The 121,896-nt window shown below is 57.8% G+C and overlaps 5 protein-coding genes across 9 annotated transcripts in view; 2 read left to right on the plus strand and 3 right to left on the minus strand.

The window, feature by feature from the left end:
- Window positions 1–121, minus strand: part of GRAP (GRB2 related adaptor protein) — a gene marked incomplete at both ends in the record, with an annotated part of 13,302 nt that extends 13,181 nt beyond the window's left edge. Inside the window, one exon of the mRNA XM_080712111.1 lies at window positions 44–121. Coding sequence (XP_080568237.1) covers window positions 44–121 — 78 coding nt within the window. The remainder of the gene's footprint in view (window positions 1–43) is intronic.
- A 47,266-nt stretch (window positions 122–47,387) lies between these two features.
- On the plus strand, window positions 47,388–77,484 carry EPN2 (epsin 2; the record flags this gene model as incomplete). Of its 4 annotated transcripts, none has more annotated exons than XM_080713262.1 (9): window positions 47,388–47,982; window positions 49,694–49,864; window positions 62,320–62,432; window positions 63,563–63,718; window positions 64,644–64,821; window positions 72,587–72,760; window positions 73,120–73,206; window positions 76,252–76,467; window positions 77,204–77,484. In XM_080713262.1, 9 exons carry the CDS (start codon window positions 47,388–47,390, stop codon window positions 77,482–77,484), a joined length of 1,971 nt encoding a protein of 656 aa, XP_080569388.1. The 4 variants fall into 4 exon arrangements, with proteins under 4 accessions (XP_080569388.1, XP_080569389.1, XP_080569390.1 ...); XM_080713263.1 differs by having other exon boundaries at window positions 63,575–63,718; XM_080713264.1 differs by having other exon boundaries at window positions 63,629–63,718.
- Window positions 77,485–83,116: 5,632 nt separating this feature from the next.
- On the minus strand, window positions 83,117–91,039 carry B9D1 (B9 domain containing 1; the record flags this gene model as incomplete). The annotated part of the gene is made up of 7 exons (XM_080713662.1): window positions 83,117–83,244; window positions 83,457–83,524; window positions 86,280–86,342; window positions 86,534–86,630; window positions 86,750–86,861; window positions 89,653–89,721; window positions 90,977–91,039. 7 exons carry the CDS (start codon window positions 91,037–91,039, stop codon window positions 83,117–83,119), a joined length of 600 nt encoding a protein of 199 aa, XP_080569788.1.
- A 14,300-nt stretch (window positions 91,040–105,339) lies between these two features.
- On the plus strand, window positions 105,340–110,558 carry MAPK7 (mitogen-activated protein kinase 7; the record flags this gene model as incomplete). Of its 2 annotated transcripts, XM_080712565.1 has the most annotated exons (6): window positions 105,340–105,571; window positions 106,109–106,274; window positions 108,071–109,134; window positions 109,223–109,854; window positions 110,173–110,306; window positions 110,405–110,558. In XM_080712565.1, the coding sequence occupies 6 exons, from the start codon at window positions 105,340–105,342 to the stop codon at window positions 110,556–110,558; spliced, it is 2,382 nt and encodes a 793-aa protein (XP_080568691.1). The 2 variants fall into 2 exon arrangements, with proteins under 2 accessions (XP_080568691.1, XP_080568692.1); XM_080712566.1 differs by lacking the exon at window positions 105,340–105,571 and having other exon boundaries at window positions 106,108–106,274; window positions 108,071–109,035.
- A 1,085-nt stretch (window positions 110,559–111,643) lies between these two features.
- Window positions 111,644–115,274, minus strand: MFAP4 (microfibril associated protein 4; the record flags this gene model as incomplete). The annotated part of the gene is made up of 7 exons (XM_080713924.1): window positions 111,644–111,891; window positions 112,247–112,429; window positions 112,499–112,595; window positions 114,141–114,295; window positions 114,515–114,605; window positions 115,190–115,204; window positions 115,260–115,274. 7 exons carry the CDS (start codon window positions 115,272–115,274, stop codon window positions 111,644–111,646), a joined length of 804 nt encoding a protein of 267 aa, XP_080570050.1.
- Between the last annotated feature and the right edge of the window lie 6,622 nt (window positions 115,275–121,896).

Genomic DNA, 121,896 nt, shown 5'->3' on the forward strand with positions numbered 1-121,896 from the left:
CCAGTTCTCAAACCCAACCCGGCCCGGCCCCGGCTCCCCGTACCTTGAGCGTGTCCCCCTTGTTGAAGGCCAGCTCGTCGCTCTCTGTGGCCTGGAAGCTGTACAGGGCCACCGACTCCATCCTGCCCCTGTCCTGTCCCTCTCCCGTCCCTGCAGCTCGGCCTCCACCGCGGCTTCAGGCTTCCTCTGTAGTGCGGGACGCTCTTCCTTTGTTTTAAGGACGCATTTGTTCTTTTGAAGCTGAGACTGAAACTACCCTCCATGGAGGGGGGGGGCAGGAAGCTGAGACTTGTCACCGCCGCCGCCCCGCCCTCGGGACCCAGCGGTCAGGTCAGGTGCAACAGACGGCCGGGCCCTGAGGCCGGAGGCAGCTGGGAAGACGAGGCCAGGCCGGTGTCCAAACGCCACTGATGCTTTGTTTTTTATTTTTATTTTTATTTTTTTTACTTTTTATTTTTATTTTTTGCGGGTCTGGGGATGGAAGCCAGGAGCATTCGACCTCCGAGCTCCACCCCCAGCCCTATTTTTTATTCTTTATTTCGAAACAGGGTCTCACCGAGTTGCAGAGGGCCTCGCTAAGTAGCTGAGGCTGGCCGCGAACCGCGATCCTCCGGCCTCAGCCTCCTAAGAAGTAGGAGGCCACCCGGCGCCTGGCTGTAGCAGCCACCACACTTGGGTATCGTTTCCCAGGGTCCTGCACAAAAGACACACACACAAAACTACTTATCCTCTCTCTGCTTTCTGTTCCCAGAAGACGCCTATTTATCCATCAAACCCCGGCTCTGGAGCAACCTCGTGCGCTTCAAACACTGGGCCCCATCTAAGCCACGTGTATCCTAAGGTCAGAAAGAACCGCGGCCCGGCGCCTGCGATCCCAGTGCTTGGGAGGCTGAGACGGGAGGGAGGATCGCAGGTTCAAGGACAGCCTAGGCAGTGTGGCGAGCCACTCAGCAACCTAGTGAGACCTTGTTTTCAAAACAGCCAATGAAAAGGGCTGGAGCACAGCTCCAGGGGCTCCATCCCCAGTGCCAAAAATGAATAAATAAATAAGAGGAAAGAAAAGGGTGCAGAGCGCCCAGGCCTCATCCTGCGGGGCCCCACCCTGCTGCCTCCCGCCCCAACACCCAAGGGTGGCAGGAAGTTATAAGGCGCCTATTTCTGCTTCACTTTCAGCTGAGGTTTCTGAGCCTTAGAACTCTGCAGCGGGGGAGGGGGCTCCAGGGCATCGCTCCACCCCCAGGTGAGGGCTCCCCTCCTGGGCTCTGAGTTCACGTGTCCCCCCTTTTTTTTTATACTGGGGATGGAACCCAGGGTCATTCTACCTCCGAGCTATACCCCCAGCCCTCTATTTTATTCTTTTTTTTTTTTTTTTTTTTTTTTTTTTTTTTTTTTTGCGGGTCTGGGGATAGAACCCAGGGGCATTCGACCTCCGAGCTACACCCCCTGCCCTAGTTTTTATTCTTTATTTTGAAACTGGGTCTCACTGAGTTGCAGAGGGCCTCACTGAGTAGCTGAGGCTGTCCGCGAACCGCGATCCTCCAGGTTTCAGCCTCCCGAATGCTGGGATTACAAGCGTGCGCCACCACGCCCGGCTCCTCTATTTTATTCTTTATTTAATTAATTAATTTATTTTGGTGGTACTGGGGATGGAACCCAGGGCTCTTCTACCTCCAGGCTATACTCCCAGACCTATTTTATTTTATTTTATTTATTTTTTTGTGGGTCTGGGGGTGGAATCCAGGGGCGTTCGACCTCCAAGCTACACCCCCAGCCCTATTTTTTATTCTTTATTTGGAAACAGGGTCTCACTAAGTTGCAGAGGGCCTAAGTAGCTGAGGCTGTCCGCGAACCGTCATCCTCCAGTCTCAGTCTCCCGAATGCTGGGATTACAAGCGTGCGCCACCACGCCCGGCTATTCCCAGACCTATTTTATATTCTATTTGGAAACAGGGTCTCACTAAGTTGCCGAGAGCCTCACTCAGTAGCTGAGGCTGGCTTCGAACCTGCGCGATCCTCCTGTCTCAGCCTCCCAAGCGCGGGGATTACAAGCGTGCGCCACCACGCCCGGCTTATTCTTTATTTTGAAACAGGGTCTCACTGGGTTGCAGAGGGCCTCACTAAGTAGCTGAGGCTGGCCGCGAACCACGATCCTCCGGTCTCAGCCTCCCGAATGCTGGGATGACGAGCATGTGCAGCCATGCCCGCCTTTAAGAGGGCAATTTTGATAAAAGACAGAGACAGACAGATGGATGGAGACTTGCTTTCAGAAGCCAGAGGGTGTGACTCTGAAGCCGGCGGGAGGTTCGGTGCGGGGTGGAGAGGACGGGGCCTCCTTCCTGGACACCTCAGCTCGGCACTCCTGAATGGATGGTTACAGGAAACCAACGTGAAAACCGACAGACTTTTGACTTTGCACCCCGGGCAGTTTGTTACAGGAAACCAGCGCGCCCCAGTCCCTGGTGGTTTAATTCTGGGCATGGTGGTGGGCACCTCACATCCGGGTGCTGGGAGGCTGAGACCGGAGGAGCGCAGGTTCGAAGCCAGCCTCAGCCACTCAGCCAGCTTCTCAGCAATGGACTGAGACTATTTCAAAATGAAAAATAAGAGCCGGGCGTGGCGGCCCAGGCTCGTCACCCCAGCACTAGGGAGGCTGAGAGGATCGCAGGTTCGCGGACAGCCTCAGCTCCTTAGCGAGGCCCTCTGCAATTTATTTATTTTATTTTTGCGGGTCTGGGGGTGGAACCCAGGGGCATTCAACCTCTGAGCTACACCTCCTGCCCTATTTTTTTATTCTTTATTTTGAACAGGGTCTCACTAAGTTGCAGAGGGCCTCACTAAGTAGCCAAGGCTTTCTATGAACCGTGATCCTCCTGTCTCAGCCTCCCGAGTGCTGGGATTACAAGTGTGCGCCGCCACACCCGGCTGGCCCTCTGCAATTTAGTGAGACCCTTTTTCAAAATAAGAAATAAAAGCCAGGTGTGGTGGAGCATGCTTGTAGGGAGGCTGAGAAAGGAGGATTGTGGTTCGTGGACAGCCTCAGCTACTTACTGAGGCCCTCTGCAACTCAGTGAGACCCTGTTTCCAAATAAAGAATAAAAAGAGCCTGGCGTGGCGGCGCACACTTGTAATCCCCTTGTTTGGGAGGCTGAGACAGGAGGATGGTGCATGTTCAAAGCCAGCCTCAGCTACTGAATGAGGCTCTCAGCAACTCAGTGAGACCCTGTTTCCAAATAAAGTATAAAATAGGTCTGGGAGTGTAGCCTGGAGGTAGAAAAGCCCCTGGGTTCCACCCTCACTAGAAAAAAAAAAGGAAAAAAAATCATATATAAGCCCAAAGGAGAGTCTCCTAATGAAGCCCCGCTGGCTGGTCCCGTGACCTGGGGCTTCCAGCCTCCAGAACTGCGAGGACGAAAAAATAATCTGAGTTGTCTAAAGCACCGGGTGGACAGGCTGTGAGCTCTGGCAGTGAGCTGAGACCGGCAGCTTTTTGCAAAACTAAACACAGTCTTACCATATGGTCCCATACCGGGGCCCCTTGGTAGCTCCCCAAGTGAGCGGAAAACGTATGTCCACACGAAAACACACACACATGGGTGTTTATAGCAGCTTCTTCCATAGCTGCTAAAATGTGGAAGGCGCCAAGATGTCCCGGGGGGTGGCTGAGCGCAGAGGGCGGGGCTGCAGACCCCCCACCCATGCAGAGCGCCCCCACCCACGGGCCGCGTCTGCCCTCTAGTGGCGCGCCTCGGAACTGCAGGCTCGCGAGCCGGACTCTCGGGCTGCAAAGACCGGCCCTGGCCACGGCCACTCTGCGCCCGCCTCCCGCCGACCCCGCGGAGCCGACGCCCGGCCAGAGGGGACCCGCCCAGGGGGCTGCAGACGGACCTGGACGCCTGGTCCCCAGCCCCGGGGGTCTGCAGACGGACCTGGACTCCTGGTCCCCAGCCCCGGGGGTCTGCAGACGGACCTGGACGCCTGGGTCCCCAGCCCCGGGGGTCTGCAGACGGACCTGGACGCCTGGTCCCCAGCCCCGGGGGTCTGCAGACGGACCTGGACGCCTGGGTCCCCAGCCCCGGGGGTCTGCAGACGGACCTGGACGCCTGGTCCCCAGCCCCGGGGGTCTGCAGACGGACCTGGACGCCTGGGTCCCCAGCCCCGGGGGTCTGCAGACGGACCTGGACGCCTGGTCCCCAGCCCCGGGGGTCTGCAGACGGGCCTGGACGCCTGGGTCCCCAGCCCCGGGGGTCTGCAGACGGACCTGGACGCCTGGGTCCCCAGCCCCGGGGGTCTGCAGATGGACCTGGACGCCTGGTCCCCAGCCCCGGGGGTCTGCAGACGGACCTGGACGCCTGGTCCCCAGCCCAGGGGGTCTGCAGACAGCTGCGGGGTGAGGCCGGCTGCGCCCCTCCATCCGCTCTGAGCTTCACGACCTCGCGCAGGCAAACAGCGCTCTCCCAAGGCAGGGCTACTTTTTTATTTTATTTATTTATTTATTTATTTATTTATTTATTTGCAGTACCAGGGATAGAACCTTGGGGTATTCTACCTTCAAGTTACACCCCAGCCCTATTTTTTAAATTTTTTATTCTTTTATTCATTTTTTAATTTTTTATTTATTTGCAGTACCATGGATAGAACCTAGGGGTATTCTACCTTCAAGTTACACCCCAGCCCTATTTTTAAAATTATTATTTATCTATTTATTTATTTATTTATTTTATTATTTTTGCGGTACTGGGGAAGGAACCCAGGGACACTCTACCTCCGAGCTACATCCCGAGCCCTATTTTTATTCTTTTTTTTTTTTTTTGCGGGTCTGGGGATGGAACCCAGGGGCGTTTGACCTCCGACCTACACCCTCTGCCCTATTTTTTTATTCTTTATTTTTGAAACAGGGTCTCACTGAGTTGCAGAGGGCCTCGCTAAGTAGCTGAGGTTGTCCGCGAACTGCGATCCTCCAGTCTCAGCCTCCCGAAGGCTGGGATTACGGCTTTATTCTTTTTTTTATTACTTATTATTTATTTATTTTGTGGTACCAGGGATGGGACCCAGGGGCATTCTATCTCTAAGCTACACCCCTAGCCCTATTTTTATTCTTTTTAAAATATTTATTTATTTATTTATTTATTTTGCGGTACCGGGGATGGGACCCAGGGCATTCTACCTCCGAGCTACATCCCCAGCACTACTTTTTATTCTGTGTGTGTGTGTGTGTGTGTGTGTTTGTGTGTGGTACTGGCGATGGAACCCAGGGGCCTTCCACTTCTAAGCTATAGTCCCAGACCTATTTTTATATTTTTATTTGGAAACAGGGTCTCACTAAGTTGCCGAGAGCCTCACTAAGTAGCTGAGGCTGGCTTCGAACCCGTGCGATCCTCCTGTCTCAGCCTCCCAAGCGCGGGGACTACAAGCGTGCGCCACCACGCCCGGTTTATTCTTTATCTTGAAACCGAGTCTCACTGAGTTGCGAAGGGCCTCACTAAGTAGCTGAGGCTGGCTGTGAACCCAGATCTTCCTGTCTCAGCCTCCCAGATACTGGGATTACAGGCATGTACCACCATGCCCAAGCAAGGCAGTACTTTTTAAAAATTTGACTTTTAAAATGTCCATGAAGCCAGGTGTGGTGGCGCACACTTGTCATCCCCGCGCTTGGGAGGCTGAGACAGGAGGATCGCGCAGGTTCGAAGCCAGCCTCAGCTACTTAGTGAGGCTCTCGGCAACTTAGTGAGACCCTGTTTCCAAATAAAATATAAAATAGGTCTGGGAGTATAGCCCGGAGGTAGAAAGCCTCTGGGTTCCACCCCCAGTACCACCAAAAAATAAATAAATAAATAAAATAAAATAAAACAAAATGTCCAAGAAGCCGGGCGTGGTGGCGCACCCTTGGGAGGCTGAGACAGGAGGATCGTGCAGGTTCGAAGCCAGCCTCAGCTAGCTTAAGAGACCCTGTTTCCAAATAAAATATAAAATAGGTCTGGGAGTGTAGCCCAGAGGTGGAAGGCCCCTGGGTTCCATCCTTAGTACTACCTAAATAAATAAATAAATAAATAAATAATAAAATGTCCATGAAGGCCGGGCGTGGTGGCGCACGCTTGTCATCCCCGCGCTTGGGAGGCTGAGACAGGAGGATCGCGCCACCACGCCCCAGCTCCTTTATTTTTTATTTTGTATTTTTTACATTTTGCAACGGGGTCTCCCCAGCTGGCTGAGAGTCTGAGTACGTTGCAGAGCCTGTCCTGGAACCTGCGATCCCCCTGTCTCCGCCGCCCAAGTCCTGGGATGAGCAGCTGAGGGGCCTGGGTGAACGGGGACAGGGCCCTGGACGGCGCGGCCCGGCGAGGGCGCTGGAGGCCGGGGACTGTGCCGGCGCCCAAGGGCCCCTGGAAGTCGGCTTCCTCTTCTGAAGTGGGAAGTAAACCGCACTTTCCGGCCGGCGACAGTGACGAGGGTTCCCAGAGATGACGGCCAAACCCCAGCGCTGGCCCCAGGCATTTCCTGCCCGGACTCAGGAAATGCCAGACGGGCCCCCACCCCGCCACCCGGCTGTCCGCCTCCTTCCCCCCTGGGGCCTGGCTCCAGCACCTCCCGCTGCTACCCCAGCCTTCCAGATGCTTCTGGGCCCTTCCCCTTCCTTCCAGACTCTCAATTTCTTGCTAATGGCAGGCAGGAAGGATCCCTGCCAGCTAGCGTGGGAAAGGCAGATGGGGGCGGGGGGGGGGGGCCACAGGATGCTCGGGTGTCCAGAAAAAAGAAAGACAGGAAGGGCCCCCCCTACCCAGGCGGGTTCTGGGAGTCCAGAGGAGAAATCCGGTAGCAACCAGGGAAGGCTGCCTGGAGAAGGTGGTGTGTGTGTGTGTGTGTGTGTGTGTGTGTGTGTGTGTGTGTGTGTTACTGGACATTGAACCCAGGGTTGTTCTACCACTGAGATATAGCCCCAGCCCTATTTTTTTATTATTTATTTATTTATTTACTTATTTTTATTTTGTGGTACTGGGGATGGAACCCAGGGGCATTCTACCTTTGAGTTACACCCCCAGCCCTATTTTTTTTATTCTTATTTATTTATTTATTTATTTATTATTTTGGTGGAACTGGGGATGGAACCCAGGGGTCTTCTACCTCCGGGCTATATTCCCAGACCTATTTTTTAATATTTTATTTGGAAACAGGGTCTCTTAAACCAGCCGAGGCTGGCTTCGAACCTGTGCGATCCTCCTGTCTCCGCCTCCCAAGCGCGGGGATGACAAGCGCGCGCCACCACGCCCGGCTTTATTCTTTATATCTGCAACAGGATCTCACTGAATTGCAGAGGGCCTCACTAAGTAGCAGAGGCTGTCCTCGAACCAGGATCCTCCGGTCTCAGCCTCCCAAATGCTGGGATGACAAGCGTGCGCCACCACGCCCGGCTTATTTATTTATTCATTTATTTTTTGTTGCTGTTTTGAAACAAGGTCTCACTAAGTTGCCTAGGGTCGCCAAGGCTGACCTTGAACCTGCGGGTCCTCCTGTCTCAGCCTCCCCAGTGCTGGGATTACAAGAGTGGGCCACCACGCCCGGCTCTGACGCTGGGCTTTGCCTCCCGGAGACAGGAACGGAGCCCCCAGCCTCAGGAAGGCCCTGCGGCAGCTCACAGCCTCCCCACCGCCCTGGGTGGGCTGCAGGGCCTCGGAGACAGGTGCGGGCGCGGGGCGGCGGAAGTCCCCGTGGGATGGTGGCGGCTGCGGCCACCATGATGTGGTTTCTCCAGGGCCCCTGAGGTTCTGCCTGGGCGCCGAGCCTGCCTCCTGCGGCTTCTCCACCCACAGAGAGCCCTGCTTGGCGTCGGTCCTGTTCCTGGGCCGGGGAACCCAGATTCAGGACGTTGCCTACCCTGTACTGTCCTGCGAGGCTGGAGTTGCTGCCTGTCTTGCTTTTATTATTATTTTTATTTATTTATTTATTTGTGTGTGGGGGGGGTTCTGGGGATGCAACCCAGGGGCATTCAACCTCCGAGCTACACCTCCTGCCCTATTTTTTATTCTTTATTTTTTTATTTTTTGCGAGTCTGGGGATGGTGGAACCCAGGAACATTCGACCTCCAAGCTACACCCCCAGCCCTATTTTTTATTCTTTATTTTGAAACCGGGTCTCACTGAGTTGCCGAGGGCCTCACTAAGTAGCCGAGGCTGTCTGCGAACCGCGATCCTCCGGTCTCAGCCTCCGAATGCTGGGATGACAAGCGTGCGCCACCACGCCGGCTGGCTAAAGCCCTTTCTAAAGCTCACACCCAGACAAGAGGCTGGGGCTCCGGGCCTGGGCGGGCTCCGAGGGCGCCCACGGAGCCGACTTTCCCCACGGGAGCCCTCTAGGATGTGGGCATGAGGCAGAGGTGATCTCGGCCTTCAGAGACGGGGACGGGAATAGAAATTGTTCCCTGGGTGGTTAAAGAGGTGACCCGGGGCCCCGGGGAGAGCGGCCACTTCTGCCCGGGAGGTGCAGCCGCCGCTCAGCCGCGCTGGGCTTGACTTTGAAGGACCGGGAGGTGAGGGTGAGGGTGGGCCCGGCTTCCCGGCCCAGAAAGCGGGGTGCCACGTGGGTGCGGGATCAAAGAGGGACTGAGGGTGGAGACCCTACAGATGCCGGTGGGATTAGATCAGCCTCTGAGCGTGTGCGTGTGTGTGTGTGTGTGTGTGTGTGTGCGCGTGTGTGTTGCTGAGGGGTAAACCCAGGGGCACTCTCCCTCTAAAGCTAACCCCCCACCCGCTGCCCTTGATAATTTTTATTTATTTATTTAATTTTTTTGTGGTACCGGGCATAGACTTAGAGACATTCTACTTTTGAGCTACACCCCAAGCCCTATTTATTATTATTTTATTTATTATTATAAATTATTTTATTTGCGGGTCTGGGGATGGAACCCAGGGGCATTCGACCTCCGAGCTACATCCCCTGCCCTATTTTTTATTCTTGATTTTGAAACCGGGTCTCCCTGAGTTGCAGAGGGCCTAAGTAGCTGAGGCTGTCCGGGAACCGCGATCCTCCTGTCTCAGCCTCCCGAATGCTGGGATGACAAGCGTGCGCCACCACGCCCGGCTTTTTATTTATTATTTTACTCTTGCCGAACTGGGGATGGAACCCAGAGGCATTCTACCTCCAAGCGACACCCCCAACCCTATATTTTATTCTTATTTATTTATTTATTTACTTATTGCGGTACTGGGGACGGAACCCAGGGGCTTTTCTACCTCCGGGTTACACTCCCAGAACTATTTTTTTTTTAATATATACTTTATTTGGAAACAGGGTCTCACTAAGTTGCCGAGAGCCTCACTAAGTAGCTGAGGCTGGCTTCGAACCTGTGTGATCCTCCTGTCTCAGCCTCCCAAGCGCTGGGAGGTAGAACGCCCCTGGGTTCCATCCCCAGTACTGAAAAAATAAAATAAAATAAAAATAGGGCTGGGGTGTAATTTGGAGGTAGAATGCCCCTGGTTCTATCCCAGGTATTATCCCCCGCCACACGCAAAGAAGGAGGTTCCCAGGGCAGGCCTGAAGTCTAGAACCTGTGGGGAGGGGCTGGAGGAGTGGGGAGGTGCCCCCCCCCCCGCAGGGCGCGGTGCCCCAAAGAGCGCCGGGTGGGCACGGCGCATGCGCGTTCCGCCTGTGCCCGGGCGGGCGTGTGGGAGGCTCCACCTTGCAGCGCAGATGAAGCCGATTCGAGGCACAATTTTGTTCCCATCGCCTCTCAGCTAAGGACATCTACCAAAATCCATCACAGCATGTGCCTTATGTCTTCAACCGGATTTTTATTTTTATTTATTTTTTTTTGGGGGGGGGTACTGGGGACTGAACCCATTCTACCTCCGAGCTGCACCCCCAGCCCTATTTTTATTTATTTTTTTTTATTTTTGGTGGTAATGGGGTTCCTGGAAGCCCTTGTACCTCGGGCTACACGCCCAGACCTATTTTTATACTTTTTATTCGGAAACAGGGCCATCCTCCTGTCTCCGCCTCCCGAGCGCGGGGATGACAAGCGTGCGCCACCACGCCCGGCCTAATTTTTATTCTTTATTTGGAAACTGGGTCTCACTGAGTTGCAGAGGGCCTCACTAAGGAGCTGAGGCTGTCCGCGAACCCGGATCCTCCTGTCTCAGCCTCCCAATGCTGGGATGACGAGCGTGCGCCACCACCGCGCCCGGCCTCAATGGAGTTTTAAAAATCCAGCCGTCACCGTGGATGCACATCAGGGCGTTAGTGGCCATACGTGGCTAGTGACACTGGATGCAGGATGGAGACCGTCCTCATCATTAAAGGGGCGCCCCAGCCGGGTATGGCTTGTCATCCCAGTACTTGGGAGGCTGACACAGGAGGATCGCGCAGGTTCGAAGCCAGCCGCGCTGGCTTAGGAGACCCTGTTTCCAAAAATAAAATAGGTCTGGGAGTGTAGCCCGGAGATAGATGGGCTTCCAGGAACCCCAGTACCACCAAAAAAAAAAAAAAAAAAAAAAAAAGGGGGCGCTCCAGCCAGGTATGGCTTGTAATCTCAGCACTCCGGAGGCTGAGACAGGAGGATCGCGGTCCGCGGACAGCCTCAGCTACTTAGTGAGGCCCTCTGCAACTCAGGGAGACCCGGTTTCAAAATCAAGAATAAAAAATCGGCTGGGGGTGTAGGTTGGTGGTAGAATGGCCCTGGGTTCCAGCCCTAGTACAGAAAAATAAATAAATAAATAAATAAATAAATAAATAAATAAATAAATAAATAAATAAAGGGACATTCCAGGGCTGGAGGAGAGGCACAGGTAACACCTTTGCCTACCTAGGCTGCTGGAGGCTGGGTTTTGTCCCCAGCACTGCCAAGGGAAAGAAAGAAAGGAAAAAAGAGGGGGGGGGGAACAAAACAGAAGTTCCGTCAGCTAGATCTGACAGCACTGATTTGGACAGTATGTGCGGCGCTGACGCCTGGACCACGCACCAGCTGCGCGATCAGACTCACTGGAGTTGTAAAGTGGGGCAGCTTCAAGATGTCGGCGCACAGGTCTGCCCCCCTGGAAGCTGGGACAGAGATGGGGGGGGGCTCCCAGGGAGCGGCGGACTGCCTGGGACCTTCTCGGGAGCGGGTTGGGGGAATTTGTTGAAGGTCAGAAAGGCAGGCCCCAGAGCAAGGTGGAAGGAAGTAACGTTTCTTTTTTCTTTTTTGTGGTACTGGGGATGGAACGCAGGGGCATTCTACCTCTGAGCTACACCCTCAGCCCTATTTTTTTAATTTATTTTGAAACCGGGTCTCACTGAGTTGCAGAGGGCCTCACTAAGTAGCTGAGGCTGCCCTCGAACCGCGATCCTCTGGTGTCAGCCTCCGCAATGCTGGAATTACAAGTATGCGACACCACGCCCAGCTTATTATTATTATTATTATTATTTTTTTTTTAATTTTTGGTGGTACTAGGGGTGGAACCCAGGAGCTTTCTACCTCTGGGCTATACTCCCAGACCTATTTTCTATTTTATTTGGAAACAGGGTCTCACTAAGTTGCTGAGAGCCTCACTAAGTAGCTGAGGCTGGCTTCGAACCCGTGTGATCCTCCTGTCTCCTCCTCCCAAACGCGGGGATTACAAGCGTGGGCCACCATGCCCGGCTATTATTATTATTATAATCATTTTGCAGGACTGGGGATGGAACCCGGGGACATGTTACCTCCGAGCTACACCCCTGCCTTGATTTTTATACTTTATTTGGTAACAGGGTCTCCTAAGTGGCCGAGAGCCTCACTCAGTAGCCGAGGCTGGCTTCGAACCCGTGCGATCCTCCGGTCTCAGCCTCCCAAGCGCCGGGATTGCAAGCGTGCGCCACTACGCTTATTTTTTATTTTGAAACTAGGTCTCACTAAGTTTCAGATGGCCTAAGTAGCTGAGGCTGGGGGTGAACCTGCCATCCTCCGGCCTCAGCCTCTCAAGGACTGGGATTACTGGCAGGCGCCATCACGCCCAGCTCATGGTAAAGAGCTTTCCCTGGGTCTTCTTTGAAAGCTCTCGTGTTAGGTAAGACTTTGATTAAGTGAATGCGTTACACTTTTCTTAACCTGTCTTCTTGTAGGAGTGTCTTCCCGACTTCATGAGGAAGAGTGCGGGAATCACACCCATCCCTCCATCCCTCCCAGGTGGACCCATTTCAAAGGGGACGGCTGGCAGCCCCCTGCCGGGCAGGCACCCGAGTCTCTCCTGGGGGAGTGCCAGCTAACTCTGGGGAGGGGCTGCTAGCATCTAGAACTTTCTAGTCCTGGAGTATTCAAGGGAAACATGGCAGAGCCAGTTTGCAGATGTGTAACCCCGTTCCCCATCTCTATTATATTCTTTGTGTGTGTGTGGGAGGGGAATTAAATCTAGGCACACTCTTCCTCTGAGCTGCGGCTGGGCCCTCATTTTTCCTGTGGTACCAGAGATTGAGCCCAGAGGCATTCGACCTCCAAGCTCCACCTTGGCCCAAGCTCATTATTATTATTATTATTATTATTATTATTATTATTATTATTATTATATTATTGTTATTGTTATCATTATTATTATTATTATTATTATTATTATTATTATTATTCTGTGGATGGAACCCAGGGCCTTTCTACCTCCGGGCTGTACTCCCAGACCTATTTTAATATTTTATTAGAAACAGGGTCTCACTGAGTTGCCGAGAGCCTCGCTAAGTAGCTGAGGCTGGCTTCGAACCCGCGCGATCCTCCTGTCTCAGCCTCCCGAGCGCGGGGATGACCAGCGTGAGTGCGCCACCGCCCGCGCCCGCCTTATATTTTTGTTTGGAAACAGGGTCTTGCCAGCTTGCTGAGGGGCTTGCTAAGTTGCTGAAGCTGGCTTCGAACCTGTGATCCTCCGGTCTCAGCCTCCCAAACCCTGGGATTACAGGTCTGCGCCACCATGCCTGGCTTCTATTACTATTATAATTATAATAATTTTTTTGTAGGCGAGAACGTGCTGGGAGCCACGGGGTTGCCAGGGACCCTCTGGCAGCCAGGTGAGGTCCACGGGTCCCAGTGAGGTCTAGCGACCCTTTTCCCGGAGTAGTTTCTGTCGATGCTTTACTGAAATACGACACACGTGCGTTCGGAAGGCCCTAAGCGCACATCGACGCATTTGCACAAAGCGAGCACACTTGCGGCCTAAGAAATCAACCCCGCCGCGTCCCGAGGCCCGGGGGCTTCCAGGCCCCCCCAGCAGCCTCCCTCCCAGCGCCGATGCGCGGCTTGGGGGCGTTCGGGGCAGGGCCGGGTGAGTGCGGGCTGGGGGTGGGCGCCGAGTGGGCGGAGGTCGCGGGTGCAGGGAGTGTCCAGAGGCCTTCGGAACCGGGAGATTTGCGGGGGGGGGTCTCAGTGAAGGCTGCGGAGTGTGGGTTCGGGTTCTTGCGGGGTTTCTGCAGCAGCGGGGGTCTGGGGGGTGTCTGGGGCACGTGGGCGTTGGTCGAGGGGCCCAGTGGGAGAGGCCTGGGCATCTTGCGGGGTCTTGGGCGTGCAAGTGGAGGTCCAGCGGCGGCTGCGGGGGCGGGGCCACGGGGCGGACCTTGGCGGGGCGCCTGCAGGTCTTGGGGGCGGGGCTGGTGGGCTCAGGGGCGTGGTCTCGACAAGTAGTGGGGCGGGGCTGGTGGGCTTGAGGGCGTGGCCTCAGCAAGCTTGCGTGGGCGGGGCTGGTGGGCTCAGGGGGCGTGGCCTCCGCGAGTGGCAGGGCGGGGCTGGTGGGCTCGAGGCGTGGCCTCAGCAAGCTTGCGTGGGCGGGGCTGACGGGCGCAGGGGGCGTGGCCTCGGCGAGTGGCAGAGCGGGGCTGGTGGGAGCGGGGGGCGTGGCCTCGGCGAACTCGCGTGGGCAAGGCTGGTGGGTGCGGGGAGCGTGGCCTCAGCGAGTGGCAGGGCGGGGCTGGGGGACTCGAGGGCGTGGCCTCAGCAAGCTTGCGTGGGCGGGGCTGGTGGGCGCAGGGGGCGTGGTCTCGGCGAGTGGCCGAGCGGGGCTGGGGGACTCGAGGGCGTGGCCTCAGCAAGCTTGCGTGGGCGGGGCTGGTGGGCGCAGGGGGCGTGGTCTCGGCGAGTGGCAGAGCGGGCCTGGTGGGAGCGGGGGGCGTGGCCTCGGCAAGCTCGCGTGGGCGGGACTGGAGGGCGTGGCCTCAGAGGGCGCCGGCGGGGCCGCGCGGGGGCTGCCGGGGCGGAGCGGGCCGCTGGGCGGGGCCTCGGGGCGGGGCCTCGGCGCCGGAGGGCGTGGCCCGCGCGCGCGCGCTCGCCGCCGGCGCGCCCCCTCCCGGCCGCCATGTTGGCTGGCGTGTGGGTGTCAAACGCGGCCCGACGCGGCGGCGGCGGCGGCGGCGGCGGCTCGGCGGGCTCCGGCCGCTCCCGCCCGTGCAGCGCGCCGCGGGCTCCAGCCGCGCAGCCGCGCCCGCGCCGAGGAGGAGGTGAGCGGCCCGGCGGGCCTCGGGCTGGGAGCCGCCCTGGCGCGGGCAGCGCTCGGCCGCGGGCCGGGGTCCGCGCCCCGCCGGCCGGCCGCCTTTGTCTGGCGTGGCGGTGGGTGGGCGCGGCCGGCCCCGGCGGGGCGCGGGTGGGCGCGGGCGGGCGGCGGCGCGGCCGGTCCTCGCGGAGTCGGGCCAACAGGTCCGTCCGCCCCGAAGTTGGCCCCAGGCCCGCGGCTCCGGCGCACCCCGAGGCCCGGCCGCGTCCCCTCGGCCTCGTGCAGCGACAGGGCGCCCGCGGCCCCGAGACCCGGCGGCGCTGAGCCTCGGGGGCCGAGGGGACCCGGTGTGCCGCGCGGGCGGGAGGGGTCCCCAGGTCTGCACCGGGGGCTCAGGCCCCCCCCGGCCCCTGCCGTGTTATTAACGCGCACACAGTGAAATGGGCAGGGAGGGAGAAGTCTGAACTTTAGCTTCCCATCTCCAGAAAATACCTGCGAAAGGAGGGATTGGAGACTGGGGGGCGGGGGGGGGTGTCGAGGTGATTTTAAAAGGTGAATTTTGAATCATCCACACCTCCCATTATGTAATGTGGTGAAGATCTGGCAGAAGACACGTGCCCGCTGTCGCGCTCCGTGGGGAATGGTAGGCGCTGACAGAATCCCGCCCTGGATCCTGCACACCCGTGATTGAGCTGGCGCTGATTAATTAAAGTTTTCGTCTGTGTTTAAGTGAGCATCCAGAGGGACCGTAACTTGTTTCTGAATGGTACTTGCTTGTGTTTGGGACAAATGATTGTGGTGAGCTCGCACCCCTAGATCTCATCATCATCTATCTATCTCTCTCTCTATTTTTTTCTTTTTCCCTTGTTAAAGTTTGTTTCCTAGTTTTGGAACGGGGCTAGTCGTCCTCGCCGGCCACTGGGCTATTCTTTTACAAGCCTTGGTTATGAAGGAGGGCAGTGAAGGCTCGATTCAGGCTGGCCGGCTTCCTGTAAGCCCCTGGACCCGGCGCAAGTTTGGGTGGCCCTGTGGGGTGGACCGGCCTCTCCGGGTTCCCAGGGGTCTATGGCCTCCCAGAATCCTGAGGGAGGGGTGGGGAGCTCTGGAGAATCCTCTCCCTGCCGGGTTTCAGGGGCCAAGCTTCAGAGGTGTGAAGACATGTGAACCTTTGAGGTGATAGAACAAGAACCCGCAGGGGTAGCCCTCCTGAAAAGTGACCCATCCTTTGTGGACACTCTCTGGAGAAACACTGTGGCATCTTACGTAACCTTCTTTCATAATGAGGCGTGGGTTTCCCAAGGGTGGAGATGCTGATAAGAGTCCTGCCCAAGTAGAGAGGTTCTTGGAACGCCTGGGGTTTTGAATGGCCTGGCTTTTTCTTGACCCCCGAGGAAGGGGCTTTTGTTCTTTGGCGATTTCCTCAGGATGACTGGCAACCTTCAGTCCCCTGTGGTCTAAAGTGCTAAGAGAAGAAATTCCGCGACAGCGCGTCGCGCTCTGGGGACATACCTGAGCGTTTCTGAAGTTTTTTGGGGCAGTTCTCACTGTTTCCCAGCGCCTTCCCGTCGTGTTGATGGGGGGACCGCTTTGTGTAGCTTGAGCACCTGGTGGCCTGAGCCTCAGAAAGTTAAGGGCCCAGGTTTGGGGAGGTCAGAGTTGGAGATGGAAGCCGGTGGTGCTGTCGCTTCCCTTTTGTTGGCTGGACCTGGAGGCTCACATAGGCGTCTCCTGTCAAGCCTTTGCGGCTGGTCCTCCTGGTGTTTGGGGCTGGCCTGCGCCTCAGGAGGTGTGTGGTGCTTGGACTCTTGTGACGCTTTGCCATCGCTGAGGCCGATGGTTTCCCTGTCTTTACTTCCCCACAGAGTAGGTGCTCAGTAAAGGTCTGGACTTAGTAGTTTGGGGCCGGGGATCCTAGTTCCATTGATTCCTTCCTCCAGGCTTCCCTCTTCTGATTGGCTCTTGCATAAGCCAGTCCCATTGGTCCAGCAGTCGGGCTTCAGCCGCACAGGTATTACTCCCTTCTGCGGCACCCGGCAGGCAGCCCGTGATGGGCTTGGTATTGACTGGACAGAGGCACTGGACTCAGAATATCGTCATCCCGGCGCCCTCGTTTGGGAAGCCCGGTCCCCAGGGATAGAGAGGAACGAACTGCTCATTAGCGGGGCCGGAGGGGAGTGAGGCGGTCTAATTAGGATTGTTGGGGACGGAGCGAGCACATTTTGTCTTTGTCAGAGGCGTTGTGAAATGACTGTTGACGTCCATCTGTTGAGCTTTTGAAAATTGACAAGCTTTCTGTAACTCAGTGGAATTTGATTTCTTAATGAGCTTCTTCATGGCATCTAAAAATAGAAATGGAGGAAAACAGAGTGAAGTCGGCGTACGTGAGACTTGGTTGTGTATATTAGGTCACGTCTAGCCACGGACGTGTGTGTCCATACCTGGTTCCGGTCAGGTGGTTCAGTCTTTCTTGTCCCGAAGTCTTGAAGGCTAATCCAGCAGACATGTGTGTGTGTGTGTGTTGCTAAGAATTGAGCCCAGGGTCATTCTACCTCTGAGCTACATCCACAGCTTATTTTATTTTTTATTTGGAAACAGGATCTCACTGAGCCTCACAAAATTGCTGAAGCCGGCTTTGAACCTGTGATCCTCCTGTCTCAACCTCCCAGGTACTGGGATTACAGGCGTGTGCCACCAGGCCCGGCTACAGTAGCCTTTAAGAAAACAAAAGCAAGCCGGGCGTGGTGGTGGCACACGCCTGTAATCCTAGTACTTGGGAGGCTGAGACAGGAGAATCGCAGGCCAGCCTCAGCAATTTAATGAGGCCCTGTTTCAAAATAAAATAATTAAAAACATAGGGCCGAGGGTGTAACCCAGAGGTAGAATACTCCTAGGTTCAATTCCCAGCACCCGCCAAACAAAATGATACAAAACAAAAAAGACAAACTGGGGTTGCTGGCACACGTATGTAATCCCAGTACTTGGGAGGCTGACACTGGAGGATGGCAAATTCCAGGCCAGCCTCAGCAACTTCATGAGACTGTTAAAAAGAAAAAGAAGGGCCGGGTGTGGTGGCGCACGCTTGTAATCCCCGCACTTGGGAGGCAGAGACAGGAGGATCACACAGGTTCGAAGCCAGCCTCGCTGGCTTAAGAGACCCTGTTTCCAAATAAAATATAAAATATGTCTGGGAGTGTAGCCCAAAGGTAGAAGGGTTCCATCCCCAGTACCACACAACACACACACACACACACACACACACACACACACACCAAAAAAAAAAAAAAAAGAAAGAAAGAAAGAAAGAAAAAGAAGGAAAAAACCCACAAGAAATTCCCTATAATTTCACATCAGCCTTTAATGTAGGGATCACCACCCATCTTTGAGTGGCCAGCCTGAGACCCAGAGAGGTTGAGTGATGGACGTGGACGTTGCCAGCCAGGATTCGGCCAGGCTGTGTGCGGTTCCTGGTCCGGGGCCCTTCTCTTCGCTCTGTGGAGAGTGCCGCAGAGGATGGGTGTCCACTTACGGTACAGGCCATATCTGTGAGCTGGAACTCGCCGTCAGGTTTTCTTAGAAGGTTGGGAATTGTGAATGGGAGCGTTCTGGCCTCTCCTAACCTAAGATCTCTGAAAGCTCTGCGGTTTGAACATCAGTAATTTAATGGGCCACTTTATCTGACAGACGCTAGATTTTAGGGTTTGATAAAAAAATAAAGCCTGCCTCCCTCGAACCAGATCCTCAGCGCTGCCGGTACTCCCTGTAGCTGGCTGGTTTCTGGTGCATTCCCAGTGCACCCAGGTACGGGGGTGCTTTGATCCTGGACGCACAAAGGACCTGGCCTGGTGCCGCTTCCCTTGGTGCTGGTCTGGGGAGGGGACAGTGCTTTAAAGCCTGTTCTAGAGACAGAACAGGCAACTAGCTGGTTTCTCTTCAAAGCAGCTCAAGGCATTGGGGACACAAGGCTGTGAATAGGACGTCCCTCTCCTCTTCATGTAACCCACTGATCAATAGGACCGGGGCAGCAGCTCGTCCCGGGGGACGGCTGGCCATCTCTGGCTAATGCATGATGAGGATTTAAAAGCATTTATAATTAATCACTTGAGTGCAGGCTGCCCCTCCTCGGGCTCCCACCGCGCCTTGGTGATGGTACTGTCGTGTCGAGCACCGGATGGCACGGGCTGGCTGCTGAGGTGGGGGCAGCCCACTGCGGGCCCCGGGGCGGCTTGGGAGCCTCAGCCCCTGAGCTTGGGTTCCTCCTCTCCAGAGCCGGACCAGCAGCGGCCGCTTCACGGGGTAGACCTGCACGTTTCTCAGACACTAGTGCGCGGGCAGAGGCGGGCCAGCGGTTGCCGGCTCCGCCCCAGAGTTCCCCTCGCAGTTGGTGAGGCCCGGCTTCTGAGTGCCGCGATGCCCTACAGGGACCCATGTTGGGGAGCCCAGCCTGAGGACCGCAGGAGAAGGCCCCCGAGGTGTCTAGCGCCAGCGGGTTGTGCAGAGGAAACCCAAAAGGGCTCCTTTGTGGCTCCCAAGCGCTTCTAAGTATCGCTCTGAAGATGGCGTGGCGTTGGTAGAGGAAACCTGGGTTCCCAGAGAGGGGCGTGCACGGTGTGCTCTCACGCTGGTAACTTGGACTGTGGTCACAGGTGTCACCGGGCATTCCGCAGGTGAGTTGGGATGTCTTCCTTAAAGAGGGGAACGTGAGATGTTGCTGCCTTCAGAAAGGCAGGGAGTCTCGGCTTCTGTTGGAAGGTTCATCAAGCCCACGCGTCTGGCAGGATATTCACCGAGGCTTTTTTTCCTTTTTTTTTTTTTGCGGTACTGAGGTTGAAGCCCAGGGTTATTCTGCCTCCGAGCTACACTCCCAGCCCAATTTTTATTCTTTATTTTGAAACAGGGTCTCACTGAGTTGCAGAGGGCCCCACTAAGTAGCTGAGGCTGGCCGCGAACCGCGGTCCTCCCGAGTGCTGGGATGACGAGCGTGCGCCACCGCGCCGGGCTCACTGAGGCGTTGTAGAAAGGCCGCTTGGAGTCGAGCTGGTCTCAGCAGAGCCCCCTGGGCCATTAGGGATGGGCCACTCGTGGAAATGGCAGCCAGTCGCCTCCCTCTGCAGTCCAGATTGCTTTAATCTCCTTTGGTGTCCAGAGTTTGGAAGAAAAAAGTACTTTTTGCCTCCAGTAGTAATTAGCAGATTGTCCATGAAAAAGAAACTTGTGGGGGTGGGCATGTGCCCGACGGGGCCTGGACGCCTCTGTGTGCCGGGCCCTGGACACTCTTTGTGCAGGATATTTGGTGTAATTTCCCACGCTGACCTTATACGGGCTGTCACCATTTCTCCCTTCATGTCTGCATTTGAACAAGCTGCGACTCAGCAGGGCTCCGCAGCCTGCCCAGGCCAGCCGGTGAGGCGGCCCTGCCACCCGTGCCCCCACGGCCTCGCTGTCCCACTCCTCGGCCTGGGCCTGCGGTGGCCTCGCCGCGCTGGCACGGCCGGGCACGGCAGCAGAGGGCGAGCCTGCTGCGAGCCCCTAGCCAGCGCTGGCAGGACCTGCGCTCAGCCCCAGCCCATGTGATGTGGGAGCTTTGTGGAGCTGTTTCCATGACAACGCCTCACCTCCCTGCCCAGGACCACAGAAGTCAATTCTAAGATGCTGAGCAGCCTGGATGCGGGAACGGGCCCCAGGGCAGTCCAGCGGGAGGCTGGGAGGAGGTCTGTGTGGGCTGGCGGAGGTCTTTGTGTTTGCAGAGCTGCCTTAAGATAATTGGCCACATTGCTCTTTGAGGAGGAGCTGTTTCTTTTTCCTTTTGGATCCTGCAGCTCGACACGCTGGCTCGGTAACCATTACACAGGCACCAAAGGGCTGAGTGATGCTCTGGCGAGGCTGCTGTGAAAGGGTGACCGGTCCCTGGGGAAGAGCCTGGGACGCTGCATACAAGCCCAGAGGCCTCGCGGCGCGGCTCCCACGCGGCGGGCAGCGGCGGGGAGTTTTCTCTGGTCTCGCGCGGCCCCCGGAGGCCAGGGCGTGGTCCTTTCCCCAGCTCTGAAAGCTGCCTGCAGCTCCTGATCCTTGGCCGGTAAACAGCTCCGCGTTGGCGCCTGCTGGCACTTGCGGGAGGCCCTGGAGGTTTGGGTCGGTGGGTGGTTTTGTGACTGAAGGGACGGCGCAGACCCGTGCTGAACGCCGCCCACTCACACCCTCTGCGGTCCAGGAGGGCCGCGGGCAGGGTCACGTTCTTTTCTTGAAGGCCGGTCCTCCCTGAGTGCCTGCTTGATGCAACAGCTGCCCTTTGGGTATGAAGCCGGCGAAGGGCTGGGATGTGCTCAGCGGTGGGGTGTTTGCCCAGCGTGATGCGCAAGGCCCTGAATTCCATTTCCCAGCACTGTAAAAAATAAAAAGTTTAGGAAATGTTGGGTGTGGTGGCCCACACCTGTAACCCCAGGACTTAGGAGGCTGAGAGAAGAGGATCACAGGTTTGAGGCCAGCCTCAGCAACTCAGCAAGACCCTGCCTCAGAATAAAAAGGGCTGGGGGAAAAGCTTGGAGTCCGGGAATGCCCTGGCTTAATCCCCAGTACCAAAAAAAAAAAAAAAAGTTTGGGAAGCGTGATCAGAGAAGCTGCTGTGCTGCTCCTCTTCAGAGGCGGCGCGCGGGTGGGCGTAGGACAGAATGCCTGAGTGTCAGGCATTTTGGAGCACGTGCGACGTGTGGCCTGTGGCGTCACGTGGCCGGGTCCAAATGAAGCCACCTCGAGCCGGGTCTCCTGGAGAAGACCAAGTTCACATTCACGAGGCGGAAACTCGGGACTCTGTCAGGGGGCCAAGAAGGGACACAGAAAATTCTACAAGAGCCAGGCGTGGCACGGGGAGAAGGTAGGATCTGAGCAAGGCGCGTTACCCCCAGCAAGGGCGGTGCAGGTGTGGGCGCGGTCTCTGACCTCGCCAGGTGTGGTGGGTGCCCCGCGAGGCCGGGGGGCGTGGGGTGTGCGGGAGGGCGGCCGCTGGCTTCAGAAGGGCTGGCCGCAGTGGGTCCCGGAGTCAGCCCTCTGGCAGCGCAGGGCCTCCCGGGAGCCTCCTGCGCGGGCAGGTGGGGCCAGCGTTGGCAGAGGTGCCCCAGACGTTCAGGGGCGCGTGGGCGAGAGCGGCCTCGCACAGAGCTGCGGCTGTCAGGGCCTGGGAGGCGGGAGGCAAGCCGAGCCACGAAGCGCGGCGGGCGGCGGGCGGCTCTCCTGCGACCCCTGGGCAGGCCCCGGAGGGCGCGCACAGCACCGCGTGGAGGAGGAGGGCAGGGACAGAGCCCGCCCGAGCGATCCTCTCCCCAGCCGGGAGCAGGCAGAGCAGGTTCTTATCTGCTCTCGAGCTTGCCAGCCGCTCCTTCCCACACCTGCCATGGCGAGGCGAGGCCGGAGCAGGCAGCGCCCTCCCGGAGAGTTAAAGCTGCATCTTGTACGGAATTTTCTTAAGATCGTCGTCAGGCGGCGACGGCGGTGCGCGCCGCTGACCCCAGCGCTGGGAGGCCGGCAGAGCAGCTCGGTGAGGCCCTCGGCGACTGAGACCTGCTCCTTTTCTCCTTCATTTTTTTTTTTTTTTTTTGGTGGTGCTGGGGATTGAACCCAGGGACATTCTACCTCCGACATACACCCCCAGCCCTGTTTTGTTTTTATTTCGTAACCGTCTTCCTAAGTTGAGAGTCTTAGTACTTGATGAGGCTGGCCATGAACCTGTGGTCAGCCTCCCGAGTGCTGGGATTACAAGCGTGCGCCACCACGCCCGGCTAGTGAGACCCTGTTTCAAAATAAAAAATAAGCCGGGCGTGGTGGCGCACGCTTGTAATCCCAGCACTCGGGAGGCTGAGACCTGGAGGATTGCGGTTCGCGGACAGCCTCAGCTACTTAGTGAGGCCCTCTGCAACTCAGTGAGACCCAGTTTCAAAATAAAGAATAAAAAATAGGGCAGGGGCTATAGCTCGGAGGTCGAATGCCCCTGGGTTCCATCCCCAGACCCACAAAAAAGAAAAAATTAGAAGAAATAAATAAAAAGGGTTGGGAGTGAGCTGGGCGTGGTGGCGCATGCTTGTAATCCCAGCATTCAAGAGGCTGAGACCGGAGGATCTGGGTTCGCGGCCAGCCTCAGCTACTTAGTGAGGCCCTCTGCAACTCAGTGAGACCCGGTTTCAAAATAAAGAATAAAAAATAGGGCAGAGGGTGTAGCTGGGAGGTAGAATGCCTCTGGGTTCAATCTCCAGTATCAAAAAAAGATATAGTATAGGCCGGGTGTGGTGGCGCATGCTTGTAATCCCTGCGCTTGGGAGGCGGAGACAGGAGGATCGCGCAGGTTCGAAGCCAGCCGTGCTGGCGTAAGAGACCCTGTTTCAAAAATATAAAAAAAATAGGACTGGGAGTGTAGCCCGGAGGAAAAAGGGCTTCCAGGAACCCCAGTACCACCAAAAAAAAAAAAAAAAAAAAGAAAAAGAAAAAAAGGTATAGTATAGAGTTCCTCCTATTTATTTATTTATTTTTCATTCTTTATTTTTTTGGAAACGGTCTCACTGCGTCGCAGAGGGCCTCACTTAATAGCTGAAGTTGGCCGCAAATCCGCAATCCTCCTGTCTCAGCCTCCCAAGTATTGGGATTACAAGCGCGCATCGCCGCGCCTGGCGAGTTCCTCCTACTTTAGACAGACTGACTCCACAGTAAAGACTAGAGGTTGGGTTTTACCAGGCGCATTTAATATATATCATAATGTGATTATATATGGTATGTTGGACCCAAAATAAGTTCATAGCCCAGTTTATTCACTAATGCTTACTAAGCACATACGTGTTATTGCCATGTAGAGGCTGGGAGCAGGAATGCTCAAACCTGGAGTCCCCGCCCTCAGCCCCAAGAGCCCCCGGCTGCTGCCGGGAAGATCCGAGGTGCTGTCAGACACCGAGGACAGAATCTGGGGGTCCCAGAAGACCTCGGTGGGAGCGCCCTGGAGTTGAATCTTGAAGAAGTGGGAGCTTTGGGGGACAGAGCAGAGGGCTCAGGCGGGGCTGGGCCTGGCCTGCCAGTGCTGGGTGAGATTCAGCTTGTGGGCTGTGGTTTTCACACAGTCATGCAGGGGTGAGTGGGTGGGGCTGTGGGTCCCCACCCACCCGCCTTGCCCTGATGAAGTGGGGAGGCCAGAGGAGCCATCTGAAAAGTGGCCCCCACTGTCTAAAAGCAGCGCCAAGGGCCTCCTTGCCGAGGAGCAGGGCATGGGGGGCGGGAGGCCGTCCTGCCCCGCCCTCCTCCCTCAGTGCTGGCTGTGCCGGCTCTGCCCTGTGCTGGGGCTGCAGTGAGCCGTACCCGGGACAGGAGCTCCTGTGGTTCAGCCTCTGTTTTCCAGAAATCCCAGAGACCCTTGTGACCATGTGGTGCGATAAGGGACCTCTGCTAACTCGGGAGCCTGTGAGAGCCCCCTCCCGGCACTGACTGGACCTGGACTAGAAGAAAGCCTTGTGCTGGCGGGTCAGGGCCACAGAGGTGTCTCTGTCGGCCTTGTGTACTGTGCCTCTTTTTAATTTAATTTAATTTTTTGCAGTACTGGGGATGGAACCCAGGGGCATTCTACCTCCAAGCTACACCCCCAGTCCGATTTTTTAGTCTTTATTTCGAAACAGGGTCTAACTGAGTTGCAGAGTCCTCACTAAGTAGCTGAGGCTGGCTGCGGACCGCGATCCTCCCTTCTCAGCCTCCCACATCCTGGGATGACGAGTTTGGGCGCCACGCCCGCTTTGCCGCCTCTTTGTAAACGTGACCGTGGTGCCGTGTCAGCTCCCTGCAGCTGTTGTGCCAGACGACCACACACGCAGCACTCAGCACTCGTGCGCAGGTCTGCGGCGTGAAGGAGTGACGGGGAGGAGCCCTCTCCTTGCCTTCGTGTGAGTGGCTCTGGGGACCGAGCCCTTTCCACCTCTGAGCTGCATCCCTAGCTCCTTTTATTTTTCATTTATAAACAGTCTCGCTGGGCTACCCTGAGCTGGCCCTGAACCTGGGCCTGCGAGGCTCCGCCTTCAGTCTCATCCTCCCAAGTACTGGAATTACTGGCCTGTGCCGCCACACCCAGCTCCTCTCTGGATCTTACAGGAGATCAGCTGATTAGAAACTTCAGCCCTATCTGCTCCGTAACGCCCTTTGCAGGTAGTCTGATGGGTCGCAGGCTCCGGCCCGGGCTGCGGGCGTCTCTGGGAGCCGTTGCTGGCCACCACAGTTGCCAGCCTGGAAGTCAGCAGCGGGCGCAGCCTTCCCCACTCGCAGCCTCCTGGGCTAATCAGAGCCCTAGGCGGCAGCGGCTGCTCCGTTGCCTGGCAACGGTGGGTCGGAGCCAGTGCCGGCGCCATCTCTAGATGGGGCTGTGTGCTGATTCTCCGAGGTCCCTGGCCTCCCAGGCTGCCTGCTTGTTTCTGGCCCCGCCTGGTCCCCAGTCTGGGGAGACAGGTTTGCAGAGTCCAGTTGTGCGCACCCCAGGGGTGGGGTGCTCGGGCTTCAGACCTCCCGTTGCGTGCCCTCCTCCTGGTCCCCTGGCCCGCACCCCCACTTCCTGTCCAGACTCTTGTGCCAGTCTCCTTTCTGTCCAGCCTGGTCCACCCTCCTGCCCAGGGCCGGCGCCCCGCAGCATGGCTGGTGCTGTTGTGGGCCGTGACCCCTGTGCCTGCCCCTGTGCGAGCTGGTGCCTCGCCCTTCATGCTTTGCATTGGGGACTGTGGAGGGCAGGTCTCCCTGACGCGCCTTCAGAGCCGCATCCGCGGCCATCGAGGGGGGACAGGAGATGCAGGGAGGCCCTCCGCCAGCCCCTGCAGGTCTGCTGCCAGGACAGGGAGGAGAGCCTTGCGCACCGGCACTTAGCCCACGCGAACCCCAAAGAACAGGGCGGTGCGGTGCTTCAGCAACTAAATTGTCCAATTCAGTCCCCACCCCGTCATTCTGTTCTCATGGTACCGGGGATTGAACCCAGGATGCTGCGCCTCTGAGCTGCGCTCCCGCTACCAGGGATAGAACCTGGCATTGTACGTCTGAGTGACACCTCTAGCTGTACATGCCATGTTGTGTGTGGGGCACTGGGGATGGAACCAGGGCATTCTACTCCAAGCTACACCCCCAGCTCTATTTTATTTTTTATTTTGAAGCAGGGTCTCAGTTAACGAGAGCCTCACTATTTGCTGAGGCTGTCCTTAAACCTGCGATCCTTCCCTCTCAGTCTCCCGAGTGTGTCTCCGTGCCCGGCATCCATTTGCATATATCATATACATAGTGTGTGTGTGTGTGTGTGTGTGTGTGTGTGTGTGTGTGTGTGTTTTCCAGCATATATTTAAAGAGGGCTCTCAGCTGGGCGTGGTGGCGCACGCTCGTCTTCCCAGCATTCTGGAGGCTGAGACGGGAGGATGGCGGTTCGCGGACAGCCTCGGCTACTTAGCGAGGCCCTCGGCAACTCTGAGGCCCGGTTTCAAAATAAAGACTAAAAAATAGGGCAGGAGGTGTAGCTTGGAGGTTGAATGCCCCTGGGCTCCACCCCCAGAACTGTAGAAATAAATAAATAAATAAAATAGAAACGAGGGGACTGTCTGTGTTGCTGAGGAACTCGCGAGGCTGCATGGCTGGCTCTGACCTTGTGATGTTTCTGTCTCAGCACCCCCGGCCTTATTTATTATTATTATTATTATTATTATTATTATTATTGCAGTACTGGGGATGGAACCCTGGGGCATTCTACCTCTGAGCTACACCCCCAGCCCTGTTTTTTTAGTCATTTTTAATTTTTGAAACAGGGTCTCACTGAGTTGCGAAGAGTCTCGCTAAGTGGCTGAGGCTGGCCGCGAACCGCGATCCTCCGGTCTCCGCCCCCAAATACTGGGCTGACGCGCGCGCCCCGCGCCGGCCTCCAGCCCTATCCCGAAGGGACGCCCAGCACCCGGCCCCCACTCTCCTGCTCGTAGGTGGCTGAGGGTCTGGCTGCTTGCTGAGGCCGGCCTCCAGCCCGCGAGCCTCCCGTCTCAGCCTCCCGGGTCCTGGGATGACAGGCCAGGCCACCGGCCGTCGTCATGGGTTCTGGTAGCCGTGAGGCCTGCTTGGCTGCCGGGCGAGCTGCCTCCCCGTCTCTGCAGGTGTGCGGTGGGCAGAGGCCCTTTCTCAGCGCTGGCGTGGAAGCGCTGGGCGGGCTCCGGGACTCTGGTCTCTGGAGGGCCGTGGACAGCGGAGCTTGCCCTGCCCTGGCCTGGGCGAGCGGGTGGGAGCGCTGTGCGCGTCCTCTGCTGCCCCGGGTGCTGGGGCCGGGGCGCAGGGAGCGCAGTGTGACTGCCTCGGGAAGGGCACTGACTTCAGGTGGGGGTCGGGGCCAGGTGGCCACAGGGGTCGCCCTCCCCGCCCCCGGGGCGCCTGTGGACCCAGCTCTGACAGGCGGCGTATCCTCCCCTTTTGCGGTCCTGGGGATGGAACCCAGGGCGTTCCACCTCCAAGCCACACCCCAGCCCCCTTTTATATTTCATTTTGAAAAGGTCTCACTGGGCACGGTGGTGCCTAACAGCAACCATACAAGTGCTTGGGAGGCTGAGAAAGGAGGATTGCAGGTTGGAGACCAGCCTCAGCAACTTAGACTCTCAGCAACCTTGTGAGACACGGTTTCAAAACAAAAACTAAAAAGGACGGGGGTGTAGCTAAGGTAGATGCCTGTGCTCACTCCCCAGCACCGCAGAAAAAGAGGATCCAAGACGGCCTCAGTCGCGGAGGGCCTCGCTGGGCTGCCGAAGCCGCCGGCCGTACACCTATGCGCTTCCTGCCTCGGCTTCCCAAGCCGGTACTGGGATTACAAGAACGTCTCCTGTGAGTGTGGGTTCTCTTGTAGACAGTAGGAACCTGGCCACCAGGAAGCTCAGGCCGGAGCGGGCCCTGCCTGGTGGTGAACGGCTCGCACTCTGGATCTGGCCTGCTGCTTCTGTCCCCGCTGCTTTCTTCTTTTCCTTTTTCTTTTCCGATACTGGGGATTATACGCGAGGGCATTCTGCCTCTGAGCTGTACCCCAGTACCCCCACCCCCTTTTGTTTTGAAGCAGGGTTTGCTAAGTTTCTGAAGCTGGCCTCAAACCTCTGATCCTCTTGTCTCAACCTCCCCGAGCCCGGGATTGCAGGTGTGTGTCACCACGCCCAGCGCCTGCCCCCATTTTCCTGATGTCTGAATTCTTGATTTATTCGCTGCTCTTTTTGTTTTATTTTGTGCTCTGTCACTGAGCTGTGGGCCTGCCTCTTTTAATTTAACTTTTAATTAAATTAATTTATTTATTTTTGCGGTAATGGGGATGGAACCCAGGGGCATTCTACCTCTGAGCTACACCCTCAGCCCTTTTTATAAATTTTTTTTGTGTGTGTGGTACTGGGGTTCCTGGAAACCCTTCTACCTCTGGGCTGCACTCCCAGACCTACTTTTTAATAATATTTTTAAAATTTGGAAACGGGGTCTCTTAAGCCAGCGCTGCTGGCTTCAAACCTGTGCAATCCTGTCTCCACGTCCTAAGCGCAGGGATTACAAGCGTGCGCCGCCACACCTGGCCTTCAGCCCCCTTTTTTAGTCTTTATTTTGAGCAAGGTCTCACTGAGTTGCAAAAGGCCTCACTAAGTAGCTGAGGCTGTCCAGGAACCGCGATCCTCCGGTCTCAGCCTCCCGAGTGCTGGGAATTCAAGCGTGCGCCGCCACGCCAGCCTGCTTTTTTATTTTGAGACGGGGTCTCATGGAGTCGCCCAGCCTTGCCTTGAACTGGGGTCCTCTTGCCTTCGCCTCCCATGTTGCTGGGGCACAGGCGTGGGCCTCCACGCACAGCGGCTGGCTTTTCTCTGGATCGCTCGGAGATAGTGACGTTGGTCAGTTGGTGCTTTAATCAGCATCGCCTAGCGAGGTTTCTTTTGTACTGGGGATTGAATTTGGGCACTCTGCCTCCCAGCCCAAGTAATTAATTAATTGATGTGACACAAGGCCTTGCTGAATTGCTGAGGCTGGCCTCAGACTTGCTATCCTCCAGTTTCAGCCTCCCAAAGACTGGGCTCATAGGCATGTGCCCCCACGCCCTGCCCGGGAAGGTTTTAATCTTCTTTAAGTGCGGGTGCTCAGGCCCGCCTTCTGTTTTCGTCACTCAAGGTTGGGGCCGGAGTTTAAGTACGCGTCCCCAGCTTTCCAAAGGCTCGCTGTCTGGCCCGGCTGGGAGCTGCTGCCTTAGGTTGGTGTCCCTCGCCTAGCAGCAAGGTCTGGCCAGATGGAGGCCTGAGCCCAGAGGATCGAGGCCACACTGCTGCCTGCCTGGGGCCAGCTCCAGCGCTCTCCTCCCTGTCCAGGAAAGCAGGCGACCCGGCCTCGGGGCCAGGAGGGACTTGGAGCAGCCCTGAAGCCCTGGGCTGTCCTGTGGCGGCCACTCAGGACCCAGGTCCCTGCTTGGAGCCTAATTTATGCTAATCCCACTTACTGTAGGTTGTAATTAGAGGGAAGGCCGCTGTGTAAAGAGCATCTAAAACAAGGTCTCTGCGACTAATCATCCCTCCTGTGCCTTCAGAAAGAGAACAAGCCTCCTCTCCATGCTTCAAAGAGAAACAGGAAACCAAAAGAAAACATATTCTTTGTTGATGTAAAGGATGTTTTTTATCAGTAGAAGAAAGGGGCGAGCGGCGGAGGAATGATGAGCCGCCTGCTGGAGAGTGTAGGCGCCGGTGACGCCATGGACGGGCCAGTGTCTGTAAGCAAGCCCCTGATCCCCCAGAGCCCCCAGATCTTCACTTAGCTCTTCTGCCTTTGAACAAATACCTTGCTACGTTTTTTCCCTTCCCACCCTCTGGGAAGCAGTCGTTTCCAAAGCCCAGTTAAAGCCAGCTCTGCTAAAACCGATGACGGAATGGGTCTCTCGAAGCAGGCCTCGGCTCTGACTCTGGGTACCTGCCGCAGTGGCGAGGCGCGGGGCCATCGTGAGGATCAGGGCGGACGCCAGGAGGGCAGGGCTGCGAGAGGAGGACACGAGTGCTTTCTGTGGTCACCTCTTCGGCCACGAGCGAGCCTTGGGGACGGCGGGCAACCGTGCTTTACTCCTGGAGCGGGAGCGTGGTCTCGGTGGCCGCTGCCGCGCTGGCCTGGGTGGTGGGAGCCGGCCAGGCTGCCGCCCAGCTTCTGCTTGGCCTCGGTCGCAGCTCCCCTCCACTCCAGGCTTGGGGTGGCCCCGGGGAGTGAGGGTCTTGGACAAGATGGCGGGAGACTGTGTGCGCGGCTGTGGCGGCGGGAGGGCGCCGCATCCCAGGTCTTCTGGCTGGCCTCGGGAAACGGGGTTCTAGTTTCTGTGACCCGACTTGGGGAAGAGGAGTCCTCGGCTCTGTGGCTGACTGGGGGAGGGGAGAGGAGGCCAGAGCCCCGGCTGAGGCCTCCTCGGGGCCCCGCGCTCGGCAGGCCCACGTGCGCGCTTGCGTATAACCCCTGAGCCCACAGTGGGCGGCCGCAAAAATGGGCGGCCACCCAGAAGTAGGAAAGACCACCCCACAGCCTGGCCTCCTCTGAGTCCTTGGTACCTGTGCGCCACCCTCACGGCTCGGGGGTGAATGGCCGTGCTGGCAAGGGGCTCGCCGCCCGCAGTGGACGTACGCCTCCATGTTGCAGGACGCAGGCCCCCCACCATGTCCGCTGGGCCGCAGGCGGGGAGCCACCCCAGCACGGGAGAAAGAAAGAGGGCTGGGGAGGGAGGGGAGGACATCTTTTTTCTTTTGAACTGGGGATGGAGCCCAGGGGCATCCTACCACCGAGCTACACCCCAGTGCTGCTTACATTTTTCTGTGTGGTACTGGGGGTGTTCGGAACCCAGGGGCTCTGCTACCTCCGGGCTGTACTTCCAGACCTATATATTTTATTTGGCACCAGAGTCTCACTACGTTGCTGAGAGCCTCACTAAGTAGCTGAGGCTGGCTTTGAGCCTGTGCGCTCCTCCTGTCTCAGCCTCCCCAGTGCTTTTTTTAAGTTTTATTTAGTGCTGGAGATAGAACATTTCCGGCTGCCTTTTACTGTTTAGTTTTGAAATAGGGCCTTGCTGAGGTCGAGCTGGGGAGGCTGGCCTGGGATCCTCCGGTCTCAGACTCCCAAGTATTGGGATTGCAAGTGTGTGCCATCACTCCAGGGAAGAAGTCAAATTCTTTTGCTAGAAATGTAAAGGATTGCCGGGCGTGGTGGCGCACGCTTGTCATCCCCACGCTTGGGAGGCTGAGACAGGAGGATCGCGCAGGTTCGAAGCCAGCCGCGCGCGCTGGCTTAGGAGACCCTGTTTCTAAATAAAAATATAAAAATAGGTCTGGGAGTGTGGCCCGGAGGTAGAAGGGCTTCCAGGAACCCCAGTACCACCAAAAAAAAAAAAAAAAGAAATGTAAAGGATTTTTTTTTTTTGGTACTGGGGTTCCTGGAAGCCCTTCTACCTCCGGGCTACACTCCCAGACCTATTTTTCATACTCTTTTATTTGGAAACAGGGTCTCCTAAGCCAGCGCGATCCTCCTGTCTCCGCCTCCCAAGCCCGGGGATGACAAGCGTGGCCACCACGCCCAGCTAAAGGATTTTTTTTAATGAGAAGAAAATCAGTTTAAAACTTGGAGGGGAACAAATCTTGTCTCCTTAGAGGAGAACTCAGCCAGGCGCGGTGCGCTCCTGTAACCCAGCGCTTGGGAGGCCGAGGCAGGAGGATCGCAGTTCCAGGCCAGCCCTCAGCCACTTAGCAAAACCTCGCCTCCTGCTAAAAACAGGGTTAGGCTGATCTTGGAGGTGGAATGCGCCTGGTTCAATCCCTGGCGCCACATTAAAAAAAAAAACCCTCAACCTGTCACTTGAGTTTCTGTTTTTGTTTTTACGGCCCGTGAGGCCCCTGGAGACAGTTTGGAGCTGGCCGCCCGGCGCCGCCCGTTCCCGGTGGTGCTGTGGCAGTGGCTTCTGCTGTTCTGTCGAATGTGGGAGCCGGAGCTTGTGAATCCCGCTCCCTCTGGGCCTCGGGTCATTCCATAGAGACGGGGCCAGAAAGTGAGTCTTTGTGGGTTTTGTATTGGAGATTGAACCCAAGGACCTCTGAGCTACATGCCCACCCCTTGTTATTTGATTTTAATTTTGAAATAGGCTCTTGCTAAGTTGCTGAGGGTTTCACGAAGTTGCTGAGGCTGATTAAACCTGTAAGCTTCTTGTTTCAGCCTCCCATGTATTGGGACTACAGGACGCACCACCATTCCTGGCTTGGCCAGAGGCTTTGGTGTGGCCTTGGGGTGTGTGTGTGTGTGTGTGTGTGTGTGTGTGTGTGTGTGAATATATATGTAATTTATAATATATATCAAACATATATATTCCCCCCCAGCAAGGACGGGGCACCATCCACCCACCCACCCCTCCATCCATCCACCCACCCACCCCTCCATCCATCCACCCACCCACCCCTCCATCCATCCACCCATCCATCCATCCATCCACCCTCCCACCCATCCACCCATCCATCCACCCATCCACCCCTCCATCCATCCACCCTCCCACCCACCCACCCACCCATCCACCCTCCCACCCACCCACCCACCCACCCATCCATCCATCCACCCCCCCCATCCACCCACCCACCCACCCATCCAGCCACCCTTGTTTGGACAGTGTACTCACTCAGTTCTAAAATGAAAGCTCCGTAATGTCCTTTGAGAAGCTTCGCCTTCCCCTCCTCCTCTCGTCCGCTCTGCGGCCCTTCTTCCTGACAGCTGCATTTGTAGTTTGCATATCCGTCCGGCATTTCTCTGCAAATCCAGGCACTGCAAGTCGATCGCCATCGCCTTCTTTTAGTAAATAACAGATAGCATACCATGTCTACTCTTCTGTGTCATTTTCTCTCTCTCCCTCTCTCTCTCTCTCTCTCTCTCTCTCTCTCTCTCTCTCTCTCTCTCTTTTAACTTACCAGTATATTCTACAGATTTTTCTACATCAGGGCATGGAGAATTATTTTTTTCAGTGTAGTAATGTGAATTGTTCCTTTTTTTAAAAAAAACATAATCTCAGCCGTGTGGTGTCGCTGGCTTGTAATCCCAGTGCCTGGGAGGCTGAGACAGGAGGAGCGCGGTTCGTGGCCAGGCTCAGCTCCTTAAGGCCATCTGCAACTCAGCGACACCCTGTTTCCAAATAAAAAGAATAAAATAGGGCTGCGGTAGAACTCAGAGGGAGAGCTGGGCGTGGTGGGCACGCTTGTAATCCCTGCGCTTGGGAGGTGAAGACAGGAGGATGGCACAGGTTCGAAGCCAGCCTCAGCTACTTAGTGAGGCTCTCAGCAACTTAGTGAGACCCTGTTTCCAAATAAAGTAGAAAATAGGCCTGGGAGTATAGCCCGGAGGTAGAAAGCCTCTGGGTTCCGTTACGGTACCACCAAAAAAAAAAAAAAAGAACTCAGAGGTAGAATGCCCCTATGCCCCTGGGTTTCATCCCCAGTACCACAAAATGAAAGAAAGGAAGAAAGGAAGGAAGAAAGAAAGAATGAAATATGATGTAATCTTGAGTCAGACAAGATTATATGGTCACACTTGTAATCCTTGTAGTTGGGAAGCTGAGACAGGAGGATCACAGGTTCAAGGCCAGCCTCAGCAACTTAGGCCTTCTACAGCTTAGTGAGACCCTGTTTTGAAATAAAAAGTAGCTGGGCATGGTGGCGCACGCTTGTCATCCCCGCGCTTGGGAGGCAGAGACAGGAGGATCGCGCAGGTTCGAAGCCAGCCGCGCGTGCTGGCTTAGGAGACGCTGTTTCCAAATAAAAAGTATAAAATAGGTCTGGGAGTGTAGCCTGGAGGTAGAAGGGCTTCCAGGAACCCCAGTACCACCAAAATAAATAAATAAATAAATAAATAAAAATAAATAAAAAGTAAAATAGATCTGGAGGTGTAACTTAGAGGTAAATGCCCCCGGGTTCTATCCCCAGCACTAAATAAAATAAAATAAAATAAAAAAAGTAATTTCAAACCAGATATGGTGGTGCACACCTGTATTCCCAGTACTTGGGAGGCTGAGACAGGAGGGTTGCAAGTTGAGGCCAGCCTCAGCAATTTAGGGAAACCGTCAGCAACTTAGACCCTGCTTCAAAATAAAGGGGCTGGGGTAGAGCTCAGAGGTCGAATGCCAGTAGTTTGGTACTGAGTTCCACCCTCAGTACCTCCAAATAAATGAACAAATGAATGAAGGAACGAACTCTCCTCCCCTAAAGAAGGGCATCCGGGTTATTCCAGACATGCCGGAAGCGTGGGGTGCTCCACGCGCGGTCCTTCCCGCAGGGCGGAGGGCGAGGGGGAGCCCCATGTGTCAGGTTGGCAGTGCCCGTTTGCCCTCGCAGGGGCCCACGCCGCCCTGGCCTCGCGGGCACCAGGTGTGGCGGGGGCTGGGGTGCCCGCCGACTGTCCGGCAGGCGTGGCGGGCAGCGCCGTGTCGGCTCCGCCTGCGCAGTTCTGAAGCCGCCATCCTGCCGTCTCGGGTTTGAGTCTCTTTCCCACGAGCAGCCCTGGAGCCGTGGTTTATTGGCTGCTCGTGTCTCCGATTTTGGAACGTTGCTTGGTTGGTTGGTTGGTTGGTTGGTTACGAGCTGTAAGTATTTTTCAGGCCTGAGTGATTCTGCTTGGGCCAGATTCCTCAAGGGGGCTCTGGGGTCGTGGTCGCTGATGACCTGGGCGATGGGCGTCGAGCTCACCGCCAGGAGTGTGCGGGGTTCAGGAGTGCCAGCGATGCGTGGTTTTAGGGTGCTGGCGTTGGGCACCCAGCACCCAGCACCGTGCTGCGAGAACCCTGCCTCAGCGGCCTTCCCCGCGCCCTCCCCTCCCTCGGCGCCTCGCAGCCCGTGTGAGGAGAGTCGGACCGACGTGGCCCTTGGTCCTGGCTCCTTTCAGCTCACGTGTTTGTGGTGCATCCGTGTCGGAGCATGTGTCGGGACTTTTCAGGGCTGAATATTATTCCACTGCGCGGCTAGGCTGAGGTAGTCTGTTCACCTGTTGACAGACGGCCTTGTTTCTGCCCTGGCTCTTGCAGGTAGCACAGCTGTACAAGAAGCCGTGAGTGTGTGCGGGCGTGCTTCCTACACAGGCGGCCACTGCCACCTCCTCAAAGGGAAGGGACTGGAGGATGGTACCTAGGTGTGCGTGTGGCCGGGCGCTTGTGGCCCCAGTATTTGGGAGGCTGGACAGAAGGATCGCAGGTTCTTGGCCAGGTGCAGCAACTCGGGCCCTCCGCAACTTAGTGACAGTTTCAAGATGAAAATAAAATAGGGCTGGGGGTGTAGCTCAGAGAACCCCCCCTGGGTTCAATCCCTGGTACAAAAAAACAAAACAACAACAACAACACAAACAAAACTTCCGTCCCATCTTACTCAGTTCTGCCATAGCTGGCTTTAGAGTGGGTGGACCGTTCGCCTCTGTTCTAGGCCCCGAGGAAGCGATCTGGAAGCGCAGGCTGAGGGAGAGCTCTGGAGGAAGGGAGGGGAGGAGGGCCCGGCCCAGGGAATGGCCTGGGAGGGCTGGGATGAAGCCCATTGCTTGACCTCGCAGGCGGCCAGGCGAAAGACCGCCATCGTGGGGGTCCTCAGCGGGCGCGGGGTCTCCTCCACGGGCACCCTGGGATGGAGGGGGCGCCGGCCTCACCCCAGCCTGTGCCGGGCCCCCCCCTCGCAAAATGCTTCCTCAAAACTGCAGCCTCCCAGGCCGGCCTCCATCCCGGGCAGGACCGCCCGTCTTCGAGCAGAGCAGGACAGGGCAGCCCAGGCACAGGCAGGCCTGTGGCCAGTGGAGGGAAGCCCGGGGCCCCACGCGCTCACGCCGCCGGCCCCCTGCGCCCTGACGTTGGGCTGCGTGCTTCTAGTCCTTGAAGAACTACCAGATTACATGGAATGCAAACTTGTGTTTATTTATGTTTGTTCAATTTAGTATGAAATAGACTCAAAAAAATTCCCTCGCGTTCCCACAGCTTGGCTCGAGGAGCGCTGCGGCCTGTTTCCTAAGCCCTCCGGGTCCTTTTTGGGTGGGAGAGAGCGTTTGGATGGGGTTGAGACCAGGGGTGTTCTACCCCTGAGCAGCACCCCCACTTCTTTTTTAATTTAATTAAATTTTATTGTGCTAGCATTTGAAGCCAGGAACATTCTACCGCCAACCTGCCTCAGCCCTATTTTTAATTTTTTTTTTTTTGTGGTACTGAGAATGGAACCCAGGGACACCGTACCTCTGAGCTACACCCTGGCCCTATTTTTATTATTTATCTTGAAGCAGGGTCTCACTGAGTTGCAAAGGGCCTAAGTAGGTGAGGCTGGCTGCAAACTGCGATCCTCCCGTCTCTGCCTCCCAGGTACTGGGATGACAAGCTTTCGCCACCGCACCCGGCTTATTCTTTTTTTTGTTTTGTTTTGTTTTTTTTTGTGGGTCTGGGGTTCCTGGAAGCCCTTCTACCTCCGGGCTACACTCCCAGACCTATTTTTATATTTTTATTTGGAAACAGGGTCTCTTACCCCAGCACGGCTGGCTTCAAACCTGCGCGATCCTCCTGCTTCAGCCTCCCAAGTGCAGGGATCACAGGCATGCGCCACCACGCCTGGCATTATTCTTTGTTTTTGAAACAGGGTCTCACCAAGTTGCGGAGGGCCTCATAAGTGGACGAGGCAGGCTGTGAATCTCTGTCCTCCTGTCTCAGCCTCCCTCGTACTGGGATGACAAGCGTGTGCCTCCACGCCTGGCCTTATTTTCAGTTTGAAACGGGGTCTCACTAAGTTGTGCAGGGCATCAAATCTGCTCCTCCTGTCCCAGCCTCTACCCTTTCAGACCCTCTCTCCCTGATGCCAACGCTCGCAGGCCGCCATTCCGTTTCACAGATGAGGGCGCCCAGATTCCTGGAGGGGGCTACACAGCAGTGGCGGGGCCAGGCGGGGCGCACCAGGCCTGGTGTCCTCGCCGGGGCTCTGGCCAGGCGTGGCGGATCACCGTGTCAGACGGCCGGGCTGGGCGGTGCGGCATGGCTGGGCCTCTGTCCCCAGGAGCCTGAGTCTGGAGGTCGTGGGGGCAGGCAGCGGGAGGAGGTGGGCAGGTAGACCGTCCAGGGGACAGACTCAGTTTTGTCCTGAGCCTGGCGGTCACAGAGCTGGAGGCAGAGCATCCGGGCCGGCCGTGGTGCTCCCTGGAAGGCCCGGCCCTGCCAGCCGCCCACTGCCGCACACAGGTGCTAAGAAAGCGCCCTCTGCCCCCGGCCGAGCGGTCTGGTGTCCAGCCCGCCCCGGCCCTCCTGACCCAGGTGCCCGCTCTCCCCGCCCGCTCCCATGCCTCTCCCCAGGGGTGTTCGGGGCCTGCACCCTGCACCCTTCCTGGGTGCCGGCCGCCATCGGCGCCTCCGCCCGTCTGTCCAGCGAGCCTCAGGCAGGGCTCTGCCTCCCCCTCCCTTCAGCCTTGCCCCCCCCTTTTTCCTGTGGTGCTGGGAATTCAACCCAAGGGCATTGTACCTTTGAGCTACACCCCCAGCCCTTAAAAAAAAAGGACATTTTTTTTGGTACTAGGGATTAAACTCAGGAGTGTTTTACCACTGAGCTACCCCCACCCCCATTTTATTTTTTATTTGGAAGCGGGAGTCTCATTAATTTGCTGAGGCTGGCCTCGAACCTGTCATTGTCCTGTCTCAGCCTCCCAAGTACTGGATTCACAGGTGTGCGCCTCCACGCCTAGCTTTTTAAAAAATCGAGGCAGGGTCTTGCTAAGTCTCTGAGGGTCTCAGTTAGTTGCTGAGGCCGGCCTCCAGCCTGTGGTCCTGCTGTCTGTCCTCCCAAGCACTGGGAGCCTTGGTGGCCAGGCCCGCTTGCTTCCTGCGCTGCTGTCTGTGAAGGGAACTTTCCGTCCTGGCCGCTCCTTCCCTCCACCCTCCCACACTGCCATTTGCTGATCAGGGTTCTTTCTCCTCCTCCCTCCGAAGGTCTCCGGCCCCTTCCCACTCACCCTTCCGTTTGGTCTGTCTTCTCTGGCGCCGCCCTCTTTCCCTTCGCCCCGCCCTCTCCCACCGCTCCTCGAGGACTCGAGGATGTCAGAAATACCGTTCCGACCGCGTCAGTTCCTGCCCCAAACAAAACAAACCCAGCCCCGGGAGCATCGCTTTCAGCAGCAGCTCCTGAAATGATCCGAAGTGGTTTGCAGTTGAATATTGTGAGCCTTAGCAGCCCTTTAGCTCAAAGCTCAGCAGTTCCTCAGAGGCGCGCGTCCACCCAGAAACCCGCACGCAGGCGTCCCCCAGGGAAACTGCCCGAAGCCCAGCCGGCGACCAGCTAAGCCAACAGTCCTCGCCGAGAAAGCAGCGGGCGCTGTAACCCAGCCAGGCCGCGGGGCGCGACCCTCAGCGGGTGCAGGGACCCAGGGCGCCGATCCCACTCCTGTCTGAACGCACAGTCACAGGGCCCTGGAGACAGCAGGGCCGGGCTGGCGCGTGGTGACTGCTCCCGGAATTCGCCTCTTTGGGGGATGTGAAGACATCCTGCATGGCGCCTCATGCTTGTACTCCCAGGGCGTGGGAGGCTGAGACAGGAGGATTGCAGGTTCAAGACCAGCCTTAGCAAATCAGGGAGGCCCCACAACTTTGACCCTGTCTCCAAATAAAAAACTAAAGTGGACCTGGGAGTGTATCTCAGAGCCCCTGGTTCCATCCCTAGTACAACAGCGACAGCCACCTCCTGGAGTTAGGTGGCAATGACGGCCGCATAGCATTCCAGTACACTAAAAATAATTTGTATTTCTTTTTCTTTTTTTTTTTTTTTTTTTTTTGCAGTACTAGGGATTGAACCCAGGAACGTTCTACCTCAGGGCTATACATCTAATTCTTTTTATTTTGAAACAAGGCCCCATTACGTTGCTGAGGCTGCCTCGAACCTGCAATCCTCCTGTTTCAGCCTCTCTCGTCCTGGGCTCCAGGCACGTGCCACCGTGCCAGGCTTATTACTGCATCTTTGAAATGATAAAAGGATGTTCTCAAACAGGACGGCAAAGATACCTCCACGGCGCAGTGCAGAGAGCGCCCCGTACTCTACCAGGCGGCTTTGCTAGAACGCTTCTGGGGAGCGTGGCAGCTGCATAGCATTCCAGTACACTAAAAATAATTTGTATTTCTTTTTCTTTTTTCTTTTTTTTTTTTTTTTTGCAGTACTAGGGATTGAACCCAGGAACGTTCTACCTCAGGGCTATACATCTAATTCTTTTTATTTTGAAACAAGGCCTCATTACGTTGCTGAGGCTGCCTCGAACCTCAGGAGGCCCCAGGAGGCCACGCACGCGTGATGGCCGGAGGGCACCTCGTGAAATAGTAACAGAAGCACACCTGTGCTCCCAGCACTTAGAGGCTGAGCAGGAAGGTCCCAGGTTCAAGGCCCGTGTGCAGTCACTTAGCCAGCCCTGTCTCTAAAGAATCAAAAGGGCTGAGAGGTAGCTCAGAGGTAGAGCACCCCTGGGTTCAGTCCCAGGACTGGGAGAAAAAGCCACAGACCCTCTCATGCGGTGTGGAGCGGATGAGCCCAGCGCCGATGGGGAGAGTCTCCGAGGGCTGGACTGAGCGGCATCGCAGAGGGGGCGTCACATGTGGGTAGGGTCTCGGTGCGCCCTACCGTAAAGGGCGAGGGCCAGCCGGCTGCCGTGGCGCGCGCTCGTCATCCCAGCACTTGGGAAGCCGAGACAGGAGGATCGTGGGCTTCACAGCCAGCCTCAGCTACTTAGTGAGGCTCCACAAATGAGTGAGACCCTGTTCCAAAATAAAAAGTAAAAGTCAGGGCTGGGGGCGTAGCTCAGAGGTAGACCGGCTAGCGGGCGTGGGCCCCACCGTGGCAGCCCCCCAGGAAGCTGAGGCGGGGCCAGACCCGGCTCACAATGATAAGACCCGGAGGACGAGCGTCAGTGCTGGGCTGAGACCTGGCCGCCCCGGTGAGCCGCACGTGGGGTTTGCACGCACGCTCTTCGGTGCCTGACACAGAAGCCAACGGGAGCCGCAGGGCCGTGGGGAAGGAGCATTTCCTCCTGCCGTGGCGGGCGGAGTAAACAGACCCTGGGAACGGCTCCAGCAGGGGAGGGCGAGGGAAGGCATGTTTTTATTCTGTGCCCAAAAAGGAAGTCCACCTTGCTGCACCAAACGGGCCTGGCTTTTGTTTTGCTTCTTGTTTTACTCGGGAGATGACGAGGGTCGTTTCAGCGAGGCGACGCCGGCGTCTCAGCTCACTGAAGTTGATGCGACGGACTTAGCGGCGGACATTGTTAGGCCCAAAGAGACATCACTTCCGAAGGGCGTGAGTTCAGAGAAGCTTTCTGTTTCTGCTGCTGGGCTGGAGCTCAGCACGTTCTCCTCTAAGCTCTACCCCTCGAGCCCTTTTTCTTTTGAAACAGGGCCTTGTTAAGCAGCTGCGGCAGGCCTTGAACCTGTGTCCTCCGGTTCCAGCCTCCCAAGCACTGGGATTACACGGGCGCACCCCCACACTGCTGGGAAACTCGGAGGCGGTGTGGCGTGGCGCCCGCCCTGGACGGTCCCCCGTCGCCAGTGCGAGGCCTGCCCTGTTTTATGGGACGGCTTCCTTTGGAGCCAGCTGGGGAGGCTGCCCTCCAGCCTGCTGAGCCTCGGGGAGCCGTCTCCTGCCGCCCGCTGGCCCCAGCTCCTGGGCAAGAGACCTTTTTGGGCCCTTGGTCTTGGTGAGGGAAAACGACTTTCAGTGCTGGATATGTCTAAAGCCCGAACAGGGTCAGGGCTGGGGTGTGGCCTCGTGGCCAGCATTGCCTAGCATGCGTGGGCCTGCGAGGCAAGCACGGCCAAGTAAAACCACGTGGGCCACAGCAAGGGTGGGGTGTGTGGGGGCGAGAGCCGTGCCGCGGAGCTCGGGGGAAGTGCGGCCTCCCCGTCACATGGGGATGAGACTGACTGCCCCACAGGGGTTTTGAAGATCCAGAGGGTGAACGCCTTGCTCAGGGGAGCCGGGCCAGGTGGGCTCAGGGAGCGCTCGTCCACACCCTCCGCCTGCTGCCCAACAGAGGGTCGTGCCCCTCACCCGCCTGGCGTGACAGCCGTGGAGACCCGGCCTGCCTCCTGCCCAGCGGTGTCCCGGGCGGGTCGGGGGGCAGGAAGCCGGTATTTGCAGGCCTGCCCCTGCGGGTTCTGCATGGGCCCTTGCCTCTGCCGTGCCCGCTGGCCTCAGCCACACGGCTAGCCAGGCAGGCCCTGTGGTGGGTGGAGGAAGGCCCACTGCCTTGTCCCTCCTGGGCCAGGCCGGGAGGGGCGCTGAGGCCTCTGCACCCGGGCTCCGATAGCCAGGAGCGCATACTAGGCACCAGGTGTGACTGTGCGTGTCTCCCTTTACACACAGTCACACCTGTGACTTCACGTCTAGACCTGGCCCGGGCCGGGAGGGCGGCACGTTGAGGGTGGTCTTCTGCCCTGGGGCCCGTGGTGGGCCCTGTGGATAGCCAGGGAGGCCGGGGGATGCCAGCCTCACCGCAGAGGCCTGAGCCTCGGCTGCCTGCGCATTCCTCCGTCGCATCCCCGTCGCTGTCGCAGGCCGTCCAGTAGCTGCGCCCGCAGCTCTAGGGGTCTCGCTCCTCTGGGGAGACACCTGCTGGGCAGCTGCGCCCTTGGCCGCATGCCGCTCCCCCCTGGAGCCGGGGAGCCTGGCCACTCCTTGCCACCAGCTTCTTGGTGTGGCGGTGGCCCAGCCATCGCGCCACCGCCGTCACCAGCCAGGTCTAAATTAAGCCCCGGGTCATGGGAACTCCAAGTTTTCCCATGCAGCTCTGCATTTTTTCAAGTGTGTCCTGCTGGAAGGTTGCACTGAGACAGGCCATGCTGGTCCCCGCCGGCCTCCCGGGTGGGTGCGGCCGCCTCCATCAGCGCCTCAGTGCTAGCCACGGCGTGAGGAACAGAGGTCTCTGGGCGCCACGGGAGGGATTCTGAGCGTGGTCAAGAAAGCCCCCCCACGCAGCCCCCCCAGGCCTGGAGAGAGACCCCTGCTGGGCCTGTGGCCTGAGCTTTTGCACAGAAGCTTGAGTGCCCTGGACACCAGGGCAGGGAAGTTGGCCATTTGTCAGAACAGGGGCTGCAGCACCGGAAGGTTTGGGGGAGACCCGGTCCAGCCCTGCCATCTAGAGGCAGGGACCCCGGGTGCTGGCGCCTGAGCCCTTCAGCAGCGCAGCTGGCGCCTCTTCCCCTGCTTCTGATGCCGAGAGCTTTCTCCCGCCCCATGTCTTGCCTCTGTACGCCACCCCCAGCCCTCCGCGCGCTGGCAACCCCTCTTCCCCCGAGCTACGTCCCCGTCCCTCCTGCGTGGCCTTTAAAGGTGCTGCGCGTGGTCATTCACGGAGCCGCTCTGAGATGCAGAAGGGGACGTAGGGCTGTGTTAAGGAAGCCGTGTCCTCAGCCGTCCGGGGCGTGCATGGCCGTCACGGCGGCACTTGGGAGGCTGAGACAGGATTGCAGGCCAGCCCCAGCTACTTAGGCCCTCCACAACTTGATGAGACCTTGTTCAAAATAAAAAATAACTAGGGCTGGAGGTATAGCTCAGAGGTAGAATGCCTCCGGTTCAACCCCCGGTACCACCAGAAAAAACCAAAACAAAACGAAACCCGCCAAACAACACACATTTCACTCCCTGCATCGTCCGCCCCAAGGGCTGCTCTTCCGAGAGCGACCAGGCGGAGGCTTGGCGCAGAAGGGAAATTTCCTCAGCGTCTTCCTGGAGTGTGACTTCCGCGCTTAGGAGAAGCGCGGCCCTGGGAGTCACAGGAGCCGCCTGCCAGCCCCTGCGCTCTCCTGGGTCTGCAGGCGGCCCCTGGCCCGGCCTCCTCGCCTGCTGGTGGGGGCTGGCACCCCGCAGGGGCACCCCTTCCCCGGAGCGAGGAACGCACATGTGGCTCGACTTGTCCTTCCATCTTGAAGTGACTCTGAAGTGTTTTCTTTTCCCTTGAAAATGGTGACCACAGCTCTGTTTGTTTACCCATCCCCCGTCGTGGATACTGTGATAACTGAATTTGTTTTCTCTAGCCAGCAGGAAGTCAGTGGAGCGGCCATGCTCAGGTTCAGTCGGAGTCGCTTCTCTCTTGGCTGAGGCTCACCAGTGTCCGAGCGTGAGGGCAATCACCAATTTTTCCCCTGTTCATTGCTCTGCCCCGCAGGAGCCAGTTATGAGGCTTCAAGTTAACGCTAGCCGGGCCGGGCAGGGCCATAATGGTCCTTTCTCTTCGGGCTGAAATGATCACTGTTGAAAAGAATGTGTCACTGTCAGAGCCGTCCTGACCGGCCTGTCCGGGCCTGTCATGTGAGCTGCGGCCTCGGCTCCCCTCGGGCTTCGCGTGGGGCGGCTCGCCCTCCCCAGCAGGGGGACCGGCGCTTGCCCTCTCCTCAGGAGGCTTGTTCAGAACGTGGGCTCCGCCGGGCATGGTGGCGTGCCCCTGGGATCCCTGTAGTTGGGAGGCTGAGACAGGAGGACCACAGGTTCGAGGCCGGTCTCAGCAACTTAGTAAGACCCTCGGCAAGTAAGAAAGACTCTGTTTCAATATAAAAGGGCAAAAAGAGCCGGGGGTATAGCTTGGGAGTAAAACATCCCTGGGTCCAGTCCCAGTGGAACCAGTGAATGAATGAATGGTGCGGGGGTGTGGCGTGGAGGTGGAATGCCCTGGGCTCCATCCCAGTGCGGGGAAGGGTGGCGTGGAGGTGGAACGCCCTGGGTTCCAACCCCTGGCTCTGCCCATTATTCTGTTTCTGGCTCCCAGGAGGTTCTGATAAAGATGTTTTTTTTTTTTTTTTCAGGGGGGTCTGGGTATGGAACCCAGGGGCATTTGACCCCCGAGCTACACCCCTCTGCCCTATTTTTCATTTTGAAACAGGGTCTCGCTAAGTTGCAGAGGGTGTAAGTAGCTGAGCCTGTCCGTGAGCCGCGATCCTCCATTCTCAGTCTCCGGAGTGCTGGGATCACACGCGTGCGCCACCACGCCCGCCTTCGATGAACACGGTTTGCGGACCACAGCGGTGTGGTGCCGGGAAGTGTGGGCGTCCCTCGGGGCTCCTCGCCTTGGTTTTAGAGAGATGGCGGTTTGGGAAGGGCCGCCGCTCACCGCAGGCGCTGCACCTGAGGAGGCCGCTCAGCCGCCTCCTGCTTCCCACTGGGCCTGGCTTGCCGGTCTCTGTGAGGCTGTGGCTCTGGGCCAGGGGTCTCTGCCTTTACAGCAGCTACAGGCCTTGATAACGGCAGCCGCAAAGCCCCCGGCCCAGATCTCAGGGCTTCCATGGAGACCCTGACTGGCACCGCTCACACAGGGCCGTGGGCAGAGTCACCGTGCAGACAGGGCCCCACCCGGCTGCTCGGAACCGGGCACAGCCTGTCTCTGGGTCGGGAGTGCTGGGCCTGGAAGGCGCCTCCTCTCCTGGTGCCAGGTGTCCGGAGGCCCTGGCGCTGGCCCGGCAATGGCAGCACTCCTGGCTGAGAGGCCTCCAGGGGGCCCAGCCTGATGTTGCTGTGCCTGGGAGGGCCCTGCCCGAGTCCCCGGCCTCTCCCTGTCCAGTGCGCCAAGGAAGCGCCTTCCGGGACGGGGGATAGTGGCTACCCAGGCAAAACCGCCGATGGCGTTTTCAGATCGGAAACTGTCTCCGCAGCTTGGGTTCCTCAATTGCGCAGCCCCGCCACCACTGCTTTCCTTGGGCCCTGAGGCCTCCTGGGAGCCCTGGCAGCCTGCAGAGTCCCCCGCCCCGCTCCCCCAGGCCGCTTATCGCCAGGGCCTTCTCTCCGTGAAAGCACTCTTCCTGTGATAGTCTTGGCCATCGGAGGGCGTTCGACTGGCGCTGTTTCTCCCCCCTCGGCTGGAGCTTGGCGGGAGGCTCCCAGCGCCTCAGGGAGCCCCAAACAGCTCGCCCGTAGGTGCCCGGCATCAGAGGGCCGGCACGCCGCGCACCCGAGCGTTGGCGTTGGCTTGGGCGTGCTGCTCTGTAGGCTGGGCAACGCTACAGAGCCGCGTTCTTTACCTTTGAGAGTCCGACCCTCTCTGCTAGCTGCACGCCCTTCCCGTGACAAGGCCCGGTGCGTCAGGCGTGCGGTTACTGTGAGTGCTGCTCATCTCTGGGCCTCGGACGGGCTTTGGCGGGCCCACAAGAGCTGGCTAGACGGGCAGGTCTGAGTGTCCGCTCAGCCGCAGCCAGCTCCGCGCCTTTGGCTGGAGAGCGAGGGGCGAGACGGTGGGCGAGCGTGACACGCCCCGTCGTGTGGTTTTATGTGACAAGTGGCCACTGCGTTTGTTTACACACGTGCTTTTGATGGGCCTGCTGTCTGCCTGAGCTCGAGATGAGGAAGCTGGGTCCGGCTGTTGTTTCTCTGGCAGCTCGGGTGAGGGCCGGCCACGGTGGGAGGCAAGGGCCGGTCCGCAGCACAGGGCTGTGGGGCAGGTGCTAGCCGGCCCGGTGACCAGAGCCTCGGGCCTCCTCCGTGCAGCGGGAGCAGCAGCCCTCGCCTGGAGGGTTTTCACGAGTCAAGCGGACAGGGCCAGCCCCAAGGACCCAGAGCAGGCCGTGGTGGCGGGCAGGCCCGCGCTTTCTGCCTTATCCGTGGCTGCGTTTCCCTCGCCCCTGCTGGGCGCGCCTTCCCGTGCACTGGGGACCTTGTTTCTGACCTGTAACGTCATTTATTCAACAGCGCTCATTTCATGTCGGACACAGAGCTGGCTGCCAGGGACTCGCCGTGAACGAGACATATGGGGGTCACCGAAGTTGAGGACCAGAGCCCCGTGTCGGAGACACGGACCCCGCTGTAGCCCCGTAAGTGCTTCTCGCCTGGAAGAAGGGGTGGGCGTATTGGGGTCCGGGGCACGTGAGCGCTGGGCCTCGGTTTTCTCCTGTCAGAGAAGGGCGTGGGCCAAGGGCCTCGAAAGGTTTAGGCCGTGGGGGCCAGGCCAGTGGCGGAGGCTCTCGAAAGCCTGGGGAGGTTGGTCTCAGCGTGTTCTAGAAGAGCCCCGGGAACCTTCAGAAATTCCTAAGCAGGGACAGCCGGAGAGAAGTGGCCCTCGAGATTCCTGGGCAGCCAGAAGCCCCAACGACCACGCCAAACGCCCAGCATTCCGTGTGCGCACGTGTGCGTGGCACGGGGAAGCCTCCCGGCACTCCACCTCTGGACTACACCCCAGCCCTTTTTATTATTATCTTGAAGCTGGGTCTTGCTAAGTCGTGGGGGCCAGCCTTGAACCTGCAATCCTCCTTTCTCGGCCTCCCAAGTACCTGGATTATAGGCCTGCACCATCACAGCCGGCACACGCTCAGCGATTTCAGAGTTACAGACCAGCCTTTAGGCGTTAAGACGCTCCTAAAGTGAGAGGCTTCCTTGTCTCCACATGTGAGCATCGGGCTTGGGGTGTAGCTCCCTGGTAGAGAGGCCCTGAGCTCATCTCCCACATAAAGAGTAAATAAATACATTTATCAGGATCACTTTCTCTGATGTCCTAATTCTTCTATACCTGGCTTCCACTTGGTGGTAAAAATACAACCCACAATGTAGCTATTCCAGTCTTTTGAAAATTGAACAATTATTATATCACTACTTTTAATGGCTTAATTTGAGTTAGGTTTTATTCATTATTAGGTGGTGTTATTTTTATTTTGTGGCACTGAAAATGGAACCCAGGGGCATTCCACCTCCGAGCTATACCCCCAGCCCTGTTTTTTATTCTTTATTTTGAAACAGCGTCTCACTGAGTTGCAAAGAGCCTCACTAAGTAGCTGAGGCTGTCCGCGAACCGCGATCCTCAGGTCTCAGCCTCCTGAATTCTGGGTGTGCGACCCCTCGCCCGGCTTAGCTGGTGTTACTGGTCTTAGTTCTTGTTTATTTATTTTGGTGGTACTGAAGATTGAATCCTGGGGTATTCTTCCTCTGAGCTATACCCCCAGGCCATTATTTATTTATTTACTTACTAATTTTTGCAGTAATTGAATCCTGGGGTAATCTTCCTCTGAGCTACACCCCAGCCCTATTTTTTATTCTTTATTTAAGGGCTCACTAAGTTGCAGAGGTCTCAGTAAGTAGCTGAGGCTGGCTCTCATCCTGCCTGCAATCTTGTCTCAGCTTCCCAAGTACAGGGATTAAACGTGTTTGCCACCACGCCTGGCTTTTTATTTTTATTTATTTATTTTTAGTGGTACTGGGGATTGAACTCAGGGGCATTCTACCTTCAAGCTGCACCCCAGTCCTATTTTTTATTCTTTATTTTGCTTTTGTGTGTATACATGTGGTACTGGGGATTGAACCCAGAGGCAATCTACCTTTGAGCTACACCCCTAGCCAGATTTTATTTCTTATTTGGAAGCAGGTCTCACTGGGTTGATGAGAAGGAGTCTCCATACTTGCCGAGGCTGTCCGCGAACTGCGACTTTCCTGTCTCAGCCCCCAAGTCCTGGGATTACAAACATGCGCCACCACGCCCAGCTTATTCTTTATTTTAAAACAGGATCGCACCAAGTTGCAGAGGGCCTAAGTAGCTGAGGCTGGCGGTGAATCTGTGATCCTCCTGTCTCAGCCTCCCCAGTGCTGAGATTACAAGTGTGTGCTACCACGCCCCGCTCGTTTTTTATTTTGAAACAGTGTCTAAGTTGCTGAGGCTGGCCTTGAACCTGAGCTCCACCTGCCTCAGCCTCCCAAACAGCGGGGCTTGCAGGCCCGTGCCAGAGCGCATGGCTTGCCGGGCTTCGCCTTGGGAGCAGATGGGCTCCGCGCATCTCGGGGAGCCGGGGATGGCGCTCGCGCGGGGCTCTGCGCCTGGCGGGCGCTCAGGTCACCACAGAGTGGGATTCTCTTCTCCCCCTAGGTCATGGCTCCCACCTTCTCAGATCTGAGGCTCCAGAGGAGGAAATGACCGTTCAGGCCCCTCGGGAACTGGGCCTGCACCGAGCGCGGGCTTCCTGACGGCAGGGTAACTTCTCTCTCCGAAGGGCTTCACGTCAAGCGTGCTGACGAGAGAGTAAAGATGACGACTTCGTCCATCCGGCGGCAGGTGAAGAACATCGTGAACAATTACTCGGAGGCGGAGATCAAGGTCCGGGAAGCCACCTCCAACGACCCGTGGGGCCCGTCCAGCTCCCTGATGACGGAGATCGCCGACCTCACCTACAACGTGGTGGCCTTCTCGGAGATCATGAGCATGGCGTGGAAGCGCCTGAACGACCACGGCAAGAACTGGCGGCACGTGTACAAGGCGCTGACGCTGCTGGACTACCTGGTCAAGACGGGCTCCGAGCGCGTGGCGCAGCAGTGCCGCGAGAACGTCTTCGCCATCCAGACGCTCAAGGACTTCCAGTACGTCGACCGCGATGGCAAGGACCAGGGCATCAACGTGCGCGAGAAGTCCAAGCAGCTGGTGGCGCTGCTCAAGGACGAGGAGCGCCTGAGGGCCGAGAGGGCCCAGGCCCTCCAGACCAAGGAGCGCCTGGCCCAGGTGGCCCCCGGCACGGGCCGCAGCCAGGCCACCTTCGGCCGCGGCTCCAGCCAGCCCAACCTGTCCACCAGCTACTCGGAGCAGGAGTACGGCAAGGCCGGGGGGTCGCCGGCCTCCTACCACGGCTGTGAGTGATGGGGCGGCGTGGGCAGCAGGGGCAGGGCCCCGGGCCGAGCAGGTGGTGCCACCGTGGGGCTCCGCCCCGTCCCGCTCATCCGGCTTGAGTTACGGTCACAGGGCCGTGGGCCCCGTGGTGCTCTGCGGTCTCATTTGTTGAATCTGGGCAGGGAGGCCCCTTGGCCTCCTGGGTGCCGGAGAGAAGGACCAGGTAGCGGGGAGCGACCCTTTGGCGGCAGGGGAAGTGGATGCTCTCCTGGTTGGCGCGTGTCTTGGGCTCGAGTGGACGTTGTGTGCTGACCGGGCCGCAGGTGTCTGGAGTGGCTCCATGTCGCATCACAGGCAGTGAGGTTAGATGGCTGTGTCTCGCTGAAAGAGGTCAAAGGCGGAGATGCCTGTGCCGCTGGTTAGCGGGAGCCAGGCGTCTTACCCACGCAGGGGGAGTCCGGTGCTGACCGGCCGGCGTGCATTGGCTTTGCGTGCTGGTCTCTGTGGCTGGATGCCGCGTCCTGCGCTCAGGGAGGTTTCAGCGAGCAGAGGGGCTTCGAGGCCTGACAGCGGCGACTGTCTGAACCCTGCTGGCTGGCGTCCATGGTCCCGGAGCAGCACTCTCCTCACCACCGGGCCCCCCACACGGGTGGCCCTGGTGGCCTTGATGTGGGGCAGGGATGGAGGTGAGGGGTGCAGAGGGGGGTGGGGATCAGCCGGCAGAGGCGGGCAGTGACCCCTGTCCGGGCTCCGTCCTCAGGCGGCCAGCACGGTGCCCCTCAGGTTTCAGCGTGCCTTGGCCCCTCCCCCGGAAGTGTGTCAGCAGGAGGTTTGCATGTCAGAGACAGGCTCAGCCTCTAGCAATCCTCAAGCAGCTCGGAGCAGGGTAGCGGGCCTTCTCTACTCACCGTTACTGTCTCCTGGTGTGTTGGAATGGCTCTGCTCAAAGGCTGTGACCTCTTTGACACCACTTGGAAATGACTTATACCCCAGAGATAAGGGTCGCCCTGTAAGTAAGCAGGGAAATTGTTGTATTCTTCACTATTTTCTTTTCTTTCTTTTCTCCTTGTGTGTGTGTGTGTGTGTGTGTTAGTAGGGATTGAACCCAGGGATGCTGTACCTCTAAGCTACACCCCCAGCCCTTTTTTATTTTGAAACAGGGTGTCACTAAGTTGACGGGGCCGGCCTCAAGCCTGTGATCCTCCTGTCTTAGCCTCCAAAGTTCTGGGATTACAGGCTGCATTTTATTTCCTCCAGGGCCCTCCTGCCACTCCCAGGAGACATTGCCTTTGGGTAGCGCTGTCCCCCCCCCGGCCCCCACTCCACCCAGACCTCTCACGGGAGGCTGCACGGCTCTCCCCTTTCCACTCCACCCACAGTCCGTGTTCCCGCGAAGCCGAAGGGCACAAGCGGGGAGCTGAACCAGCACCGTGCTCCACAGCTTGCGGGTGTCCCGGGTGCAGGGGCGAGCCGGTGCAGGTGCCGGGGGTCGCACGGGGGCTGCCTCCCCAGGCCAAGGTGGGTCTCAGCCACTGGCCCAGCCAGGAAGGCTGCCCGCTGGGCTGAGGCCGCCCGGCTTGGGAGGTTCTGGCTCCCCCAGACCTGGAGCCCTAGCTGGGCCGGGGACCGGCAGGTGGTCCAGGCTTACGGTGGCGGGGTGAGGCGGGAGCCTGGGTGGCCTCGGCTGCGGCTAACGGTGTCTCTCTCTGTGTGTGTGTGTCCCTGCCCCGCAGCGCCCGAGGCCTCGCTGTGCCCCCAGCACCGCATGGCAGCCCCGCTGGGTCAGAGCGAGGAGCCGCAGCCGCTGAGCCAGCGCTACCCTTTCCTGCCGCACCTGGGGCCGGCCTCCCGCCCAAATGGCGACTGGTCCCAGCCCTGCCTCACTTGCGACCGCGCAGCCCGAGGTGGGACGGCGGTTTCCTTCTCTCCTTCTAGAAATGCCGGGCAGCTTGCCGGGGGGTGCTCGCGGAGCCAGTACAGCCAACTCTCTCCCCACTCCGGCCCTCCCGCCCCCCACAACACTCACTTGGGGGGCCGCACTCTGGGTCTGCGTGGGGCCAGGGGCCTTTCCTCCCCGGCCCAGGACCCGGCCTCTGGAGGGCCTGCTGCCTGCCGGGCCACCGGCCGGTGCATTTCCCCCTCACGGTGCTGAGCAGTGGATGGTGCTGGGAGCCTCGCCCGGAACAGTGGCAGACGCCTCCCTGGGCATCCTGTGGCTTCTCTTTACCCCCAAATCAAGCTGTCCTTCCTGGTCTCATTACCACGTGCACAGAGAGTTCGCTGTACTGTCAATTCTAGAGCGTGGGGGCCGAGGATAATGAGCTCAGTGGGTAACTAAAAATGGCTTCTCTTTTGACAAGTTAATAATGTGTCTTGGTCAGAGCCCACACTGTTGCAGGTTAAACTGGAATCAGATTTTCACTGTTGTCTGTAAGAAAATGGCCTTGGTCAAGCTAGGTGTGGTGGTGCACGCTTATAATCCCAGTACTTGGGAGGCTGAGGCAGGAAGATCTCAGGTTTGAGGACAGTCTCAGTGGGTAGTGAGACTCTCATCAACCTGGCGAGACCCTGTTTCAAAATAAAAGTAAAGCTGGGCATGGTGGCCGCACTGGTAATCCTAGCACTAGGGAGGCGGAGACAGGAGGATCTCAGGTTTGAGGACAGCCCCCGTAACTTAGACCTTGTTTCAAAATAAAGAAAAATAGGGCTGGGGGTGTAGCTCGGAGGTAGAACGCCCCTGGGTGGTTTGCTTTCATCCCCACCCATCCAGGAGAACACTCGCTCTCTTACCAGAAGGGTGCCGACAGCAAGCCTCCGGTGCTGTCCTGATAGCCGGCGAGCTCCGTGTGGCCCTGGAGACAGCCGCTGTCCGGCCATGCTCGTTGCCGCCGTAGCCTGCTTGACCTGGGTGTTGGTGTGGTCACTCTTTAGCTCCATGGCCCTGCCTTTCCTTGACAGTTTATACAAAGCTTGGCTTCTCTGCGCCGCGCTGGTGTTAGGAGTGCAGGAGGACCAGCTCTGTGCTAGAAGAACGTCCGGGTCAAGCGAGGTGCCCTGCGCGCCTGCTTTTCCCAGCGTTTGCCAAGACAGGAGGACCACGAGTTCAGGAACAACCTCAGCAGCTTAGCGAGGCCCTGGTTCCAAATAAATAAGACAAGGCTGAGGGTGGAGCTCAGAGGTAGAACGCCCTGGGTTTTCATCCCCTTACCCCCCCCCAAAAAAAAAAAAGTGTCGAGAGCTGAGATGGGAGGATCGCGGGTCACAGACAGCCTCAGTGAGGCCCTCTGCAACTCAGGGAGCCCAAATAAAGAATAAAAAATAGGGCTGGAGGTGTAACTCAGAGGTAGAATGCTCCTGGGTTCCATCCCCAGTACCACCAAAAAAAAAAGAAAAAGAAAAGTGTGAGGGTCCCAGCTCGTGTGTGGGCGTCCCCTGACGGCGAGGAGTCGCGCACCCTTACTCCCGCCACACCCTTGCTCCTTGGCTGCCCCGGCAAGTTCCCAGGAACCCCCGGGCGCCCCGTTTCCCTGTGTTCTCCACCTGCTGGGTGCGCGCGCTCACCAGGCACGGTGGCGTGTCAGGCAGCGTTGAGGGGCGGTGCTTGGCCTCCGCACACTGCCCGCGCGTGGGGCCCACTTGGAATCTGGCAGTGGACTCAGAGTGGCGCCAGCCGTTCAGGAGAGGGCCGGCTCAGGGAGAGTAACGCGAGGGGTGCGCTTGGGACCCCGGGCCGGGGGTGGGGGTGCGCCGACTGCGAGTTCCCTGCCCACGGGGCCTGGGGCGGGGTTTGAGGACGCTGGCTCCCTTGAGCCAGGACCATCTCCTCCTCGTCTCCTTGGCACCTGCGCACCTGGACTCTCGGGTCCCGCCCACCGTCATCCTGTTCCAGGGCCCTGGCCCAGCGCTCGCCTCCGATTGCTCTCCGTGCCCTGTTCATTCCCGCCCCACTCCATCTTCGTGAACGATGCCCTGCGCCCTCCCCGGCAGGTCTGGGCTGCCCTTCTCCACTCTGCAGCAGCGGAGCTCGGGCTCTCAGGTCGCCGCCCACTGCCCTGGGCTCCCTCCCTCACGCCCTGAGTGGCCGTTGTGAGCCAGGCGCTGTGCAAAGGCCCTGCGGTGGGAGTGGACAGGAAGGCAGCGGCCAGGCTGGAGCTTGTGGGGTGTGGCCAGGGGCCTGGGGAAGGGTCAGGCCTCTCAGACCACATCTGGCAAGGAGAGGCCCTACAATTCTTAGGCGGCACTGTTTTTTTTTTTTTTTTGTAGTACTGGGAATTGAAGCCAGAGGCATTCTACCTCCAGGCCTTACCCCAGCCTCTTTGTTTGTTTACTTATTTTGCATTCCACCTCTAAGCTACACCCACAGCCCTATGTTTTATTTCTTTTATTTTGAAACAGGGTCTCATTGAGTCGCAAAGGGCTTCACTAAGTAGCAGCTGAGGCTGGCCGTGAAGCTCGATCCTCCTGTCTCAGCCTCCCAAGTGCTGGGATGACAAGCGTGCGCCACCACGCCCGGCTCCTTTTTACTGTTTTTGAAACAGGGTCTCCCCAAGTCGCTGAGGGCCTCACCACGTTGCTGCGGCTGGCCGCGGACCTGTGATCCCGTTTCAGCCTCCCAAGGACTCAGGTGACGGCTCACTGTCACATCCTCTTGCTCCTTGGGCTGGCTCCCGGGGGTCTGCCCCAGGGAGCTGGGGAGGGATTTGAGCCCACAGTGAGGAGGGCAGGGATCCCTGGTGGCCCCAGCCTTGTGGGAGGTGATGGGCTGGGCCGGGAGGCGGCAGAGGCTGGAGCGGCCAGGCCTGCGGGCTGTCCTCAGGCAGGGCCCAGGCTGTGGCGAGGGCAGGGGGCGCTCCAGGCTTGGGGCCAGAAGGGCTGTGGCTGCCCAGGCTTTGCTTCTGGGGAGACACGCTGGAGGGCCAGAGGTCTGGCTCTGGGAGAGTTCTGGGATGGAGATGCGAGTGGGGATCTGCCTCCCCACTCCTGTTCACCTGGGAGCGCTGCCTCGCCGCCCTCGGCTCGCCGGGGCCGCCCTCGTGGGGTCTGGGCACAGTCTGTGCTGGAGATCGTTGTGTCACTGAAGCTGCCTAGCCCAGAGGAGGCTGCTTGGGCCGAGGTGAAGGGATTTGTCCAGCTTCACAGAAACAGCATCCGGCCTGGACTGGAGCCTGGTCGTGGAGCCCACCCCTTCCCTGGCCAGGGAGCTCCGGGCCTGGGAGAAGTTCCCCAGGAGGGCAGTGGAGGAATCCTTCCTTTGAGTCAGGGGGAGGTCTGGGGAAAAGGACTGCCCGCAGACGGGATGCCCTCGTCCTGCCCCCAGCCTGGCCTCAGGCGAGGGCCGCGCAGGCATCCCAGCACCCTGCTGCCTGGTGCCCTGGGGTCTTGGTGGGAGATGAACTGCCTGCATTCTCTTCTTAAAAAGGAGGTGGGGAAGCCGGCATGGTGGGCACACCTGTGACCCCAGTATGTGGGAGACAGGAAGGACTAAGGTTTGAGATTAGCCTCAGTGACTTAGCAAGACCTATTTATTTATTTATTTATTTATTGTGATACTAGGGATGGAACCCAGGGGCATTCTGCCTCCGAGCTATACCCTCAGCCCTGTTTTTAATTCTTTATTTTGAAACAGGGTCTCGCTGAGTTGTGGAGGGCTTTATTAAGTAGCGGAGGCTGGCTCTGAACCTGCAATCCTCCAGTCTCAGCCTCCCAAGTTATACATACATACATGCGCCACTACGCCTGGCTCTCAAGTCCTTTTTTGGGAAGGGAGGCTGGGGATGGAGCCCAGGCCTTGCACGCCTAGACAGTCTCTGCCCCTGAGCCGCACCCCCCAGCCTCCGCCCCGCGTCTTCTGGGGATGGCAGGGCAGCCCCTCCTGCGTGGTGCCCCGTGGCACTCTGGCTGGTCCCTCCAGGGGAACCCCTTCAGGCCTCGAGCCCTGAGCCAGGCCGCCCCGTGCACCACCGCGATGCCTGGAGAGTGAGCGCTTCGTGCGTGTGCCCCGCATGTGTGGGCTTCCACACCACACGCGTGCCGCAGGGTGAGAGTCAGCAGAGGAACAGAGATGGAGAGCCCGCAGCCGCGCCCCGCGGTGCTACGCCAAAGGGACGCGCTCTCGGCCTCTGCACACGTGTGGGTGTGCGGGAGGAGGCCCGGGCCTGAGGGCCAGGCCTGCAGGAGCAGCAGCGGGAGGGCGGCCTGGCCAGCGCTCCCCTCTGAACCCGGGCTGGCGGCCGGGGACCCAGGGCTCCAGGCTGGGGAGCGTGGAGCTCCGCCGTGCGCGCCACAGGAGAGGGTGCTCGGTGAAGAGGCGGCTGAGAAAGGCGGGCCCCGCGGGCTGTGTCGAAGCGGGAGAGCGTCCAGGGCACGCGTGAGCAGCGTGCGCCCTTCGAGTGGCGGTCCCATTGGCACGTACGCCCAGGCCTCGGTGTGCACGCCCATTCCTGCCACAGGGCTCGGGTCTTCCTGCCAGTTCGAATGTGTGATGTTGGATGGCGGAGCCGCCATCTGCCCAGAGCCAGGAGGCTCAGAGGCCGCCTTTCCCGGCCTCGCTTCCCTCGTGGGACTCCACCCCAGCCTTGCTCGGTGGCCTGCCGCGCCAGCCCCCACTGCGCGCACGCGTGGGTGAGTGTGTGGTTCTGCTTGGTGCTCACGAGGTTGAGAGTCTCACTACTCGTCGAAGCTGCCCTCCAACCTGTGCCCTTTCTCTCTCAGCCTCCCCCGTACCAGGATTGCCGGCGTGCGTCACCGCGCCTGGCTCGTTTATATTCTAAGTACATCTTACCATAGCCAAAGGTGGTTCTGCACAATCTTTTTAGCGTACCTGTGTTTCTCACCACCGCCTGTCACGAGGCCAGGTGTGAAGCCTTCCATTTGTGGCATCCTTGTAGCACCCAAAAGGCCTCAGATTTTGGAGTATTTTGAATTTCAAAATTGTAGAACAGGGAGCCGGGCGTGGTGGCGCACGCCTGTAATCCCAGTACTCGGGAGGCTGAGACAGGAGGATCCAGGTTCGCAGACAGCCTCGGTTACTACTTAATGAGGCCTTTTGCCACTCTGTGAGACCATGTTTCAAAATAAAGAATAAAAATTAGGGCTGGGGATGGGGCTCATAGGTAGAATGCCTCTGGGTTCCATCCCCAGCCCACCAAAAAAAAAAAAAAAAATTGTGGCTTAGGGACACTCTAACCTGTATTACTCATTGAAAGTGCTAGGGCGTCTAACAGGGTTTATGGCCCACTGCAGGAAGAGAGTTTTGTTGAGATTCTACTGCTGGGAAACCGAGGCGTCCACACTGCGGGGCTCTGGGGCCGGCGCCCATGTTCCCACCCTGGCTTCTGCAGGGAAGCGGGGCCTGCAGGCGAGGCAGCGGGGCCTCCTCCCTGCCCTGGTCCCCGGCACCCGAGGCCCGTGCGCGCCTCAGCCTCTGTTCCTTCCCAGGGGGCCCTGGGGGTGGGCCGTGAGGGGGGCCTGGCCTTTCCCGTGCAGCAGGCCGGCGCGCCGTGGGGTGAGGGCCCGCGTGCAGCCTGGGAGAGCAGCGCGCGCTTCTTCTTTATTCAGCCCGAGGGTGGGCTCTGAATCGCGTGGACAGACAGGATTTCTCCTACTCCCCGCCACCATCCGCGCCCGCCCCAGCCCGCGCTGGCCCAGCACGGCCCTTGACGCTCTGCCTGCTGCTGCCCGGCTTTGGGCTTCTCTGCCTGTGGAGCGCGTCCCCGGGCAGCGCTGAGGGGGTCCCGTCACTAGTTTTTGTGTTCCCCAAAAGCCGAAGCCGAGTTCAGTTGAAGTGTCTCCCTTGTCCTGAGTGAGTGTGGGGTGCCGCCTGCTCAGAGGTGGCCGGCCTCGAGCCACGCACCCAGGTGGGCGCGCCCTTGGAGGACGCCGGCCACAGAGCTGCTGCTGCGTGCTCACCCTCCCATCGGCCCCCGGGACACCAGGGCTCGCCCCAGGACGCTGGAGCCAGGGGAAAGGGGGGCCCAGAGACCCCAGCCGGTGGAGGACGTCCAGGAGGCAGCCAGGGAGATGCGCGTGGCACGCGGCATTGAGCTGACGGCCAGGGATGAGGACACGGGGCAGTGAGCGTGGCTTGCGAGGCGGGCAGCTGAGGTGCCGCACCCGAGGCCAGCGCCTGTCCCTGGGACCGTAGGGATGCCCGTGTGAGCAGGGACATGCAGCAAGGCCTCGTTCTGCCCCGGCTGCCTGGGACCGCCGTCCCTCGAAACCTGCAGAGGAGACCCCCTCCTTCCTTGCCCCCGTGGCCAGGGCGTCCGACCCCAAGCTTCCCTTTGTCATGCCGAGCCTCCACTCCTTCGTGCCTGCCTCTCTCTCTCCTCCTGAAAGGACACAGCGTCCAGGACACAGGGCTCTCCCCGCTTAGGACAGACTCATTTTGTTTATGTGCTTATGGATACTGGGATTAGACCCGGGCCGTCTCCCTCTGAGCTCTTCTCCCAGCTCTTTTCAATTAATTATTATTATTATTATTATTATTATTATTTTTTGGTGCTGAGGATTGAACCCAGGGCCATTCTACCTCCAGGCTATTACCCCTGCCCTGTTTTTTATTCTTTATTGTGAAACAGGGTCTCATTAAGCTGCAGAGGGCCTCACTAAGTAGCTGAGGCTGGCCATGAACCATGATCCTCCAGTCTCAGCCTCCCGAATGCTGGGATGACAAGCGTGCGCCACCACGCCTGGTTCCCCACTTTGGTTTATGTGGAAACAGGGTCTCACTAAGTTGCTGAGCACTCGGCTAAGTCACCGAGGCCGGCCTTGAACCTGCTTCAGCCTCCCGAGTCCTGGGATGCCAGGCCGGCGGCACCTCGCCTGGTGCAGAGCCCGCCGTCTGGCTGAGGAGCCGAGGCACAGAGGGCCTAACCTCCCAGGCCACGGTCACGCGTTCCCAAGTGGCTGAGTCCAGGCCCCCGGCCCTGCCGTGCTCGGCGCGCTCGGTGCTCGCCCCGGGTCTGGCCCGGGCAGGCAGCGCGGGCACAGGGGCAGGGAGTGAGCGCAGCCCCTTCCCGGCGAGTGGGGCCAGGAGAGGAAGCGCCACGTGCACACAAGGCTGTGCGGGTGGAGTCGCAGGGAGACAGGAGCACACGACCCGACCCTCCCCAGAAACTTGGGCTGCATCTGTTCCTGGAGGGTCCACGACCATCGCCACGCCGGCACGCCGGTCCTCCACGTGGCAGGAGGGGCGCGGCCGTCCTCTGGTCCCCCATTATAAAGCCGCGCCCGCCTGCGGCTGGGCAGCGGTCTGGCTCAGGCGTGGCTCTGCTTCCCATGCCGCTCATGTTGTGCCTCCGCCTTTTCCCAGAAGAGTTATATTCCTTTTCTTTTTCAAGGTTACCATGAAGCCAGGCACGGTGGTGCACACCTGTAATCCCAGTGCTTGGGAGGCTGAGACAGGAGGAGCCCAGGTTTGAGGCCGGCCTTGGCAACTTTAGCGAGAACCTGTTTCAAGACATAAAAAGGGTTGGGGGTAGCTCGGAGCTAGAACGTCCCTGGGTCCAATCCCTAGCACCGCAGACAGGAGACGAGGGGTCAGCTTGCTTCCTCCAACTCTACCTCGCTCACCTGACCACCCTCTGCCCTTTCCGTTGGGTCTCCTGTGTTGAGAGGCCTCCCCTGGGCCCGGGCTGCTGGGAGTGAGTGTCCTTGGCGGCTGAGGTGGACAAGGAGATGTCCCTACGTCAGTGGAAGCGCTGGCCGGCACTTGCACCGTGAGGAAGGGCTCTGTCCACTGCAGACTGGACACTCGGCCGGGAGCTGTTCCCGGGCTCCCGGGGGAAGAGGAGCGTGGGGCCGGCCAGCCGGAGCCAGGCCTGTGGACAGAGCTCCCGTCCTGGGGGCGGACGGTGGTGCCCTGGACAAACCCTGTCGGACTCCGCAGGAGTGGAGAAGCCCCGCACGGCCGGACATTGGGCCCCACGGGCCTGGTGTCTTTACCCGGCATGCCTGTGCACCCGCCTTCACCAGCCCCATTGGGGACACGCGGAGTCCAGGCCCTGCCCTGCCCCTGCCCCGGGGCCCCACAGCCCTGAACCCAGGCGGTATCTGTTCCCTTCAGTCAGCACCATGCGGCTGGCAGATGCTGCTTTAGTACTTTCTAGGAAAGTCGAGAAATGTCACTGGTAAGAAGTGATTTCCTGTTTTTTTTTCTCTTTTTTGCTAATTTCCTTTTTTGGTACTGGGAATTGAACCCAGAGGCCTTCTACCTCCAAACTGTACCCCCAGCTCTTATTTTTATTATTATTTTAAAAATTTGAAACAGGGTCTCACTGAGTGGCTGAGGCTGGCCTCGAACCTGCAATCCTCTATCTCAGCCTCCCAGGTCCTGGGATTGCAGGCCTGCCCCCACTGCTCTGCTTTCTTCTTCTTTTATTTTTTGTGGTACTGGGGATGGAACTCAGGGGCGTTTGACCTCCGAGCCACACCCCCGCCCTATTTTTATTCTTTATTTTGAAACAGGGTCTCACTAAGTTGTGGAGGGCCTCACTAAGTAGCTGAGGCTGTCGGCGAACCGCGATCCTCCTGTCTCAGCCTCCCAAATGCTGGGATTACAGGCATGCACCACCACGCCCGGCTGTTTTCTTCTTTTGAAGTGACCTGAGAAGCCGGGTGTGGTGGCGCATGCCTGTAATCCCAATACTTGGGAGGCTGAGAGAGGGGAATCGCGGTTCGAGGACAGCCTCACCTACTTAGTGAGGCCCTTTGCAACTCAGTGAGACCCTGTTTCAAAATAAAGACTAAAAAATAGGGCTGGGAGTGTAGCTCAGAAGCAGCATGTCCCAGGGTTCCATCCTCAGTGCCATAAATAAATAAATAAATAATCGATCGATCAATCAATCACTTGATCTGAGATTGGCCAGCTGAAGCATCTTCATTAGGAAGGCCCGTGGCCTCAGTTTTGGGAGTATGTTTGGGGGAGGGGTCCCTCCCACTGCACGCAGTGCCGGCGCCGGCCGGGACTGTGCCGAGTGCTCCCTGGAGTGGGCCGGTGGACGTGGATTGGGGAGCCCTGGCCCGCCGAGCTGGGAGGAGACGCTCAGTGTGTCTGTGAGACTGAACTCAGGGCGCTGTCGGTGCCGTCTGGACAGGCTGGAGGGTCCTACCTGGTGACGGTGCGGGCCCACGGCAGGCCAAGGCTTCCTCCGTGGGCCGGGTGCCGCGTGCGGAGCCGTCTCGGATGGAAGCCCCAGGTGCATCTGGCACCGCTTTAGCAGTGAAGCTGCCAGCAGGCTGTCCCCCCAGACACCTGCCCTAGCCGTGAGCCTTCCGACGCTCAGCAGGAAGGGCCAGCCCGGGTGCTCAGGGAGGCCCGTCCAGGCCCGCCTCACAGCGGCACGTGTCCGCCTCTGTGGGCTGGACTCCCCCCTTCCAGCCCAGGCCTCTGTGTGTGGCTCTGCTGGTCTCCAGGGGCCGTGGCCGTGAATTCTGCCACCCGTGGACTCGAACAGCACATCTTGTAAAAACCACAGCGTGCAAGGCAGTGCCGGGGTCTCCTCCGGCCACGCCGATGAGCTGAGCTCTCCTGTGTGCGCCAGGCTCCGTTCTCCGCCTTCTCCTCCCTCCAGCGCACACCTTTGCATCTGAAGCGCCTCTGCCTGGCAGGTGTGCTTTGCAGGTGTCCAGAGGACCAGGGAGGCCTGAGAGCCGGGAGCCCTGTGTCCCCGTGGCCGAATCAGCCCTGGGACCTCGCAGACAGGCCAGCTTTCCCTGCCAGGCGGGGCTCATTTTCCAGAGCACTTTTCTCAGGTTGGGCCAGGGCTTGGGGCCTTCTCCTTTATTCATGGTCCCTGGAAGGTTTTCTGTACCAAACCTCAGGTTCCATATCAGTGGGGCTAGGAGGGGGCGGCCGAATGACGCTGGCGGAGCCGCATTCAGTGTTGAGAAGCCCTCGGGATGCCGGCCGCCTCCTCTCTCCCAGCCTGTGCTGGCATCCTGGCCCCTGGCACAAGCAGGCGGAGGCCTGAGCATTGCGCCTGGGTCGGCGAGTTTGGGAACCAAGCGGTCACCAAATACACTTTTTGTTTCGGCGTGTTCTTACGAAGGCTAATGAAGAAGGACTTGCTGGCGCACTCTGCTTTGCTTTCTTACCTGCTATTGGGGATCACACTCGGGCATTCTATCTGTGAGCGACACCCCGAACCTTTTTAGTTCTTATTTCAAAACAGGGTCCCACCAAGCTGTAGGGCTGGCCTCAAACTTATAAACTTATGGTTCTCCTCTTGCAGCCTTCCAAGGACTAAGATTCCAGGCATGCTCCACCACGCCTGGTCTCGAAGACCTTTCATTAACATCGAATTTTTATCTAAAATAAAAAGAACGCATGCGCGCACACATACACACACGCACAAAGGAACGCTGTAAAAATATAATTGGAACTATGCGCTAGAATGGGGTTTGTCTTGATTTTATTTAGAGAAGCACCTTTTTGCTTTTAAAACTGCAGCTTGTTTGGTTTGGGTTTTTTGGACTGGTCTGCACTGATCAGAGGAGACACGAGGTGCTTGCTTACCGGCCTTTTGGAGGGCTGTGAGAGTAAATCCCAGCACGTAACTGCTTCATGGCTAGAATGTTCCCAGTTAAATCTGAAAAAGCCAGGACAGAGCCGGCGTGATGGCGCACGCTCGCCATCCCAGCATTCGGGAGGCTGAGACAGGAGGATCGCGGTTCACGGCCAGCCTCAGCTACTTAGTGAGGCCCTGTGCAACTCAGAGAGACCCTGTTTCAAAGTAAAGAAGAAAAATAGGGCTGGAGGTGTAGCTCGGAGGTAGAATGCCCCTGGGTTCAATCCCTAGTACCACTAATAATAATAGTAATAATAACAATAATAATAATAATAAATAATAAATAGGGTGGGGATGTAGCTCAGAGGTAGAATGTCCCTGGGTTCCATCCCCAGTACCACTAATAATAATAATAATAATATAATAATAATAATAATAATAATGATGATGGGCGGGGGTGTAGCTCAGAGGTAGAATGCCCCTGGGTTCCATCCCCAGTACCACAAATAATAATAATAATAATAATAATAATAATAATAATAATAATGGGCGGGGGTGTAGCTCAGAGGTAGAATGCCCCTGGGTTCCATGCCCTACTGCAAAAAATAGCCACTGCGAGTATTGGCTCTGCCTGCCGCCGCACGGTGGAGGGACCCGGCCCTCCGCGGCCCGCCCTTCAGGGGCCCAGCTCTGTGGTCAGGATGGCGCCCGGGCCTCCGCCCTGCCCCATCGCCAGGACCTGAGCGCCTAGCAGCTGCCTTTGCCATGAGTTGTCCCGGTCTTTTACTTCCTGCCAAAGAGGCAGACCGGGAAACGAGTCCAGAGGTGCGGCAGGGGGCGGGCGGCCGCTGGGTTTACTGCACGCGGGTAAGGAACAGAGGAGGTACCTAGCACGCGGCTAGAGCACTTTAGGACAGATACCCTTAGCCAGACGCCGCGGCGCGTGCCTGGGACCCCAGAACTTGTAGGCCGGGACTGGAGGATCACAGGTTTGAGGCCAGAGAGCGGTAACTTAGTAAGACTCTGTTTCAGAATAAAATTAAAATAGGGCTGGGGATGTAGCTCAGAGGTAGAGCGCCTCTGAGTTCAGTCTCCAGTTCTACAAAAACAAATATCCCCGAGCCATGAAATTGAGTCCTCTGTCGGGACGTCCATCCACCGTCCACTGCGTGTGTGGCCGTTCACCCGGTAGGTGTTTGCCAGTTGTGGGAGGAAGGAGTGTGAGCCCTGCAGTTCAGGAGCAGGTGGAGGCCGGAGCCAGGAGCCATCCAGGGCGGGTGCACTTAGACCCATGGGCCCCAGGCCTCACGTCAAGTTCTGGAGGCGCCAGACTCCTGCTCCACAAGCCACCTTGATTTGGGGGTTCATTCCATCAGCTAGAAATTCCCATCTCATCCCTTCAGTAGAAACTGCCCCTTCAGGAGCTGATCACAAGTGCCCGGACTCTCACGTCCAGCGGAAGCACCTGCGCCCGTGTCCGTCTCTGGCCTGTGAACGGCGCTGGGCTCCAGGCGCGTCCAGGGCCGCTGCAGAAGGGACGGGTTTCCTTTTCCTCCGGTCCTTCACTCTTTGGGATGCCGGTGCACCTTGAACCTTAGCGCAGGCCCAGGGGAGCCCCGTCCCGGCCGACTGCACGGGGCAGCTGGGTCCGGCCCCTCTAGAACCGTCCCGGGCCTGAGTCAGGGCCTCACAGACCTGCCCAAGGCCTGACCGCAGGCAGGCCCGCCACCGCAGGCAGCTTCTCTCCCGTGGAGTAGGGATTTGTGAAGCCACAAAGCATCTGGGGCTGGGGTGCGGGCACGGGAGGGCGACCTGGCCTCGCGCGCGGTGACCCTGCCTTCTCCCCACAGCCACCTCCCCACGGGTGTCCTCGGAGCTGGAGCAGGCGCGGCCGCAGACGAGCGGAGAGGAGGAGCTGCAGCTGCAGCTGGCGCTGGCCATGAGCAGGGAGGTGGCTGAGCAGGTGAGGGGCCGCAGGCCGCGGTGAGGGCCGGCAGGACGGGCAGGGTGTCTCGGGCCGGCAGGTGCGCGCCCACTTGCTGTGGCCACGGTGGGTTCCTGTCACGCGCTGCCCCTGGTCCAGGAGGGACCTGCGCCGTTAGCCTCAGGAACGGTTTTCAGGGAAGTCATTGTCAAGGGAGGAAGCTGAGGAAAGGCCCAGCCGCTGCCCCCAGCGAGCTGCGCGTGCGTCCCCCAGGGCCAGGTGGGGGTGGGCGCCGCCCCGCGAAGGCAGCACCTGGCGGATGCTCACGGGAAGACAGGGCGAGAAGGAAGTGCTCCAGGAGACAGGGTGACCGTGATTCCGTGACAAGTGTGTGCCTTTTAAGTTTTTATTTTTGGGGAATACTGCGGAGAGAGCCCAGGTCCTCAGTGTATGTAGGCTTAATTTTTTCCAGTCTCCATTTTTCTTTAGTAAGCATATGCACACATTATCTTAAAATGGGGGAGTCAGGGAAGGGAACCATGAAAGTACCTTAGAAGGCCGGGCATGGGGTGCACGCTTGTTATCCCAGCAATGGGGAGGCTGAGACAGGAGGATCGCAGTTCGCGGGCAGCCTCAGCTACTTAGTGAGGCCCTCTGCAACTCAGTGAGACCCGTTTTCAAAATAAAGAATATAAAATAGGCCTGGGGCGTTGCTTTGAGGTAGAATGCCCCTGGGTTCCATTCCCAGTACCAAAAAAAAAAAAAAAAAAGACCTTAGAAGCCAGCCATGGTGGCACACGTCTGTAATCCTAGTACTTGGGAGGCTAAGATAGGAGGATCACAAGTGTGAGGCTAGCCTCAGCTATTTCATGAGACACTCAGCAGCCTAGTGAGACCTTACATCAAGATGAAACTTAAAAAGGGCTGGCTGTATAGCTTAGAGGTAGAATGCCTCTGGGTTCAATCCCCAGTATCAACACACACACACACACACACACACACACACACACACACACCCCTGCTGCTTCTATAAGTAGAAAGAATTACAAAGCCATTTTCATTTTGAGATAGAATGCCGCAGATTTAGCAGTCCCTTTCCCCAATTTCGTGGTGCCTGCATCCTACTAGGACCGGGGCCCTCTGATGGGGAACTGGGGCTTGAGCTTAGCCCTCCCTGGAGGAGCCTGAGCGCCCTCTGTGGCCGCTGGTTTTGCCGACCATCTCGTCCTCCGCAGGAAGAGCGTCTGAGGCGGGGTGACGACCTCCGACTGCAGATGGCTCTGGAAGAGAGCCGAAGAGACACCGTTAAAGTTCCAAAGAAAGAGGTGAGCGCTGGGCTGTGGTCGACCTTCCCTCGGCCTCCTGGGACCTGGGGCGGCTTCCCAGCCCTAGCAGGCGGCCGGCACCCCAGGGTGTGCGGGAGTCAGAGCACCCGCCTCAGTCCTTCCCTGCCACGAGGCCGCGGGTCTCGCCTGGGGAACCCGCTGACCGGCAGGGCTCTGGACGCCGCCTGCGCCGGCCTCTGCTTCCACAGAGGCCTCCAGGATGAGGCCGTGCCCCGACACGTTGGATCCTTAGCCAATCAGGAGGCCGGAACCCCCAGGGGCCCCGGGGACAGGTGACTGGGATGGGCGGACAGCCCCCCAGGAGGAACGTTGGGTTGGGCCTGGGTGGGGCTGCAGCTGGGGCGAGGCGGGTGAGGGGCCACGGGTCTGGGGGCGGTGGGAGGCCTGGCAAAGCCGGTGCTCTCCTGGGGAGTTTGTGAAGCCCCCAGGACCCTTGGAAAGCCTGTGGTGCCGAGAGGTGTGGGGTCTCGTGTTCAAGGCCCACCTCTGCAACTTAGTGAGACCCTGTTTCAAAATAAAACGGGGCTGGGGTGTACCTCAGAGATAGACCGCTCTTGGGTTCAATCCCCAGTACCCCCAACACACGCACACGAACTTTAAAAAGGGCTGGGGGCATAGGCTAGAGATAGAAAGCCCCTGTGTTAAATCTCCAGTACAAAAAATAAAAAGGGCTGGGGGCCTCGCTTGTAGCTAAAATGCCCCTGGATTTGGTTCCAGCGCCACCGTCCTCCACCATGTACACACACAGGCCAGGGGCGTTTGGAACTGGCAATGGTGCGGTGTGGCCGGGGCCGGAGTCCCTGTGGACCTCCCGGGGCCTGCACTGCCCGGCCCCGGCCATGCCGTGGCCAGCGCACACGAGCTCGCAGGGACTGACGCCGGCCCCTCCTCTGTCTCTCGAAAGCACGGCTCTCACCCATCGCAGACCGCCCTGTTGGACTTGATGGACGCGCTCCCCGGCTCGGGCCCTGCTGCCCAGAAGACCGAGCCCTGGGCTCCCACCGCCTCCGCCAACAGCCAGACCAACCCCTGGGGCGGGCCGGCGGCTCCCGCCAGCGCTTCGGAGCCCTGGCCAGCGTTTGGTAAAGATTGCGTCCATCGTCCGTCCTCGGTGTCCCGGGCTTGCTCCTGTGCTTGCCTGTGGGGTGGCGAGGGGTGGGACGGGCGCCATCGTGGTGGGCCGGGCTGGTCCGGCCCGGGGGTGCTGCTCCCTGGGGACGGGCCCGCGCACGCTCTCTGCTTTGAGTGGTTTTCTGCTCTTAGGTCAGGTGACGGACTCCCTCTTGCCTCCTGGGTACACCAGAAATGACCCGTCCCAGCCCTGGGACACATTTCAGCTTGTAAAATTACACCCAGCTCCAGACACCTCGGTGCACAGTACGCCAAGGTGCTGTAATGAGCTGGGAATTCTGAGCTCAGCACTGCTAATGGAAAGGGGAGGCGTTTGCTGGAGTTCTTATTATTCAAAGCAGCAGTAAGTCAGCCAGGGCAGTGGACGTGCCTTCTAATCGTGGCCCTTAGGAGGCTGAGACAGGATCGCAGGTGCAAGGCCAGCCTCCGCTACGTAGATCTTCCGCAGCTCAGGGAGGCGCTGTTTCAAAATACAAAGTAAAATAGAGCTGGGGGTGTTGCCCGGAGGTAGAATTAGGTTCAACCTCCAGTACCAAAAATGAATGAATGAAGTAGGGCAGCAGTAAGTTGGTTTAATAGGATAATGGACTATTTCTAAGTCCCGCTTAGCGCCCGGCGTAAGCGACTTGGAACGCGGACAGGACGGGTCGTTCTCTCTGGGTGCAGACGGGGCACAGAGCCGCTCGGTTTCTGGGGGCTGGGGCCCGCAGGCATGTGGGGTTCCCTGGCCCGGTGTCCCGGCGCCTCGCGGTGCTGGGCACCCTGCTGGCCGCGCCCGCCTCTGGCCTTCTGTCTGGGAATCGTCGTCGTGTATCTCGCCTGTGTCTCTGGGCGTCCCTGATGCCCCCACTAGAGCCACCTTTAGCGTGGATCTCTGTTCCTCGGGTGTTTGCTAGAGTGTGCCTAGTGCCAGGCTCTGTCCCGCCCTGTGAGACCAGCAGGTAACCCTCCTGCCCCGGCCGCATGGCCAGGCTCCCCGGCCGAGGGCGTCGGAGGCGGCGGGGGAGAGCAGGCGGGAGCGGGCGAGAGGCAGCTGCTTCCGCCGGGATGCCTGGCGAGGCCGGGCTCAGTGCGGGGCGGGCAGAGAGGGGCGTCCGGCTCAGCATGGTCGCAGCTGGCTCAGCGCTTGGGCTCAGTCCAGAAGGCAGTGCCAGTCATGGATCCCCGGGTGCCCTTTGCCTCGGCTCTGGCCTTGGGCACCGCGCAGAGCACGCACCCCCTTGGCGGCGGGAGGCGCCCTCGCGGCCGGCGCCCTGGGAGCCCCCGGGGCCTGTGGTCTTGCTGAGCACAGGCCTGGATGGCCGGAGGCTCCAAGCGGGGGCCCTGGGCACAGCGGCCCCTCCTGGGAGTGGCGCTGCCTTCGCCCTCCAGTCTGAAGGGCGATTCTGCTGTGCAGCTGAGGCTGCTTTAACTCAGGGCGGGATGTTCTCAGCAAACACTGTTCTGTGCAGCCGGCGTGGGGCGCGCTCGTCATCCCAGCGCCCGGGAGGCTGAGACCGAGGATTGCGGTTCGCGGCCAGCCTCAGCTACTTAGGCCCTTTGGGACCCAGTGAGACCCTGTTTCAAAATGAAGATTAAAAAATAGGGCTAGGGGTGTAGTTTGGAGGTAGAATGACCCCCCCAATACTGCAACAAAAAGGACAATTCTGTCCCTGTCCGAGTTGAGTGGCGGGCCGTCCGGGATGGGGTCGCTCCTCAGTGCCCAGCAGAGGGAGGCCGCCAGAGCCCGTGCGCTCTGGAAGGCGTTCAGGGAGGGGAGCCCGTGGGAGGCGTGGCGTTCACACTGCCCTCCACACCAACGACCCAGCTGTCCCCGGGGTGAGTGCTTGGTCGGGGGATGAAATAGCAGTAACTTTAAGTGGTCGGGTGGTCCTAGCCCTCAGCGGGAGAGAACAGCCCGCCACGGCCTGGGGACTGTCCATTCCTCTGGGGTCACCCAGCAAACTAGAGCTGGGCTCCGCGTTCACGGCACCGTATCCGGGCCTCATCACCCCGTCCCGGTTGCCACACAGCCCGTCCTTGGCGCTGCGCGCCCTGGCCGGGTGGCCTGAGACCCCAGCGTCGGTGGACAGCCGCGTGGGGACGTGAGCCTGCTGCCCCTGCTTTCTCCGGCATCCCAGTTTTACTCGGCTGAGAGCACACCGTACACGTAGCTTTTGTACACACACTTTTTTCACTTGTGCTGTGTGTCTGGAGCACAAGTCTCGCAAGTGTCTGTGGGTCTGCGTGTCGTTGGTAGAAGCTCTGGACAGCGCAGCGCTGGGGCCTGGCACGGCCCTGCCGTTCCCTACGTAGTCCAGGGCCGGGCGGAGCTGGTTCTATTGTCTGGTTTCAACAGGAAATGCACCAAAGTCCCGCGATCCTGTGGGACCGCTCAGTGGCCGTGCTGAGCTCCTGCCGCTGGCTCCCCGCTGTGTCCCCAGCTGCCCACCTGGCTCCAGAGCCGGGCAGTGGGGTCCAGTCTTCCTCTAAGCTTCTGACAAAATCCAGCCCCGAATCCTTCCAGGGCCTCCTCCCACCCGAGACGCCTGCACTCATTGGAAAGATGTCATTCTCAGCGGGCAGTGGCGCAACCTGTAATCCCAGTACATGGGAGTCTGAGGCAGGAGGATTGCAGGTTCGAGGCCAGCCTCAGCAGCTCAGTGAGGCTCAGAGCAACTTAGTGAGACTCTATTTCCAAATAAAATATAAAATAGGTCTGGAGGTGTAACTCGGAGGTAGAGGACCATCGGGTTTCACCCCTAGTACTGCGCGCGCGCGCGCGCGCACACACACACACACACACACACACACACACACAGTAGTAAGCCAGATGTGGCACATGTCTGTAATCCCAGGACTTGGGAGGCTGAGACAGGATCACAGGTTTGGAGCCAGCCTTCACAGATTAGCTAGGTTCTTCGCAATTTAGTGAGACCCTAAATATAATATTTTAAGAATGTTTTATTCTTGCTGGGCGTGGTGGCCCACGCTTCTCATTCCAGCATTCAGGAGGCTGAGACAGGAGGATCACGGTTCGCGGACAGTCTCAGCTACTTAGGGAGACCCTTTGCAACCCAGTGAGACCCTGTTTCAAAATAAAGAATAAAAATTAGGGCAGGGGGTGTAGCTCAGAGCTAGAATGTCCCTGGGTTTCACCCTCAGTACCACACACAAAAAAAGAAAGAATATTCTTTATGAGAGAGGATAACGGGGGGCTCAGGGTGTAGCGGGGAGGTAGAGGCCCCTGGATCCAATCCCAGTGCCACAAAAATGAAGAAAACCCTCAAAAGGCTGGGGGTGTAGCTTGGAGGCAGGACGCCCCTGGCTCAAACCTCAGTACAGCCCCCTGAAAAAGAAAGAAAGAAAGAGGGTGGAGAGCGAGTGTCTTCCCAGCGCGCTGGGCTCACCCTTCCATGAAAGGCCCTGTGTTGACAGCGTCTGCAGCGGCCTGGCCGTCGCTGGGTTTTTCCAGCAGCCCCGGGAGGAAGCGCCCAGGACGGGCAGGAAGGAAATGCGAGCCGGCCTGCCAGCCCCGGCCGCTTCCTCCCCTGGTCCTCACAGAGCAGCCACCTGGCCCCGGGCCTCACAGCCCGCCATTGAGAAGGCCCGCCGGCCGCGGCAGGTGCTGCCGCTGGCTTCTGGGTGACCCGCGTGGCCATGAATATTCATGCGTCCGTGCAGGAAGCACGACTCCATCAATGGCCCCTCAGAGGCGGCGGCGGGAGCGCGGCGACCTCGCGACCCCCCTTCCGTCCTTCCCGCGTTCACTGGGCTTTCAACAAGCGCTGATTGATCAGCCGCGGCCAGACCCCACCGAGGTGACCGCACAGAGCCGCCCGGCACCAGGCCTACTGTCCATTCACGGAGGGGAGCCCCCAGCCACATCCCGGGGCCAGCTGGTGCTGGCCGCTGTCCACCGGAGGAGCTGGGCTGTGGGGCCGTGCCTGCGTGGACGCTCCAGGGCTGCGCTCACTTGCACGGTCTGGATCCCGCCCAGCCGGGCCGGGCCCCCTTTGTGGAAGCTCCCATGCCGGGCAGCGCGTCCCCGCCGGCCTGGGGTCGGAGCTGCGCAGACCTCATTCTGCACGCACGGCCTCCTGGGCGCGCACTTCTCCCACCGTATGTGTGGTGCAGGTTGCTAGGCACTGTGGTCCTCGGCCAAGCCTGTTATTTTATTGTTATTTATTTATGTTGTTCTTGTCATCTTATTTTATTTTTTGTGTTACTGAGGATGGAACCCAGGGGCATTCTACCTCTGAGCCACACCCCCAGCTCCTACTTAGTGAGGCCCTTTGCAACTCAGTAAGACCCTGTTTGGAAATAAAGAAAAAATCGAGCTGGGGGTGTAGCTTAGAGGTAGAATGCCCCTGGACTCCATCCCCAGACCCGCAAAAAAAATAAAAAATAAAAAATAAAAATTGTGGGAAGGGACTCAGAGCTGGAAGCTGGGAACTAGCTCATTATCAAGAGACGACAGCAGCCAGGGAGGACCAGCGGGCACGCCAGGAAGGAGCCGCATAGATGCCGCTGCTGCGCGGCCGAGGGTCTTCAGTGTGCTTGAAGAACACCGCTAAACCAGGCCCGTTCCTACCTAGCAAAACTGACCTTCTTCCAAAGAGGACAGCGAGAAAAAGGCATTGTAAATTTGCAAGCAACTGCAGAAACGGACGGAGGAGGAGCGGAGGAGACACGGCGGCGTCTGGGCCACAGAGCACAAGAGCTTGTTGCCAGCGCGTCTCAGCGGATGCAGAGAAGGTGAGGGGAAACCTGGGCCTTCCAGCTGGAGCCAAGAGCCTTGTGAGCTGCGAGTCTCGTCAAAGTAGCAAGAACTGGAGCCGGGCGCGGCGGCGCGCACTCGCAATCCCAGCGCTCGGGAGGCTGAGGCCGGAGGGCCGCGGGCTCAAGGATGGTCTCAGCAGGTAGTGAGATTCTCATCAGCCGTATGAGACCCTGTTTCAAAATACAGATTAAAGTAGGGCTGGGCGTAGCTCAGACGTAGACTGTCTCTGGGTTTAATCTCTGATAGCACACACGCACATACACACAAAAACACCCGAAAACACACATAAAATAGATAAAAGAAAAAAGACCTGGCAAAGCTGACAAATAACAGGAATAAAGATAGTCCAGCCATGTCCATAGCAGCACAGTCTGTAACGGCCAAAATATGGAGCCAGCCCAGGTCTCCACCAACAGAGGGATGGATGGCGAAATTATGGGAAATCCACACAATGGAAGTCTACTCAGCTGTAAAGGAGAATAAAATAATAGCATTCGCAAGAAGTCGGAGGGAGCTGGAGAGCATTATGTTACGTGAGATCAGCCAGGCACAGAGAGAGAAGGGACCGTGTTTTCTCTAATGTGCCCAAGCTAGGGAGCAGTGGGAACACCAGAGGGACCCCAGATGGTGGAGGGGAGACCTCAGCAGAGCCAGACGGAGGAGAGGAGAGGAAGAAGGCTGAGGTGTTCAGTGGAGGCGCTACATCCGAATGTGTGTAACAGTGTGAATAGGGCGTGGTAACCTGGCACGCATTAGTGGGAGGGGAGAAGGCTGGGGGCGGGGAGAGGGCACCCAGCACAATCTAATAAATACACCATTTTCAATACGTTCCACGTATAAATAAAACATGAAAGAAAAGAAATGTAGTCCTATCCTCCTGAAAGAAATTGAACCATATGGCCAGACATGGCACACGCTTGTAACCCCAGTGCCTGGGAGGCTAAGCGGAAGAGCGCAGGTTCGAGGCCAGCCTCAGCCAGCAGCGAGACTCGTCAGCCTAGTGAGACCCTGTCTCAAATTTCAGATCAACTGGGCTGGGGTGTAGCTCAGAGGTAGAATGCCTTGGATTCGGTGATTCAATCCCTAGTAACACACACACACAAGTTAAAAAATAAACCCTGCCCAAACCCCCACCTCCCCAAACCCACTCAAAGGATTTTACTGGAAAAATCTAGCAACAGTCAAGAAAGTTCCACTTGATATCTGTGTAAATAAATAAATTCCTCTTAGTAAGCAGGGAGCACTCCTACTCATTTCTTTTTCTCCTTTTTTTCTTTTTTTTTTTTTTTTGCGGTACTGGGGGTGGCATTGCACCTCCAAGCTACGCCCCCAGCCCTGTTTTTTAGTCTTTATTTTTAATTTTTTTAATTTTTAAAATCTTTTTATTGTTGCATTGTAGTCATACTTTTTTATTTTTTTTGGTGGTACTGGGGTTCCTGGAAGCCCTTCTACCTCCGGGCTACACTCCCAGACCTATTTTATATTTTACTTGGAAACAGGGTCTCTTAAGCCAGCGCGGCTGCTTCGAGCCTGCGCCATCCTCCTGTCTCCGCCTCCCAAGCGCGGGGATGACGAGCGTGCGCCACCACGCCCGGCTAGTCTTTAGTTTTGAAACCGGGTCTCGCTGAGTTGCAGAGGGCCTCGCTAAGCAGCTGAGCTGTCCACGAACCGTGAGCCTCCGGTCTCGGCCTCCTGAATGCTGGGATGACGAGCGCGCGCCGCCGCTCCGGCCTGCTCATTTCTTGAGGCCGGTGTAACCTTGACCGTGACAGCACATGGAGACGGCGCAGCAAGAGCACAGATACCCCGGGCCGGCGACACCTGTTGACGCTCAAGCTGGTGAAGCCAGGAGCACCTCAAACCCCAGAGCAGCCAGGGAGACTGGGAAGAGCCGGCGCTCAGAAAATGTATCAATCCGTAGGCAGAGAACTGTCGACCTCAGTACACAGAAGATGTATCAACGTTTGCAGGTTAAAAGAGGGAGATGATGCAGTCATCTGAATAGAGGACGAAATAAAGTTCATCAGCCACTCACTGAAAAGAAAGAAACACCTTGGTCAGTCCCGAAGGCCGGGGCGCTTCCCCAGCCCGAGAGGTGCTTCCAAAGGACAGGAGAAGAGCTCACAGCTGGCGTCACACTTGAGCGGAAACGGACGGCGGTCCTGTGCGGTCGCGAGCACGTCGGGCGTCCTGATCACCCTCCCGCGGTCACAGAGCACCTGGAGGCCCTCGGGGTGCGACTGTGCGGAGAATGTGGGAGACACCCAGCACTCCCCATTTGCAGGCGAGGTTGAAAAGTTTTGCAGGGAAGCTGGGTGTGGCGGTGCGTGCCCAGAATCCCAGTATTTGGGAGGCTGAGACTGGAGGATCTCGGGCTGGAGGCCGGACTTAGCAATTCAGTGAGACCCGGTTTCAAAATTAATAAAGAAAAAGGACTGGGGATGTGTCTCGGAGAATGCCCGAGTTCAGTCCCCAGTAACGCGCATGTACGTGCACACGCACACGAAATGCGCCCACTAAGCTGATTTGTCGCTCAGGTCGAAGGCCGTGCGTCGCCCACTGCCGAGCGCCCGGCCCGCTGCTGCGTTGCTCTTTATTGGCGGTCTTTGGGCGCACACCTGTCAGGAAGCAGAAACCACTCAAAGCCCGTCGGAGCGGGGCCTCTGGGTGGGCAGGCACTGGGCTCCTTGTCACGGGGGACCCAGGTTCTGCTCCGGGGCGGGCGCGTGGAGACGGCCCCTTGCTGCCTCTCCCGTCCTTAGCGAGGGGGGCATCTTGGGTGACCCGGGCCTGGCGCCGACCCTCCCCGCCATGGGCCCTGGGCTCTAGCTCTGGGGACGCGCTTTGGGTGCCGCCCCGCTTAGCGCAGGACCCTGAACCTGGTGTGGCCCATGGTGTCCCAGCTGCCCGGACTTTCTGAGGCACCTCTGAGTCCCGACCCTGCCTCTTTGCAGGGGCCAAGCCGGCCGCCTCTGTGGACCCGTGGGGAGTGCCTGCTGGAGCCGGTGCGCACTCCGTCCCCAAGAGCTCGGATCCCTGGGCAGCGACACAGCAGCCCGCCCCCAGCGCCGGGAAGACCACGGATGCCTGGGCCGCAGCCTCGGCCACCAAGCCCGCATCCTCCTCGGGTGAGGCCCCGCAGTGCCTGCCGGGGCGCTGCTTTCTCTCCCCTGGCCACATTAGCCTTTGGCCCCTGAGAACCCCCGTGCGAGCCCTACAAGCCCTCTGAGGGGCACCCGGGCGTCGAGAAGGGCTGCGGCAGGTGCAGGCACCGCTCACAGCTGTCCACACCCTAAGGGGTGAGGCCAGCGGAGGCTTTAGAAGCCAGCGGCCGAGCCCTGGTTTCCGCTGTCCCCGCCCGCCAGGAGACCGGCTGCCCGCTTCGGGCCTGCGCCCTGCCCTGTGAGCAGGAGGAGCCCCGCGGTCTGCCCTCGGGCGGCCGGGGAGTGACGGGAGATGCCCGGGCCACCGGCCTCTGTCCCCGCAGGGCCCTTTGAGCTCTTCAGCAGTTTCAATGGTACAGCGAAGGACGACTTCTCGGAATTTGACAACCTCCGAACTTCAAAGAACGCAGGTAGGCGGAGGGGGTGTCCTTGCTGTTGAGGGCCTCCGGCTCAGCTCTTGGGGAACCTGAGCTTTCACGGGGTTCCTCTGTGTGTGGAGTCGCACGTTTGCAATCCCAGTACCTGAGAGGCTGAGACAGGAGGACCTCAGGTTCGTGGCCAGCCTCGGCTACTTAGTGAGTGAGGCCCTCTGAAACTCAGTGAGACCCTGTTTCAAAATAAAGAATAGAAAATAGCGCTGGGGTTATACTTCAGAGGTACAGTGCCCCTGGGTTCCATCCCCAGTATCAAAAAAAAAAAAGGGGGGGTTGGGGGTATAGCTCAGGTAGAACGTCCCTGGGTACCATCCCCAGTACCAAAAAACCAAAAACCAAAAAAAGGGCCAGGGAGGTAGAATGCTTCTGGGCTCAATCCCTGAATAAACAGATCAAGACTTGCCAGGCGTGGCGGCGCGCGCTTGTAATCCCAATACTCGGGAGGCCGAGACAGGAGGATCGCAGTTCGCAGCCTCAGCTACTTAGTGAGGCCCTTGCAACTCAGTGAGACCCTGTTTCAAAATAATTAAAAACAGTATGGCCCGCCTGGTCCAGGGACCCTAACACGGCAGTGGAGTCCGGAAGGTCCAGGCCTCTCTGCCTCCTGCTCCCTGGCCCCTCTGGCCCCTCGCCTGGGGCCGTGTCTCAGGTCAGCTGGGCCCGTGGCTGCTGGTGCTGCTGCCGGCCCAGCCTCCAGGTCTGACCCGACCTGTCCCTTCACCGTCCCCAACCAACTCCTGTGCCCCAGAACCACTTCCCTGGGTGTGGACAGGGCCGGTCTCTGTCCATCCCCCGCCGTCTCCCCCACAGGCGACAGCTCCGTTCAGCCAGCACTGCCTAGAACCCCTGCCCAGGGGCCCCGGGCCCAGGGCCGCCTGGCTTCTCTCCCGTGGGCCGGGGGCCTGGGGTGCGGAGAAAAGCGCCTGGCAGTCGAGGTGGGCCCAGAAAAACGACTCACACGCCCCATAGGCCAGAGGACACGCTAAGCTGCCGCGTGTTCATGCCCAAGCCCTGCCTCTGGGAGGAAGGCGGCCTGGTCGTCGTTACGGAAGCGCGGACTGACTTACTTTTTATTTCTTGGCGCTAGGGATTGAGCCCAGGGGCATTCTACCTCAGCCACACACCCACCTTTATTTATTTATTATTTTTTGTGGTACTGGGGATGGAACCCAGGGGCATTCTACCTCCGAGCTACCCCCCAGCCCTACTTTCCTACTTTTTATTCTTTATTTTGAAACTGGGTCTCACTGAGTTGCAAAGGGCCTCACTAAGTAGCTGAGGCTGCCATGAACCACAATCCTCCTGTCTCCGCCTCCCGAATGCTGGGATGACGAGCGTGCGCCACCACGCCTGCTTATTTTACTTTTGAAACAGGGTCTCACTAAGTTGTTGAGGGCCTCACTGAGTTGGGGCTGGCCTTGAACCTGGGACTCGCATCAACCTAGTGAGACCCTGTTTCAGAATTAAATTAGGCTAGAGGTGTAGCTCAGAGGTAGAATGCCCTTGGATTCAGTCCCTAGTCTCTGTCTCTGTCTGTCTGTCTGTCTGTCTGTCTGTTTCTCTCTCTCTCTCTCTCTCTCTCTCTCTCTCTCTCTCACACACACACACACACACACACACACACACACACACAGGATTTTACCATTTTCCTGCCCACACTCAGCCACTGTTTTACCCCCAGTATCTTTTTCTGAACTCTTAGAAGGCTTATTTGTTCAACTCTACTATCAGATAGAATTGAGTCCTGTCCCCCATCCTGGATTTAATAGAATAACAGATTGGAAGCATTTTTTGTGATTTTAAAATTCATTAGAAATTTTTAAAAATAAGAAGGACTGAGGGTATGGCTCAGAGGTAGAATGCCCCTGGATTATTCAATCTCTGGTACCAAAAAAAAAAAAAGTCACCCATAAAATACAGGTTGCTTTCTTCTTACTATCGAGAAAGTGTTTTTTGTAGAAAATTTAGAAAATGAAAATGTAAAATTCTATATTAAAAGTGTAAATTAGCCGGGCGTGGTGGCGCACGCTTGTCATCCCAGTATTCGGGAGGCTGAGACAGGAGGATCGCGGTTTGCGGACAGCCTCAGCCACTTAGGCCCTCTGCAACTCAGTGAGACCCAGTTTCAAACTAAAGAATAAAAAGTAGAAAAGTAGGGCTGGGGGTGTAGCTCGGAGGTAGAATGCCCTGGGTTCCATCCCCAGTACCATAAAAAAAAATGTAAATTATCCATTCCTTACTAGGAGCTCACAGTGATGTCTTGGGGAGACATTGTGTCAGAGATATTGTTTACTGTTTTGGGTCCTGCTTTTATTTTTTTGGTGCCGGAGATTGAACCCAGAAACATTTTATCTCCACACCATACCTGCAGCCCTATTTTATTTATTTATTTATTTATTTATTTATTTATTTATTTATTTATTTATTTTTGCGGGTCCGGGGATGGAACCCAGAAGCATTCGATCTCCGAGCTACACCCCCAGCCCTACTTTTTATTCTTTATTTTGAAACCGGGTCTCACTGAGTTGCAGAGGGCCTCGCTAAGTAGCTGAGGCTGCCCGCGAACTGCGATCCTCCAGGTCTCGAGACAGCCTCCCGGATGCTGGGATGACGAGCGTGCGCCACCACGCCCGGCTCCCTATTTTATTTTCAAACATGTCTTTGCAAAGCTGCTGAAGTCTCACTAAGTCGGGAGGCCGGCCTTGAACCTGAGTCCTCCGTCTCAGCCTTCCATCCTGGGATCGCAGGTGTGCGGTGCGCCTTTGCACTGGCTGCTCTGGAAGCTGTTTTCCCTGTTACCTTGTGTTCCCACGCCCCGCCTTCTATGCTGGTTCTGTGGACAGCGGGTCTCTGACCGTCATGACCGCTGGGTCTCTCCCTCGGGCTGGGACGCACCGTGCAGGGGCGTGTCCTGCGCGCAGCCCTGGCGTCCAGGGACCCTGTGCCGCCCCGGGTCGGTGGCCGAGGCTCCCGGGGCTGCAGCCCCAGCCTCACTGCGCCACACGTGTCCTTGTCTTGCAGCCGAGTCCACGACCTCTCTGCCGCCCCAGAACAACGGAACGACCAGCCCCGACCCCTTTGAGTCTCAGCCCCCGGCCGCCGGCCCCAGCAAGCCCAGCAGTGCCAGGAAAACCCCGGAGTCCTTCCTGGGCCCCAACGCGGCCCTGGTGAACCTGGACTCGCTGGTGACCCGGCCCGCCCCGCCAGCCCAGTCCCTCAACCCCTTCCTGGCACCAGGTGGGTACACGTGTGTCCAGGTTGAGTCTGAGGAAGAGCCAGGGTTTGCTGCTCAGAACCCTCTGGGGCGGGGTGGGGGTAAGCTGGCCCTTTAGCATCGGGCAGCCTCCAGGTCCACGGGGTCGCAGAGCATGCTGGGTCTCCACCCAGCAGGGAGGCAGAGGATCCTGAACACCGGCCCAGCAGGCAGAGGACGGGGTCTGCAGTCAGAAGTGGGTACAAGGAGCGCCTGGGACCCCCAAGTCCCATGGGTGACGCTGGCTTAGGGCCTGGGTCCCCAGCTGCCTGCAGCTCACCCGCCACCGTGCCTGCAGGCCCCAGGAGCTGCGGTGGCCAGGGCCATAGGCTCCCCGCCCACCTAGTTGGGGCGGTGGGCAGCCCTGCCCTCTGCACGCCCCATGGCTCCTGAGGACTGGCTACGAGGAGGACGTGTGGCAGCCTGGCTCTGCCCGGCTGCGGTCTGCTCCGCACCAGCCGTATCTCCTCAGCTGGGAGCCCGTCCCTGAGCGTGGGTCTCAGGCCCAGCTGCCCCGGGCTGCGTGGCCCGTGCGGCCAGGTGTGGCGGACACTGCGGTGCTCTCCCGCGCCCCGCGCCCTCACCCCCGGGCACCTGTGCTCCCCCAGGCCCCCTGCAGCTGTTTGCTGTGGGTGCCACCCGGCCGTCTTGCCAGGGTGGCTGCGCCCCACCCGAGTGGACCCTGCTTTCCTGCTCAGCCCCTTCGCACTCTCTCCCCAGGTGCAGCCACCGCCACGACCCCCGTGAACCCCTTCCAGGTGAACCAGCCCCAGCCGCTGACACTGAACCAGCTGCGGGGGAGCCCAGTCCTGGGGAGCAGCGCGGCCTTTGGGCCTGGCTCGGGGATGGAGCCCGCCGCGGCAGCCCCACACCCGGCGCTGGGGACCGGGGGCCCCGCTCTGACGTCGCTGGGCCCTGCAGCCATGAACATGGCGGGCAGCGTGGGCATCCCCCCGGCGGCGGCTCAGGCCACCGGCACAACCAACCCTTTCCTCCTCTAGAGGGCCCTGGAGGACTTGGCCGGAGGACGCGGGCAAGCGGGACGGTCCGTGGGCTGGTGGTGAGGGCGGAGGTGGGGTGCCAGGCTTTGGCGGCGCTGCCGGCCTGCTCTCCTGTCCCCAGCCGCCCCATGCCTGGCTCCCGCGGGCTCCTCGGCCGGCTCACCGCCCAGCCAGCGCCGGGGCGGGCGGCGCGGGACACCCCGCGTCACCCCGCGGTCCCCGCGTGCACGCGGCCGCTGGAGCCAGCTTCACACTAACCGAGCGCGGCCCCGCGCCCTGCTTGTACACGTTTGCACAGGTTTTGTTTAGTACAGTTTCATATTTGAGTTTGCAGAATTATCTAATAGTCTTTTTTTGGCTAATATTTTTATAACGTGGCTCTTATTTAACTGTCTAGTTTTGATAGAATTTACCAGGTCTGGCTGACTCGGATCTGGGCACGTGTCCTGCTAAGTGGTCTAAATCTTATTTATGGTTTTTAACTCTGTAAGAACATTTAAGACGGACGAGATGTTTAGGTGACGAGAAAAATGCCTTATGGAAAAACGAAAGCAAAGTATAGGAGAAAGGATGAAAATTTGGTTACACAAAAAAGATATTAAAAAAAAACAAACAAACCAACAGCAACAACAAAAACTCCGAGCTCCAGCTGCCTTTCCCTTCGTAACTGGGTTTTGGTGAATTACCAAACCGCCCGGCTCTTGGTGGGGCCGGACCGCAGAGAGGCTTTTTTTCTCGCCAGCAGAGCATCATCTTGAAAGTTAAAGGGTAAAGTCTAACACACGGAAGTCTCTCACCGTCTTCCTGTCGACTAATTCCTCTTTTAACTCGAGGCGCGAGGGGTTCCCGGGGCCTCTGTTCACAGTGGGAGTCGGGAGTGGGCGCGCTCAGGGTGCCGTGTTCCCCAGGCTGAGGGGAGCGAGCGAGGGACCCGGGCTGGCCCTGGCCCTCCCAGGCACAGGTCACGGACTGAGAAGTCCTCCCTTTTTTTCTTTCTTTTCTTTCTTTTTTTTTTTTTGGAGATGAAGAAAAAGATGATCTCAACCCCCCACTAACCCCCGATCACTGTAAAAAAAAAAAAAAGTATTAGGTCCCACGTTACAAGCCAGAAAAGACCTGCATCCCCTCCAGGGCAGGACGGTCCCGACGCCCGTGTCCAGGCACCTCGCCTGGTGGGCGCTTCTGCCTCCTCCCACCTTGGCTCCATCACTCCAGCTCCGAGGGCGGCGGCCACCTGCCAGCCCTCGCTGGCTCCAGAAAGAGGCCGCAGCCTCAGCACCGACACAGGAGGGATGGCCCTGGTCTGGGCTCCCGAGGGCCGCCGGCCCAGAGTCCAGCACCCCTGCCAGAACCGGGGGCCCACACCGGCCTGCCCTCGGGGGCCGGGCCGGGCTCCTGCGGTCAGGGCCGGGTAGGGGACCACGGGCCGTGGAGCCGGGCGCCCCCCCGCCCAGGACGGTGCTTTTCCTCCAGAGGTGCCAGGGCCTGGGCCAGCGCAGGGCCCAGCCGCCTGGCGTCAGTCATAGTTTTCTAACAACCCATCGCGGTGTGACGGAGGCCCCGGCATGACAGCCAGCGAGGGCCCGGGCGCGGCCTCCCTGTCGCCCGGCGTGTCACACGCGCCCGTACCTGCTGCGGCGCCCCGTGGGAGGAAGCCCCCGCCGGCCCAGCGCCCGGTCCCAGCGCCCGGTCCCAGCCGGCGTCTGGTTCTGATCTTGTGTCAACTGTTGATACTTATTGGTCGTATAAATATAATTTATCATTTGTATCATGATGCGGTCTCTGGCTCTGTCCTTCCTGCCTGGAGCAGCCTGGTGGGGCGCGGCGGGGCGCCGCCTGGTCCTGGGGGCCCTGAGCCGGGCCCCGGAGCTGCCTGGGCGGCCCGGGAGCAGTAGGTCGTCACGCGGCCAGGCGCTGGCCCCACTCGGAGCAGGAGGTCCTAGGCCCTCGGCCCCCGCGCGACACGCGGTATTCAGGCCTGTCCAGTCAGCCATTGCCCCCCGCTTTTGGGTCCCGTAGCAACGGGGTTTCTTCAGATAGCTGGTGATCACGAGCCCCCCCCCAACACTGAATCTGGCCTCACCCCTGGGGCGCGGCTCCCCACGTTTGCGTGGAGGATACAGCCAGGGCCCGGTGGACGCCCCGGGCGCATGGGCTGACCCTCACGGCTGCGCTGGCAACCCCGCTGCCCGGTTCCAGCACGAGGAGCGGCTGAGCGCTGGAGAACAGAGGTTTCCAGCTGAGGGGCCGCCACAGAGCGCGCGCACAGCACCGCCGCTGAGCCGGCGCCTGCGAATCCCGCACCCGGGTCAGCCGGGCGTGGTGGTGTGCGCTCCCATCCCAGCCCTTGGGAGGCTGACGCAGGAGGCGCGCAGGCTTGAGGCCAGCCTCAGCAATGGAGTGAGAGTCAGCAACCTGGTGAGATCCTGTCTCAAAACAAAAAGATAGAAGGGGGTGAGGGTGTAGCTCAGGGGTAGAACACTCAATCCCAGAACCACAAAATAAATAATTACAAAAAAATATACAGCTAGAGGATGATTTGTTGCAGAGCAGCAGAAAACAAAGCGAGCTGTCTGACTCCTGCCTCCGCCTGTCCTCAGGTAAGCCAGGCACAGGGGCCCGGGGATCGTGATGGGAGCTCAGTATGGGCCAGAAAGCAGAGTTTCTTTGTTCAAATGGAGTCTGTGTATCACGCCTTTATCATGCAAAGCCCGTGTGTGTGTGTGTGCGTGTGTGTTTCTGGGGGTGAAACCCAGGGGCTTTCTACCCCCGGGCTATACTCCCAGGCCTTTTTTATACTTTATGTGGAAACAGGGTCTCACTAGGTTGCTGAGAGCCTCACTAAGTAGCCGAGGCTGGCTTCGAACCTGCGCGATCCTCCTGTCTCAGCCTCCCCAGCACGGGGATCACAAGAGTGTCCACCATGCCCGGCTTATTCCTTATTTTGAAACAGGGTATCACTGAATGCTGGGATTACAGGCATGTGCCACCATGCCCGGCCAGCACATGGTAATTTTGTGAGACCTTTTTATTAAAAAATAAAAGGAAGCCAGCTGTGTTGGTGCACGCTTATAATCCCAGCATTTGGAAGGCTGAGATAGAATTGCAGTTTGCAGACAGCCTCAGCTACTTAGGCCCTTTGTAACGCAGACCCTGTTTCAAAATAAAGAATAAAAAATAGGGCTGGGGGTGTAGCTTGGAGGTAGAATGCCCCTGGGTTCCATCCCCAGTACTGCAAAAAAATAAAAATGAAAAAGGAGCCAGGTATGTTGGCACATGCTTGGGCTCCCGAGGGCCGCCGGCCCAGAGTCCAGCACCCCTGCCAGTTCCTCCTGTGAGACAGGAGGAACTGTGTTTGTGGACAGTCTTAGCTACTTAGTGAGACTCTGTTTCAAAATAAAGAATAAAATATCAGGTTGGGGTGTAGCTTGAAGGTAGAATGCCCCGGGTTCAATCCCCAGCACCACAAAATAATAATAATAATTAATAATAATAATAATAATAATTTAAAAAGGAAACTGGGCATGGTGGTGCTTGCCTGTAATCCTATTACTTGGGAGGCTGAGTCAGGAGGATCGCAGGTTCGAGGACAGCCTCAGCAAATTATGAGACTCCTCAGCCTAGTGAGACCGTGTTTCAAAAATAAAATAGGGCTGAAAGTGTAGCTCAGAGGTAGAATGTCCCAGAGTTTAATAACAAGTACCCACAAAAAATAAAAAGAAAAACCCAAATGCCTTATTTCCCTAATATTCTTGATCTGTAGTTGGGAGAAGCCTCGAATGTGGAGCCCGCGGATGCAGAGAGCCGGCCGCGGGGATGATCGGTGGTCACGTGGCCCTAGGCGGTGGGTACGCGCTGCTCACTGTAAAGTTACTGCGGCTCTTCTGTGTTTAAGTGGGGCTGAGGCGGGGGGGGGGGAGGCCGGGATCGGTACTTGGGAGGCTGAGACAGGAGGGTCACGGGTTGGAGGCCGGCCTGGGCAGCTAAGCAAGGCCCAGCAACTCAGTGAGACCATGTTGGGTGTTTTGGTGGCATTAGGGATGGAATCCAGGGTCATTCTGAAACCTCCAAGCTGTACCACCCAATCTGCTTTATTTGGAAACAGGGTCCGAGTTAGAGGGCCTCACTAAATAGCTGAGGCTGGTGTGAACCTGGGGTCCTCTTGTCTCAATTCCCAAGTACTGGGATTACAAGCGTGCGCCACCACACCCGGTGAGGCGTTTCAAAGCAAAAAATAAAAGAGTTTGATCTGGGCGTGGCGGCGCACGCTTGTAACCCCAGCATTCCGGAGGCTGAGACCAGAGGATTGCAGTCCGCAGCCAGCCTCAGCTACTTAGCGAGGCCCTTTGCAACCCTGAACATTTCAAAATAATTAATCTGGGCATGAGGCTGGGCGCGGTGGCGCACGCTTGTAATCACCGCGCTTGGGAGGCGGAGAAAGAGAATCGCCCAGGTTCGAAGCCAGCCTTGCTGGCTTAAGAGACCCTGTTTCCAAATAAAATATGTAAAATAGGTCTGGGAGTGTAGCCCGGAGGTAGAAGGGTTTCCAGAACCACGGTACCATCAAAATAAAAAAATAAAAAATAAAAAATCTGGGCCCGGTGGCACACGCTTGTAATCACAGCACTTGGGATGCTGAGACCAAGGGTCACGCAGGTTCAAAGCCAGCCTCGGCTACTTGCCTCTTAGTGAGACCCTAAATAAAATATAAAATAGGTCTGGGAATATAGCCCGGTGGTAGAAGGCCCCTGGGTTCCATCCCCAGTACCAGGTGCACGCTTGTCATCCCCGTGCTCGGGAGACGGAAACAGGAGGATCGCGCAGGTTCAAAGCCAGCCGTGCTAGCTTAAGAGACCCTGTTTCCAAACAAAAAAAGTATAAAAATAGGTCTGGAAATGTAACCCGGAGGTAGAAGGGCTTCCAGGAGCCCCAGTACCACCAAGAACAACAAAAAAGGTCTGTGTTCCAAGGTTCCTGTTGGAGGTGGGAAGCTCCTGGGTTCAATCCCAGTGCCCCAGACCAAACCAGACATGGCGGAGGGCGTCTCGGGGAAGACGTGGGAGGCCAGCCCGGGGCCAGCCCAGTGGTCGCAGGTGGGAGAAGGCTGCCGCTTGTGCCCCGCGCAGGGCTGTGCCCAGGCGGGCGCTTGTGCTGAGCTGGTCGTGCGGCTGGTCACAGCGAGCTGGGCGCCCACCCATCCTGCTGGAGGCCAAAGCAGGAGGCTCAGCCTCGGGCCTTCCTGCCGCAGAGCCTGGGGACCCCCGGCACCAGGGTGCTGGGCTGTGGGACTCGCTAGAAGGCCCCATTCCAGCAGGAGCCCCATCCCCGGTGCCTCGCCACCGCCCCCTGGCTCTGGGGTCCCCTCCTTCGTGCCAGAGGTGGCGGGCGGTCACAGAGCCACGCGGCAGGAGCGCAGACTCCACTCAGCCTCCTTGGGAGGCGTGAGGGCTCCGGCTGCCCCTCCCTGTGCGCAGCGCCCCGCACTCCCAAGGGACGGGCACGAAGGCAGCCCCGGCCTGGCCTGGGTGCTCTGAAAAGGTGACACTTTATTATATAAAACCATTTTATTGTTGTGAGCCCCAGCACCAGCCTGGCTCGGAGGGAAGCCCTTGTTCTGGGAGCGCTGGGCCACCTAGGGCGGGCTGGGCCCTGGGGCGCCCTGTGTGTCCACGGGCCCCGTGTCGTAGCCCAGCTTCCTCATGTCCTTGGTCACCACGTTGAAGAGGAGGGTGACGAAGCCCTGGGAGCGGACACGGGTCACTGCAAACAAGGGCGGCGTCAGCAGGGCCGGGAGGGCACAGACACTGACCCGGCCTGGGCGCCGCGATGGACAGACAGACATGGCAAGACCTCTGCTGGGAGAACTCTGGGCAGCTCCTGTGGGGTCCCTGACCTTCACCCCACCTGCTTGGAGGCCCAGTGGGTCCCCACCCAGAGGAGGGTGGGGTGAGGCGGCGGGTGCCAAGCCTTACCTTCCCGGCCCTCGCCCTGGGCCACCACCTTGGGGTCCGTGTACTCGGGCCTCCGTCCCATGAACCAGCTGTGGACACAGCGGGGGGCGTGGGTGAGCATGGAGAGAGCCGACCCCGGGACAGAAGCCCCCTCCCCAGGGAGGTGGGGACGAGGCCTGGTGTGGGGGCCGGGGCTGGCCAGTTCTGTCCACTGGGAAAGGCGGCGCCGGGCACCTCCCTTGCGGGCTGGGGTGGAGGCTCCTGGGGACGGCCGTCCACACCTCTGCCTTCCCGGGGAGGGTCTGGCCGCGGCTGCTCCGGCGGCAGCAACGGCCATCTGACGCCCGGCAGGCCCCACTAAGGCAGCAGGGGTCCAGGCCAGCCGTCAGTTTACCTCCAGGAGCGCTGTGCGGCCTCCCCAGGCCACGGCCCTCCCTTGAGGGTGCTGGGTGAGCCCAGCCTCGTGGGCTCCAGGCGTGCCTAGGCCGGTGCCCTCGTGCGCCCTCCCCGGGCACGTGCATTACAGCCTGTTTCCCCCTCAGAGAGCAAGGCCGAGGCACAGCCCCCTGCGAGGGCACGGCCAGGTCTCTCCTGGGTGTTCAGGGCAGTTCGAGCACCTGACTCAGCAGAGGCGGGCTGCCCGAGGCAAAATGTACCCAGCAAGGGCCGGAGGCAGGAGATGGCCCCGTGGGCTGAGGACCCGCGGCGGGGCACGGCGGCCAGCAGGCCGGACACACTTAGGAGCCAAGTAGCTGCTCCGTGCAGCCAGGGTGGAGGGGCTGAGGCGCCGGCCCAGACGTGCGGCCCAGACGTGCGTGTGTGTGTGCGTGTGTGTGTGTTCCTGGAAAGCGATCTTATTTGCAAAAACCTGCTGAGCCCAGTGGGGGCGCGTGCTCGTCATCCCAGCACTTGTGAGGTAGAGACTGAGGATCCTGGTTCGCAGCCAGCCTCAGCTACTTAGCGAGGCCCTCTGCAACTCAGTGAGACCCTGTTTCCAAATAAAGAATAGAAAATAGGGCTGGGGGGTGTAGCTCAGAGGTAGACTATTCCTAGGTTCTATCCCCAGTATTGCAAAATTAATAATAATAATAATAAAAATAATAATAATAATAAAAATAAAAGAAAGGCTCCAAGAAGCCCGAGAGGCAAGGCATCCCACCCCCCACAGCCTCTGACAGCCCCGATTTCAGCCCCGAGATAACCATCTGGGGACTTCTGGCCCTCAAAACTGTGGGAAGATTCCAGGAGGCTGAGACCGGAGGATTGCGGTTCGTGGCCAGCCTCAGCTACTTAGCGAGGCCCTCGGCAACTCAGTGAGACCCGGTTTCAAAATAAAGAATAAAAATAGGTCTGGGGGTGGAGCTTGGAGGTCGAATGCCCCCAGGTTCCATCCCCAGATTCGCAAAAAAAAAAAAAAAAAAAAAAAAAAACCAAAAAACCAAAACCAAAACCAAACCGTGAGAAGACACATTTCTGTAGTCTGACGCCCGCCACAGAGCTCTTGGTAATCTGTTCCAGTGGCCACAGAAATCAGCCCAGCGTGCTGCGGCTCAGGCAGCGGCCTCTGGGCGCCCAAGGCCTGGCGATCACCCCGCCCTGGCTGACGCCGGGTGGGGGGGGCTGCCAGGCCTGGGCCCGGCGAGAAGGTCCTGCTCTGCTGGCCCAGAGCCCCCCCCCCCAGGGGCCACCACCGTGGCATGGGGGCCGCATGGATCTTAAAGCCCGCCTCAAGCGGCCATCGTCCTGCCCAGGGCTTGTGGCTAAACCTCCCCCGCCTGGCCCCCGAGAGGTCCCAGTCCTTGGGCGAGGGAGGCGGGGGCGCTGCGACTCCACCCAGTGGGGTGCTGGCCCGGCTGGCAGGGGCTGCTGGCTGGCGCCCCTGGAACCTGGCTGGTCCTGCATCCCCCCCCCTCATCCTTGCTAACCTGCGGGGGGTGGCGGTAACTCCAGCCGGGGGCACTTACACCCCAAACTCCAGTCCCCTAAGCGCCGCTCCTCACGGCCAGAGTTGGCGCCTCTGTGGACCTCCCAGACAGCTCTCCTGGGACCCAGAGCACCTGCTTCTGGCCACAGATCCGCTCAGACGCCCTGCCCCGGCGCCTCACAGGAAGGCTGTAGCAATTGACGAATAGAAGCTACTCCGGCCACTGACTGTTCCAGGGGGTCTGGCTCAGACTGCTGGGTGCTACTTTTTGAGTTCATTTTGTGGCCGGGCGTGGTGGCGCAAGCCCATAATCCCAGTCCTTGGCTCAAACAGGAGCACCCAACGTGCGAGGCCAGCCTCAGCTACTTGTGAGCCCTATGCAGCTCAGTGAGTCCCTGTTTCAAAAATACGGAATAAAAACATCAGGCTGAGGGTGGAGCTTGCAAACAGAATGCCCCTGGGTTCTGTCCCCAACACTAAAAAACAAAATTGTCCTGGGGATGGAACCCAGGGGCATTCTACTTCCAAGCTCCACAACCACCTCTTTGTATTATTTCAGTTTGAAACAGGGTCTTGCCAAATTGCTGAAGCTGGCCTCGAATCTGAGCTCCTCCTGCCCCAGCCTCCCAAGTCCTGGGGTGACGGGTGTGCGCCACTACACCTGCTTTGTATTCTACCGAATGCCTGGCACGCTACGTCCCGAGCATTTTCCCATTTGATGCGAGTTTTTCCTCTGCACCATGTGACATAATGAATATATTTTTTTAACGAGGTGCAGAGTAAAATCACACAGCCCTGTGCTGCCTGCCAGGGCAGGCCCCAGGGGCCGGGCCTCTAAGCCGTGAGGACCTGGAGAGGCTTCCAGGCGCCTCGTAGGAGCGGTGGCAGGCGTCCGCCCCGGCAGAAGAAACCCCACTCACCTTGTGAGCCTCTGCAGCTTAGACGTCGACTCTGGCACGAACATGGGGATGGTCCTTTTGTACCTGTGACCGGTGCGCACAGAGGTGCTGGGCGGGAGGCGGGTGCGTGCGGCGTAGCAGGGCTCTTCTGGGATACAGGCCACGCCGGGGGACCCCAGAGCACCCCCAAGAGCCCAAAGGAAAGGGTCTGCTGTCTGTGGACGAGCCCTCGGGAAGGGTACTGGGCTCGGTCGGGGCGAGGACCAAGGACCTACCGGCCGGGCGAGAAGGGCACATGCACCGCCCCGTAGCCGCGGACCACGTCGTTTCCGAAGGCGTCGGGCCCGTACACGCTGAGCACCATCTGAGGCCCTGGGAGGGCAGGGCTGGGTCGGCACGTGCGGACCAGGCCAGGGCGGCCCCGGGTGGCCAGGCGATCCTGGGGTGCAGTGGGAGCGCCAGCCCGCCTCCCGCGGGGCCCCCAGACTCACAGCCGTATGGGTTGGTGCTCTTGAAGGTGACGTCGATGGGGAAGTTCCACACCAGCGCCCGCCGCACGTCTCGGCTCTTGGACGTGATCTGGGAGATCCCCTCCTCCAGACCCTGGGGGACACAGTGACCACGATGGCCCGTCTAATGCCAGCCCCTCTCCTACCCCACGCCCCGTGGGCAGGTGCGGGAGGTATGTCTTGGGTCTGATAAGGGGGTGCATTCTCCTGAGCCCCCCACCAGACATGGACACCCCGGCGGGGCTCGCGCCCACCCTCCCACATCACCGGTCCCCCCGCACCATGCCCACGGCACACACGTGTGACTCTCCCCATCACAGAAGCCCCTGCCGCCGCCTCCCGCCCCGCACAGCAGAGGGCTCGCCATCCTCTCCCTCCTCTACCAAGGGTGTGTGCAAGCAACAGCCGTGAGCTGGACGGCACCACGCTGCTCTGCGGCCATCTCCTGACTTATCTTACTTGATCCACTAGTCACTTTTTATTTTATTTATTTATTTATTTGTGGTACTGGGGATGAAACCCAGGGCATTCTTCCTCCGAGCTACACCCCCAGACCTATTTTTCTTTCTTTCTTTTTTCTTTTTTTTGGTGGTGCTGGGGTTCCTGGAAGTCCTTCTTCCTCCAGGCTATACTCCCAGACACCTATTTTTTATATTTTTATTTGGAAACAGGGTCTCTTAAGACAGCGAGGCTTCGAACCTGCGTGATCCTTCTGTCTCTGCCTCCCAAGCATGTGGATTACAAGCGTGCGCCACCACGCCTGGCTCCCAGGCCTATTTTTTAGTCTTTATCTTGAAACAGGGTCTCACTGAGTTGCAAAGGGCCTCGCTAAGTAGCGGAGGCTGTCTGCGAACCTGGATCCTTCTGTCTCAGCCTCCTGAAGGCTGGGCTCTGTTTTGTTTTTGAAACAGGAGTCTCGCCAAGTTGCTGAGGCTGGCCTTGAACCTGCGATCCTCCTGTCTCAGCCCCCCAAGTCCTGGGAGGACAGGCCTGCGCCTCCACACTTGGCAGCAGCTGCTCTCTGCAACAAGGTCCCCTGACCAACCTGAGCTCGTGATCAGCCAGCCCAGCGTGTGACCGGCCGGGCGCTGGGGCTGCCTGTGCCCTCGACGGCTCACGCCAGTCCTGGGAGGCAGGGCTGGCCTACCTCATCTCCCTTGTCTTCCCAACATGGCCGTGCTGATTGAAGCGCCTTTCCTGCCTGTCTCCAGTTCATTTTAGGGTGAGTGGCCAGACCCGACCTGTTGGGACCCCTCGCATCGGGCTCTGGTAGCATCGTGTGTAGCTGGGGGGCCAGGCGCGTGCTCTCTACGCCGCCATGTGCCTTTGCCTTTGGTTTCTTGGGGCGTCACGGTTGCTGGGGCTTCCTACTTCCCGGAGTGGCTCCACTCGGCCGCCCGCACCCTCACGGTGCCCGGGGCCCGTCTCTGGCTGCTCTTCTGCCAAAACTTGGTGATGGTGATGGTGTGACGGGCTGATGGCTTACAGCGTGGTCCACACTTGGGTGACCAGGACATCTCGCCGAGGCAGGCTGGGCCTGGCTCCAGACCGTTCTCCAGGATCTGCCGTGCCCACAGTCTTCTCAGACGGCGCCCGTGCCACTTCCGGCTGCTCGGGCTGAGCCTTGCTGGTAGTTTTTTAAAATTTATTTTTGTGAGCCGGGCGTGGTGGTGCACGCTTGTAATCCCAGCATTTGGGAGGCTGAGACTGGAGGGTCACCGTTCGCGGACAGCCTCAGCTACTTAGCAAGGCCTTTTGCAACTCAGTGAGACTCTGTTTCAAACATAAAAAGGCTGCGGGGCGTGATGATGCACGCTTGTAATCTCTGCACTTGGGAGGCGGAGACAGGAGGATCACACAGGTTCAAAGCCAGCCTTGCTGGCTTAAGATGCCCTGTTTCCAAATAAAAATATAAAATAGGTCTGGGAGTGTAGCCTGGAGGTAAAAGGGTTTCCAGGAACCCCAGTACCACCAAAAAAAAAAAAAAAAAAAAAAAAAAAAAGGCTAAGCCGGGCGTGGTGGTGCACACTTGTAATCCCAGTGCTTGGGAGGCTGAGACAGGAGGATCTCACAGGTTCGAAGCCAGCCTCAGCTACTTAGTGAGGCTCTCAGCAACTTAGTGAGACCTTGTTTCCAAATAAAGTATAAAATAGGTCTAGGAGTAGAGCCCAGAGGTAGAAAGCCCCTGGGTTCCACCCCCAGTACCACACAAAAAAAAAAAAAGGCTAAAAAATGGGGTTGGGGGTTTACTTCAGAGGTAGAATGCCCCGGGATTCCATCCCCAGTACTGCAAAAATATATATATATTTTTTTATCTTTTGGGCAGTAGAGATGGAACTCTGGTGCATGCAACCTCTGATCTACACCCCAGTTCTACTTTATTTTTTATTTGGAGACAGGGTCTCACTGCGTTGCTGAGAGCCTCAGTAAATTGCTTGAACCCTGGATCCTGCTATACTGGGGTTGCAGGCGTGCACCACCACGCCCGGCTGGCTGGCTGGCTGGCCGAGGCGGTCAGCTCGGCCTTCTCCTGGCAGAGGCAGAGCCCAGGGCAACCTCGGAATGGGAGCCCCTGCCCTGCCCTGACTCCCTGGAGCGTTCTCAGTGGCCAATGACAGGCCAAGTGGGGAGGGGACTGGCATGGCGTCCACAGCAGGAGCGCCGGGCTGCACCGCACACGTGTCCCCTCCGCGGCAAGCCTGCGGGGTGAGGTGAGGGAGGGGATGCAGGCGCGGGGGTGCCCGATGGCGTCTCAGTTCTCCACCCCGCCTCACGCCGGTCCCTCTGACTTGGCGCCCCTCAGTTGGCTCTGGAGGGCTCGGTGGAACCCTTCAGACACCCGACAGTGCCCAGGCGGTCAGGGAGGGAGGCAGGCTGCTGCTTACCGCCGTGGGGGCCCAGTCCTGGCCATACACAAAGCAGTACTTGCAGTACAGGTCGTCGTACTCTGGAAACTGCGGGGAAAACATACAGGGGTGGTTTGCTGGGACGTGTGGGGCCGAGGCGCGTGCTCCGCTGGGCAGCGCGGCCCGAGGACCTCACAACACGAGGCCCCTGGGGTGGGTCCAAGGCGGCTGGGGATGCTGACCTGGAGTTGAGCAGAGGCTGGGGGCAGAGACAGGGAGCCCGCGGGAGAGCCTGGCTGCTGCCCCTGAGCCCCCTGCCCAGGCTCTGCCTTCTGCCCAATGTGCCCTCCCATGCCACTGGCTGGAAACTCTGGCTCATCCTCCAACATTTGCCGCTCAGGGAGACTGCCCAGAGACCCCGGTGGCCTTAGGGCCACTTCTGGGCTCCACCAGCCCCCTGCGCCTCCTGCCATCAAGGCACTGAAGGCCTGTGTTTGTCTATTTATTTTGGTTTTTTTGTGATACTGGGGATGAAACCCAGGAGCTTTCTACCTCCAGGCTACACCCCCAACCCTATTTTATATTATTATTTGGAAACAAGGTCTCACTAAGTTGCTGAGAGCCTCACCTAAGTTGCTGAGGCTGGCTTTGAACCCGCGATCCTCCTGTCTCAGCCTCCCAAGCGCGGGGATTACAAGCGTGCGCCACCACGCCTGGCCCTGTAGCAAAGCTTTGACTGTCAGAGAGAGGCGGGTTTGAAGGCCCGGCCTCAACTGCTTGGGGCAGGTTTCCCCAGCTGTCCAGTGGGCTATCAGTCACACCTACCTCACTGGGTTGTCAGGAGGATCGGAGGGTAGCCGTGCCCCAGCATCGAGCTCGGTGCATGCCGAGGACTTGGTGAACGCTGGCATTTATTTGTACATACCAAATGGTTCTTATAAAGTGTCAAGGACGGAGAGTAGCGTCCCTTTGGTCTCATAGGAACACCCTCCCTGGATCTGTCCAGGCCACCGCTAACCAAAGCATCCTGATTCTTCATTTCTTTTTCTTTCTTTCTTTTTCTCTTTCTTTTCTCTCGCTTTTTTTTTTTTTTTTTTTTTTTGTGGTACCGGGGATGGAACCCAGGCGCATGCTACCTCCGAGCTACACCCTCAGCCCTATTTCTTAGTCTTTTTATTTTTAAACAGGGTCTCACTGAGTTGCGGGGGGCTCACTAAGGAGCTGAGGCTGTCCTTGAACCCGTCATCCCGCCTAGCCCAGGCGGGAGGATGGCGGGTTCCGTGGACGGCAATCCGGGGCGGGATGGCGGGAAGGGCGTCGGGGGGCCTGGGGGGCAGGCCCAGGGGAGTCCATGGCCGCTCACCTGGGCGCTCTCCACCTGCCCGTTGACCATGAGCAGGAAGACGCTGGGACTCGCCGCCGCCATGGCGGGGCTGGGAGGTCGGGGGGACCCGCCCGGGCCCTGTGCGCGCGGGCCGGGATGCACCCAGGTTGCCTTGGAAACCGACGGCGCGGCGCGAGGGACACGTTTGTTGGGGGCGGCGCTTTGCGAAGGCTCGCGACGCTGCGCAGGCGCAGAAGCTGCAGCCGGTGGGGCGGGGCTCGGCCCGCGTGTAGAAACACGCCCGGCCGCTGGGCGGCGCTGTGGCCGCGCTGGGAGGACCAGGACCGCGCGGAGGGAGGATGCTGCGGAGCCGGAGGGATGCTCAGGGAAGGGTCCCCAGCTGGGCCGAGCGGTCACTGCCTTGGGTCAAGGGGATGCGCCCTGATGGCTTTTTTGTTCTTGTTGAGGTACCGGCGATGGAACTCAGGGATATTCTAACCCGAGCTACACTCCCAGTTCTATATTTTAGTCTTTTTTTTTTTTCTTCTTCTTTCTTGGTACTGGGGATGGAACCCAGGGACATTTTACCTCCAAGCTACACCCCTCGGTCCTATTTATTTATTTATTTATTTATTTATTTATTTATTTATTTTTGTGTGTGTGGTACTGGGGTTCCTGGAAACCCTTCTACCTTCGGGCTACACTCCCAAACCCATTTTTTAAAAATTATTTTTATTTGGAAACAGGGTCTCTTAACCTGCGCGATCCTCCTGTCTCCACCTCCCAAGCGCGGGGATTACACGCGTGCAGCACCACACCCGGCAATTTTTATTTTTTTGAAACAGGGTCTCACTGAGTTGCGAAGGGCCTTGCTAAGTAGCTGAGCCTGTCCGCAAACCATGATCCTCTGGTCTCGGCCTCCTGAATGCTGGGATTACAAGCATGCGTCACCATGCCCGGCCCTGATGGCTTTTATCTTATTTTTTTAAATATTCAAACAGAGCCGGGCATGGTGGTGCAAACTTGTAATCCCAGCATTCTGGAGGCTGAGACAGGAGGATCGTGGTTCTCAGACAGCCTCAGCTACTTAGTGAGGCCCTTTGCAACTTAGTGAGATCCTGTTTCAAATTAAAGAATAAAAGATAAGGCAGGGGGTGTAGCTCGGAGGTCGAATGCCCCTGGGTTCCACCCTCAGACGCGCAAAAAAATATTAAATATTGAAAGAGGATCTCCCTAAGTTGCTGAGCTGACCTACAACCTGCGATCGCCCTGTCTCCTAAATTCTGGGATTACAGGCATGTACCACACCGGGTCCCTGGTAGGTTTTAAGATATTTGACTTGGAAAAAGTTGATCAGAAAAACTTGGAAGGGACCTAAGAATTCATATGTCTAGGTCACAGCACAGGGGAGCAGCACCCTGTCCCCCCAGCTCTCAGGGGGAACTGCTGGCCAGAACCAGGAGTCTGTCAAGGCTCTGTGTAGACAAAGGTTACCAGGTGTTACCAGCCAGGTGTGGGGTCACAGTAACCCCAGTACTTGGGAGGCTGAGACAGGAGGATCACAGGTTCATGACCAGCCTCTGCAACTTAGTGAGGCCCTCAGCAACTTAGACCTTGTTTCAAAATAAAATAAAACAATAATATTAATAATAATAATAATAGTAGTAGAGAGCTGGGGATGTAGCTCAGAGGTAGAAACCCACTGGGTTCGATTCCCATTACACACACACACACACAACATAAACAAAATAAAATAACGTGGATCCAGCTGCTCTTAGCTCACCAGTTTGCATTCAAGTATTTATTATTATTATTATTATTATTATTATTATTATTATTATTTGCTGTACTGAGGATGGAACCCAGGATCATTGTACCTCCGAGCTACACCCCCAGCCCTACTTTTTATTCTTTTTTTTTTTTTTTTTTTTTGCAGGTCTGAGGATGGATCCCAGAGGCATTCGACCTCCGAGCTACACCCCCTGCCCAATTTTTTATTCTTTATTTTGAAACCGGATCTCACTGAGTTGTGGAGGGCCTGACTAAGTAGCTGAGGCTGTCCGTGAACCACGATCCTCCTGTCTCAGCCTCCCGAATGCTGGGATGACGAGTGTGCGCCAGCATGCCAGGCTTGCGTATTTATTATTGGCATAATTTGGGCTGGTTCTGTCTCTGTGAGACCTGGGACCACATCTGTCTGGTATCCGGGCTGCCTGGCACATAGAAAACTACCTGAAGGAAGGAACCGTGAAATCCCCCTTCATCCTGCCGAGGAGGAGCGCACGCAGTCGGGATGGAGGCGACCAGGACAGACAGGCACAGGGGAGCGGCCAGGTCGGGGTCACACTGGGGACTTGAGACTGTCGCTCTTCCTTGGCTCTGTCCTGGGCCAGGCCCTCGGCCGCGCCTTGGCTGGGGTCTCCAAGGAGACATTAGAGACCCCAGCTTGGATCCAGGGAAGGAAGGGAGGCACGGGGATGTAGACTTCAGGGAGGTCGGGGCCCCAGCAGGGACTCCAGCCCATCACACCTGGAGCCACCAGCTGCCAGCTTGGAAACAGACCAGGGAGGTCCCAAGAGCCACCTGTGGGGGGAGAGAGACAGACAGACAGACAGACAGAGACAGACAGAGAGAGAGATCGGTCATGTCCCAGCCTGGACTCCAAGTATAGTCTTCGGCGGCCGGACGTGGCGGCGCACGCCTGTCCTCAGTACTTGGGAGGCCGAGACAGGAGGATCACGGGTTCGACGACAGCCTCGGCTGTAGTGAGTCCACTCGACAACTTAGCGAGACCCTGTTGTCAGGTAAGAAATAAAATCAGGCTGGGAGTGTAGCTCACGGGTAGAACGCTTCTCGGTTCAATCCCCAGTACCACAAGAAGAGAGAAAGAAAGAAAGAAAGAAAGAAAGAAAGAAAGAAAGAAAGAAAGAAAGAAAGAAGAGAAAAAAGTCATTTTTAGCAAAATGTTTATGTTATTCAACTAGTGCGCCCAGTTTGTTTTGTTTTGTTTTGTTTTTTGTTTTTTTTTAATGCCGGGGATTGAACCCAGGGATGTTCTGCTATACCTCCAGCCCTTTTGTGTGTGTGCGGTACTGGGGATAGAACCCAGGGGCATTCTATCTCCGAGCTATACTATCAGCCCTATATATATATATATATTTTTTTTTTTTTTTCCTGTGCTGAGGATAAAACCCCTTCTACCGCTGGGCTACACTCCCAGACCTATTTTATATTTAATTTGAAAATTTTATCAGGGTCTCACTAAGTTGCTGAGAGCTTCAGTAAGTAACTGAGGCTGGCTTCGAACCTGCGCGATCCTCCTGTCTCAGCCTCCCAAGTACTGGGATTACGAGCGTGCGCCACCACGGCTGGGTTAATTTTTATTTTTATTTTATTTTATTTTTATTTTTTGGTGGCACTGGGGTTCCTGGAAGCCCTTCTACCTCCGGGCTACACTCCCAGACCTATTTTTACATTTTTATTTGGAAACAGGGTCTCCTAAGCCAGCACGCGCGGCTGGCTTCGAACCAGCGCGATCCTCCTGTCTCCGCCTCCCAAGCGCGGGGATTACAAGCGTGCGCCACCACGCCCAGCTTAATTTTTATTTTGAAACAAAGTCTTGCTAAGTTACCATGTACTGCCTTCCAACCTGTGGTCCTGCTCAGCCACCCAAGTACTGAGGTTACGGGATTCACCCCAGCACCCGCCATCACCCAGCAGATTAGAACCCAGATACGTGGAAGGTGGCCTGCACTGGCCCAGACATACTGGGGATGGGACCTCTCCAAGGGGCCGACCAACCTGACGCCTGGGTGCTGGGAATGGGAGACCCCAGCGTGGGGTGGGGGAGGCTCAGGGGTGCTCAGGCCTGCTGGGGTCCTTACCGCCACTTCCGAAGGGTCTGCGGAGAGCCTGGTGCACTGGGAGCCCTTGGGCAGGCTGTGCTGGAGGTCGGGACAGTCGGGTTGGAGCAGAAAGGCCTTCGTGCAGGCCTTGATGTGCATGGGTCTCAGCCAGAGACGGTGCAGCTGCCGGGGTGGGGCGTAAGGGTCTGCGCGAGGTGGGGGCGAACCCTCAGTCCAGGCCGGCTGGCAGCGGGTTTCACTAGTCGGGCCTGGCTGGTGCTTACATACCCCCAAATTTCCCTGCCGCCCCCGTGGGTTGCCGGCCCCAAGGGACCTTCCTGAAATTCCTCCTATTCTTCTTGTAATTAAAAAATTTTTGTGTGTGTGTGGTACTGGGGATAGAACCCAGGGTCATTTTCCTCTGAGCTATACCCCCAGCCCGAATTTTTATTCTTTATTTTGAAACAGGGTCTCACTAAGTTGCGGAGGGCCTCACTGAGTCGCTGAGGCTGGCCGTGAACCTGCGATCCTCCTGCCTCAGCCTCCTAAGGATTGGGATCACAAGCGTGGGCCACCACGCCCGGCTAAACAAACTTTTGTTTTTTTCCAGCATCCTGTTTGGGGCTCAGGGACTTCGGGGACTGCTGAGCGAGGATCCCTGGCTCCGCCCTGGCCTTCCGCCTCCTGGGGGACCCAACCTTACCGATATCGGGGCCAAAGCCTTGGGCCCAGCAGGGCTGCCAGGGGAGGAGCGGCTGCGGCTGGGCGGCCAGGGGCACAGGCCACAGGGTGCTGCTCAGTGGCGGCGGCTTGGCCAGCCGTGCCAGCGCCAGGCCGGCAGCCCCAGCGCCCCCCAACCAGGAGCAGCTCCTGTACCCCCGACCGCACCTCACAAGTGTCCAGCCACAGTCGAGAGGGGCCCAGGGTCACGCTGAAGTGCAACAGAGGCCAGCTGTGGAAAGAGAAAGAGGGAGGGAAGGGGAGACGGAAGTCTGGGCTCCCCTTCCTGTACCGGTATTGGGAAGAGGCTTCAAAATGTATTAATGTACCAGTATTGGGAAATATTTCCAATTTTCAAAATATATCTTTGGTAGTAAAAGAAGCCAGGAGCTTCAAGAGCTGCACCCCCCGTCCTATTTTTTATTCTTTATTTATTGAAACCGGGTCTCACTGAGTTGCAGAGGGCCTCGCTAAGTAGCTGAGGCTGCCCGCGAACCGCGATCCTCCGGTCTCAGCCTCCCAGATGCTCTACGTTTCTAAAGAAAGGCAAACTTCCTCAAGGATGTGGGGAAATCCCAGATTCCGGGTAAGCAACGTAACACATTTTGGAGTGTAACAAAAGGTGTGTGGGCTGCCGGGTGTGGTGGTGCACGCTTGTCATCCCCACGCTTGGGAGGTTGAGACAGGAGGATCGCGCAGGTTCGAAGCCAGCCTCAGCTACTTAGTGAGGCTCTCAGCAACTTAGTGAGACCTTGTTTCCAAATAAAATATAAAATAGGTCTGGGAGTGTAGCCCGGAGGTAGAAAGCCCCTGGGTTCCACCCCAGTACCACAAAAAAAAAAAAAAAAAAAGGCGTGGGGGCCTGTGCCGGAGACAGAGCAGCTCATCTACACATCAAACCACCCGCCGTGGATCAGGTCGAGTCAGAAGACTAGTCATAAAGTACTGTGTATCCAGGAGTTGCCGGTGGCTTCGTTTCGGGTCGGCCCCTATAATACAGCCTGTAATGGTCTAGGGCTGTAGCTGTATTCCTATTGCTATCTTTGACCTAATGAACTCATTTAAGTCTTCAGCAAGAGTTCGGCCTCATGTCTATCGACCCTGAGTCCAGAACAAGGACCCGCGGTTGCGGGAATCGTCCCCCCCAAACGGTAACACCTACTCCAAATCGTAACACTTCCGGCACCCCCTTCCTCCATCACCCTGCCGGGCCCCGCACCCACCTGCCAAAGCAGTCGGCGCTCGTGAGCACCCACTCCGGGGAGATGAGGGTCCCCTCGCAGCGGTAGTGCTGGTTCAGGAAGAAGCTCGCCTGCCAGGGCCCAGAGCCGGGGCCCTTCTCACTGCGGGCCTTGGGCAGCCGGGGCCCCGCGCCTGGGGAGAACGGGGGCTTCAGGACCCCGCTCTGGGCCCCGGAGCCCTCAGTCCTGCCCTCCAATCCGTTCCATTCCCACCTCCCATCCCTCCAGCCCTGAGTCCCACCGCCTACCAAGAAATGTGGCGTGGCTCCGGGAGCCTCTCTAGCCCTCAGGGTCCCTGTTTCCTCACCAGGCCCTGAGGGCTGAACCTTGCCAAAAATCCTGGCCGGGTGTGGTTGCCGCATACCTGGGATCCCAGTCCATGGACTGAGCCGGGAGGCGCGCCTCACTAGACGGCTGAGGCTGGCCACGAACCACGATCTTCCCATCTCAGCTTCCCAAACTCTGGGATGACAAGCGTGCGCCACCACGCCCGCCCGGCTATTTTTTATTCTTTATTTGGAAACAGGGTCTCACTGAGTTGCAAAGGGCCTCACTAAGTAGTAGCTGAGGCCGGCCGCGAACCGCGAGCCTCCTGTCTCAGCCTCCCCAGTGCTGGGATTATGATTCTGACGCCCTTCTCGGTCCTGGCCCCAGGTCCCTGTTACCCAAATCCGAGACTGGGTTAGGGGATTTGAGAGAACCGGGGCTCTCGGCCCTGGGGGATAGGTAGGCAGCCCCCTGAAGCACCCCCTCTCTTCCTCTCCACCCCACCCCCCATCTCTTTACCAACTATCAGCAACAGGAGCGGTGGCCACATCTGGAGGGCGCCCTGGGTCTTGTCCCCAGCTGGGTCTGGCCTCTGTCTTCTCAGCCCAGGGCATTAACCTCTCTAGCGCCTCCTCCCCGCGTCCCCATGAGCCCCACGTCACGGCGTCCGCGCATTGGGGAACTGGCCTGCCCAAGAGGAAGCGGCCAGGCCCCGGAGCGCTGGTGGAGGCGTCCTGCTTGTGGACCTTGGTCCTCTCAGGATCTGAAGGTCCTTCTCGGCGCCCAGTCCTAGTGGGGGCCTCAGGGGGCCTCCTACCCGGCCTCCTGCCTCTGGGGAGAGGAGGCTCTCGGGGCCCAGTGTGGCAGGCTCCTCCAGCGACTCCCCGGCCAGTGCTCCTGGCTCCTTTCTCCTCCTTCTCTCCTTCCCTCCCTTCCTCGCTGCTTCTCCTCTTCTTTTTAGTGGGTGGGAGCAGCTCTAAACTGAACTTAGCAGCCTCCTCCTCCTCCTCCTCCTCCTTTCTCCTCCTTTCTCCTCCTCCTCCTCCTCCTCCTCCTTCTCCTTTTCTTTTTGGTACTAGGGATTGAACCCAGGAGCATTCTACCCTGATCTACACTCCAGTCCTACTTTATTTATTTATTTATTATTTTGCAGTACTGGGGTTGGAACCCAGGGATATTCTACCTCCGAGCGACACCCCCAGCCCTATTTTTTATTCTCTATTTTGAAACCGGGTCTCACTGAGTGGCAGAGGGCCTCGCTAAGTAGCTGAGGCTGTCCGCGAACCGCGATCCTCCGGTCTCAGCCTCCCGAATGCTGGGATTACAGGTGTGCACCACCATGTCCGGCTTGAGTAAAATAATTTTTTTTCTTGCAGTACGGGATTGAACCCAGGGGCATTTCACAAGTTCGTGGACAGCCTCAGCTAATTAGTGAGGCCCTCTGCAACTTAGTGAGATGCCGTTTCAAACTAAAGAATAAAAAATAGGGCTGGGGGTGGAGCTCAGAGGTATAATACCCTGTGTTCCATCCCAGTACCGCAAGAAAAAAAAAAGATTATTTCTATTTAAGCCGAGCATGGTGGTGCATGCCTGTAATCTCTGCGCTTGAAAGGTTGAGGCAGGAGGATTGCAGGTTCGAGGACAGCCCCAGGAAGTAGTGAGACCCATCAGTCTAGTGAGACGCTATTTCCAAATGAAATTTGACTGGGGGTGTAGTTTGGAGGTAAAATGACTCTGGGTTCAATCCCCAGTACCACACACACACAAGAAAATTATTTATTTTTGTTGGTACTGGGGGATGGGACCTAGAGGCATTCTACTTCCATATTATATGCCCAACCTAAATTTATTTTTCTTTATTTTTATTACTCCAAGTTATACACCCAACTCAAAGGCCTACAACTGGGAGAGGGCGGACCACGGACAGACATCCGTGCGATTGGTCAGTACGCACTTCAGTCACTCCGGCGTCTGCTCTCTGCTGGTTGTTGAGCTGGGGAGGAACCCGGGGGCTTTGGGTTAGAATCGTCTGAACTTCCTGTTCTTTTTTCTTTCTTTTCTAGGTACTGGGGATGGAACCCTGGGGCATTCAAACTCCGAGCTACATGCCCAGCCCTACCTATTTTTTTTTTAATTCCTTTTCTTTTCTTTCTTTCTTTCTTTCTTTCTTTCTTTCTTTCTTTCTTTCTTTCTTTCTTTCTTTTTCTGTGGTACTGGGGATGGAACCCAGGGGCTTTTCTCCCTCCGGGCTATACTCCCAGACCTATTTTTATACTTTATTTGGAAACAGGGTCTCACTAAGTAGCTGAGGCCGGCTCTGAATCAGCGTGATCCTCCTGTCTCCGCCTCCCAAGCGCGGGGATGACAAGCGTGCCCACCACGCCCGGGGTACCTGGCTAAAATTCTAATTAAAAAAAAAACAAAACATTTTTTGTAGGGTTTGAACTCAGGGACATTCTACTTTCCCTCTCTCTCTCTCTCTCTCTCACACACACACACACACACACACACACACACACGCACACACACACACCGGCCTGTTTTAGTTTTGTTTTGAAAGTGTCTGTAGGTTGCGGAGAGTCTTACTAAATTGCCAACGTGGTCTTGAACCTATGATCCTCCTGCCTCAGCCTCCCAAGTATTAGGACTAGAAGCGTGGGCCACCATGCCCGGCTGAAATTCTAATTTAACTGGGTGTCCTGTATTCTACTTGGCAACCCCCCGCCCAGGTGCCCGGTGCTCACAGTCCCTTTTGGAAGGCCCCGTGCCTGGCTTTGCCTGCTCGGCCTGGCCAGGGGGTGCCACGGCCGCGCCCTCGTCCCAGGACACTGGGAGCGGGATCCCTAGCTGCCCCCAGCCTGGGCCTGCCCACGCCCCTCGGCCGTTTCCTGCAGATCTGAGAGAGGAAACTGGATCCCGACCAGATCACAAATGGATAAAAAGGGTGATCTCACCGGAAACAGGACGAGCCAGAGTTGCCACCACACCCTGGCGGGGAGTCTGGTCCCTTTGCTGTGTGTGTGTGTGTGTGTGTGTGTGTGTGTGTTAGGGATAGAACCCAGGAGCATTCTATCTCCGATCTACACCCCCAGCCCTTTTTATTCTTTATTTGGAAACAGGACCTAAGTTACTGAGGCTGGCCTCCAACCTGCAATCCTCCTGTCTCAGCCTCCCAAGTAGTGGGGATTACAAGTGTGGACCACTACATCCAGCTGACATTCACCTTTCTTTTTTTTTTTTGGTAATACTGGGGATATATCTCTGAGCATTCTACCTCCAAGCTATACTTCCAGCCCTATTTTTATTTTTTATTTTGAAACAGGATCTTACTGAGTTGCAAAGGGCCTCACTAAGTAGCTGAGGCTGTCTGCAAACCACGATCCTCCTGTCTCAGCCTCCCAAATGCTGGGATTACAAGCGTGCGCCACTTGCACCCAGTGCAAAATGATATTTTTAAGAAAAAAAATTTCATCATTGTTTGCCATAGCAAAAAATTTCAGTGATTTAAATGTCTATCGATAATGTCTTGGTTAAAAAGGTGATATTTGCCAGCCGGGTGTGGTAGCGCACGCTTGTCATCCCCGCGCTGGGGAGGCTGAGACAGGAGAATTGCAGGTTCGAAGCCAGCCTCAGCTGCTTAGTGAGGCTCTCGGCAACTTAGTGAGACCCTGTTTCCAATCGGTAGCCAGGCATGGTGGCGCACACTCGTCATCCCAGCATTTGGGAAGCTGAGACCAGAGGATCGCGGTTCGCGGACAGTCTCAGCTACTTAGTGAGGCCCTCTGCAACTCAGTGAGGCCTGGTTTCAAAATAAAGAATAAAAAAAAAAAGTAGGGCAGGGGGTGAAGCTCGGGGGTCGAATGCCCCTGGGTTCCAGACCCCCCCCCCAAAAAAAAGTCTGGGAGTATAGCCCGGAGGTAGAGAAGCCCCTGGGTTCCACCCCAGTACCACCATAAAAAAAAAAGGTTACATTTGCCAAGGAGTATTATGTAGCTGTAAAAGAAAAAGGAGGTGGTTTCTGAGATTTAACACCCATTGCACTAGCGACTAATAACAGAGAAAGTGGATTTCACCGAAATTAAAAACGCGTGCGCAACGGCGGATGCAACGAAGAAAGTAAAAACCCACGGCGGAGAAATAAACATCTGTATCACGGAGAAATAAACATCTGTATCACGTACTGGCAAGAGATTTATATCCAGAATAAAGAGCTCTTACAACTCACCAATGAAAGGGAAATAACCCAATTAAAAATGGACGAAGGGTTCGAATACCCTAAACAGACATTTTCCCAAAAATAAATGGCCAAGCAGCCTCCTGTGAAAAGCTGCCCAACAGCCTTAGTCATTAACGAGGCGCAAATTAAAACCACTCGGACGCACCACTTCACACCCAGGAGGAAGACTATAATTCATAAAGCGAAAAAATGACAAGCGTTGGTGAGGATGTGAAGGACTGAGTTAATAAATACTGGAGTGAAGCCGGGCGCGGTGGCGCACGCTCGGCCTCCCAGCACTCGGGAGGCCGACACCGGAGGCTCGCGGTTCGCGGCCGGCCTCAGCTACTGAGCGAGGCCCTCGGCAACTCGGTGAGACCCCGTTTCAAAACAGAGAATAAAAATAGGGGTGGAGGTGTAGCTCGGAGGCCGAATGCCCCTGGGTTCCATTCCCGGTACCACTAATAATAATAATAATAATAATAATAATAATAATAATGATGAAAGGGAATAAAAAATAGGGCAGGGGGTGTAGCGCCAAGGTAGAATGCCCCTGGGTTCCATCCCCAGCACTGCAAAAATATATGTTTGAGCAAGATTGCAAAACGATGCAGCCGCTGGCCAGACAGCTTGAGACTTCCTCAAAAAGTGAGGCGTGGAGTGAGTTATCACGTGGCCGGGTAATTCCACTCCTCGGTGTGTGCACCCAGAACCAAACACATGTATCCTTGCGAAACTGTGTACTGACCCCTTATCAGCATTATGCACAAAGGCCCCCAAGTTAGAAACCACCCAAAATGGCAACTCACTGATCCAGGGCTTAATAAAATGGAAAGTTATTCAGCTTAAAAAAAAAAAAAAAAAAGGCAACAGAGGATTGATATGTAACTCAACACGGATGAACAGCAGGACGCTAGCTGGGCAAGATGGCACACACCTGTAATCCCAGTCCTTGGGAGGCTGAGGCAGGAGGATCGCGGTTCGCGGACAGCCTCAGCTACTGAGTGAGGCCCTCCACAACTCAGGGAGACCCTGTTTCAAAATCAAGAATAAAACATAGGGCAGGGGGTGTAGCTCAGAGGTCGAATTCCCCTGGGTTCCATCCCCAGACCTGCAAAAAAAAAAAAAAAAAAAAAAAGTGAATGAAGAGCTGGGCGTGGTGGCCCATTTTTGTAACCCCAGTCCTTGGGAGGCTGAGACAGGAGGATAACAGGTTTGAGGCCAGCTCAGCAAGTAGTGAGCCTCTCAGCAACCTAGCGAGACCCTGTTTCGAGATACAGATAAAATAGGGCTGGAGGTGTACCTGTGGGGTAGAACGCCAGAGTTCAATCCCCAGTACCAAAAGAAAAAGTGCTCTGGAGGAAAACCGTAGAGAATATGCTATCTTTGTACACAAAAGGAAGGTGGGTAAGAATGTATGCACTTTTTTCCTAGTGGCCACCAGAGGTGGACCACCACTCTTTCTTAGAGCTTTGAACCTTCCAAAGGCATTATCCAACTTCTCCTTTTCTTCTTTCTTTCTCTCTTTCTTATTGGTGGTATTGGGGTTCCTGGAAGCCCTTCTACCTCTGGGCTACACTCCCAGACCTATTTTTTTATATATTTTTATTTGGAAACAGGGTCTCTTAAGCCAGCGCGGCTGGCTTCGAACCTGCGCGATCCTCCTGTCTCCGCCTCCCAAGCGCGGGGATGACAAGCGTGCGCCACCACGCCCGGCTCCTTTTTTCTTAAAGAAGTAGTCAGTTATGGCCCATGTAACGGATTGCTCAGGGAGGTGGGACTGGGATGTCCACTGGGTTGAACCATAATTAAATAACTAATGACTTTTCCAGGACAGTCAGGGCCTCGAGGGAACAGAAGCAAAGTAGCTCACGGTGGATCGAAAAAATAGAGGAATCAGGGAGTTTAGATGAAATATTTACGGAGTATTTAAAGCATAGTAGTTTATCTTTGTGTGTGTGTGTGGGGGGGGGGCACTGGGGACGGAACCCAGGGGCATTCGACTTCCCAGCTACACCCCCTGCCCTATTTTTTATTCTTTATTTGGAAACCGGGTCTCACTGAGTTGCAGAGGGCCTCACTAAGTAGCTGAGGCTGTCTGTGAACCGCGATCCTCCGGTCTCAGCCTCCCAAGTGCTAGGATGACGAGTGCTCGCCACCACGCCCGGCAACAGTTTATCTTTTCTGGCATCTTCTATTTTATTCCTGGGTGAGACAGGACCCTCCCACAGATGTCTACTCGGTCCCCTGAAAAATGTGTTTAATGTTTTACTGGTTTTGTATGCCTTTGTGCGCTGAAGAACACTGTAGGGTCTCCTGTTGGGCATACTTCAGAATTAGGGAAGATCGTCTGCTTTATCTCCTAAAGGAAAGGTATCAAAACATATTTTCAAAGCCAGGCGTGGTGGCGCACGCTCGTCATCCCAGCATTTGGGATGCTGAGACAGGAGGATCGCGGTTCGAGGACAGCCTCTGCTACTTAGTGAGGCCTTCTGCAACTCAGTGAGACCCGGTTTCAAAATAAAGATGAAAATTTGGGCTTGGGGTGTAGCCGGGGGGTAGAATGCCCCTGAGTTCCATCCCCAGACCCGCAAAAGGAAAAAAGAAAAAAGGAAAAAATGGTAAGTGGATTCAGGTCTGGATTCTCCCTCGGGAGAATTAGGTTTCTGCGACCTATAAGGAAGTGAGTGGGCAATCTAAGTCACTACTGGGTTCCATCATGACCTCCCCGCTGCCACGCAGGGTCCACGCTCCGCCGAGCGGCACACTTGCTCTCCGTCCTTCGCCGGCGCAAACCAGCCATCTTTGGAGTTCCAGCTCCCCAGCCCCTTCTTCCATGTGGCCGTGTCCCGAGGTCCTGCTGAAACCGCTCCTCCCACACAGCCCACCGTCCACCTCGGCCTCCTCCTCGGCCCCGACCCCTTAGGAAGCGCCCGATGAATGAATGAACGAACCATCGGGTCGCAGTGCCGTCGCTGCCCAAAGCGCCGTCGCCCCGGGATACCAGGACGCGCGGCCGGAACCAACTTGCTGAGGCCCAGGTTCGCCGGAAGCCCGGCGGGGAGGACCGGCTACCGGAAGTCAGTGAGGGGGTTGGGGTGGCGGACTCTCTAGAACACCGGAGGACTCGCATCTCTGTGGTTGAACGAGCCGGGAGCCATTCCCCGCAGCAAAGCGAATTCCAAGGGCTCTTGGGACCCAAAATTTGGGGGACACAACCCCGCAGGCAGGAGGACTAACCCGGAAATGGTATCAAAAAGGAGGAGCTGGTTGCCAAGGCAACAGTAATAGGCATCCCAAGGGCCGGGGCAGCCCCTGAGCTCCCGGGGTGAGCTGTGATTGGCCGGAGGAGGGGCGCGGGTCGGGAACGCGCGCGCAGGCGTGCAGGGGGCGTTGCCCTCCATTCACCGGGCGGGCGGCCGGGGCTGCCAGCGCGCATGCGCCGGAGGACGGCGCCGGGCGAGGAGCGCACCCCAGCGAAGCTCGGAGCACTCTGGGCGGCTCCCCTTCTGCGAGCTGGACAGCGGCGGGCGCGCGCGCGGGCGGGAGGTGGGCGTGGCTTCCCCGGCCGGCTGGCTCCTATTGGACGCGGCAAATTGAAGGGGCGGGAATCTCCGCGGAGGCCGCTCCGCGATTGGCCAGAGGCCGGAGGGCGTGGTCCTGGGGGGGCGGGGCGGAGGTTCGGGCTGGGCAGCGCGCGGCGCTAGGGTGGTGGCGGCGGCCCCTGAACAAGTAAGCATGCGAATCTGAGAGACCCCCTCCTCCGGGGACGGGAGGCCTGCGAGCCCCGGGACCTCAAAAGCCCGAGGAGGCGTGAGGGCGGGGCGCCATTGGGTGAGTGTGGCCGGAGGAAGCCAGTGCCCCGCCCCTCCCTTTCTTCCTGGACCGCGCTCACCCTCCCCCACCTCGGACCCCGGCCTGGGCTCCGGGCTCCGACACCGGGGCGAGATGTCTGCTGGCTCCTGGCCGCTCGCCTTAGCCCTCGGCGCCGCTGGGGTCGGTTTAGGGAACTTGGGGGTTCCCAGGTCCTGCTCTCGAGCCCTCGGAGGGGAAACTGAGGCTCGTGCGGGGGGGGGGCGGGCCCCAGCTCACTGAGGTCTCCACGCAGACACCATGGCCGAGCCCCTAAAGGAGGAAGACGGTGAGGACGGCTCCGGGGAGCCCCCCGGGCCGGCGAAGGCGGAACCTGGCCATCCCGCCGCCTCGGTCGCAGCCAAGAACCTAGCCCTGCTCAAAGCCCGCTCCTTCGACGTGACCTTTGACGTGGGGGAGGACTACGAGATCATCGAGACCATAGGCAACGGGGCCTACGGGGTGGTGTCCTCTGCCCGCCGCCGCCTCACGGGTGAGCTTCCCGGGCCCTTCAGGGATGTGGAAGCTGGTTCCCAGGGCTCCCCCGAGACACTTGCCAGCCAGAAAGGAAAGCTGGACCGAGTTCTGGTTCAGCCCAGCACTTAGTGACGAGGTGCCGGGTTCCCAGTTGGGCACGGTTCTCGGGAGCTCTGGTTGTGCCATCCTGCAAGCCTGCTTCCTCCTTAGAAAAGTGACAGCCCCAGCTAGACCAGGGGAGAGCGCCAGACCTTGGGGTCTAAGGATCAGACTGGTGTAGGGATTGGGGGTGGGATGGGTGGGATCTGAGATAGAGACGGCGGCCAGCCCAGGCATTAGAAACAAGACCACCACCGCTCACTGGCTGTGCAACACCCAGCAAGTTACCTGGCCGGGTTTCCTGCTCTGATAGCGTCTGTGAGCTTCCTAGCGCCGGGCTTGGCACCTGGGAGGTACCTGGTGGATGGCAGCTGTTGTTAATCGCGTCCCAGAAGGGCGGTGTTGCGGCCCCTGCAAGGTACCCTCTGGCATGTGCCTTTTCTCCGCTCCCCAGGCCAACAGGTGGCCATTAAGAAGATCCCCAATGCGTTTGATGTGGTGACCAATGCCAAACGGACCCTCCGGGAGCTGAAGATCCTCAAACACTTCAAGCATGACAATATTATCGCCATCAAAGACATCCTAAGGCCCACCGTGCCGTATGGAGAGTTCAAATCTGTGTAAGGAGTGGGATGGGAGAGGGAGGCGCGGTTGAGACCGTGTTAGAAGGCTGGGGCTAGCCGGGCGTGGCGGCGCGCGCTTGTAATCCCCGCGCTTGGGAGGCAGAGACAGGAGGATCGCGCAGGTTCGAAGCCAGCCGCGCGCGTTGGCTTAGGAGACCCTGTTTCCAAATATAAAAATGTAAAAATAGGTCTGGGAGTGTAGCCCTGAGGTAGAAGGGCTTCCAGGAACCCCAGTACCACCAAAAAAAAAAAAAAAAAAAAAAAAAAAGAAGGCTGGGGCCATCTTGCTGAAACTTTGCAAGAAGGGTAGTTGGAACCAGCGTGAGGCAGGCTGGGAAAATTCCCAGGATTCCAGGACTAGCACTCCTTTAGGGGATTGACAGAGGATGTTCATACCACCCGTGTACCCTCCTCCTGCTCCCACAGCAGACATCACCAGTTGATTGCCGAACACTTTCTTGCCAGGCCAGCTGTGGTACACACCTATCATCCCCTTACTTGAGGGGTTGAAACGGGATTTCATCCTTGGCGATTTGGCGGGACCCTCAGCAACCCAGTGAAGCCTTGTTTCAAAATAAAAAGGGCTGGGCTGGGCGTGGTGGGACACGCTTGTTCATCCCAGCATTTGGGAGCCTGAGACCGGATGGTGGTTCCCAGACAGCCTCAGCTACTTAGTGAGGCCCTCCACAACTCAGTGAGACCCTGTTTCAAAATAAAGAATAGCCGGGCGTGGTGGCGCACGCTTGCAATCCCACGCTTGGGAGGCCGAGACAGGAGGATCGCGCAGGTTCGAAGCCAGCCTCAGCTACTTAGTGAGGCTCTCAGCAACTTAGTGAGACCCTGTTTCCAAATAAAGTATAAAATAGGTCTGGGAGTATAGCCTGGAGGTAGAAAAAGCCCCTGGGTTCCATCCCCAGTCACCAAAAAAAAAAATAATAATAATAATTAAAAATAAAGAATAATAAAGCCGGGCGTGGTGGCGCACGCTTGTAATCCCCGTGCTTGGGAGGCAGAGACAGGAGGATCGCGCAGGTTCGAAGCCAGCCGCGCGCGCTGGCTTAGGAGACCCTGTTTCCAAATAAAAAATATAAAAATAGGTCTGGGAGTGTAGCCCGGAGGTAGAAGGGCTTCCAGGAACCCCAGTACCTCCAAAAAATAAATAAAATAAAATAAAATAAAATAGGGCTGAGGTGTAGCTCAGAAGTAGAATGCCCCTGGGTTCCCTCCCCAGTACTGGAAAAAAGAAAAAAAAAGATGGGGTCTGACCACAGCGGGATTGGACAGAAGCTTTGGTCCTGGAGCTGACTCTGTTGTTTGGTCGCGGCTGCTCTTTTGAAAATTCTGAAATGTGTCCATTTTCTGTAAGAAAGTGTACTTTTTATTTATTTATTTGGGTACCGGGGCTTGAACCCAGGGACAGCCTATCTAAGGCTACACTCCCCAAGCCTTTTTTCCCACAGGGTCTCACTGAGTTGCTCAGTACGAGCCGAGGCCGTCCGCGAACCCATCCTCCCGTCTCCACCTCCCAAGTGCCGGGATTACAAGCGTGCGCCACCACGCCGGCTCCAGACCCCATCTTTTATCTGATGGGATAAAAGCTCTGCTACCTGGGGGGAGGGAAGCCATAAAACCGAGTTCACGAAAAGCTGCAGAGAACCTAGAGCCCGGTGCCGTGCTGCGCGACCGTGCCGCCAGCCCTCGGGGGTGCCGGGCCGGGGGCCTGGCGAGCCGGGGACGCCTTCCTGTCGTGCGTGGCCTGCCAGCCCCCGTCTCTCCCGCCTTCTCCCTCCCAGCTACGTGGTCCTGGATCTGATGGAGAGCGACCTGCACCAGATCATCCACTCCTCGCAGCCGCTCACGCTGGAGCACGTGCGCTACTTCCTGTACCAGCTGCTGCGGGGCCTCAAGTACATGCACTCCGCGCAGGTCATCCACCGCGACCTCAAGCCCTCCAACCTCCTGGTCAACGAGAACTGCGAGCTGAAGATCGGGGACTTCGGCATGGCCCGCGGCCTGTGCACGTCCCCCGCCGAGCACCAGTACTCCATGACCGAGTACGTGGCCACCCGCTGGTACCGCGCCCCGGAACTCATGCTCTCCCTGCACGAATACACGCAGGCCATCGACCTCTGGTCCGTGGGCTGCATCTTCGGCGAGATGCTCGCCCGGCGCCAGCTCTTCCCGGGCAAGAACTACGTGCACCAGCTCCAGCTGATCATGACGGTGCTGGGCACCCCGTCGCCGACCGTGATCCAGGCCGTGGGGGCCGAAAGGGTGAGGGCCTATATCCAGAGCCTGCCGCCACGCCAGCCCGTGCCCTGGGAGACCGTGTACCCCGGGGCCGACCGCCAGGCTCTCTCGTTGCTGGGCTGCATGCTGTGTTTTGAACCCAGCGCCCGCATCTCAGCCGCCGCCGCCCTCCGGCACCCGTTCCTGGCCAAGTACCACGACCCGGACGACGAGCCGGACTGCGCGCCTCCCTTTGACTTCGCCTTCGACCGGGAAGCCCTCACCCGGGAGCGCATCAAGGAGGCCATCGTGGCGGAGATCGAGGACTTCCACGCCCGCCGCGAAGGCATCCGCCAGCAGATCCGCTTCCAGCCCTCCCTGCAGCCCGTGGCCCCGGAGCCCAGCTGCCCGGACGTCGAGATGCCCAGTCCCTGGGCACCCAGCGGGGACTGTGCCATGGACTCGCCCCCGTGCCCTGGCCCTGCCCCCGACGCCATCGATCTGACCCTGCAGCCACCGGCACCAGCCAGCGAGCCCGCCCCGCCAAAGAGAGAGGGCGCCATCTCCGACAACACCAAAGCCGCCCTCAAAGCCGCCCTGCTCAAGTCCCTGCGCAGCCGGCTCAGAGGTGCCTGTGAAGCGGGGCGGCAGAGGGGGCGCCCCAGCTCGGGTGGGCTGCGGGCTCTCACCTCCCCCTCTCCCCCGACTTCCTGCAGATGGCCCCAGCGCACCCCTGGAGGCTCCTGAACCCCGGAAGCCCGTGACGGCCCAGGAGCGCCAGCGGGAGCGGGAGGAGAAGCGGCGGAGGCGGCAGGAGCGGGCCAAGGAGCGGGAAAAGCGGAGGCAGGAGCGAGAGCGCAAGGAGCGGGGGGCCGGGGGCTCGGGGGGTCCCTCCACCGACCCCCTGGCTGGACTGGTGCTTAGTGACAACGACCGGAGCCTGCTGGAGCGCTGGACTCGCATGGCCCAGCCTCCCGCTCCCGCCCCGGCCCCGGCCCAGCCCAGCAGCCCCGCTGCCCAGCCTGCCCGGCCCCTTCAGCAGCCCGCAGCCTCCGCCAGGGCTCCCGCCCCCCAGCCTGCCTGTCTGGCCCCTGGCCCCGCTCCCCACCCCGCCGGCCCTCCTGGGCCCCTCCCCGGCCCCACTCCACACCAGAATGCCACCACCACCAGCCTCTTGGCCCCCCAGCCACTGGTGCCAAACCCCGGATTGCCCGGCCCCAGCGCCGCAGGACCTCTGCCTTACTTCCCATCTGGCCCGCCGCCTCCGGACCCCGGGGGCGCCCCTCAGCCTCCCACGTCCGAGTCCCCCGATGTCACCCTGGTGACCCAGCAGCTGTCCAAGTCCCAGGTGAGCGCAGAGGCCGGAGGAAGGTGGGAAGGGGGGTGGGGACCCCTGGATCTGAGCCCGGGAGATGGGCTGGGGAGTCCTGTTCCATGGAAACCAAGCTGCAGATGGAGCTCTGTCGCCCTGAACGGGTCTCCTCGTGGGAGGAGAATAATGCCAGCGTAGAGGTCCTCCAGAGACAGGTGACCGCGCCTGCCCGGGAACAGGCCCAGTGGCTCTCGGAGACTGCAGAGCGCCCAGCAGCACCTGGACTGGTGGCCGCTGCCCTCAGCCTGCCCTTGCTGGCCTGCGCGTGTGGTGACCTGTCTCCCTCCCCTGCAGGTGCAGGACCCCCTGCCCCCCGTGTTCTCGGGCACGCCGAAGGGTAGCGGGGCCGGCTATGGCGTGGGCTTTGACCTGGAGGAATTCTTAAACCAGTCTTTTGAAATGGGTGTGGCCGACGGGCCACAGGACGGGTAAGATGTCTGGCCCCCGAGGGGTGGGCGGCGGGGGGTGGGTGCAGGGCTGGCCTAGACTAACCGCCCCTTCCCGATCCGCGACCCTGTCCCTGCAGCCAGGCGGACTCGGCCTCCCTCTCGGCCTCCCTGCTCGCCGACTGGCTCGAGGGCCACGGCATGAACCCTGCAGATATAGAGTCGCTGCAGCGCGAAATCCAGATGGACTCCCCAATGATCCTGGCCGACCTGCCGGACCTGCAGGAGCCCTGAGGCCCACGCCGGGCCGGCCCGGGGCGCTCGGCTTGCCCGCCCGCAGGTTCATCTCAGACCCACCCTTCAGCCTTAAGCACCACTGAGCCAGCACCGCCGGGACAGGATCGGGAGACCCCGCTGCCCCCGCAGCCCTCCCCAGTATTGTTTTTTTATTATCGTGGTATTATTATGTTATTACACGGTTGTTGGTTTTTCTTTTTTTTTTTCATCAAAAAGAGGCTTGTGAAATACAAGGTTCCTTTTAATGGCCAAAGCCAGGTGTCATTTGTGGAGTTGCGGGGGCTGCACCGGGACCGGAGGGCAAGGAGGAGCCAGGCTGCCTGGATCCGGGGATCCGAGCGATATTTTCACATACAGAAAAATCTGTGTGTATGCGCACACGCGCACGCGCAGGTTTCTGTTTGTGTACGCAAATGCCTGTTTGTGTATACCTATTTGTGTGAACACGGGCAGAGCGCCAGCTCAGGTCCCGGGAGGTTTATTGAGACCTTCGCCTCCCACCCGCTCCCAGCCCCGCAGATTACCCTCTGTCCCCGCACGTGGCCAAACGTCAGTCCCTGCGGCAGGTGGGGCCCTCGTTTCTGGGCCTGCGTTGTCTGCAGCTGTTTGAGCGGGGAGCCCTGTTCTGGCAGTGAGCTCTGGGGGCTGGGCGGGCAGGCGGGGGAGCTGAGTATGGTCACGAGCGGGGCAGGGGCCGCGGTGTTTCCCACCCTCCTTTCCGGGAGGCCGCGGCTGGTGGAGGTCCTCGGTGAGCGGCCGGAGGACGCGGGGCGTGCCACGCACACGGGCCCACACGGGCCATGGTGTGGACGGACTGCACTGCTCTGTCTACACCAGGCCCAGACAGGGCCCCACAGTGGGGAAGCCAAGCTATGGCGGGGCACAGCCCCGACCCTGGGGAGAGGGCGGCTCGGGGAGGCCCGCCAGGTCCCGCAGAGCGGCCAGCAGGTGGAGGGGAACCGTGCCTGGCTGGGGAGGGGTCGCCTGGGCGCGTGGCGGGGGTCCGCTGTGGCTGGATCAGGAGCAGCTAGGCCGTGGGGGGCAGGGGCGCATGCCGGGAGGGGGCCGCGGGCGGGGGCCCCTCAGGCCCGGCGGATCTTCATCTCGGTGCGCTTGAGGGAGTAGTAGAAGCCCTTCCACTGGGCCCAGTTGATGCCGTTGGCGTAGGAGAGGTGGGCGCCGCCCAGGTAGAAGCCGTTGAGGTTGGCGAAGTGGCAGCTGCGGAACCAGAAGGCCCCCGAGGAGAGGGCCGCGCAGTTCTGCACGAAGAGGTCCTGGTCCCGGTCGAACGTGGAGAACTTCTGGCCGCTGTGGTAGGACAGGGAGTCGCCTGGCAGGGGCGGGGGGAGGATTCTGAGGCCGGCAGCGAGCCCCCTCCGTGCCAAGGGGACCACGGCTGGGATGCCAGGGGCGGGGACCACGGCTGGGATGCCAGGGGCGGGGACCACGGCTGGGATGCCAGGGGGCGGGGACCATGGCTGGGATGCCAGGGGCGGGGACCACGGCTGGGATGCCAGGGGGTGGGGCACCCTCTGAGAGCCAGATGTTTGCTGCTGGGGCCTCCGCACGGTTGGCTGCCTGGAGCCCGGCCAGGGCACCCAGCCAGCTCGACTTCCAAGCCCAGGAGGATGGAGGGAGCGGCCTGAAGGTGGCCAGGCAGGCCCGGCCGAGCCTCGGGAGGGTACCTGCCCCGCCGTCCTCAAAGCCCGCCACGTGGAGGGTGTAGCCGTCCTCCTCGGCGCTGACCGCGTTGGGGGAGATGGAGAAGTCGGCGTACTTGGCGTAGGCGGTGTTGTTCTCGAAGTCCTCCAGGTCCACCCGCAGCTCATACTTCTGCTTCAGCGTCAGGAGGTGCAGGTTCTGCAGCCCTGGAGCGGGGCGAGCGAGCCGTCAGCGGGGCCCGGCCAGGAGCCGCCCCGCCCGGCCGGCCGCCTTACCCAGCCAGTATTCCCCGTCGGCGCGGCCGAAGCCCAACTTGTAGTCATTCCAGCCGCGGAAGAAACTCACCGAACCATTAAACCTCTTTTGGAAAACCTGGAGACGAGATGATGGCGGGCAGGAGGGTCCAGCGGCCCCGGGCCTCAGCCCACCCTGCCCGCCCCGGCGAGGGCCTTTTTTAAGGGCTGATTGAGCCGGGCGTGGTGGTGCACGCTTGTAATCCCAGCGCTGGGGAGGCTGAGACGGGAGGTTTGCTGTTCGCGGCCAGCCTCAGCTACTTATTTAGGCCCTTTGCAACTCAGTGAGACCCTGTTTCAAAATAAAGAATAAAAGCCGGGCGTGGTGGCGCACGTTTGTAATCCCGCGCTTGGGAGGCAGAGACAGGAGGATCGCGCAGGTTCGAAGCCAGCCCCGCGCGCTGGCTTAGGAGACCCTGTTTCCAAATAAAAATGTAAAAATAGGTCTGGGAGTGTAGCCCGGAGGTAGAAGGGCTTCCAGGAGCCCCTAGTACCACCAAAAAATAAATAATAACAACAACAACAATAATAATAATAATAAATAAAGAATAAAAAAGAGGGCTGGGCGTGGGGTTTGGAGGCAGAATGCCCCCGGGGTTCCATCCCCAGTACTGTGAAAATATAGGTAAATAAATCAGGGACCGATAGAGGACAGGCTGCTAAGTCAAGAGGCATGCCAGCTCCGCTCTGGCCCTGGGGCCCTCACCCAGCCTCCCCAAGAGGCAGGACAGAGGCCAAGAGGGGGTGTTCGGAAAGAGGCCAAGAGCGCTTGTCTGATGTGTGTGAGGCCCCGGGGTCCATCCCCAGCATTGCGAGACAGACGGGGCTGGCGGGGGAGCGAGTTTCGAAAGTTCAAATGCTCGGGGTACAAGACCTGGTGCTGGCGGTGTGAGCTGGGGCAAGTTACTTCAACTCTCTGGGCTTCGTTTCTCGTCTAGAAAACGCACCGATCTCCCAGGATTATTTTGAGAGCTGTATGCATGCACGGACCCTCAACACTTAGAATTAAAGCTTCGGCAGCTACTCAGAAACTAGCCTTTTTTTTTTTTTTTTTTTTTTTTTTTTTCAGTACTGGGGACGGAACTCAGGGGCATTTGACCTCCGAGCTGCACCTCCAGCCCTATATTTTATTCTTTATCTTTTTTTTTGGTTGATTTTTTGTTGTTGTTGTTTTTGGTGGTACTGGGGGTGGATCCCAGAGGCTTTCTACCTCCGGGCTATACTCCCAGACCTATTTTTTAGACTTTATTTGGAAACAGGGTCTCTCTAAGTTGCTGAGAGCCTCACTAAGTAGCTGAGGCTGCTTTGAACCCGTGCGAGCCTCCTGTCTCCGCCTCCCAAGCGCGGGGATTAAAAGCGTGCGCCACCGCGCCCGGCTTATTCTTTATCTTTGAAACCGGGTCTCGCTGAGTTGCAGAGGGCCTCACTAAGTAGCTGAGGCTGGCCGCGAACCGCGATCGTCCTGTCTCAGCCTCCCAAGTCCTGGGATTACAAGCGTGGGCCACCGCGCCCGGCTAAACTACCCATTTTAAAGATGAAGAACCCGGAGTTCACGGAGGCCAGGCTCCGGCTCGGGCAGCTGCGGCCAAGCCAGACCCGGCCTCTGTCCTCGGGTCCCACTGACCGTCCACTTGCCGCCCTCGGTGGTCATGTCGCAGAACACGGGCACGGGCAGGCTGGGGCCCGAGGGGTAGATGAGGTACACGCCGTCTGCCTGGTAGCCCTGGGCGTAGATGTCATCGCAGTCTAGGGGCTGCTGAAAGCACGACTTGTCCAGAGCTGTCAGGAGAGAGGGACCCCGGCTGAAGGACGCCCCTCGACACCCCACGGTTTGCCTCAGCCCCGACGGGACGGGCGGAGGCCTCCGTCACAGGAAAGGAGTCATGGGATTTTCTGGGGAACGGGGCTAAGGGTGCTCAAAGATCGCTTCATCCACCTGGAATCCACTTTGCAGAGGGGAAAACTGAGTCCTGCAGGGCCGGGACTTGGGCCTCTTACCATCTCCCCGGATCCCGGAGGCCTGGAGGGAGTCCTGGGGGGCGCAGGGCGGCGTGGAGAGCAGCAGCAGCAGAGACGGCACCAGGAGGGCCTGGGGGGCAGGGGCGCAGGGTGAGTGCAGACCTCACCCCAATCCCTGCTCCCTCCCTTTTTTTTTGGTGCTGGGGGAGGAGGCATTTTTACCTCTGAGCTACACCCCCAGCCCATTCTAGTTTTTCTTTTGAAACAGGGTCATGCTAGGTTGCTGAGGGTCTCACTAAACTGCTGAGGCTGGTCTCGAACCTGCCATCCTCTTGTCTCAGCCTCCCAAGGACTCACATCTCCAGCAAGGCCGCTGGCCCCTTTCTCTTCCCGAGCAACCCTGTTCGTTCTTTCTTTCTTTCTTTTTTTCTTTCTTTCTTCCTTCCTTTCTATTTTTTTTTTTTTTTCTTGCGGGGCTGGGGATGGAACCCAGGGTTATTCAACCTCTGAGCTACACCCCCTGCCCTGTATTTTTTATTCTTTATTTTGAAACCGGGTCTCGCTGAGTTGCAGAGGGCCTCGCTAAGTAGCTGAGGCCTTCCACGAACCGTGATCCTCCGGCCTCAGCCTCCCAAATATGCTGGGATGACAAGCGCGCGCCGCCACGCCCGGCTTCAACCCCGTTCTTTCTTGGACCAGCCCGGTACCCTTTACTAGCAAGAGAACCCCCTGAGCCTCCACGGCCCCCCTCTGGCCGGGGCCTCTCCCCTCCAGGGCCCGGTACCTTCATGCTGGCCATCGGTCAGTCTCAGAGTAGCTGCTGGTCTGCACCCCAGACTGAGCGGCCCGAGTTATGTTGGGGAGCCAGCGGCCGGCCCCGCCTCCCCTCCCCGGCACCGCGGAGTCAGCTGGGGCTGTCAGGGGCCAGGGGACCACCTGGCTCTCATTAGCCTGTCTGCAAGTCTGGAAGGCAAAGCGCTGCAGACCAGACGCTTATTAACTGGCGGCTCCTGGATCCCTCCCCGACACCGGCCGGCCTGGGGGCCCCTGACGCCCCCCCTGCGCATGTCTTTGGGGAAGGAGGTACGCCTGGGCTCCAGGGAGGGGGCCCATTCTGGGGGAGCCTGCCTGGGCTGGGGGGACGGGGCAGCAGGGCCAGGCGTCTCCTGGCAGGCCTGGGACATTTCTGAGCCATGAGCACAGACTTTGGACCGCCAGACGCTCTGTCTGCGCCAGCTTGAGCCGGGGCCCCTCTCCAGCCCCCTCACCCCGGGCCCCCTCCTTTCTGGCCCATCTGGCTGCTCCTGCTTCCCCTCGCCCCACCGCCCGCCCCTCTTTCCTTCTTCCACACCCCTGCGTGGGCCCCCAACCCTCAGCGGCTCTCTCTTCTCTCTGCCCCAACCCACCTCTTCCTCCTCTCTCCTTTTTCTTTTTGTACTGAGGATGGAACCCAGGGGCTTTCTACCTCTGAGCCACACCCATCCCCAGCCCTATTTTACTTTTTATTTTGAAACAGGGGCTCACTAGGTGGCCGAGGGGCTCACTAAGCTGCTGAGGCTGGGCTCGAACCTGTGATCCTCCTGTTTCAGCCTCCCAAGAACGGAGATCACAAGGGCACACCGCCACGCCTGGCTCCCTTCCTTCCTCCCCCCACCTCTTGTTTTTTTTTCTTTCATGGTACTGAAGATTGAACCTGCGGGCGTTCTACTTCTGACCTCTACCCTCAGTCCTATTTATTTATTTATTTATTTATGTATTTATGTGTTTATTTATGTGGGTCTGGGGACGGAACCCAGGGGCATTTGACCTCCGAGCTATACCCTCGGCCCTATTTTTTATTCTTCATTTTGAAACAGGGTCTCTCTAAGTTGCGGAGGGCCTCCCTAAGTAGCTGAGGCTGTCTGTGACCATGATCCTCCCGTCTCAGCCTCCCGAATGCTGGGATGACAAGCGTGCGCCACCATGCCCGGCTCTATTTTTTATTTTTAAAACTTTATTTATTGGTACTAAGAATTCAGCCCAGAGGCATTCCATATCTGAGCTATACTTCTAACCTTATTATTATTATTATTATTATTATTATTATTATTAATGTTTGTGGTCCTGGAGATGGAACCCAGGGGCATTCTATCTTCAAGCTACCAGCCCTATTTTTTATTCTTTATTTGGAAACAGGGTCTCACTAAGTAGTAGCTGAGGCTGGCCGCGAACCTGCAATCCTCCTATGTCAGCCTCCCGAATGCTGGGATTTCAAGCGTGCGCCACCACGCCTGCTTAATTTACCCTTTATGGCCTGCGACCTCTAAGCTACAATCTGGCCACACTGACTCCTCGCCACCAGGTCCCGGGGCCTCTGCCTGCGTGTTCCCTGTGGACGGCCACTGTCTGTCTCCTTTCCTGGGCGGGAGCTGATGTGGTACAGAGCACCTACTGTGTGTACTAGAGCACCTACTGTGTGCGGTCCTTGAGCACCTGCTGTGTGTACTAGAGCACCTACTGTGTGCAGTCCTTGAGCATCTGCTGTGTGTACTAGAGCACCTACTGTGTGCAGTCCTTGGCCACGAACACTCGGAACACTGCATCTGTCCCAGTCAGTGGCTAAAGGCTGTGTCTGTCCCAACCAGTGGGATTCCCTGGACGGGGAATCAAAATATATGTTATAAAAGAAAATTGAAAGCCGGGTGTGGTGGCGCACGCTTGTAATGCATTTGGGAGGCTGAGACAGGAGGATGGCGGTCATGACAGCCTCAGCTACTACTCAGTGAGGCCCTTTGTAGCTCAGTGAGACCCTGTTGCAAAATAAAAGATAAAAAATAGGGCTGGGGGTATAGCTCAGAGGTAGACTGTCCCTGGATTGCGTCCCCAGTACCGCAGAAAATAAAAATAAAAATAAAATAAATAGCTGGGTGTGGTGGCACATGCTTGTAATCCCAGTATTTGGGAGGCTGAGACAGGAGGACCGCAGTTCACAGACAGCCTCAGCTACTTAGTGAGGCCCTCTGCAACTTAGTGAGACCCTGTTTCAAAAATAAAGAATAAGGACTGGGAGTATAGCTCAGAGGTAGAATGCCCCTGGGTTCTATCCCCAGTACCACAAAAAAGAAAAATGTTTTAAAAAATTTAAAAAATAAAAAAAATATGCCAAGTTTGGTGGCACACGCTTGTTATCCAGGTACTTGGGAGGCTGAGACAGGAGAATCACAGGTTTGCAGCCGGGCCAGCCCCAGCTACTTAGTCCCTCCAAAATTTCGTGAGATCCTGTTTCAAAATAAAAAATAAAGCCAGGCGTGGTGGCACAGACTTGTCATCCCCGCGCTTGGGAGGCTGAGACAGGAGGATCGCAAGGTTCGACGCCAGCCACAGCTACTTAGTGAGGCTCTCAGCAACTTAGTGAGACCCTGTTTCCAAATAAAGTATGAAATAGGAGCCGGGCGTGGTGGCGCACTCTTGTAATCCCAGGATTCGGGAGGCTGAGACCAGAGGATCATGGTTCGCGGACATCCTCAGCTACTTAGTGAGGCCCTCTGCAACTCAGTGGGACCCTGTTTCAAAATAAAGAATAAAAAATTGGGCAGGGGGTGTAGCTCAGAAGTCAAATAAATGCCTCTGGGTTCTACCCCCAGACCCGCAAAAATAAATAAATAAATAAATAAATAAATAAATAAGGCTGGGAGTATAGCTCAGAGACAGAAAGCCTCTGGGTTTCACCCCCCAGTGCCACAGAAATACATAAATAAAAATAAGTAAATAAATAAATAAAACATCAGACTGGGGATGTAACTCAGAGGTAGAATGACCCTGGGTTTAATCCCCAGCACTGCAATAAATAAATAAATAAAGTTAAAACTAAAAACAGAAAATTGAACAGGTGAGCACCAACAATGCAGTGGGCAGCTCTGGCCCTGGTTCCTAGCAGAGCCCCAGCCGGCCTCCTGGGCCTGGTTCCGGGATGGCCCTTGAAGGCTCCTCGCCCCGGTCTGGTCCTGGAGGCTCTGGAACCAGCCACCTGCGTTCAAACCCCGGCTCTGCCACCTGCTAGCGGGGTGACCTTGGACGGGTCACCTCCCTTCTCCGTGTCTGGGTTTCTTCTTCCATAAAACAAAGCCGGGTCTGTCCTTCTTCTCGGGGGTGGGGTAAGGATTAAGCAATCTCCCATCGGGTGTCCAGAACAGTGCTCACAATTGCTTGTCGAAAGGGAAAATCTTAAACTCATTAAAGTCAACAGCGTTTATTTTGAGCAATTATAAACAAAACAGAACACAGCAACACAGAAAGAAAGAAAGAATGAAAGAAAGAAAGATTGGTGAATTGGGCAGAGTCGGAGAACTCCCACCAAAAAACACCCGGTCTGGGAAACAGAAGTGCGGGACAGCGCCGGCCTGATCGGTTACGGCTTAGTTGGTTAATTGGTTCCAGAGGTTTCTGGAGTGAACGAAGCCCGGCTCTGGTGGCCAAACTCCATGTTGGTTTGGTCTGTTGGGCTTGGTTTAGGTGTGGAAGCCAAATCCACGGCCTCGCACAAGTTTTTTTTTTTTTTTTTTTCCAGTACTAGAGGCACTCGACCTCCGAGCTGCACCCCCAGCCCTATTTTTTATTCTTTATTTTGAAACCAGGTCTCACTGAGTTGCAGAGGGCCTCACCAAGTAGCTGAGGCTGGCCGCGAACCGCGATCCTCCTGTCTCAGCCTCCCGGATGCTGGGATTACGAGTGTGCACCCCAGCCCTATTTTTATTTATTTATTTTTTGTGGCACTGGGGATGGGACCCAGGGACATTCTACCTCCAAACTCTACCCCCGGCCCTACTTTTTATTTTTTATTTGGAAACAGGGTCTCACTAAATCGCAGAGGGCCTCACTATGTAGCTGAGGCTGGCTGTGAACCCACATCCTCCCGTTTCAGCCTCCCGAGTACTGGGATTATAAGCCTGTGCTACCAGGCCCGGCTCACAAGTTTTCTTTAATATAAATATCATGATTGTTCTCCGATGGGTGAGATATCTTCAACACGGTTTTTATCCTTCTCCGTGAAAGCAATGGTTGGCTGCCCTTCAATATTAATTCTCCCTTAATCTGGAAGAGTAAGATCCTGATTTTTATCTGGTTTATTGTCCAGCCTCCCCCAGGGCTAAACGAGGTCACACGTCTATAAATGAAAGCAGAAGTGTGGTAGAAAGTAGGCAGCCAGGCCCTCCTGTCTCAGCCTCCTAAATGCTGGGATGACAGGGCGAGGCCCTGTTGTAAAATAAAAAGAAAGCCTGGCGAGGTGGCGGCGCACGCTTGTAATCCCAGCATTTGGAGGCTGAGACAGGAGGATCCGGGTACGCGGACAGCCTCAGCTACTTAGGCCCTCTGCAACTCAGTGAGACCCTGTTTCCAAATAAAGAATAAAATATAGGGCAGGGGGTGTAGCTTGGAGGCTGAATGCCCCTGGGTTCCATTCCCAGACCCTCAAAAAAAAAAAAAAAAAAAAAACCCTGAAGGCTAGTCCTAATCTCTTCTTTCAGGACATGCCAGCTAATTTTAGCACCAGGCTACAAAAAAGGAAAATAATAAATAAAAAAAAGAGGATCAGTCATCAGAACGTATAATAAGCTTTGTTCAAGGTCAGAGACTTTTGGAGTGCACATCTAAGGAAAAAAATAAAAGGGAGAAATGAGAGAGAGAATATGAAACTATAAGGTGTCAATTCTATTTTGCTTATGAAATTAATTTTAAAAGTGTTTAATGAGCCGGCCGTGGTGGCGCAGGCTTGTAGTCCCCGCGCTTGGGAGGCTGAGACAGGAGGATCGCACGGGTTCGAAGCCAGCCTCAGCTACTTAGTGAGGCTCTCAGCAACTTAGTGAGACGCTGTTTCCAAATAAAGTATAAAATAGGTCTGGGAGTATAGCCCGGAGGTAGAAAGCCTCTGGGTTCCACCCTCAGTACCGAAAAAAAAAACCAAAACCCAAAACTTCAACTTATATCCATGAAGTATTTTTCATTGTTTGTTGCTTTTGGTGCTGTGGATGGAGTCTGGGGGCCTCCAGGAGGCTTGTTGTGTGCTGTTTTTTGTTTTTTTCCGTGTGTGTGTGTGTGTGTGTGTGTGTGTGTGTTTCCGGGGATGGAACCCAGGGACCTTCTACCTTCAAGCTACACCCTAGCTCTAATTTTTGTTTTGTTTTGTTTTTCTTTTTCTTTTTCTTTTTTTGGTGGTACTGGGGTTCCTGGAATCCCTTCTCCCTCCGGGCTACACTCCCAGACCTATTTTATATTTTTGAAACAGGGTCTCTTATTCGAACCTGCGCGATCCTCCTGTCTCCGCCTCCCAAGCGTGGGGCTCACAAGCCTGCGCCACCACGCCCGGCTAATTTATTTTTTATTTTTTATTTTATTTTATTTTTTTGGTGGTACTGGGGTTCCTGGAAGCCCTTCTACCTCCGGGCTACACTCCCAGACCTATTTTTACATTTTTATTTGGAAACAGGGTCTCCTAAGCCAGCGCGCACGGCTGGCTTCGAACCTGCGCGATCCTCCTGTCTCTGCCTCCCAAGCGCGGGGATGACAAGCGTGCGCCACCACGCCCGGCTTATTTTTTATTTTGAAACAAGCTCTTGCTAAGTTACTGAGGCTGGCTTCAAACCCGCGATCCTCCTGTCTCGGCCTCCCAAGGACTGAGATTGCGGGCCTGCGCCACCATACCCAGTATCAGGAGGGAGTTTTGAAGGGAACTCATCCCAGCGGAGAACATCTGGGCAGGGGAGAGGGTGTGGTCCCCTCAACCCCGCTTCCTGTGAGAGGGGCAGACCTGCGCCAGGAGGAGAGACTTTGGGGGAGCAGCTGAGACCCAGGGCCCCCTCCTGGAGGGACTGCTTGGAAGACCGGGCTGCCTGGGGTGGCGGGGCAGGGAGGAGGCCTGTGCAGTCTTTTCTTTGGCAGGCACGGACGTGTTGTTGTCCCTTGAGGCCCAGGGTGCTGTGGATATCAGGTTAGGTTGGATCAAGGCCCATCCTTGTGACTTCACTTCACCTTAATTGCCTCTTTAAAGGCTCTATTTCCAAATAAAGTTTTATTCTGCAGTACTGGGGGTCAGGGCTTTGACATAAATTTGGGGGGAGTCAATTCAGACCATAATAAGCACCCCGGCCGTGCCAGGCAACTCTTTTTTTGTGTGTGTGCATCTGGGGATGGAACTCAAGGGCATTCTACCTCTGAGCTATACCCCCAGCCCTGTTTTATTTTTATTTATTTATATTTTTTTTGCGGTTCTGAGGATGGGACCCAGGGGCATTCTACCTCCCTGCCCTATTTTTTATTCTTTATTCAAAATAAAATATACAACCGGGCGTGGTGGCGCACGCTTGTAATCCCAGCATTCGGGAGGCTGAGGACAGGAGGATCGCGGTTCGTGGCCAGCCTCAGCTGCTTAGTGAGGCCCTCCACAA

This window comes from Muscardinus avellanarius (genome assembly GCF_963383645.1).
Source record: "Muscardinus avellanarius genome assembly, chromosome: 16".
NCBI classification, from domain to species: domain Eukaryota; kingdom Metazoa; phylum Chordata; class Mammalia; order Rodentia; family Gliridae; genus Muscardinus; species Muscardinus avellanarius.